This window comes from Marmota monax, unplaced genomic scaffold (genome assembly GCF_021218885.2).
Source record: "Marmota monax isolate L192 unplaced genomic scaffold, Marmota_monax_Labrador192_F-V1.1 WCK01_AAM20220418_F8-fsc00072, whole genome shotgun sequence".
Lineage (NCBI taxonomy): Eukaryota > Metazoa > Chordata > Mammalia > Rodentia > Sciuridae > Marmota > Marmota monax.
The window spans coordinates 8980021-9104244 of NW_026692356.1; the positions used below are offsets into that span (position 1 = coordinate 8980021).

At 44.9% G+C, this 124224-nt stretch overlaps 1 protein-coding gene, 1 long non-coding RNA gene, 2 other non-coding genes and 1 pseudogene across 12 annotated transcripts; 2 read left to right on the forward strand and 3 right to left on the reverse strand.

Moving 5' to 3' along the window:
• Positions 1-10819: 10819 nt before the first annotated feature.
• On the forward strand, positions 10820-11455 carry LOC124091373 (mitochondrial nicotinamide adenine dinucleotide transporter SLC25A51-like; annotated as a pseudogene).
• Positions 11456-25776: 14321 nt separating this feature from the next.
• Pfkfb3 (6-phosphofructo-2-kinase/fructose-2,6-biphosphatase 3) lies at positions 25777-111417 on the reverse strand. 8 transcript variants are annotated; one of them, XM_058578653.1, is made up of 17 exons: positions 111274-111417; positions 44949-45074; positions 43870-43966; positions 43119-43185; positions 42549-42623; positions 42173-42229; positions 39761-39885; positions 38983-39190; positions 38519-38665; positions 38253-38357; positions 36274-36403; positions 35590-35652; positions 35401-35465; positions 33733-33906; positions 32144-32166; positions 29675-29727; positions 25777-28373 (listed from the first exon to the last, which is right to left on the reverse strand). In XM_058578653.1, the coding sequence occupies exons 1-16, from the start codon at positions 111410-111412 to the stop codon at positions 29685-29687; spliced, it is 1644 nt and encodes a 547-aa protein (XP_058434636.1). In that variant the 5' UTR covers positions 111413-111417; the 3' UTR covers positions 25777-28373; positions 29675-29684. The 8 variants fall into 8 exon arrangements, with proteins under 8 accessions (XP_058434636.1, XP_058434637.1, XP_058434638.1 ...); XM_058578654.1 differs by lacking the exon at positions 111274-111417 and adding an exon at positions 52251-52669; XM_058578655.1 differs by lacking the exon at positions 111274-111417 and adding an exon at positions 51400-51981.
• Trnaa-cgc (transfer RNA alanine (anticodon CGC)) lies at positions 80480-80561 on the reverse strand. Its single transcript has one exon. It is a non-coding gene; the product is annotated as a tRNA-Ala (tRNA).
• On the forward strand, positions 93807-104178 carry LOC124091343 (uncharacterized). 2 transcript variants are annotated; one of them, XR_006851336.2, is made up of 3 exons: positions 93807-94057; positions 94545-94775; positions 103443-104178. It is a non-coding gene; the product is annotated as an uncharacterized LOC124091343 (long non-coding RNA). The 2 variants fall into 2 exon arrangements; XR_006851335.2 differs by lacking the exon at positions 94545-94775.
• Trnat-cgu (transfer RNA threonine (anticodon CGU)) lies at positions 104509-104581 on the reverse strand. The gene has a single exon. It is a non-coding gene; the product is annotated as a tRNA-Thr (tRNA).
• Positions 111418-124224: the final 12807 nt, after the last annotated feature.

Below are 124224 nucleotides of genomic sequence, written 5' to 3' on the forward strand. Positions count from 1 at the left end.
TTGTTTTTCCTGGAGTTAAGATCAGAAAGTTCAGCCCACACAACTTCCTGATCCACCCTGGTCTCAGATTCCTAAGTAATCAATGGTTATCACACACCCTGGACATGACAGGCTGGATCCTGCTCATGTATTTTGAGATCAATGACTCAGAAAGGGTCTATGTCTGAGAAACTATGCGATTTGCCTCTTTCCAGCTCCTGGGATGGGCCCCAACTAAAGATGAAATGATGATGGAAAGATTTTGTTTATTATTTTAATTTTTGCTACCAGATATTGAACCAAGCAGGGCTTAAGCACGAAGCCAATTCCCCGGCCCTTTTTATTTTTTATTTTGAGACAGGGCATTGCTGAGTTGCTAAGGCTGGGCTTGAACTTTTTATCCTCCTGCCTCAGCCTCCCAAACCCCTGGGATTACAGGTGTGTGCCACTGTGCCTGGTGAAAACTTCATTTATGATGATGCTGTGGAAATTTCTAAAAAAGAAAAGGCTCTGAAAAAAAATTGAATATTTCTTTTTTGAATGGAGGAGCTGGGACGTATGGAAATCTATTGAGAACCCTTTTGTTTAGGAGAACTCTGAAAATAAACTAAATTCACCAGGTTCCTTCCACCCAGGTCTCTTTGCACAGAACCTAACACAGCAATAATTTGACTCTTTCTTTTCTCCCTCCTCATGGACAGGTTTACCTGAAAATCTCTCTCATTTTTAAATTCATATTTCTACTTGCTAAAGGAAGTCTCAGGGTTACAACAGCTCCATCCACATCAAATATGCCTGGTAGGAGCCCCACCTCATTTTTGAAGGTTTTCTTTCCAGGGCAATGAATGAAGTCAGTGCACTTACAACACACAATCATGTGAGAAAAGAGGTGTGACAGTTACCACCCCCAACTTGCAGGACAGCTGGCCAGAAGACAAAATATGAGATGGTGTTGCTGACCTGGGAACTGTCACAGCCCTGGAACCAGCTGGGGGCAGATGTAGAGAGGGTTCTCTCCGTGTTATCATACACATACCTGGAAGCTCAGATGCTATCTTCTCCCCGCCCCCCCACCCTTTCCCTCTCTCCCCCTCTCTTTCTTCCAATCAGGGATGACAAAGTCTAAAACTGGAGTTACCTACACCTCCCATGCCCCCTAATCACCGCCTTTCCTATCCTGAAAACAGATTCTCAATTAGTGCTGTGAGTTCATGTTTTCTAGTTGGAGGGGTTTTTGATCAAGTCATTTAGGAAGAAGAGTAATTAAGTCTTCTCCAGAAAACTATTGCAGTCTCAATGCCAAAAATGAAAAAGTAAACTGAGTTCAAAGGGGATGGGCCTAAACTCTGAGATTTAGAGGAGAACCTAAGGTCAGCCTGCGATGGGGTTGAGGAAGGAATGACAACTTTTCTGAGTTGACATGGATGACCCCAAACCAACTCATTAGTGGCAAGTCAAAGACTGCAGTCTGCTTCCCGTTCTCCTGGCCTGGGGCTCTTTTCACTAGAACACTGTTGCCAATGTTATTAGAAACACAAAGAACACCGGAGAGAACAGGCTAAAAGTCAAGGCTGCCCTACCCTCCTGCCAGGGTCTCTTTAATTATGATGATGGCAATGATGGTAATAGAATGCTGTGGTCACATTTTTTTCTCACACACAGTGAATCTGAAGCCCCCGAAGGGGAAGCAGTGTGGACAATTTTCCATCAGGTTAGCATCAGGGCTGCCCAGGCCAACTCTCCAGGCCTAGAAACTGGAGCATCACCAGCCAGACTGGTGTGGTTCAGACATGGAGTCCTCCACTCCCAAATGCACACATGCAAACTGGCTCAGGGCAAAGCCCTCATCATCAAGTTGCCTCAAGTTTCTGTAGTCAGAGAAAGAAGCCACCTGTTGAAATAATTATATTCAGAAAAATATACCTTGCATTTTTGCATTATAATTGATTGGTTCTTTAGAAGAATTGATTGAGCTAGGCACAGTTGCATATGTCTGTTATCCCAGCTACTCAGGCTCCCCCAGGAGCCTGAGGCAAAGGATCACAAATTTGAGATGAGCCTGGGCAATTTGACAAGACCCTGTGTTAAAATAAAATTTAGAAAGGGCTAGGGTGCTTGCCTAGCATATGACAGGTTCTGGGTTCAATTCCCAACACTGTAAAAAAATTTTTAAAAAATGATTGAGGGCTGGGGTTGTGGCTCAGCGGTAGAGCTCTCGCCTAGCATGTGTGAGGCCCTGGGTTCAATCCTCAGCAGCACATAAAAATAAATAAATAAATAAAGATACTGTGTCCAACTACAACTAAAAAATAAATATTAAAAAAAACCCAATTGACTATTTCATTTAAATGAGAATTAGAAAGAAATAAAAATAAATATAACCACGCACACACCATAATTCTGTAAATGGGGCTCCAGAGAATTAACTACAAATAGTTCTAGGTCATGTTCTTACAAAGTTAAAAGAATGTGATCATTTCAATTGGCCTGTATAAGCACAGAAAAGCACAGAAGTAAAGGCACTCAAACTTTTTACACAACTGACATTGACCCTAGAAAGTCCCAAAGGACCACAGAACAAGGACAGCTCTAAGTCCTCATCATCAGCTCAGGTTAATGCAGTTTCTTTCAGCCAGAAATCACTTTAGAGCCACTTGCAACAGAGTCAGAGAAGTGAAGAAGGGGTACAAGTCCCAATGTGGGATCCAGGATATTGGTGTGACCCCATTTCTGGCCATAGATTCCCCTCTCTGGGAATTTAGGTACTTCCCTGCCAGTCAGAGAATTGGGCCCAGGGTCCCTTCTAGTAACTAATTCCATGCTTTAACTCCTAAACAAAAAGGAGCACATGGTAGGTTGTCTTGACTGACAATATAGAAGAAACAGTAGACATCCAAAAGTGCATGGATTAAAAGACCCTCTGTTGCTCATCCCAGTGAGCACATCACCTTTAAACAAAGGCTGTCTCCATGTTACCTTCCTTCTCCTGCTAGGGAAACCATAGACTTTCCTCCTTGCCTCACATCCCCCTCTGCCAGGCAGGGCCAACACCTCATTTTCTTTCTCTTCTTGGCACCAGCAGTCAGGGTAAAAGAAAGCTGGAACTAAAGATGGTGGGAGGTGTTTCTGAGATAAGGACTCATGCCACAGAACATGCCCCACCAGCTGGCTGGTAGCTGTCACCCTGGCCTGGAACAGATCCAGCTACCTTAGGGTACCATGCCCTGTCCCCCATGGTGACAAGACCTTAACAAACTTGCTTTTGACCTCACTGGGTAGCTGGTTCACCTGAAAGCAATTACCCAATCAGTCACAAAATTTTATAACACCACTTGAGTTTACTAGAAAAGAGAGGATAATGTCTTTTTCACCTTTCAATATGTATCCAAGCTTTAAAAGAAGTTGCAAAGAAAGAAAACTGAAAGTCATGCCTTTTTAAAAAGACATAAAGAGACCCCGGGTTCAATCCTCAATACCACACAAAAATAAATAAATAGAATAAAAGTATTATAAGAAAAAAATTTTAAATAAAAAGGAGTAAAGATTTTATTATTTTTAATTACACAATAGATACAAATGTTCTTATTGTAAAAGATCCAAATATAGTTGTTATGGTTTTGATATGAGATGTTCTGTGTTACTTCAGGAATATTCAGAGGTGAAATGATTTAATTGTGAAAGCTGTAACCTAACCAGCCCCTAGTTTGAATGGACTAAGTGGTAAGTGGTAACTGTAGGCCGGTGGGATGTGGCTAGAGAAGGTTATTGGGGACATACCCTGGAAAGGTACATCTTCCCTGCAGTGACTCAGCCCCTCCGCCCCACTCTCTTTCTCTCTCCTTCCTGACGCCCATCCTGAGCTGACCTGAGCAGCTTTCCTTCACTGGACCCTTTCACCATGATGTTTTGTCTCACTTGGGCCTAGAGCAGTGGAATCAGCCACTTATGGACTAAGACCTCTGAAACCGTAAAACCCCCCCAATTTTTTTTCCCTTAAGATGTTCTTGTCAGGTATTTTGGCCACAATGACATAAAAGTTAACTAAAACAGAAATATACACAGTAAACTATAAAATTCCTACTTTATCACCCCGCACACATACACACATTCTACAAAACTAATCTACCTCTATTAAAAGTATATGTGTCCTTCTCGTGTTTTCTAGGCATTGGCACATGTACACAGCTAGAGAGACATTGGATGTATCACACTATATAACAATATCGATCAGAGATTTTTCAAATTGGTGCATGTATGTTTATTTCATTGTTTTGAACTATTACAGTTTTCCATAGCATAACTATGCCATAATTATTTTTAATCAGTCTCATGTTGATGGCCCCATGTGAGATGATTCACGTATGTTTATCGTCATATGTATTATTATATATGTATATTATATATCATTCCTTTATATAAGACATTTGAGTCCTTTCTGAATTTGTGCTCATTATACATAACTTTCCACATAAGACTCTGTCTGCAATTATGCCTCAAGACAGATTTCTAGAAGCTAAGTCAATGGAGAAAAATAAATAAACTTTTTTATTAGAACAAGATTATCATGCTTGGGGGCCGGGGTTGTGGTAGAGCGCTTGCCTAGAATGTGTGAGGTACTGGATTGGATTCCCAGCACCACATAGAAATAAATAAAATAAAGGTCCATTGACAACTAAAAAAAAACTTTAAAAAACATTTCATGCTTAATTTATCCAGTTACCAATCAAAAAGTATGCACTGTACACAATGTATAAAATGTATACACATATGGGAATATCACCTAGTTCCCCCCAAATATGTACAATGCCATGTGTTTTTTATAGTTACAATAAATTTAATTTTAGACAGTCTACACTCTTGTTCATCACAAGCTACATTTTAAAAACTTGCAAAGGAAACTTACAATGAAAGTCATGAGTTTGACATGAGTTTTGGGAATCTTCTTAGCCATTCTCAGGTAAAACAAAGTTGAATGTAGAAGCCCCAAAGCCAAAAGTATGTCTCACGAATACACCAGGAGAACCACTTAAACCAAAGAGTTTTAGTTCTCTATCAGCCACTCTCGGGGATACAACTTCATAGATCGGATGACCAAAAGTTTAGGCTCTGCAGTTGGACAGACACAGATTTGAATCTGTCTGACAACTTGAAAGTGCTCCCCCATGTCATCTTTCCCGTTTTGTTCGTCGTCACAGCATCCTTTGCATGTATCCCGGCTCTCCTAGATGGACCTCTTCCTGCCTTTGCCAACAAATCCATCTTTCCCACACATTAGTTCACATGCCTGCAGTTCACATCTCTTGCAGATTCCTCTAATGCCAAAAGGGGAAAGTTTGCCTTCTCTCTGGAATGTAGGATGTTGTAACAGACCTTTGCACTCACCACTATGATAACTGAAAGAGGAAAAGAAAACTGGATAAACAAACACATATTTCAATAAAAGCCACTGGCGGTCAGGTGTGGTGGTACTCACCTGTAAGCCCAGCAATTTGGAGATGAAGGCAGGAGGGTCACAAATTGGAGGCCAGCCTCAGCAACTGAGCAAGACCCTGTCTCAAAATAAAAGTAGAAAAAGTATTGGGGATGTAGCTCAGTGGTATAGTAACCCTGGGTTCAATCCCAAAAGCCACTGAAGGGCTGTGGATTCAAAGAACTCCAGAGAGAGTGAGACTCTTCCCGGGTGGATTGAGTTGGTCACCACTCCAGAGGCAATGAGTGAGTCAGGATGGACATGTATGGTCTGAGGGAGAAGCAGGAATTTTGCTAAGATTAACTGAAGCAAAATAGATAAGTCTAGTGCTTTCTACCCACCCTTTTCTCTGCCCTCTGAACATTCAAGGTTTGTTTACATTCTTTTCATTTTACAAGATCTTAGAGCTGGAAAGGCTATTTTAAGTTATTCTGTCTGGTTCAAAGGTTCTCAACTTGGTCATGTTAGAATCATCTAGGGAACTTTTAAAATATCCATGGGGACAAGGGGCAAAGGGGCAATGTTATGGTTTAGATGTGAGATGTCCCCCAAAAGCTCATGTGTGAGACAGTGCAAGAAAGCCTAGAGGTGAACTGATTGGGCTATGAAAGCCGTAACCTAATCTGTGCATTAATCCACTGATAGGAATTAACTAGGTGGTGACTGTAAGCAGGAAGCGTGTGACTGGAGGAGGTGGATCACTGGGGTGTGCCTTTGGAGTATATATTTTTTCCTTTGCGAGTGGAGATGCCTCTCTCTCTGCTTCCTGGTGCCATGTCTTGAGATGCTTTCCTCCTCCACACTTTTCCATCAGGATGCCCTACCACACCTTGGACCCAGAGCAATGCTGTCAGCCATTTACAAGCTGAGACCCCTGAAACTGTGAGCCCCAAATAAACCTTTCCTCCTCTAAAATTGTTCTTGTCAGGTCTTTTGATCACAGTGATGAGAAAGCTAACTAAAGCAGGCATCCAGACCAATCCAAATGATCTCTTTGGAAGGCCACAGGTGGACTGAGAAAGCAGTGACATTGAGAAGCTTTGGTTTAGTTCACCCGACTCAGGCCATCCCTCACATTTTATGTGTTAAAATAGTTCAGATTGTATCCTTTCTGTTGCTGACTTGTAATTTGCCTTGTCTCTTCCACAGCACCCAACACAGCGTTTATCTGTGGCAGGTATCTAACACCTGCTCATGGGGTGGTAGGTTCAGCCACTCCCAGGGGAACCAGTCTCTAGGAACTCAGCACCAAGGCCAGAACACATTTTTTTAAGCCACAAATTTAATACTGAAAAAAAAGAAAGAAGAGAGAATGACATTTTAAATCCAGAAAAAATAATGTTTACACTTTTATATTGACCCAGAAAAACTAGGAGTGAATAATTGCCAGGGAAATCATATCAATAAAAACGAAAGGTCAGTTTTCCCATCTCACAAGACCCTCTGCTCCCTTGGGCTCTCTTGCCTTCCTGGAGACTCACAGATTTTTCTCTAATCAAACTGGATCCAGCAATACAACAAAGACATCAGCTTCATGCTCACCTGGGAAGTGTGGCAACCTGGTTTACTCCCTTCTCTACCTGTGATCACCTGTGTGATGAGGAGGAAAAGTTTTTAACCACTGAGCCTAGGTTTTCTTATGTATGATGGCAGAAGCTAGGGCAATAACACGCTCACCAAGTCAAGAGGACAGTTGAGTGCAATGCTGTTAGTCTAAAACGCCCTGCAGGCATTCAGATGTTCTTCTTGCTTATTCTTTAGGACCCTTCCTACATTCCCTGGTGAGAAAATCAAGTTAAGTTCATAAAAGTTTCCCCCAACTAGAGAGGATTTGTTAGAGGGGGTCCAGAAGATGCCACAGCGGCCGAGTGGGAACGGAGATCTGGAATGCCCAGGGAAAGGGAAGTGGAGCTTTTCTCTTGCTGCAGAGAGAGCTGAACTCTTGAACCAATGGCATGTGTTTTCCTTTGTTTTGCCTTGGCCTGGAGCAGCCGAAAAAGCAGTGGGCGGATGGATGTCGCTGCCGATTTCCTCCCTATTGTTTGGACAGACCTACATTCAGAGGGCTAATTGTTGGCATCCTTGTCTTTCTTCCCCACAAGAAGAGGGCTTTGTTCAACAATTAAATCAGGCTGTCTGAGAGGCAAAGCTTTTCCATTTCAGATCAAGATTCGGCCCCAGAAATAGAAGAAATATTGCCTCCTTTTTATTTACTGACAACACTTCCTCCCTCCTGTTTAGCTGAACTCAAGTTTTCCACCCAACAGAAATACTGCCCTGCCATCATGGGTATTAACATCCAAGTATCAGGAGGTGAGACCTCTGCCAGCAAAGCGGACCATAAGGATAGTTGCTTTGGACACTTTGCTTCTACTTCCAGGGACTGAATCAAGCCAAGGTCTAGCTCCATAAGGGCCTTCGCCCTCCACCTCACTTGGTGACGTGTGGCATTTCCAGGAACATGAAGCTCGAGGAACAGGGAAGGGAAGCAAGCGCCCCAGTCTCTGGGTTCCACCTGTGAGTTGTTGCCTTTCCTGGAGGTTCCTTTGGCACCCAACTTGCAAAACTGACATTTTTCTCTGATGTTCCAGAGCCTGCCTAAAACGATTGTTCTGGGATTAAAGGATCGTGTTTTGTGGTTTTGATTTGAATGTAAATTGCTTCCGTCTTTTCTTTAGGAAAAATTGCCAGAGTTTTCTCCTGCAAGGGGCATGGCAAACTCACTGCTTAAACAGGAGACTTTGGGGATCTAGCAGGGGGACAGACACCATCCAACAGCAGCCCACAAGGACAACGGGGTGAGTGGAGACTGAAGGGACAGCACAGACCCTCTGTGAGAAGAGGGAAGAGCAGTGGGCCTACAGAAGGAAGAAGGAAATTGGCCTCAGTTAGTAGCTGTTGCTGCAACTGGCAGTTTAGAGCATTTTTTTCTCACTGCCACAACAAGTCTCAGATACATCCTGGGGCACTGTTTACCAGGAAAGTAACTCACTGTAAAGAAAGAGATCAAGGGTTGTTTCAGTCCCAGCTGCCGTGACACCTAAAGTCACCTTTGCTCTGTGAGCCTCAACACCTAATCTGTGAGGTAGGAGAGTTGAACTAACAGATCTTGAAGGTCTCTGCTCTAGCAATCTGGGGTTCTAAGACTCAATATAGGTCATCTTATGAGTTCATGCTTCTCTTTGATAGGAACCGATGTATTTTCTCACTCTTGTAAAAGTTATTCCTAGCATCTAGTACATTCTTGGGCAATAACAGAAACGTCATAAACTCTGAATGAGTGAACGAATCTGACTGAACCCAGTTTTTCTCACTTGTACATGGCACTGTCTGTGAGTGATGGCATCTGTCCTCAACTGCCCTTGAGTTTCTGATTCTATCCTACTCTTTTGTGAGCTGCTGATTTGAAAGACCAAGAAGGAACTACCTGTTCAGATATAACCTGCTTGCAGTTGAACCAGTTTACTCCTCTGTGAGAAAGTTCAGATCCTTGACTGGGCTGAGATATGCTTTAGGGTCACCTGACCCAGAGTACCTGCGTAGGACAGCTTTTCCTGGGTCCTGTGCCCATACTCTCAGACCTGGTCCAAATTGGACGAAGGCTCCTGTTTCTCAAAAAGAGAGTGAGCCATCAAATTGGTCCAGAAGGACCAGGGTGTCTGCAGAAATTCCCCTTCCCTTTGACAGAAGCCATATTCCTGTGACCCATGGTAGAGGATGGAGAATAGAGAGTTCAGTTCTTCATGTAGGGCTCCCTGCGTGGGCCACGTTCTTAGTCCTGGCAAGTGAGTTAACGTCTGCTCTGCATTGGACACCTGGGGTCCACAAAGGCACCGCCAATCTGATGAGGCCAACTTCTCCCCTCAGTGAGCTGGGGGAAATAGATAGAAAGCCCTGGAAGTTACAGAATGACAGAATAAATAATTTCTCTCATACCTTCGTCCCCACCCCATTTGAGACCTGCCAAGTAAATTAGATGAAAAAAGAAAAGGAAAAAAAAAGTCCCAGCAGAAAACAGCCTTGGCCCCTAGGGAGAGCCAGGAAGGAAATGGCTGGCTCAGGTGGATGGGATTTTAGAGAGGGCACCCAGAGGCCAGCATGGTCAAGGCTTAGCCCTGCTCCCTTTCAGAGGCAAGAGGGTATCTCTGCAGCTATCTCAGTGGGGCTACTCCTTCCTGTTCCTCTCTCTCTATCTGTGGTTCCTAATTGACTTCATCAATGATGCATTCTGGGATTTGATTATAATGTAAAGAAAGTCTTGGGTTGAGTGTCCCTTAAACCCTGGAGCTAGATTCATTGTCCCAGGACCAGCTCTGCCTGGAGTCAGCAGCCCTCCATCTCCAACCATTACATTGCAGTTTCAAAAGAGGTCTCTTTTTGGTTTCCCTTTTAATGAGACACCTCTGAGACACTTGCATTCTTCACACAACTTTCTTGGTCATGGTAGAACTCTAAGGTCTTGAAAGTTTGCAGAAAATCAGCTAGACCCTTAGCTAATAAGTGTGCTACCGAGTCTTTAAATGTTTTCTATTTCCAATTCTTAGAACAAGGAACTGCCTGTACCAGGCATTCAAGAGATACTTTTTGTGGGTACAGCCTCCCCCCAGTCAGATTATAGAAATCTCACAGGAATAATTACAACGAGTCCCTCTAGGCCGGATAGTAACTAAAGCTGGTGAAACCCGAAAAAAAAGTCTATAATTTTATAATTGTATTCTAAGAATATTAACTCTTAGTTTTGATAAGTGCACCACATTTTTATAAGATACTGAATTTAGGAGAACCTGGGAGTGTCTGTGCCATATTTGCAACTTCTGGAAAGCTAAAATTATTTCAAAATTTTAAAAATATATATATTTCAAGAATCATTTAGTCTCATGCATCTAAGAAATCTAGGAAAGCTAACTTGTAAATGTCCAGAATCCTTGCACCGGGAACACAAGTTTTTTCTTTAGTTACATGGACTTCAGTCTAACAGTTAGTGAGGAACCAAGTTACCTCCAGAACTCAGGTATCCTAACCATCTAGTCCTGGGTAAGTCTATACAAACACTGACTGCATAAAAGCCATGACGATAATGTGGAGTTTTTAAAATATTGTTTTTAAAAGAAAAAACAGAAAGTGAAGAATAGCAGATGATGCAGCCACATTCGCCATTATCCTGCAAATCTGCTCCTTGGGGCATGGGGCCAGGACCCAGGGCCATAGAAATCCAGTTATCAAAATTGACTCTGGAAAAGAGAAATTAACAAACTAGTAACAATGGAAGAAATTAGGAAAGTTGCAAAAAAACAATCAGCCCCCATATCACCAGGCTCAGCTAGTATGACAAGTTAAAGGAAAAAAAAAAATTCAAGATCTTAAGCAAACATGATGGGGTCAGAAGTTCACACAAAGAGACCACTGATCCTAACATCCTCAAAACAATATATATCACCTCACATTACAAATGTTGGTGAAATGAAGTATTACCTGTGTGGCTGCTACAATGGAGCCATCTCACATTTCCTTTGTCAGCCATAGCTCGATGGAATCAATGCAGTACTTCAATCGAGGAGGGATGGATTTTGACACTTTTATCACAGAATCCTTCCCCCATTAATGCAGAAAACTACCACCCTGGCATTATGTTTGGTCTACATGAGGATTTGTCTTGCCTTCTCCAAAGGCACAACAGTATCCTAGAGTTTGCAACCCATAGTGTGGCAGCAATATTTTCAGGGACAACAGGAGCCGTTTTCACTCCACTGGAAAGACTTCAGACACTGCTTCAAGACCACAAGCATTTTGACCAATTTATAAACACTTATCAGGCTTTCAGGGCTGAAATGCCATGGAATTGGAGAGTATTATCAAAGTCTGGTGCCCAATCTTTTCCCTCATGGATTCAGCATCCTCTCTTTTAGCCTTTGAGGTCCCTTTAAGGAGCATCTGCCTGCTGCAATGACTCACAGGGCTCATTTGGTCAATGACTTTATCATTAACAGGAGAAACAAAAGACATTGATCAGATTTAATGTGGTAAAATTTTTTTACATTCTGTGAAGAAGGAAATTATAAAATGTATCAAAAAAAAAACAAACGGAGGTATATATCATGCTCATAGATCATAAGACTCAAAAGGATAACTATGTCAACTGTTTCCTATATTGAACACTAGCTTCAGTCTTGGCATTTCAGAATGAGGAAAGGTGGATGTTTCAATGTGTGCTAAAACATCTTGTTGCCTATAAGGAAAAAGTAAAATCAGACTTCCATAGAGCACTATTCACAAAAATCAGTTCTCGCAAGATAGAAACCTAAATGCAGAAGACAAAACTGTAAAACTGTTAGATGAGACTGTAATAGAATCTTCTTATGACCTTGGAGTATAAAAGGGTTAGATACATATATATTTTTTAAAAGAAAACCATAAAAGGAAAAAATTAAAAATTCAAGCACATTGAATAAAGAACTTCTGTTTATAAAAGATGGCATTAAGCTAGAAATCCATGCCTCTTATTCTGTGGTAGAAAGAATTACAAGAAGATCCCCCAAATTCCTTCCCCTGTATATATGTCCTTGCTTAATCACCTCTCCAGACCTAGGAATATCACAGAATAGTCACTTCTTTGATTAGGTTAAGTATATGGCAAAAGTTGATAGCATAATCATTTCCATGATTATCCTACATTATATAACTTCTCTTTCAGCTGCAAACAGTCTGCCAAAAATCTGCCATAGCTATCTGGAAAAAGATACTTCCGATGGTTTTTAATAGGTATTGTAAGCAGCCATGTTGTGAGACAGCAATGTTGTTAGGACCCTGAGTGCAATGTCTAGGAGTTGAGAGTGACTCTCAGTCATCAGCCAACAAGAAAAAAAACAGGCCCTCAGCCCTACAACCACAAGGAATTGAATTTTTCTACCAGCCTGAAAGAGGCACCAAGCTCCAGATAAGAACACATTCTAGATGATTTTGTGAGACCCTGAGCAAAAAAAACTCAGCTATCACATGTCGGGCCTTCTGACCCACAGAAAGTGGAAGATAATCACATGTTGTTTTAAGTTGCTAAGTTTGTGGAAATTTGTTATGTAGCAGTAAATAACTAATATGTACTATTATAGATAGATTATATACCTAAATGTAAAGCCTAAAACTATGAAACTTTTACAAGAAAATATAGACAGAAGTCTTTATAACCTTGAGTTAGGCATTTATTAGCTACAACACTAAAAGCATGGTCCATGAAAAAATTGACAAATTAAATGTCATCAAAAATGAGAACTTCTGCTTTTTGAAAGATAGTGTTATGAAAACAAAAACAAAAAAAATCAAAACAAATCATTGACAGAAAGAAAATGCTCACAAGTCACTTCTGTCCAGAATAAATTAAAAAACCCTCAAAACTCAATGATAAGAAAACAAATAACCCAATTTTTTTAAATCAGCAAAAGCTTTGAATAGACACTTCACCAAAGAAGAGAGGTGGATGGTTAAGCACATGAAATAATACTCAACATCATTAGTTTTTAGTGAGGTGATGATTAAAACCACAACAAGATACCACTAGACCTTCCGGAAGGGAAGGGAGTCACTGGAAATAGAAACTATGCATTTTGAAGCATATTATAAATAAATAATATGAAAGGTATTAGTGGACTACATTGTATAAGAATACTAAAAATGATCATTAAAAAGAAAAATACAATGATAGAAATAATTTAAGATTCATGTTATAAAACAAGATAAATTATTATATTATTACTCATTTATTTTGTTAATCATTCACATAGTGTGTACATAAAAATTTAAGTTATTTATGGAGGAGGTATTCTATAAACGATATATTTCTTTAGTAAAAGTGTATGTGAGTGCATTAAGCTTAATTTTTGGCTTTAGGAAATTATTAAATGAATATAGAAATCAGAGGTAACTCTATTCCTTTCACTAACCATGAAGTTCAGCTTTTTCCCTGTACATATTTAATGAAAAAGAAAACTAGGATACAATCTACACAGTTTCTAGCAGCTAGCACATAATTTCAATTTTTGTTACCAGGAGGTAGACATTACTATACATTAAAAAGAATGTAAAAGGAGGATTGGTGATTAATATAGGTATTAACAATCATATAAAATGATGCAGAGAGATAAAGAATTCAGGTAAAAGTTTTTACTTCTTATTTAGAAATAATTTTAAACATACAGAAAGTTGCAAGAGTGGAAATTGAACAACAAAACAACTCATTACTTTTACTGAGAGCTACCTATTTTAACATCTTATCCTGTGTATCATTTTCTCTGTGAGGTGTATGTGTGTATGTGTGTGTTTGTGTGTGTGTAAATTTTTACTTAGTCCTTTGAGACATCATGAACCTAAAATTTCATAGTAGAGTGAGAAAAGACAGAAGTTTTATCTGTGGGTATTTTTTAATGTTTCTTAAAGTTCCATTAGTCCTAAAAAAATTTTTTTCATTACATTTCTAAAGAATACTTCTGCTTTTACTTTGTTTTAGTCAGCTTTTCATCACTGTGACAAAATACTTGGAAAAAAAAACTTAAAGGAGGAAAAATTTATGTTGGCTCATGGTCTCAGAGGTGTCAGTCCGTGGTCAGCTGACTCCATTGCTTTGGGCCTGAGGTGAGGGAGAACATTATGGTGGAAAGGCATGGTGGAGGAAAGCCGCTCAGCTCATGGCAGCCAGAAAGCAGAGAGAGAGAGAGAGAGAGAGAGAGAGAGAGAGAGAACGCGCACAAGGAAGGGGCTGAGGACAAGATATATGCATCATGAGCATGCCACAGGTGACTTGCTTTCTTCAACTAGACCCCATCTCTTTTACAGTTCTCACTACCAATAGTAACTGCTACGATTAAATATGTTTTTAGTATTTAGCATTTAATATTTCTTATTAATGTTCTCTGCTTTGCTCTTAAGGAACTCTCATTCAAACAGGATGTATCCTTTGAGAGTAGTAGAAAACACGAGACCAAGACATGGAAATAAAATTATCATTACTTCCACCACTTCACCATAGGCCATGCAGAATAATTTCTAACAAAATGATTCTACCTTACATCAAAGGCAGGAAATCCCAAGGTTTATGTACCTTGATTAACCACTGAGGGAGTCTTACTCTGTCTCTGGCCCTTGAGTTATTCTACATTACTAGGGCAATGCAATTTGGTGAGATTTGAAGTGGGCAAGCCGTGCATTCTTGGGTACATCCATTCTACAAAAGGATGCATATGGAATTTTAAATCTGGGAATTGCTAGACACTATTGCTATTTCCTTTACTTCTTAGAAATTTTTCCCTTTAAGCTGCCAGTTTGAAGAACTCTGTCCAAGTGGTTGTCTGGGCAGAGAATGGCCTAGGGGAAGGAGAGAAACTGAATTCAGGTTCTTAGAAGAGACTGGAGAGACGGTGTGTCCTCTTCTAACTGTTGAGGATCAAGAGTGGGGATTCAAAGGGGAAGGCACAGTTAGTAGGTTCTATTTTTCCCCTTGGCAGTAACCGTAGCATCTGATAAATATCATATGATCAAAATGGCAGCCAAGAATATGATGTTTGATTAATCAAGTGAAAAGCAATTTGGTTGGTAAAAGACAAAAAGGCATTTACCTTTGGTTAAGATCTAGAACGTCCCCCAAAGGCCTGTGTTAAACCTTTGGTCACCAGCCTGTGGAGCTCTTCTTGGGAGGTGATACAACAATTATGGTTGAGATCTGGAATGTCTGCCAAGGCTCATTTACTTAAAGCTTGGCTCCCAATGACCAGAGGTGGGACGTTTAGGAAATGATTGCATCATGAGGGCTCTTAGCCTCATTAGTGGATTAATCCATTTGGTGGATTAATAATTTCAATGGATTAATGGGAGATGGTAGAAACTGTAAGGAGGTGGAGCCTCATGGAAGGAATGAGGTCACTGGGGGCATGCCCTAGAAGGGTATATTTTATTATGGCCCCTTTCTCTCTTTTTGTCTCTTTTTCTCTGCTTCCCATCTACCATGAACCTGGCAGTTTTCTTCCACCATCCCTTTTCAAATCAATGGAGCCAGTCAGCTATGAATTAAAACCTCAGAAACTGTGAGCCAAAATAAATCTTTTCTATTTTAAGTTGTTTATTGCCGCAGTCTGGCTGGGCACACAATCACGAGCCACCACACAGCTTGTAGATTCAAACAGCAACTCTTTATTCCCGAACTCACACCAGCCGTCTACAATCACGTTCTGGGGAAATCCACGTTCTCTGCCCAAATCCACGTTCTCTGCCCAAATTCTCCTCCACTGGGCTTCTATCTCCAAAATATACTGTCTGAATCCCGTGAGAACTCAAGGGGAACTCAGGCAGCAGGATACGCCCTATTCCCAGCAGGAATAATCTTAAACCTTAAACCTGGAACCTAAACTGGGAACGCCCTAAACACGATTATCTTAAAACCGGGAACACCCTAATCTGCCTTGGTCCTTGAGCAAGGTCACTTACATTCAATGTCACTGCAACATGGGGTACGCTGGCAAGGAAATTGTCATACCTACTTGGCTAATGGCTCCCAGCATCTCCCCCCTTCTGATTAATTAAATAATGTGGCTTATGGACCGTGCCTGGTAGGTTGTCCAATTCAACATATGGTTCTTACCCGTCATCGGAAAACTGACCTTTAGGCGTCAGCCTCCTGTCTTAGGTTGATACCACTGCAATTGGATCATACCCGTCACTGACTACCGGTCCAGCATAAGCCATTGGCCCCCAAATTTTAGACCATCACTAGCAGAAGGGAGGAGGATACAGAAATGCCACGACACCAAGCCAATTGACGGCTCCTTGGGAAAAATTGCATCACTGGTGACACCATCAGCAAAGATATGCCAGCAATACCACAATTCGCTGCACCAAACGATAGTTACATAGTCCAGGCAAGTTCTGCAAGCAGTTCAAAGCAGAGGAATCTATCAATATGTCCATTTCCTCCCAAAATCCGTTTCCTCCCAAAGTAAGTTGACTCTTTGAGCATTACTTGTTGAGTTCTTCACCGGCACTGGGATGGAGATAGGAATTCTGGCAATGATGCTAAAGAGACATTATCCTGAAAAGAATTATTAAATATAATGAAAAGGAAAGGTGAAAGTAAACAAACAGATCTGTTAACCTACTTTAAAAAAAATCCTTAACAGCTTTTTACCTAATTTAAATTAGTAAACAAACAGATCTGTTAACCACCTTTAAAAACAATCCTTAACAGCTGTTTACCTAATTTAAATTAAACCATTTAAATCACGTGAATAAAAAAAAATAATAATTCAGATCCATTTTTTCATGAGCGCTCCTCATATAAGAAATATGGACATACGCACATACAGACATACAACACAAAACACAAGAGTGTACATAAACGTACAACACATAAGAAAATAGTAAAGGCCTTGTAGCTTTACCTAGGTGAAATCTCCATTGCAATGTTTAAAAACTCCACAGTCAAAAAATAAAACTGATCAGAAAAACATTAACCTAGGTTTGTATGAGCTCAAAAAATAAAAATAGAACCTTATGATGTAGAAAAATGCAATAATAAAATAGCTATTGAAAAAAGCATCCTGGTTAATCACTGTCGCAGATGTAAGAATGGCCAAGCTGGAGTTCTGGATATCAGCTGTTATGGATTTGAGTCAAATCATCTTCTTTTCGATCTGTAGAAACTGTTTTAGTTAATCTCTCTGGAATCCAAATTGGCTGCTGTTCTCCCTGTGGAAAAACACAAACAGACCCCCGACTCCAGACAATCACTGGGTCAGGACCTTTCCATTGTCCTGTTAGAATATCTTTCCAAAGTACTTTAGGCTTATGTACATTTTTTGGATACATATGTCTTTCCGCAGCACTAAGTCCTGATGAATCCAAATTTAAAAAGTTTAGAGTAAAAAGCGTTATTTTAAGTTTATCTTTGGGGGATATATACCCCCTTCCAATTCCCTCTTTTTGCTTTAATAAGTATGTCTGTATCTAATAGTTGTCTTAGCTTTTTGCATTTTCTATCTGAAATACCTTACTTGACATTTTCATCCATTTTTTATCTTATTTCTATCTTCTAGTTTTTTTTCCCTAAGGTTTGTACATTCACCCTTAGTTGCTTTTTTTTTCCTTAGTTTTTTTGTTTCCTATTTTGTGGGTTTAAAATTATTGTCTTCCTACATCTTTTCTATCTTCCTATATCTTTTTTATCTTTGTTTTAACTTTCTATACTTCTGTCTTTAAAGTTTTTCACTTCAAATTTTTAATCTATCTTTCTACATCTTTTCTCTTTTTTTACCTTTCTGTACTTCTGTCTTTAAAGTTTTTCACTTTAAATTTTTAATCTTCTTTATCTAAATATCTTTTATCCTATTATCTTCCCATTTTTTTTAAGTAATGCCTTTATGATTAACTAGGCTTCGAATGACGCAATCTTTCCTCGTCATGAAGGCATTTTAACCACCTTCAATTTAACCTTTTAAAGCCTTCCAATTATCATCTATACTGTACTTTTAAATGTACTTTTTCACCACCTACAACTTCACTCTTTTAAACGAGGCTTAGATTCTGTTTAAATCGCTTCAATGTTAGTTTACATGGCTGCCCTTCAACCAAAGGCTTTTTTTTTTAAACTCCATTGAGAAGCTTTGTCTCAATCTGCCATGTACAAATACCTTTTTCTTGTTTCTTCCTTTCTCAAGCTTTTAAAGTAAGTCTAGTTTCCTCAAAATCTTTTTAAATGGCATTTTACACCTTTTTACTTTACCACACAGAGATTATCTCATCTAGAAACATTTCTTTCTTTTTCCTTTAACCTTTTATATTAAAATATATTTCCACATCTTGAATTTTTTTATCTCTTTTTTAACTGTTAACCCTTCTTATAAATTTACATTCTGAAACAACTCTTATAAAATTTCTGATTTAGACAAATTACTCCACTTTAATAAGATGAAAGACTTTCATGTTTTTTATGATACTATAATACTATAATTGAAACCCAACTGAAACTTCTTATACTCTTTGTATATAAATTACACATGATAGAATCTTAACTCTTAGTAACCTTGTTTTAGCAAAGACACAGACCAAAGCAATATTAAACCTTTTTTCCATTCACCAATTTATGAAAACACACATGCTTAAATATATTACCTTATGTAACTTAATAAGTAAAGAGTGGTTGATGTTTCAACATTTTAGCTTTGTAAATTAATCAGAACTTTGTAGAAACCAAGATCTTAGACAAGTGTAGCAAACAGAACTAGCCATCTCTTTCTTGTTGAAGAAAAATCCTTCTACAGGATACCATGGTGGTCCCATTGATATACTTAATAACTCGTCTTTAAAAAGCCATGTGCTACATTTTTGTATTGTATCAACATATGTCCTAACTGTTCTTGGTCTTACTGGGGTGCCTCCTTCCTCTAACAATTTCTCTTGCTCGGAGGTGAACAACTTCAAACCTTGAGTCAACCATTTTCCCCAGTTTGCCTGAGAAAGTTCTAGGAACAGGCAACTTGAAATAAAAACAAAATAAGTCAAAACAAGAACACATTGTTTTTTGAATTGGTCACCCATTCTTTCGCTCTTCTTCAGGGGTGAGAAATTTCACTTACCTTTAAGCTTCAGAAGTTCCCCGCACGGGCCGCCAAATGCCGCAGTCTGGCTGGGCACAAAATCACGAGCCACCACACAGCTTGTAGATTCAAACAGCAACTCTTTATTCCCGAACTCACACCAGCCGTCTACAATCACGTTCTGGGGAAATCCACGTTCTCTGCCCAAATCCACCTTCTCTCCCAAATTCACCTCCACTGGGCTTCTATCTCCAAAATATACTGTCTGAATCCCGTGAGAACTCAAGGGGAACTCAGGCAGCAGGATACGCCCTATTCCCAGCAGGAATAATCTTAAACCTTAAACCTGGAACCTAAACTGGGAACGCCCTAAACAGGATTATCTTAAAACCGGGAACACCCTAATCTGCCTTGGTCCTTGAGCAAGGTCACGTACATTCAATGTCACTGCAACATGTCAGCAACATGGGGTACGCTGGCAAGGAAATTGTCATACCTACTTGGCTAATGGCTCCCAGCAGTTTATGTCAGGTATTTTGGTTACAGCCTGAAAAGCTAACTCACATTAAGTCACCTGAAAGAGAAGGATGGGAATTCCCACGTGGGAATTTTGTCACCAAACGTTATTTGCTGTGAGACTGATGTGCAGTGTGACTTGAGTGTGCTTTGCATTCTCTGAGATGAATAAGACTCTGTTACCAGAGATTCCAACGGACGAGGTCTTGCTGCTCATCCCAAAAACCAAACAGAAAAGGGAAGGACGGCAAGCAGGAAAGGAACTTTCATCACTAGGACCATACTGGGAAGGCAAAGTGGAATCAAGCATCTCAGTCCTGTCTTCCAATTACTGTCATGAGATTTCTTTAAACTTAGAGGAAGATTTGAGGCAGGTGAGAGGTATGTGTAATGAAGAAGTCTTGGTCAAACCATTCCTGGTTGATCATCCTCTCAGTTCTCGTTCTACGGGTGGCTCCAGAAAAGTCCTTATCACTTGAGAGGGCAGTCTCCATTTGCTGTGCAGACCTGTGATTCTAGAAGGGGGAAGTTGGGTCCCCATGAGATGATTGTTTCCATGCAGGGGGCAATCTCACCGTGAGACCATGGGCATGCAAAGCTACACTGTTCAGGGAAGTAGTATAGGCAATGACAGGAGACGTAGGTCCCACTCCAGGAGTCTGGAACATGATACTGTAAATGCTCTGAAAATCCTGCCCCAGTCTTGAAAGGGGATGAGATAAGTAAGGCAAATTTAGGGATAATAAAGCATGTATTAGCAGTTGTTAGAAGAATAGTCCTTAAATGATTAATGTATCTATATGCAGAGCTAAGCAGATCACAAAGTTGTTAAGGTAATAAAGATACCAAGTAAAGGCTTATGCCAAGCTTTATCCTACTTTTAGATACTCATTGGACATCTGCTTGCTTTATTTATATTTATTTATTGCCTCTGGAGTGGAATGAGGGGCTTGTCCTATTCATTCATTCATTCATTCATTTCCTAAAAGCAGGGAAGGACTATTATAAATGTAAGAAAACTTTTATGGCTGTTTTAGAAAAGAGAAAATATGAACGGTGAGGATCTATCTATCTATGGCAGATACACCCCTTGGAAAGTGTACCAAAAATTGATGACCTGTTTTAGAGGAGGAGGAGAAAAATGCACACTGCATAAACCCCCTAGCTGTACTAGCTTTTAGTTACTTGCTTTTATCACTAATTTTAGAGGTCATGTAGCTAAGCAATATACTCGTATGAACTTTGCTGCAGATAACACCTCTGGTGTGTGGATCGGATGGTAATTGCTGCTTATGTTGTATTTCAGGAAATTGGAGGCTACTTTTATCTACCTCAGACACGCTGAATTGAAGAATGTGAGCTTAAAGTGAATATTATAAAACAATCTTCAGAACTCAAAATTTATCCTGTAATTCAGAATTTCAAAACTCACCAAGGCTTTGAATTTATTATTAACATCTTTTTCAATAAAATTTTGCTCAGCTTTCCTTTATTCTATAGTCTTCCTAAACTTCTTTCACCAAGCCAAATTAATTCCTCAGTGTGTACTTTCAACACCTCGTCTGTCTCTTGCTTAAGACCAATTATGTGTTCAACCATACTTACTGAGAGCCTGCCGGGCGCCCACCGGGGACTTTTCCAGGCAGCAAGAGGGGCAGCGAGCTGTTCTGCTCTCAAAGAGCCTGCAATCTAGTGGTGGAAAATAAGTTACTACAAACTCTGTGAAACAGTGACATATAGAAAAATAACGCAGGGCAGGGGAGACACAGTGACTTAGAAGACAGGGGAGCCTTGTTTTTTGTTGTTGTTTTATTTTATTTTATTTTACATACCCTTGGAAGGCCTTTCTGATACAGTGACATCTGAATGGGGTTCAAGAGGAAGAGTGGAGTGAGGGCCTTGTATACCTGGGGAGACCTTCCAGGCTCAGAGAATGGGGAGCCCAAAGGCCCTGAGTTGGACTCACGTTCCCATGTTCAAGGACTGAGCTAGGACGAGAGGCAAGAGCAAAATGAATGAGAAAGAAGGAGTGGAAGGAACTCGGATCACACAGCAAATGGAGCCAGAATGGCGTGCTGGTACTCCAGGAGGCCGAGACTTTGGCCTCTATCCTGAGATGGGAATTCTGAACCTCCTCTAGCGTAATATTTAGGCTTCTATGAAAGACAGAGTTTCTGCTCAATTTTTCTGTAAATCCAAAACTCCTAAAATAAATAAATAAATAAAGACAATTAAGAGACTTGGAGATGGGGTTTGGTGCTTTAGGTTGTTTCAGCTTTCTACCTGGCAGAAATCTTTGAGGTCAGAAATAAGCCCTGACCACCTGATTCAAATGTGTTAGGGAGGTGGTGGTTTCTGGAAGACACTGCGGCGGCAATGAGGAGAAAAGACAAACATTTACATTTTAAGAAACCATGCTTCCACATTCACAAACCCCTCTCATCCAAAACAGTAAACTGCTGGGCAGTCGAGGTTGTTCTTTCACCATGAGGCCCCACCCCACCCCAGGGACCAGGGTGAAGAAGATTGGGTCCCACGGTGACAGATATTTGCAATAGAATCCATGCATTTTGTTGTGGTGGTGGTTCTTTGTTTTTAGTGTTCTTTGTTTTATTTGGGCTATAATTGGTCTACCAAAACATTAGGCATGTATCCATGATACCATCACCACAACCAACATACTAAACATATTCTTCACCTCCTGAAATGTCCTTTTGTTCTGTGGTTTCTTGGATGTTTTAGATGTGTGTTAAGAAGTTGAGATCAGGTCTCTGGGCATGTTTTGAAGTGCACATAAGGTACTGTTAACTACAGGTTCATGTTGCCCAGCAGATCTCTACAGCTTTTTAATCATGCATAACTGAAACTTTCTCCCCATAAAACAACCCCCATGTCTCCCTCCCCCAGCCCTTGGCAATCACCCTCCTGTTGTCTGCTTCTGAGTCTAACCATCTTACACACCTCTTGTGAAGGGATATACCCCTCTCTCCCTTTACTTATGATGGTCAGTCTGGGCCAGTGGTTCTCACCTACCTCTCTCAGGATCTTAGAACACCTCAAACCCTCCCCGCAAAACACCGATTTGTAATGCATTCAGTTACAAATCCCAAGCTCCTGGAGTAAGACCAGGATGTGTGCACTGGGGAAACCTCTCTAGGAGACTGTGTTGTGCCACTCTGATTAAGAACAACTGAATTCATTCAAGCCGATGAGCCCTGACATCTAACTGCTCAGGCACGTCCCATTTGGCTGGGGCCCCAGCAAAGGGGTCAAAAGGCTGATGGGTCAGGACTGGCATAATCCAGCTGTCCCCAAGCAGGGCCCTGTCAACTATGAAGGGAAGCACTTTGTTCAAAGCGACAAAGCTCACGTCTCCAGGGCCAGGTGGACTGCAAATAATCACTCTCCCAAGGGCGGAAGCTGGTGTCTGTTGCCAGCAACTTCAGCTTGGAAGGTTGACAGAATGAGTCGTGAACACTGTGATGAGACATATGGAAGGAGCAGTGGGACCAGCAGAGTGTGGAGTGAGCGAGTGGGTGCTTAGGAAGGCTGGTTGCCCCATGAAGGATCTCTAAAGAAAATGGAGCTGCAGGTATCCCTCTTCTTAGGGACTGGACTGGGAGAGCTTGGCATCCTCAAAGCAAAATGGTCCCCACTCTAGATCAGGGCTGAGCCCAGCTGGAACTTCCACACCGGGGTCCCACTCCGCCCTCAGCCTCACTTTCCGCTCTTCAACAGGCACCACTGAGAATGCCTTGACTTCAAATTACGTAGCCAGCAGCACCAGAAGACGGGGTTAACTAGCAGTGTGGGGGGTGATCATCTGGTGATAGCACCACACCACACACACCACTTAAGTGTTTTTTAAAACTCAGACTATTAAAAAGAGTATTGGTGGATATCTAGTCCTGGATGGGAAAATACCAAGTTTGAAAAAAGCAAAAGAAACTACAAAGGAATTACTGAGATTCCACAATGAAAATGTTTGGAGATCAAGGTCATCAAAAGCCACTGTAAATCAAAGGAAAATGGCATGCTGAGAAAATATTTGCAACAAATTTCACCTCCAAATTAGTTTGAAATACAAATTGAAAGCCATCTGCCTGTTTACTCACTCTTCAACATTTAGTTTAGTCGATGGTGGGAGATCCAGCCCAAGGCCACCCAGGTGAATCTCAGAGCTTGCACAAAAGGTCCTAGATCCACTGCAGCTTCCCACAACCCAGTGGCTCTATATTTTAAAGTATGTACACATCATCTTTTACAGGGGTCTTCAAATTTTCTTGGAAGATAATCTTAAAGACTGAGCCAGATTTTGGGACAAAGACTATCAAGATCACTGTAATGTCCCCTGAACCCAAAGTCTAATGTGAACTCAAACATGGCCTAGAACTCAGGGAGCCTGGCCTCAAGTTCATCAAATACTATGCTCCCTGTCATGCTGTTTCCAGATCCCAGACCCAGGATTCATTTACGGACATGCCAAATGGAGGGTGCCTGTTCTCCCCACAGCTAGTGTTGGCAAAGTGGAAGGGATGGATGGAGAGAGACTGATTTGGGAGTCAGGGCTATTTCTGGGATGCTTCAGTGGGTGCTCAGACAGAGCCCACAAGTACTCATCTAGCCCTCAACTTGGTATAATCTGTAGAGATGAAGACCAATGCTCAAGGGTGAAAAAAGGTCTCTGAATTCTTGGCAGCCAATAAGAGGCGAAGAAATTACTGAAGGTGATCAATCTTTTTTTTTTTCCTGTTTGGAAATGACTAGAAGCGGTGGGAAACAGTGAGAAATGAGAGGAACTAAAATGAAGCATGGCTTCCTACAGTGTTGTGGGGCCTGTTATGTGACACAGTGCTGGCGTGAAACCCATTGTGTGAAAAAGGAGGAGAAAGGGTATGGAACAAAGGGACTAATACTGACAGGCCACCGTCTCAAGTGGCAATTGGTAGACAGACAGCACCATGCATCTGTCAAACCCAAAGAACTGCACAACACGGAGCATGAACCCTAAGGCAGGCCATATTCTCTAGCTCCTAATAACGTACCCACTTCAGTCTATCAGTCCCAACACACAGACGACACTGGCACAAGATGTGAATAAGCAAAGAGATTATGCAGGGCCAGGCGGCATACACAGGAACCCTACACAGGAACTTATAGTCAACTTAAAACTACTCTAAAAATGAAGTCTACAAACTAGAAATGGAACCACCATTTGATCCGAATTATCTGACTCCTAGGCGTATACTCAGAGGACTTAAAATCAGCATACCATAGTGACACTACCACATCAATGTTTGTAGCAGCTCAATTCACAATAGTTAAAACTACAGAACCAACCTAGATGCCCTCCAACAGATGGATAAAGAAAATGTGGTACATAAATACAATGGACTATTACTTAGCCATAAAGAGAAGAAATTATGGCATTTGCCAGTAAATAGATGGAATTGGAGACTATCTTGCTAAGTGAAATAAACCAATCCCCCAAAAAACAAAGATTGAATGTTCTGGTATGTGGATGCTAACTCACAATAATGGGTGGTGGGTAGGGGAGAATAGAAGTACTTTAGATCAGACAAAGGGGGGTGAAGGGAAGGGAGAGGGGAAGGGAATAGGAAAGACAATAGAATAAATCACTTTCCTGTTTCATATATGAATACCTGACCAATGTAATTCCACATCATGTACAACCAGAAGAATGAGAAATTGTACTCCATATATGTATAATGTCAAAATACATTCTACTGTCATGTATAACTAAAAGAAAATGTTTTAAATGTCTTATTGAAGAAAAAAAATAAAGTCTAAGCCAAACAGTGACACATATCTGTAATCTAAGCAACTTGAGAAGCTGAAGCATGAGGATCACAAATTTGAAGCCAGCCTCAAGGACTTTTGAAGATTCTTAGCAACTTAGCAAGATCCTATGTTAATTTAAAAAAAAAAAAAACTGAGGGTATAGCTCACTGGTAGGGTGCTTGCTAGCTTATAGAAGGCCCTGCCTGGGTTCAATCCTCAGCCCCTCAAAAAAAAAAAAATAAAAAAAGTTCTCTTAGTTTAAAACTGACACATCTTACTCTCCCCACAATGTAGGCAGCACACAGTCTGCATTTGAATGTCATGTGTAAAGAAAGACAATGAAGTGGGGTAGGTCAAGAGCTGAGAGGTCCCAAGACCATGAATGTCAGAAGATTCTCCTTTCTGCCCCCCAAACCAATCAAGGGTCCACTTCATCAGTGTATTTCAAACAGTTATTTTTATTGATCCGCAAATGCAAAATATACAAATTTCTCAAAGGCATCTCCTGTTTAAAAGCTAGCACAGCTTCATTCCAGGTCATTAATTCAGACAAATATACAGAACACAGGAGTCATAAGTCACACATAAGAGGCCCCCAAAACCGTTAACAATTAAACCCCATCTATACAGCTTTCTATTTTTTAGGCTCCCTTATACATATTAAATAAATAAATAGCACATCTGCTATCAAAATAATAAAAAAATAAATTTCAAGTATTACAAACGAAAATATCATTGGTGTGGTTCAAACAGTTTTTCTTCCCCAGAATGCTTTGCCCATGGTCAAAGGAAAGGGGGAAACTTACCCAAAAAACAAATATGGCGTAAAATTTTAAAAATTGGTCCCAGTTTTGTTTTGTTTTATTTTGGGGGGGTTGGGGGTGGGGTAAGGAGAAACAGAGGTTCCATGACTGTATGTCAGATGTACCCACCAGCCGACACCCCTTCAAAAGTCAGGTTACTGGCTTTCAAATGAAGCAGAATTCTCCCTTCTCCAAGATCTCCCCTCCCTGACCTTATCCACATGCTCTCCCCATCTAGTCTCTCACCAAACTGTAGTCCTATGTTAGGCAAAACCCTCTTCATGTGATTCCGGGTCCCCAGGGGTGAGAGGGGAACACACCCTCATGGAGTCCCTACCTGTATCAGCTCATACAGGATAGGGCCAGGGTGGCAGCTACAAGACCACCCTCAGGTGCAAAGCTACAGGGCTCTCAGGTCCAAAAATATGACCAGCCTAAATACTCATGCACATGCATGTGCCGCACACACAACCTGACGTGACTCAAGATACTGGGGAAGGGAAGGACCCCAAGTCTTACACTGTAAGGACTGTACACCTAGATAGTCCTGCTCTCTGGAAGACTGCCAATTAAAAAGGGATAGGGTAGGCAGGAAGGAATTGAAGGGTAAGGTGTGAAAAATACGAACCTCAATCGTGCAGTATCTGAAGCGTGTCCCCGTGTCCCACTTAATCACAGTTAGGGAAACATGCAGTCTCTAAGGGCTCCTCTCAACAAACAAAGCTGCTCTTCTCTCCATGCTCAGCTTTAGGTGTCTGGGCCGCCACCCTCACTCCAGGCTTGTCCCCTTAAAGGGCATGGTCCCAGGATCCACAGCAGAAGGTGGGAAGAAAAGTGACCTTTGGCACCAGCTTTGAGACATCCTTAAAGGGTCATTTGGACAAACTGTACTGCCAAGTTTCCAGTTTCTTCTGTAAGATACCCTCTCCTACCCCATTTTTTGAGGCAACAAGGGAGGAGAAACTGACAGACAGAAACTACAGGTATCTAGAACCACATGTCCCATAAGCCCTACACTCAATACCTGCAAACATGTCACAGATGCCATCGACGCAAGGCAAGGATGACATTCCACTCTTGAAATCCCCAAGGTGCCCAGAGTGGTGCCAGGCACACAGCAGACACTTGACAGACAACCTCTTAGAGGAAGCAGCCTGAAATGGGCCTACCTGGGACCACTGACCCCAGTTAGGGACATGGGTGGTGACAAGCACCCAGAAGGAGGAAGGCTGGCTCTTCTCCATGCCATCACAGAGTTGGTCTTGCAATGATGCAAATGCTCTGAGCTTCCCCATCTCATGGGTCTGCCCGACTCCTCGCATCCAGAGGCTCCAAGCCCCCGAGGGCCTAACGCCCCAGCCTCTAAGTCCTGAAGAGGTATGACTTTCAGGTCACCTTAAAACGTGCAAAACCAAGCAGCTCCGGGAGAGCAATGCACTCAGGCACCTCCAGGTCCACGTAGGAAACAAAGGGACCCCAAGGCCCCTGGGGGGGGAGGAGGAGCTCTGCTCATCTGTTGCGTTTTCGCAAAACACCTCCTTTTGCCTACACAGCCAGTCTGTCCTTGAACTCAGGGCTGCGGAGGCAGGTGGACGTTCAGGAAGTCTGAGCACGTCACTGCTCTGTTGACAGATGAACATCAGCTCAGGGACTTCTCAGAAGTCCCAACTCTGCATGCATCCAAGTCTCTCTCCATGAGGCACCTTCCCAGGCCAAGATGCACCAAAGAGCCAAGTGAGTCTCCACCTTCCGCAGCTAGGATCTGCCTTCCTTTAACTTCAGGATTCTCTGCTAGTCGAATCTCCCCAGCTAGGCAAATGCCAGGCCAGTATCACAGAAACAAAACCAAATAGTGGGGTCCAGTGGGGTCCCACCTCCCACCTCCTCCTCTATACACTGTCCTCCTCAAGCCTGGTGGAAGGACTTGAAGCCAGACACCCTGGAAGCCTCGGGAGCGTAGAGGGCGGGGAGGCCCAGAGCTCGTGGTCTGAGCAGGGATCCACGTGGCTGTTGTCTCCTTGGCCATCCAGGAACCGTGGGTACAGCTGCTCTCCAGCCAGCAGTCTCCCCTTCTCATCCACCCCCGCCTGGTCCAGAAGTCCTGGGGATTGTTTTGGCCTCAGGCAGACAGGTGGGCACAAGCTAAGCTGAAGTGGAAATGGAACGGAACCGGATATGTCTGCTTCAGTGTTCCCTGGAGGAGTCGGCGCCACTCCGGGAGCCTTTCATGTTCTGTTTTCAGGAGAAAGAGGGTGTGGGGGAGGGAATCAGGACTTGTATCCAACCGCATTTCTTTAGCACAAGGCTCAAAGCCATGCCAGTGAGACGTCTTCCCCTCCCTCTACCCCAACAAAGAACAAAACCCAAGAGAGGCATCATCACAAAACAGGTGGAAGAGTGCCCAGCTAAGTCCAGAACATGACAGAGAATAACCCCAGCTCAGAGACATGGAGTGGACACAGGCTAGTTTCCTGCCAGAAAGAGGTAGGGAAGGAAGATGGGACAGGCATGTGGCTCAGGACCCCGAAGCTCTAGTGGGTCAAATAGGAACCCAGGGCTATTCTCTGCACCCACACAGGGACTCCCTGCTGGCCACAGGCAGGCCAGGATGGGCTGGGGGACCTGAAGCAGCACAGGTCCTGTCTCCTGATTCAAGGCTCAGGCCCTGGTGTCTGGGATCTGGGCCCAGTGCTCAAGAGGAGTGCACAGGGGATTAATTGGGATAGCTGGATGTGGCAAGGAGCCAAGCAGAGGAGGCTCCAGCTCTGATCAAAGTGACCCTAGGAGGAAGTGCTATCCCCAAGGCACTGGCTCGTATCAAAACCTCCCTAAAAATATTCTTCAGTCACTTAGGGACACATGATTGCTGCCACTGCAAAGCAGGGGTCTCTCCCTGAACTCCCTAATCTGCCCCTCGAGAAAAAGAAAAAAAAAAGAAACACAATTTTTATAAAAGTATTCTCTCTGACTCTGAGTGTCTCCAACAACACTGAGAAGAGAACAGAGCCCAGGCAGACAGGTATCAGGGATCACCTCTCACACTCTCACCCTGAGCACCCCAGCTGAAGAGAGGAGCCTTACAGGTCTGGACAGCACCAGAACTACCACCCAGGTCCAAGTAGGACTCAGGAACCCAGGCAGCTGACACCCTCCGTGATAGGGTGGGTCTCTGGAAGTGGCCTAGTCCTCACATCTAGAGAGCCACGGGATCTGAGAGTGAGGGGCCGTGGCCTTGCTCTACCATGGACACCATAGGCCCCCAGGTTTCACGTATGAAGACAATGCAAGGATAACATCAAGTGCCACAAGGCGGGTCATGTGTATGTCATTCAGTCATGAGGCCCCTGGCTCAGGACACACACAGAGAAGACAGACCTCACAACGATAGCACTGCTCATAATACCCTTGGGTACTGACACATGAGCCACATACACCACAATGGCCTTCTGCACACTGATAGAGATGCCCTACAGCTAAGATGCCATGACTTGGAGATGCAGGAGGGGACAGAGGGACATGCACCAGGCATTTACCTTTCCAAGGTTAGTAAGGAGAAAACTTTGAGAAAATGTGACAGACAGTTCGTCTTTCAAGCATAGTGGGGAAGAGAAAAAAAAAAAAATCTTTCAGTAGTATTTTTTCTAGAGTGCACATGAAATTTTAAAATGAAGAAGGCATCATGAATGCCAGGTGGTCTCCACCTCACATGGATTGCCCAGCCCCCAGGAAGACACTGCAGAGCACAGAGTCTGGGCCATCAGGCCAATTTTGCCAAGAAATCAACATCACTGGCCCCACACCCAGGGGATCCCTTCCACCCAAGTCTAAGCACTCCAGCTGCTCATGGGAAGAAAAGCCACCAGGCTGAGGCAGAAACACAGGAGCACCAAAATGCAGATTCAGACCCGAAGAGGCCAGGAAGTATCCAAGAGGCCCAGGATACCAAGTCCCTCCCTAATAATAACAGCAGCCATTGTCCATCAGGCCCCACATAGGTGCTAGATATTTTGCTAAGTGTTATATCTATGTTCTCACTATTAAAATGCCTTATAAGCCAGGCACAGGCACACGCCTGTAAGCCCAGTGACCCGGAGGCTGAAACAGGAGGATTGGTAAGTTTGAGGTCAGCCTGGGCAACGAAGCAACTCTGTCTCACAATAAAAATGAAAAATGTTTGGGGGGTTAGCTCAGTAGTAGAGCATTCCTGGGTACAATCTCCAGTACCACCACCACCACCACCACCATCATCATAATAATAAATAATAATAATAAAAAATAAAGTTGTGAAGTTCTCTCCATTTTACAGTTGATGAAGTTCAGGTCCTAGAATTGCTTTAACTTGCCCAGAGTTCCAATATCCGGAGATCAATTCCTAGAATCAGATCTATCTGTGATCCAATTCATGGGGTTACTCTCACAAGCGGGGCTAGACTTTGGGATTCTGGGTAGAATTCTGACCAGTCAGGGGGATGGGCTATAGTATGTATTTTTACTGAACTGGAGGGATTCTAGTCCTGAGCACTATTAGATTCACCCTAGAGCTGGGAAAGCACAGCGTTAGAATGCCCCCCTCCCGGTAGGAAGCCTTCTTTGAAAAGGAACACAGCATGTGCAAGACCATGGGCTCCGAGCCTAAAGGCAGGCTGTCATATAAGAACCCTGGTCCTCCAGTAGTCCATATGCTGGATCTTGGCTACAAAGGGGCAAAGGCCTCTTGCTCTTAGAAGGTAGATGTTAAAGAACAGGCCTCATTAACCAAGGAAGCAGCTGCAGGTGAGAGGCTCTGGGACCTAACTAGAAACCAAGAGCAGCTAGCAGTACCCCATAGGCTGCAAGGACCCAGGGCCTCAGGACAGAGGCAGGGCAAGTATCCCAGCTGCTCCCAGAGGCTGGCAGAGAGGAAGACACCAGCCTTCAGAGGCAGGAAGCCCATCTGGGTCCAAGTTGTGCTGCCTACCAGCTGGACGGCTGTGGGCCGGTTGCCTGACATCAGCTGTCATCTGTTAAGCAGGGGAGGAACTGGCGGGGCCACCTCCTATGGTTATTTAAGGACCAGAGAGGTGGGGGATGAGCCATTGCATTCTCTGTGAGCTGTACCGCCCTAGGAAGTACATCTGACTGCAGAGCTACCAAAGCCCAGGCATGCTGCCAAGCCCCTCCTGCTGTCCAGCTGAACCACTCCAGGTTTCAACACCAACTCATCAAGGTAACCTAATGAGTGCAGAGGGAATCAATGGGGAAGGTGTCAATGAAGTGGGGAGGGTGGCATTTTACAGTGGCAGCTATTAAAACTCTGCAATATGAAGGCCTTGGCACCGTCTGCAGCTGGGACTCACCAGAGCAGTGGAAACACTACATTCTCTCCCCAGTGGCTGCCAGAGCCCATGTTGAACTAGAGGTTCCAGCAGAGCCCTCCAGGGGAAGGGGAAAGGTAACCCCATGGTCTGATGTCAAAGCTGCACCCAGTCCCGAGTGCAACTTAGGGCTGAGTGGGTTCTCCTAAAGAACAACAGGATCCCCAAGTACAGGGTCCACGAAGACCTCTCTGGAGCATGGGGCTCCTTGGAGGGAGGGAAAGGAAGCAGGGCTCCAGTCCAACCTGCCACACTCCACCAGGTGTGTCCTCGTTTTGAAGATTAGACTCTGGCTAAATTGTTCTTTCAAAATGAAAGTATGCTTGGGGTGGGGTGGGGGCATAAAAGGCAATGGTATCAGGCCTAGATCCAGCATGTCACCAAACTGGTACCCTTAGAGGGCACACATGGATTCGACAGCAGGGGCCCATGAGGAACTCCACTGGCCACAATCCCTCTTGTATTCCTCGCTAAAATGCTCCTAACCTCCCTCCTCCCTCCTCCACGCCCATCTCCTCCTCCCCCAAGGGAGACTTCAGACTTCCACAAAACCTGTCTTTATCCTCAGTGTTCTAACAGGCAGGAGGCCAAACTGGCAAGCAGGAAGGAAGGAGTATAAACAGCAGAATTATTCAGAGAAATACTTACAGACAGGCCTTCCCTAGCAAAGGCTGCAGGAGAAAAAGTAGAGAAAGAGAGCAGTCAGTCAGGAGGCAGAATGTCACCTGGCACGACAAGCCCTGGCTAACCCACACACCTGGCCCAGCCAGCTGCTCCCAGACAGCCTTGGGATTGGGCCATCCTGGAGGACCGTCCTGTCAAAGCCGGGGCAGCTCTGAAGTGGGGAGCGAGGACAGGGCTCCTGCCACAGTGTCCTACATGACCAGGGCCAGTGCAGCTCAAGATGTCACCTGCCCCTGCTGAGGCAAGTGTTCTCAGGCATCTGCGAGGGCCACCTCTGCACTTCCAAAGAAGACCCAGGGATATACCAGAATAAAATGCCGGAGAAAGACTATTTCAGTTCTGCTTGATTTTCATTTAAAAACCCTCAGATTTGAGACCTGAAAGGAATTTTATTGGAGGTCCCCCACTCCTCATCAGCAAAGCCAAAGAGACTGAGGGTCAGGGCCATTAAGAGCCACATTCATGCTAGTGGCAGAGCTATAGCCAATGCCAGACACACTGCTGTCTCATTGTATTCAGCTCTGTGTGCCAGACAACAGGTTAAAGGCATGGCGGAAAAAAAAAAAATCTGATCCGCCTTCTGTGGTAGGTTTTATTCCCCCATTCCACAGATGAGAACACTGAAGCCAGGGAAAGTTAAATGACCTGCAGAGGCTGCAGCACTCTTCCCACATTACATCCCAGACACCAGGAGACTTAAGGAAGCTCTGGGGAAGGCAGGAAGAGTTGGGGACTTGCCAGGGCACCTAGCATTGAGGTCACAAACAAAGCCCATTCGAAATTCAGCCTATATTGATTTGTGAGAGGTCAAGCATAGGGGCAGAGGTCAGGGACCCCAATTAGGTGGCACCTAAATTGGAACCTAGGGGATTCTATATCTCACACATTTGCAAAGCTTCTTGGCTACCTTTCAGGAAGGTACTTGTTTTCTGCAAACAAATCTTAATGCCCCAAAAAAACAAAAACTTGCCACCTTTACTTTTCTGAGCTAGTGAAAACAGTGGAATGCAGGTGGGCTGGGTTTGCTTTGGTTTTGACCACCTGTGTGAGGAAGTGGCTCCCTCCTGGCTGTCCAGACTGCAAAGGCTGCCCAGTTCTAAGGGGATCACACTGGCTCTGGACAGAGACCAGGGCCTGCGGGGCCCCAGCTCTTCTGTAATGGGAATGACAGCAAAGAGGACAAGTGAGAGAAATACCCAGCTATGGGGTAGGACAGAAATGATGCCCACTATCCACATGGACAGACTTCGGGACTAGGGGACAGCCATTGACTCCATTTTAGAAATAACTATCGCCAACGTGATCAGGACTTGGGCATTTCACTATTTCTTCTGCTCTGCCCAGTTCTGCCCAGGAAAGATCACAACCTCAGAAGGACATGTGCAGTTACAGTTGTCAGCAAGGAAAGGTCTTCAGAGAGGGCTTCTTGTGTTCTCCCCCAACACACGTACACACACACACTCACACACTCACAAACACGACACATCCTGGGTCCATGGCCATCACCCCAGCCATGCTCCCCCGCAGGCAGGTAGGAAAGGGGAGTCACTAACTTGTCCGGGCAGCTGCGTGGGCACCTCCGGGGGCAGGCAGCTGGGCAGGGCAGCAGAAGTGGAAGCCACATGCTCCTCAAAGCTGTTGATGCGAGGCTTTTTGGTGGGTTCGGGGCTGGCTAGTGGGGTGACACTATTGCGTCTCATGAGCGGGTTAGGTCCCTTCTTTGCATCCTAAGCAAGACAAAGACAAAAGAGAGAAGGCGACAGTTACAGGGAGTAAAGGGAGGGAGATAAGCCACACAAAAGTCCCCCTGCTCCTGGGTTTTATGGACACAACCACAGCTAGACCAAGTGAGTGGCAGTGGGCCGTGTTTGTGCCACGACCTCTGATCGGGGACAGGTGTGATTCCCTCCCGTTCCTTCCCTTGATCATTCCAAAGGGCATCCATGTGACAGGGACAATGTGCGCACAAGAATAATTTCAATCACAGCAGAGAAGGAGATCAGAGAAAAGAACCTTGCTTCCAGCCCCCAAAGGGCCCCAGAGGGGAGCCCAAGAGAAAGACTTAGGTCTGAGGCTCAAAGGAGAGGGAGAGAAAGGTGTCGGTGCCAGTCCCCTTCGCCCAGGACCTGCAACGCACATGCACCTGCTGAGCACTCTCGTGAGCCATACCCTGCCAGAGGACGGGACTCAGGGGCTTCCAAACCAGCCAGGAGACCAAAATTAGGAAAATCGGCATCAGGCAGAGTCTGCCAGCTAGGACCAGACACCATCATTCCCACAGGCCCTGGCCCAGAGCCTCTGCCCTGAGGTCTCTCTGTCACTGCACCACTCTGGTACTCCGCAAGCAAGTGTTCTGAGACCCCAGGTCTGGAGCAGCAGGTCGCAGCCAGGCCAGGGCTGTCCTCACAGGGCTAAGGAAGTGCAGGTTCAGTGACCTCATTTAGAGGGGAGAGGACTACAAAGGCAGGGTGAGGCGGCGGAGGGATATCGGCCTCTCATTTCACTCCACAGATGAAGCTGGGCAGTAAACTGGCTAACGTCTCATGTGTTCTTCATGCCAAACTTTGATGGCCAAGCTCCTTAGATGGGGGACTCCACAGAAAGTCACGGTCGGTATAAGACTACGCTAGCAAAGCACGCATTTTGACAGCCTGTAGAAAACAAATTCAAACTCACTTTTACAATGCACTCCTGGACAGAGATGAAATCTGCTCAGGAAGAGATTGCCCTGAGTGACCCCAAAACCTCAGAGCTCCCCGAGGAAGACAAAAACGACCAAGCTCTGGGTGTCCTGAAATCCTTCCTACTGGCCATCCCTCACGTCTCCCACCTGAACTCCTGATTCTAAACCTAAGCACATGCAGATGACCTGTCAGATGATGGGCGGATCCTGTCAGAGCCAGGATTCTGGAACTTGAAAGCAGTTTTAGGGGCTGAAAAAAGCCACAGACACTGTGCTAGGGTGAGGTTTCAACGGGAGATAATCGCACTTCTCCAGTCAAGTAGAAATGCAGGGAGAGAGCAGGGAAAGAAAGAAAAAGCATAAACAGATCCCAAGAAGCCATAGGAAAGACGGGCAGGAGCACAGAGGTCCTGACCAGGGGAGCCACCCAGGCCAAGGGCTAACAAGCTGCTCCGTGAGAACTTCATGGGGCCTTCCCCAGGCCTCCCATGATGAAGGCCAGGAAGGGGGCATCATCCATCGAGAGACCTCCACTCACCTCTGACCTCTCCCGGTGTGTGCTCACTGACTCCACATTCAGGTAGATGGATTCCACACGGCAACCTGGGGGGATGGAGGATGGGGGAGAGAACAGCTTCTTTTAAAGGGACAGTCCCACCTACAACTCCCAGGGGCCACCCAGAGACACAGACCCCAGAGGTAGTGCTTGGAAAGGGCTGCTACTCACCATAAGCGACAGGTGTCAGTTTCAGGACAGTGTGAAGGGGGCATTTCAGGTAGGGCATCTCTTCTGAAAAAAGAGAGATGGTCCAACAATTAGACTTGAGGCAGGAGGAAGAATCAAGGGATATCTGTGGGCCCACACCAGGAGCCCCAAGAGCCCCAGAAGCTGTGCTGGGGCAAGGGCATCTCATCCCAATATTCAGGTCATCCTGCCCAAGGAGGGTGACCCTAGGAAAAGACACCTAACCAAAAGAATACAATAAAAACAAACCCCAAACCCACATTCTCTTTAAAAAAAAAAAAAAAAAGCTATTTTCCCAAAAATTCAGGTCTGTCTAGGGCATAAGATTCTCATTAGCGTTCTCTGGGCTCTTTGTTCTTTGGAAGTAGACTGATGAGAAGAGATGCACCCCCCACCCACACACATACCCAAAGACCCTTCTTCTATGTGTGGAGCTGAGGGCTTTGGGTAGGCTGTGTTTAATGTGATGAGCAGTGTTCCCAAGGGCCAGCAAGGTAGCGCTGGGAGGAGAGGACCCTGCTGCAGGCTGCGAGCCAGAGCCCTGTCCTGCCTCTCCTAACACTCAGACACGCAGCAGAGTGGGCAACCACAGGTCTGCAGCCACCTGCACTCAAGGGCCAGATTTCTTCCCACTCCTTCCCAAGGCCACAGACTGCCCGACCAAACCTGCACTCTTATCCAGGAAGTAGGCCAGCAGGCAGCGCAGCACAGCCTGGTGACAGATGACCAGCACATTCTCCTGGCGCTCCAGCTCCATGATCACAGGCTCCAGACGCTGGACCAGATCCTGGTAGGACTAAGCACAGGGATGGGATACCACGTTAGAGCAGAGGGCGCCTGGAGAAGAACACTGCCACCCACCTCTGTCATCATGGATGAGAGCTCAGGATTGGTCACTCCACCCGTGAATCCATCCATCCATCCACCCACCCACCCATCCATCTATCAACCCATACCCTGGGTGTTCAGCTCTGGAGGTGAACACAAAAATCCTGAAGGAAACATTCACCTGCCAGCTTCACTTAGTGCCTTCCTCTTCCTTCACCTCTCCAAGGCGGTGAGGGACAGAGGTGGTTGAGGAAGTGCAGACTGTACAACAGAATATTACTCAGCCATAAAGAGGAATGAATGACACACACCCCAACATGGAGGAACCTCAAAACCTTTTATGTCGAGCCAAAGAAGCCAAGCACAAAAGTCCACATTTACTGCATGACTCCACTTCTATAAAATGCCCAGAACAGACAACTCCAGAGGCAGGAAATAGGCTCATGACTGCCAGGGGCAGGGGCTGGGGGAATCTGGAATGACTGCTAACAAATCTGAGGTCTCCTTTAGGGGTGAGGGAAATGTTCTGGAATAAGTGGTGACGGTGACATGGCACTGTGAATACAGCCAGCCTCCTGACTCTGTGGGTTCCACAACCAACTACAGATTGAAAATATTCAGGTGATGTCAGTTTGCAGCTGGGGACAGTGGCACACCTGTAATCCCAGTGACTCAGGAGGACCACAAGTTCGAGACCAGCCTCAGCAACTCAGCAAGGCCCCATCTCAAAATAAAATAAAAAAGGGCTGGGGGTATAGTTCAAGGGTAAAGTACTTGCCTCACATGTGGGAGGCCCTGGGTTCAACACCTAGTGTAGGGGGGAAAAACTGCATCTGACTGACTGAATGCAGATTTTTTTTTTTAATTGTCATTATTCCCTAAACAACTGTTTAACAACTGATTACAGAGTATTTACATTATGCTGTTATTGTAAGCAATCCAGAGATAATTTCAAGTACAGGGGAGGATGTGTGTTAGATTATATGCAAAAATAATATCTTGAGTAACTATCTAGAGGGTTTGGGATCTTCAGGGAGTTCTGAGTCAATTCCCTGAAGACACCAAGGGACAACTGTCTACTAAAACCCACTGGCTCACATATTTTAACATGGTTAAAATTGATAAATTTGTCAACAAATGTGAAAAAAAGGGGTATGGTTTTGTCTCTAAATAAAGACCTGCAAAGCTCCTCTTCACACGGGCTCCTCCCACCCTCCTTCCTTTTCTTCTTCTAACCAGCAGCCCAGTGAGCGAGGGCCAGCATGAGACAAGAGGGCAGCATGCTGCCCGCCAGGGACTGCGGTATGACAAATGCTCAGAAGGGCATGGCCAGGAAGGGCACACTAGGCGTCCACCAGGGGCCTGGCCAGGCTCCCACAGCACCACAGGGTGACCGGCTGCACAAGGGGAAATGCCCTCTGCCAGCATCAGCTCAGACCCCAGCACCAGTGATACTAGATGACATCCTGGGGCCTGGCCTGTCTGCTATCTCAAGCTCTGGTGCCGAGCGAAGCCTCGTCCCACGTCACTAAGAGTGTAGAGTCAAATCCATGCATTCCCCACTTTCTCTTATGGGAAAATACAACTGCACTTCCCCTAAGGCTGTGGAACAAGGAAAAGTCAAACCAAAGAAACAGAAAAGTTCCTAAGTGGAACCTTGGCAGAGGTAACAAGGAGCCTGCAGAGAACAGAATGAGGGGCCGCAGCCCTCTCTATGCCAAGCCCACCCACAGCACTCACCACCTACCCAACCTCCTCATAGGAAATGAACAAAGGCCCACAGAGAGCACAGGACAGGAGGCAACCCCCTAGCTCACCTCGCCTGTGGGATAGCGGTAGTAGTACTTGTCCTGCTCACGCAGCGCGTACTCCTCAGGGTAGGTGTCCCTGATCTCTTCGTAGGTCAGCTCCTCACACACACCCTGATGGAAACACCCGCAGTCACTCCAGGGAACACACGCAAAGGGACCACGGCAGGAGGCTCTGCAGAAGACCTGGGGCAGCCACCCAGGATGCCCCAGGGACATGGGTACCTCTCTGCCCCCAGCCTCCCCACCACGGCCACACCAGTCCAGGGACTCACGGCATCGATCTCGTTGAGCGCCTTCCATTGCTCATAGGGGAGCTTCAGCGCCTCTGCCGTCTGGATGGTGCTCTTCAGCTGGCTGGTCCACACCCGAAGGTCCTTCAGGTTCTGCTCATCCACAAACTTGCTCAGGGCATTGGCAAACTGACAATTGACAGGGAGAGGGGGCACAGTGATGCGGGTCCCGCGGAGTTCACACCCCCCATGCAGGGCTGGGCTGACACGGACCCACAGTACTGAGGGTGGCTGACCCCACAGGACACAAGCTCCTCAGAGCCCAGGAGACGTGGCTCTGCTTGTCCTCTCCAGGTACACACACACACACACACACACACACACACACACACACACAGTATAGTGAGTCAACGACAGGAGGCAAGGCACACCCCACCACCCTCCTACACATGGGAGCCGGCCCCTTCCTGCCACCCATCAGCCCCCAGCCCCTGCTCTCCTCCTACCTTCTTGCCTCGGCTGGACAGGCCCGAGTCCCCCCCAATCTTGCCCTGGAGGTTGAACTCATTCTCGCCGTGCCGGCACAGGTAGATGGTGCGGGGCTGCACGTGGATGTTCATTAAGTAGTAGACGATGCGGCTCTGGATGTGGTCCTGAACTCTGTTCACCAAGAACCTCCGGCCAACATCGATCACTTTGATCAATGACAAGTCCCTACAAAGAAACACCACTGAGGACCACCCCTTGGGCCTCCCTGGACAGCACCACCAACACACCCACCCCTGGGCCTGGGCCAGCTTCCAGAGACTCGCTCCCTGGGAAAATGGCAATGCGGGACCGAACACTCTGGGGCAGACTCCGTCTTTCCCTCCAGGAGCCAGAGAGTAAAGGCAAGGCTGGTTCCCACAGCAGGGTCTTGCCAAGAAGCTGGCTGGCCACCCAGGAGAAGAGGGGAGAGAAAAATGAGAGAATGGATAAGAAATGAAGGAAGTCTCAGGGGACAGGAGCAAGACAGGGCTCAAGTGGGCACCCCTCCTCCACCTCTACGGGCTGTCAAAAATATTTGTATTGTAATCAAAGATGTTTCTAAAGACATTTTAATAATTTCATTTTTTTACTGGTACACTATAAATAGTGGGATTTGTTATGCCACGTGTACAGGCATATGATTTTTTTAAGGAGAGTTTATGGAAATATTCAGGGGTAAATGCTTTGTGGGAACATCAAGAGAACATTAAAAGCCCTACTTGAGGTAATTCAGAGATGGTCATCTCTTGGAATTACCTGTCACATTTATCGGGGTCCAGCGGCTGATAGCTGGCTTCATAGCAACTGATTCTCTTCATAAAGTCGTCCATGGCTTCTGCCGAGTTGCAGTCTTTGTAATCCGGGCTGGAGATTTTAACTTCCTGTAATGCCACAAAGAGGCAGCTGATGAATCACGCTGGGAGGCTTTCTGCTTAGATAAAGCAGGATTTGGAGCTTTCAAAAGGGGAAAGCCCAGAAAGGCTCAGAATAAAGATTATCCTACCCAGCGTTTAAGAGGGGGAAAAAAAGAAAGAAACTGGGGGTTGACTGAGAGCCCCATGATTACATGGGGAGAATGCCCAGGGGAGACAGAAACACCGGCGGCAAGGACAGACACAGGAAACCCACAAGGATCCCGTAATGAACACCTCAACAGACCACCAAGTCAGTATCAGTCCCGTAACTGAGTCACCACCAGATAGCCTGGCCCTCAATTCAGCTAAATCCCACATAAGCACTTGTAATGTTCCCCACGCCAGGAGCAGGTCAAACGGCACATTAACAGTTTCTAGGGATGCCCCTGACCTTGGGTGTGCTATCCATTCACCTGGACAGAGGCAGCACCCACTTGTGGCTGTCTGTGACTAACTGCTTGTCTAACTAGACCTGGGGCCACACCTCTCCAAGGGCTGCCCTCCTCAGTGAAGCTGCCCTCTCCTGTAACGGCACAGTAGGTCCGAAGAACCAGGCAGATTTTAGAGTAATTCATGATTTTTTAATGCCTGTGCTTCCTTTCTCCTTGACAACCATCACAACTAGGAGACAGGAGCACTTCAGGGCTCCAAGTCAGCGGGTAGCTGGTGTTTCATGGTGCAGTTACAGATGGGCAGACCTAAAGGCCTGGTGAAGCCACTAAAATGGTAACATGTATCACACAATAAAAAAATAAATAAATCTAAGTTCACCAGTTCCCATACCTAACCTGCAAAGCTGCTTCAAGATTTAACCAAAGCAAGAGGCTTCTGCACCCAGAGGGTTGGGGAAAATGACCACCTGCGTTAACATTAAAGGATAAAAGACTGATAGCTAAGGGCTGGGGTTGTGGCTCAGTGGTAGAGCGCTTGTCTAGCTGTGTAAGGCACTGGGTTCGATTCTTAGCACCATATGTAAATAAATGAATAAAATAAAGGTCCATAAACAACAACAAAAAAAAAAACCTGCTAGTTAAGCACATTGGTAACAACTCACTGGGGAAAATGGTTTCCCAGCTGCACCTGGCTTCTCTACCAAGTGGAACAAGGAAAGTCAAACCAAAGAAAAAGCAAAGGCCTTTTTTCAGATTATTCAACTCCTGTTTCCTTGTACTTTGAGCCTCTTCCGTTGGATCCACTGAAACTCATTTGAACAGGTTTTCCTCAATTCAAAGAGCTCTTCCTGAAATATGAACTCATTTCTTACCAACGCCTATAAGTATATCCTCTGCCTTGGAGAAAAGGACCAATATTAGAAGCTAATGTGTGTTTAGAATCCCTTTAAAAATGCATATTTGTGCCGGGTGCAGGGGCACATGCCTGAAATCCCCAGGGACTAGAGGTAGGAGGATGGCAAGTGTAAGGCCAGCCTTGGCAAATTAGTGAGATACTGTCTCAAAATAAAATAAGGCCGGGGATCTAGCTCAGTGGCAGAACATCCCTGGGTTTCATCACCAGCACCACATACACAAAAAAAGATCTATTTGTATGCAACAATACCATAGCATTCACTATCCAAAAAGAACTGCTCTTCTTTATGAATGTGTCTTATTCTGATATGTTTAAGCTAGAAAGAAAATGGTCTACAATATGAAAAGGTGACCTGAGAGAAAGTCCTCACACAAACCATTTCTATGTACAATACAATAGTTATGATAAAATTAAGAATTAATCAACTATGCTGCCAAGTACCCTCCAGCTCCCCTTGGCACAATGGAGAAGTCTGGTAGATGTACTAGCAGGAGAACAGTTTTACTACACTCTTTCTTCCCAAGCCTGGAGACTCTGCCTTCAGTATGTCAAGTCCTAGAGACCTGTGCTTATACACAACCCAAGAGACTTTCTCAGCAGAGGAGATCAGCTCGCTGCTTCCTATCCCATCTGGAGGGGTGAACTGCCCTTGATCCCAGACAGACCTGTGGCCACTCCACTGCCAAGCTCCTGTCACCTGCAGAAACTGCTCCCCATCTCCTCACTGGAAATCTCTCATGTTCCCAACAAGACTTTCCTGCCAAGTCTCCTCAAGGACCCTGGGTAGAGCCAGCCCAGGGCAGCAGGCTCTTGAGGTACATATCCCGTTGCCCTTCTGCCCCCGCCCCATGTCCACCTCACAACCTGGGCCCCTACTTTTCTAAGATTACAAATGTCTGTGCAGTCAGAGCGGCTACATGTGTGTGGGGCTTCCTGATGGTCTTACCATGATGTTGGAGGCCACAACTGTAGGGTCGTCACACACGGACTCAATGAAAAATGCCTGGTGGAAGTGAGGCAGATATGTTAGGACACAACAAACATCACAAAGGGCCAATTCCAACGTCACTACCACATACGAGAAGCAAGGACGACTGTCCCAAAGACATAAAACAATCACCTGCGAGCAGCCAATCCCTCCCCTTCCCCACAGAGGAGCACCTCCCCAACCTGAGCCCTGCCCCAGGAAGACCCTTTCTATAGTCAGCAAAACTCAGGTGGCAGGAGGCAAAGGACCCAGCAGGGATCAGGGAAGGAGCTGGGCTCTGAGGTGTCCTCCTCTTCCCGGAGCTTATTGGGACAAAGCGAGAAGTTTGGCTCACCTTGAAGTCATTTTCTTTGGCAAAATGCAGGATCATGTGTCTCCTCTCTCGAGTAGTGTTGGTGGCATCAAACACCTGGTAGAGAGAAAGGTGAGGGAGAAGAATCTGAGTTTGATAATATTTACCAACCATAAGCCTAAAAATATGCTTCAGGAGAGTCTGTCCTGCCGGGAGCCTCTCCAGGGGTATGCTCCCAGTGGCCCTCCCCTCTCCCACAGCTACAGCTCTCAGGGACAGGAGGGGAGGGGTGGGAAAAGCAAACAAACCAGCAGTGACATGAAGTGGGAGGGTGGACACAGAGGGATACTGGCTATAGTGCTGGCAGCAACCTAGGCCCTGCCATGAAGGTATCCTGCTGCCCAGAGAGGGGCAGGAGACAGCAAAGCAGGGCCGCATCTCAAGGCCATCCCAAGACCACCTTCCTGAGTCACCTGCTTCTCTCAACCCTCAGGGCCAGAGGCTCTTGGTTCTCTATTATCCCTACAATGGCTCTCAGTACCACTCTGGCCAGTGAGGACATCACCCTGCTGGGGGGCAGGAGACCAAGCCGGCTATATTCCCCAGACTTACTGCAATTTGTCCCCCTTCCTTTGTCAGGTAGCTTTTGACATCTCTCAAGGCAGCCAAGGCACACTGCCTGCAACACAGAAGGAAGAGAAGCCGCACTTCAGCGCAGGTTGTGCACGGGGAAGCCCGAGCACCCCCACTTGCCCAGCACGAGAACCTGCCCTTCAAGTTCTATGCTGCCAGGTGCCAGCCAGGCCTCCTCGGGTCTAGAGGCTTCCAGTCAGAGGCCCACTGCAGACAGTTAAAGGCGCCCTTGGGAGATGGTGCTCACTCCTAACTGCACACTGGAATCTCTCCTGGAGGAGCTACTAAACTGACACCAGAGCCCACCCACGGATCCTCACCAGGCTGGCCTGGGTGGAGCCTTGGCATCGGCATGAGAATCTTTACAAGCTCCCCTGCTGAGTCTAAAGGTGCAGCCAGGACTGAACACCAGCGTCCAAGGGCTTCAGGAGGCCTTGGGCTTAGCAAGAAATCCTTTGCAAACACAAACAGATGATTTCCAATGAAAAGGACTTTGTCCACTCTCAGGATGTGGCTGCTGTTGTTGGTCTGTCCCACATCAGCTCCCTCAGGACATCTGGGAACTGATCAAACTCAGTCTCAGAGACGCCGAGAGGCTTGCCCTAACACTGGACCCAGCTGAAGACCACCAGTGGACAGCCACACTGCAGGCCGGCTCTCCCTCCCTCTTACAGAACCTGGCTTGGACACCAAGCAAACCAACACCCCGAGCAAGTAGCCCGTGTCTTACTTTCGCACTTTCATGGCTTCCTCATTGTCAGGGCGGAAGAAGTTGTAAGAGCTGTACTGCTTCACGGCCTCACGGCGGTACTCGCCCACATTGAACACTAGACGGAAAGACAAGGACAGCCCTGGATGACCCAGCAAGAGGCAGGGGCCCACAGCCAACTGCAAACACATCTCAACCAAAAGAGAAAACCAATCCCCCACCAACACACGCCAGTGTGTACGACTACATCCAGCATGGAAGCCAGAGGTTGGACCTCCCAGTCCCAGGTCATCATCCCTTGCCTAGAGGCAAGCAGCTCTGTTTCCCAGAACAAATTACAGTACCCACTGCCACTGGCTCTACCTGAGGCCATCTCACGTGGCCAGCCTCCAGTCAATCACGATATGGTGGAAGAGGGGATGGCCACAGGTCTAGCAAAAATAGGAATAATGATTTCTGCCTTTGGTACCCAAGTGAGTGGGTCTCACAGTGGTGCCAAGGGGATAGTTAAGGGGGTAGTGGGTGCATTGCTCAGTGGTAGAGTGCAACCGTAGCATGCACAAAGCCCTGGGTTCAAGCCCCAACACCAAAAGAAAAATTGACTGGGCATAATAGGAGACAACAAATATAAAACACTGTCCGCTGTCCTCAAGATAGTTCTCATTTAATTGGGAAGACCAGACACAGATTCATAAAAGTATCACTGACAACATGAAAGTAGGGAGCACTGGAGGTCAGAGGAATGTCACAACTAATGGGCCACACTAATTTCATGAAAGATTCACACAGAATGATGTGGCCAGAGACAGCTTCATGGAGGAGTTGACACATGAATCAGACAGGATTTGGGGAGTGGGGAAAAAAGAGAATGGCCAGTGAGACAAAACCTAAAGGATAAGGAGGGGTGGTTGACGCAGTACGGTGGGGACACGGCTGGGATAGGACTGAGATCAGACTCTAAGCCCCAGGACAGGTCACCCCTGCCCCTGCCCACTGGCACCAGTAACTGGAGGTGAAGGTCAAGTTTTTTACAGCTGAGGGGGTCTGGCATGCAGGGCTGCAGCACTCAACAGAACAGCCTAGCTGGGGACCCCACGCACCTTTCGTTGGGACACCAATCCAGTTGAGGTAGCGAGTCAACTTCTTGGAGATGTAAGTTTTGCCTCGGGCGGGGAGGCCCACCATGACAATCACCATCGGGGAGTTGGTCAGCTTCGGCCCACAAGCTGGAAAGAGTAGTCAAGAGATGAGTCACAGGTCAGGTGACACAAGTTGATGAACAGAGTCCGATGCCCCACAACAAACTTAGAAGAATGACACTGAATTACGTACTTTACTCTCCGTTCCAAAGCCCCTAGTACCGATAAGCCAGCAGACCAGGGCCCTGTGGTGGCCAAAGCCCCAGTGAGGCCTTGAGCTCAGTCCCCCTTTCAGTTACAAAGGTGGCAAAAATAGTACCAGTCCCAAATTCTCAATCTGACAAGAAGGGTCCTGACCCAGCCGGGGATCCCAGTTACCAACAGCATGGGAACAGCGCTCCTGGGGAAATGAGGAAGGGACCCTAGCTCAGGGTGGGGAAGTCAGCAGTGGGGAGAGGCCCTTTCCAACCAGTGTGCAAACTGAGGGGACAGGTAGCAAAGGGACATGGAAGGTGGTCCAGTGAGCCAAGAGACAGAGAGAAGCCAATCGTCAACCTTCTAACCTCCTCCCAGGCAGTCCAGGCAGGATTTCTTTAAAAAAAAAAAAATTCAACAGCCAATTTCTAAAAGTCAGAGCTTATCAAATGAAAGTAGGTCGGGGACTCAGAATGCTGATTTCCCTTCTGGCCCCTGCTGCTGAGTGACTGTCCCATATGCCTCAGAATCTCTACAAGACAACACAAGGGAAGGAGGTTTTCAGAAAGCAGCTAAAAGAAGCCTGTTCTAGAAACTGAAGGCCCAGTGTCTCCTTGGTCATCGTCTTGCCCCTGAGACTCCTGGAATTCCTGTATCCCAGTGACAAGCCAGCTCCCAAAAGCCAAAGGCCACCTGCCAACTCCAGCCCAGCTGTCCTTGTCCCTTCCTGGCACAGGCCCATGACCTGCAGAAGGAGCTATGAAAGCCCTACATCCAGCCCAGGCGGTCATTAGAATTGGACAGAGGCCCAGACTCCAGGGGAAGTCTAAGATGGAAGGTAGCTGGGTGGGAAGGAAGGAATGCCAAGCCCTGAGGACAGGCCCAAGTGGGACACCCAACAAAATCCCTACCGAGGTCACCTTGAACACACCACAGAGGTGCTCCAGGATGTGCCCCTGGGCCTAGCTGGGGTGAGGTGGAGTGTCTGAGTGGCAGGCAGGCAGATGCTTTGCTTCCCATTCCTACTCATTAATATTCAGGATCTGAGTTAGGAGGACCAAGTAGGGCCATCACAGCCTCCCAGAGGCTCAGAAGCTATACAAGGCCTGTGGCCACATTCCCTCAGTTTCCAGAGGTCCTGGAACAAACAGATTCCTAGAAAACAGGTGCTTATCGTTGACAAGGAGAGTCCCACAGGTGATAAGCACTTGAGCAGTGCAAACAAGCACCAAGGGGCCACATATCTATCCCCAGAGAGAGGGCCAGGGGGCGTAGGACACACCCCACCCCAACCCCAATAATACGGGTAGCTGCAGTTAACAAATCACAGAGGGGCTACAGCTGACATCTTCTCACCTGTGCCCTTAAACAATATCCATACACTGATCCCTCCCCCAGACCAGCGCCCATCCCCATCAGGTGACCCAACAGGCCACCACCCAAGAGCATCTAGACATGCATGGAGACACACAGCTGTGCACACATGGAATCTCTCTTGGAATCAAGCCAAGGAAGCAGAGGCAGAAGCTGACTGATTTATCAAGTCGGGGATTATGTCTATCCACTAATCACAGGAACAAATCTCCTCTGGCAGTAGACTATCTGGGAGGCAGAAAACAAACAAAACCATCACCACAGCAGTCAATGCCTTTGGGCAAAAGGTCAGGTTGAATTTCAAATCCAAAGAAACCATCACTCCCTCTTTGACAAGGTGGAAGCCATTCTTCCCATTGGGTGGGCTTCTTGCCTGAGATTCAAAGGGGGCTGCAGCTTCCCTCCATCCAAATGTCCCCTGGATCTCAGCCAAAGGAGGGAACCACATGTCCTTTTAACTAAATCTCTGGCTACTATTCCATCCCCCCCCCCATTACCCTTTATTAAACTCAAAGCACATCTCAAATGCCTGCATGAGCCTATAATCTCCTATCCCTGCCAGAATCCCCTTAGACCCCCAGTCTCTTCTCTTCTCTATGGTCCTTTTTACCACCTATCTGACATGTATGCCCTCCCTGGATCCCTGCCTTTCCGTCTCCTACAGCACAAAGGACGAGGCATGACGAGTGCTGACAAGATTTTCTAAGGTATACTAGTCTTTTTCATTTCATTTTGTATAAATGCATAACATTTTAAATTTTTGACAGTCTTTGAAGCCGGGCACGGTGATGCACACCTATAACCCCAGCAGCTTGTGGGGGCTAAGGCAGGAAGATTGTGAGTTCAAAGCCAGCCTCAGCAATTTAGCAAGGCGCTAAGCAACTCAGTGAGACCCTGTCTCTAAATAGAAAAAAAGTACTGCAGATGTGGCTCAGTGGTTGAGTGCTCCCAAGTTCAATCCCTGGATCCCACCCCCCAAAAAAGTATAAGAGAATACACATGTTAACTATGTAATGGGGAAGGAAGCCCTTGTCTAAAGACCACTGATTACAGTCTGGGAGACTGAGGCTAAAAGAATTGCTGATGGTGAAGGCCACTGTCCCTTGAGTAAAAACTCACAGAAAGTCACCAAGTCTCAAGAATGAACCTCAACCCTATATGCTCATAAGACACATGCTCTGGATGCTGGGTGGACAGGAAGATGTGTGGAAGAACCTGGGTCATTGTCACCTAGTGATGGGTACCACTGAGCAAAGACCTGAGTGTACAAAAGCTGGCCATACCATTCTGTTAGTTCACAGCGCAAGCATGCTACCTGTGCCCATTCCCTACAGGTAAACATACACTGGACTCCAAATGAAAGCAAGAGGGCTAGCAAGTCAGCATGCATCTGCAGTGACAGTGACTGGAGAAATACACTATGAAAAAAAGTCGGCAGGCAGGCAGATCCCCCACCTGGACAGTGCTTGTCTCTAAAATGGAGGGTGAAAGGCTGCAGCCCTGAGCCCCAACTCCAGCTCTCCTCCTGAAGCCCCTCTGGACTGCTGCAGCTTAAATAAACCCGCTTCATGAAAACTCCTCGGGTGTCCAGCCTTATCTGTCCTACATCATTCCCTGGATCAAGTGAATAGCCTCCCTGTGAACATGCAACATGTGGACAAAAGCAGACACTGGACAGCTGCCCTCAACTGCCCTCCTGACACTAGACTCACCATTACAAAATGGTTGGCAAGACTCTCTGCTGTGTCTCCCTCCACTTCCCTTGAACTTACTTCTACTCGGGGGCTCTGCATATTTTGCTAACCTTAACAATAAAAAGATGCTAAGTCATCTCTTCTTTTCTACAAGTAGGTGAGACACTTCAATTAACAAGTTCAAGGGGAAGAAATGTAAGGGGCTGTTTATGAGCTATGAACCAAGAAGGGACCCATTTCCTCAAGCATGCAAGGAAACTGAGATTTTGTCCATTTATAGGAACCACCTCGACCTACTCACAAGCAAGGGTAGAATCAAGCTGTGCAAAAAGACCTGCTTTGATGCTTGCAATACACAACTACCCTAAGAAGTTCTTTCTGGAAAAACAGACTTAACCCAGCTGGCTCTAGGGAGACCAGAATGCAGCACAGAGAAGCATGCTGTCTACTGAACAGCAGCAGAATGCAGCTAACAGACACCTCTTTCAAAACCTCTTCTGCACTGTTCGATGGCATTGGCATACATGAATTACTCTGCATACACATTTTAACTAATGTCAACCTAATCTTAAACCTTCACAGCCCCATGATCTTTACCAGTGACACTGGGCAATGGGTATTTTATAGCGACTCTTCGGCAACTTTAGGAGGCAATAGAATAGCAGAGTGGGAAGCACACAGGGCATGAAGTCAATAAATAGTTTGAAGCCTGGCCTCCCCACTTCCTTGGATAAGTTCCTGTCTCAGTGTCTCCGCCTCCTTTTCTATACAATGGAGGGATGCACCATAGACACTACTGTAAGAATGAACTGCAGCATAATTCACGTGAATTGCTCCCTGCAGTGTCCTCTGAACCTATGGGCCATTATGGCTACCTGAATGACAGACAACGGCTCAGTTTAGGTCTTTCCCTTTCAGAATCCTTCATCTGCTCTTTCCCAAAAGAGTGACTCTTTTAAGTGGTTAAGCCTAAGGAGCTTTTAAAAATTAAGTTAACTGGGTTCTGTCTGGAGCAATTCTGAACTTGGTTTGAGGCTCCAGTATGGATTTTTTTTTCCCCAAAATCTCACCCAAATGATTTTAATGGGCAGCCTCAGCTGAGAATCACTGCAGGGGTCACTTGAGGACAAGGCAAGGATTTCTCTGGAATACTGACCCATCTTCCCTAAGTTAGAATGCCATCAACAGGAATAACTTCTAGAAGAAAATCTATCACATCCCCCTATCTTCACTGCAGTCAATCCTCTGCAGTCTACTCTAAATCCTAAGTAAAGATAAACTGGCTTTGTCTCATGCACCCATATTTTAGGAAAAAAAGATGTGGTCTTTATACCTGCTGTTTAAGGCACTGTACTCACCAGTGATAATACCCTCTAAGCTCCAATGAAATGACAACTTGTCTAATGCCTAAGTGCTAGGCCTTATCTCAGAACCACAGCACTGAGAGGGACAGATACCCTCATCCCCAATTAAGTAGACAGAATGTAACTTACCTTACAGACAAGGAAACTGAGGTTCTGAATGGCTAATAAATCATCTAGATGAGTAAGGAGGTGCTCAATTTTTAGTGATGATAAATTAAAAGAGACCCTTGCTAACCAAGAACTTAATTCTAATCAATTCAGCTGATTCACAAATTCAGGCAAGTCTCCATTTGCATTTGATGAAGCACCAATCCGGGTGCTTCAAGGGCAGTAATATCATTCATCTTGGGCTCATCCATTTGGGGCTTTTTACTGTTGTTCGGTTCTTTGTACCTGAACAGAAACATTCCCTGTGTCTTTTTTTTTTTTTAAATATTTATTTTTTTAGTTTTAGGTGGACCCTATATCTTCATATTTATGTGGTGCTGAGGATCGAACCCAGTGCCTCATGCAAGCTAGGTGTATGCACTCTACCACGAGCCACAACTCCAGCCTCTGTCCTCCTTTAGTAATAAACCTCAGAGGGATCTGCTGCAGACCTCCAAGGAGGAGACCACTGATAAAGATGGTAACAGGTTTAGGAGAAAGAAATCCCACCAAGTGTTCCAAATGCTATTAGAGAAGTGTTCATCTTCCCCCAGTCCAGTAAAAGACAAATATAACTACATAAACTGGGAAAGACACCACTATTTGAAATAAGGAGGTGTAATAAATACCCAGGCTGCAGATATTTTTGTAAGAAGGAATGTGTTAGAGACTCCACCCCAGAGCCACACACAAGGATTCCAAGAGCGGGCGGGACACGGACATGGACAAGCATCTTAATCCATCTGCTTTGGCAACACACCTCCCCCTCAAGCTCTGAATGGTTCTGACAGTGATTCTTCTTCTTGGGCAGATCTCTCATCTGCGTGAGATACGTGCAGGCTCAGGGAGACTAATGGACTGAATTCTGAAACCTGAAAAATGTCTTCCTGCATGCTGCCATCTGTCATAATCACTACTGCACTAATGTCAACCAACCTCAGTGTCCGCTCAGAAACACAGGATGTTCCTCTCAGACCCAAACCTGGGGACCATCCCAGGGAGTCTGTGTGCATGCATACATACCATCACCTGAACTTACGTGGATATAGGAAAACAACCCATATATTGTGCGGCTGAGTGCAGGTTACTAAGTACCCTACAGATGATATTTACTGTATTCAAAAGTCCGAGAGGGGCAGGACTTGTTTCTGCATCTGGCTCTGGTCAAATCTCCCTGAGGGTATTTTTATAGAAAGACAATCAAGACCTCACCCAGCCCCAGATTAGTAAACAAGCCCCAGATTATCTGAAAAAGGTGAGAAAGGAGAGAAGCCTGCCAGTCCCTCCTGGCTACCTTGCCCAGAGAGAGAGAGCAGGATAGCTCTTCCCCCCAAACCCACAGGCCCAACAGAAAGGACCTGCTGGCTGGGCCAGCGCCACCCATTGGGAGCAGGTCTTGGGCAGAGAAGTCGTGACTCAGACCCAGCAAACCTCCAAGTGAGCTGTCACTGTCAGCGGTGGCCATCCTGAGAAACGTGGCAATCTGGAACTAAGGTGCCCTCAGATGACCGCAAGCCACGAGAATTTGCACCTGGATCCCACCCTTGCCTCTCAGGCTACCGACCTGGGCTAAGCAAAACGCCCAGCACGTACGTAGTTCGTCCTTCTGCACCTGTTGGGCTTTTCTGAACGACTTACCTGAAAGGGCAGCATCGCCTTAGAGCCATTTCAACTGTCATTCAGCCGCCCGAGAGGCGACTCTGTGCAGCTAGAGACTGAGCCCAGGGGAACCTCCAAATCGTTTACCAAGGGCGTCTGGCGTGGCGGGGAGGCGAACTGCCAGCAAATTCCGATCTCGGGAATTTGCTGTTTTTTTGGTGCACTTGTGAAACGCTGCCAACCGCGCAGCCACCAACCCAGGGACCCTTCCCAAACCAAGAGCAAAGGGCTTGGTTCCGGATGGCTGTCGCCCCCAGCCTGGGCGCTCCTGAAGTCGTGGAAAGTGCGGGAGGAATGGAAATACAGAGACAAGGGAGTGGGAGACGGGAATCGAGAAGGAAGAGAAAACATAAATATATGGTGAGGAGACAGAAAGAGCAATGTGCAGGTAAGAGAGAAGACAAATGCATAGCAAGGGGGAGAGAGGAGATGGAAATGCAGAGAACGGAGGAAGGTAGGGAGACAGGGAACCCCGAGGGTGCCCGGAGGAGAGGAGTGAAGGCGCGGCGGGCCGCGCCCCTGCTCCAGTCAGTCAGCCACTGGTGCCCGCGCTGAGCGCGCGGACTGGCCTCCCCGGAGTCCCCTAGGCGCACGCTTTCCGCTGCCTCAGCTCTCGCAGCTGGGGCCCGGGCACGCTCGCCGTTTCCGGGACCACAGCGCCCCCGCCGTTCAGCCCCGGAGGCGCAGCCTGCCGCCGCCCCCGCCCCGCCGGCCGCGCCCGCACGAGCGCGCTTCCAGCAGAGGAGCACCGGCACAAAGCGGCCGCACACAATGGCCTGGCTCTGCACGCGGCGCAATCTGCAGCGTGGCCCCCGCGCAGCCGCACTCACATCTGGGCAACGAGGGCCGGTGGTCGACGGGCACCCATATCTTCTGCACCCGGCTCTGTGTCAGCTCCAAGGGCATCTTCGCAGCTGCACTCGGCGGCCCGCCACCCCAGGAGGAGATTCCGACGTGGGGAGAAGAGCGGCCGCCGACCCCGGGAACAAAGGAAAGTAGGGGTGCGTGCGCCGGCGCGCGGTCGGGCGCTCGCTGTGCTGCTTTGGGAAACGTGCTTTGTGCTAAGTCCTGGACGCTAGCCTGTAGGGGGATCGGCGGGCTCTGCGAGGGGCGCAGAACTGTAGCTGCCAGCACGGCCGGCTTGTCTGCTCTGGAAAGCCCGGGGATGCTCGGGCGCAGTGACAGCCGCGATCCCGCCGCACAGCACGCCCGCTCGCCTGCTCTCCAGCTTTACCAGGATGCCACACGCAGCGCCCGGCCTTTTAAAGTATCCGGGCCGGCAGCACAGCTCACGTCAGCTCTGGGCGGGCCGCATTCTTTGCGTCCCAGCCCCCTTTCACGTGGGAAGAGGATAAGCGAGCCAGGAGGCGTCTTTCTGGCGCCCCCTGCGGGCGGGCATCAGTGCTATCTAGTCCCAGGTCCTACGACAACGAGGAGCCCTGGCTTGCTCTTTACCCTTGTTAGACCTTTCTCTGGTTACCCCTTAAGAAGACCTGAATAATTCTAAATAATTTCTGGTCCCTAACCTGAATTGTGCCGAGAGAAGCAACGTTTTGCGCTGTCTAGTGCGATGTCAACCCTGCAGCCCAGCCTCTGAGCTTTCTCCGTGTAGTAAATAAAATTGGACTCCATTCCCACCTGCCATCCATTACCAGATTATAAACTCCTGAATAACTATTAAGAGGTTACACCTTGGTAATGCAAACTCAAAGTTTATGTAGTTTTCCCTGCACACACTACAGCCTTCCCTCGCCACATTTTGATATGTTCGTGCCATGCTTTATTGGTTCTCACGGTTTGCATCGGCTCGTGATAAATGACAGCCGTGTAGTCAGATCTGAGGTTGTTCGGTGAAGGTCTAGGGAACTCTGGATGGGGACCACCGCCCTAGCAGGGGCACGACATGAATGACTTTAGCAAGCGAAGTGTCGGCATAGAAGCGTAGCCCTGCCTTGCGGACCGGTGCACACTTTGCGCAGAGGCTGGGCTGTGATTGGAGGGAAGGAGACGGCGCTCGCTGAAACCCACAGTGCAGTGGAAAAGTCTGCGCAGAGGCTGCCACACGTCGCTCACGTCCTGCATGCTCGTCTGGGAGGGCGCCTGCTCCCTGGCGGCGGGCACAGCTGCTCCCTCCCCACTCTCCAGCCCCGCCCGGGCCTCCGCCCTCTCCAGCATCCGGGTCCGCCCGGAGGGGCCCTGAGCGCCCAGTCACCTACCTGGCCCGTGTCCCCGGGGCCTCCGGGTTCCGACCCCGACTCCCTCACCCCATCCTGGCGCACCGCCCTCCCCCGAGCCCCAGCTCCCCACATAACTTTGCTGACTGTCTGATTTCCGCGCTCGGCAGCTGTTCAGAAACCCGATGCATTGCATTTGTACTTGTTTTTCTGCAGTGGGAGCAAATGCCAGAGGTGACACCCTAGAATTCCCAAGTGAGAAGAGATCCCCACTCCACTCCCAAAATAAAAGTGGGCTGACCCAAAGGGGAAAACAAGTCAGCGTGTGCCAGAGCCACAAGGAAGCATTCCAAGCATTAGGATCTGCAGGAGTCAGGGAGGGAGTCAGACTGCCCCAGGCAGCACCCTGCACCTGTTGGCCTGCTGCTTGCCCACTAAGATTTTGCACACCTATAGGCCAGGTAAGCAGACCAGGTGGCATTCTTTCCCCCTCCAAGATTTTGAACACAATATTGGTTTCAGCTCAGGGGAGTCAAGGGTGGGGATCTGTGCCAGAGGAGGTACATCTTTAATCTCTTGACCTAGATAACAGCATCTGACCAGGGTTGGCAATCGGGCAACTAGACAGTTGACATCCCCAGAGGTCCCAGTGCAGACAGGGCACTTTCCATGCCTGTGTGTCAATAAAGCTGTGGACCTCCAGAACAAAGATTGGTTCTTGCCCAGTCACCACCTCCAGCACCAGATATGCAGCAAGCAAACAGAAGTCAATTTAATCCCCCTGCTGCTTAGGATAGGTAAATGCAATCTGAGAGTGCATGAGGGACAAGGACAAATTCACACTTGAGGGAGTTTTTAATGGCCAGCTTGAAATGCTCCTAGCCTTTACAGGCCTGAATAAATGACAGCCCTAGTGGGAGATAAAACTACTTCACTACAAAACTGCTTAGAAGTAGCCCAACTGTAACTATATTCCAAGTACTTGCTGTTCTGAGTTTGCTGTTGTAGAGAGGGTCCTAACTCTTTTACCTAGTTCTGCTAATGGCCCCCTATCTTCTCAAACATGACCCTTCAGAGCTCCACCAACTCCCAAGTCCCCAAACTGGAAAGATACTATGAATGCAGCCTGTCAGAAAAGGGTGCCAAGATTGTAACCATTTCTCTAGTACATATTTTTACAGCCAGAACAACTCCAAGGGCTTGGGCAGACAGGATTTCTTTTTGATTCTGAGTCACAGCCCTCCACCTTATTTAAGCCATGAGGTCTTCAGGTCCACCTAGTCAAAGTCCCGTGCTTCATGTGAAGGAGTAAAAGGAGATTTGGCGATTAGAGAGGTCAGGGAATCAGGTCAAATATTAAGGAAGAAAGCCAGTCAGGAACAGTGTTTGGGGAGTGGGTGTCTTCTACTTGACACAGACAACAGACAGGGAGACTCACTATAGATCCACCCTAACCCAGGTTGCTGAGAGGAATCCTAAAGCAGGGGAAGATCCGACAGTGATTTGACAGTGATTCGGATGATATCACCCAGAACAATTAAGCTGTTTGGAAGCAAAGAGCAGAGAAAGACCCTCATTGTGTAGACAAGACATTAGCAGGGCAATTACTTAAAACGCTACCAAGTGCTTGGTGGGGTGCTTGCAGAGCAGAATTCACTGAGCTAGGTCCTCTTAGAGAAAGGACATGGAAGTAGTTTCCCTCTTGCCACAGTCTGGCTGGGCACAAATGCCACAGTCTGGCTGGGCACACAATCACGAGCCACCACACAGCTTGTAGATTCAAACAGCAACTCTTTATTCCCGAACTCACACCAGCCGTCTACAATCACGTTCTGGGGAAATCCACGTTCTCTTCCCAAATCCACCTTCTCTCCCAAATTCCTCCACTGGGCTTCTATCTCCAAAATATACTGTCTGAATCCCGTGAGAACTCAAGGGGAACTCAGGCAGCAGGATACGCCCTATTCCCAGCAGGAATAATCTTAAACCTTAAACCTGGAACCTAAACTGGGAACGCCCTAAACAAGATTATCTTAAAACCGGGAACACCCTAATCTGCCTTGGTCCTTGAGCAAGGTCACGTACATTCAATGTCACTGCAACATGGGGTACGCTGGCAAGGAAATTGTCATACCTACTTGGCTAATGGCTCCCAGCATCTCCCCCCTTCTGATTAATTAAACAACAAGCAATGTGGCTTAAGGACCGTGCCTGGTAGGTTGTCCAATTCAACATATGGTTCTTACCCGTCATCGGAAAACTGACCTTTAGGCGTCAGCCTCCTGTCTTAGGTTGATACCACTGCAATTGAATCATACCCGTCACTGACTACCGGTCCAGCATACAGCCATACTTGTGGATAGGTCTATGCACCAGTGGGGGGGTGAGGTTCTTTGCCTCACCTCTGTTGGCCCCCAAATTTGGCCTTGGTGCCAGTGGGGGAGTGAGGTTAATGTGGCTTATGGACCGTGCCTGGTAGGTTGTCCAATTCAACATATGGTTCTTACCCGTCATCGGAAAACTGACCTTTAGGCGTCAGCCTCCTGTCTTAGGTTGATACCACTGCAATTGGATCATACCCGTCACTGACTACCGGTCCAGCATAAGCCATTGGCCCCCAAATTTTAGACCATCACTAGCAGAAGGGAGGAGGATACAGAAATGCCACGACACCAAGCCAATTGACGGCTCCTTGGGAAAAATTGCATCACTGGTGACACCATCAGCAAAGATATGCCAGCAATACCACAATTCGCTGCACCAAACGATAGTTACATAGTCCAGACAAGTTCTGCAAGCAGTTCAAAGCAGAGGAATCTATCAATATGTCCATTTCCTCCCAAAATCCGTTTCCTCCCAAAGTAAGTTGACTCTTTGAGCATTACTTGTTGAGTTCTTCACCGGCACTGGGATGGAGATAGGAATTCTGGCAATGATGCTAAAGAGACATTATCCTGAAAAGAATTATTAAATATAATGAAAAGGAAAGGTGAAAGTAAACAAACAGATCTGTTAACCTACTTTAAAAAAAATCCTTAACAGCTTTTTACCTAATTTAAATTAGTAAACAAACAGATCTGTTAACCACCTTTAAAAACAATCCTTAACAGCTGTTTACATAATTTAAATTAAACCATTTAAATCACGTGAATAAAAAAAATAATAATAATTCGGATCCATTTTTTCATGAGCGCTCCTCATATAAGAAATATGGACATACGCACATACAGACATACAACACAAAACACAAGAGTGTACACAAACGTACAACACATAAGAAAATAGTAAAGGCCTTGTAGCTTTACCTAGGTGAAATCTCCATTGCAATGTTTAAAAACTCCACAGTCAAAAAATAAAACTGATCAGAAAAACATTAACCTAGGTTTGTATGAGCTCAAAAAATAAAAATAGAACCTTATGATGTGGAAAAATGCAATAATAAAATAGCTATTGAAAAAAGCATCCTGGTTAATCACTGTCGCAGATGTAAGAATGGCCAAGCTGGAGTTCTGGATATCAGCTGTTATGGATTTGAGTCAAATCATCTTCTTTTCGATCTGTAGAAACTGTTTTAGTTAATCTCTCTGGAATCCAAATGGGCTGCTGTTCTCCCTGTGGAAAAACACAAACAGACCCCCGACTCCAGACAATCACTGGGTCAGGACCTTTCCATTGTCCTGTTAGAATATCTTTCCAAAGTACTTTAGGCTTATGTACATTTTTTGGATACATATGCCTTTCCGCAGCACTAAGTCCTGATGAATCCAAATTTAAAAAGTTTAGAGTAAAAAGCGTTATTTTAAGTTTATCTTTGGGGGATATATACCCCCTTCCAATTCCCTCTTTTTGCTTTAATAAGTATGTTTTAATAGTTTGATGAGCTCTTTCAACTATGCCTTGTCCCTGTGGATTGTATGGGATTCCTGTTATATGAGTAATACCAAATGATGAGCAAAATTGTTTAAAAGAGGTAGAGGTATAGCCAGGACCATTATCGGTTTTTAACTGTTTAGGAACGCCCACAGTGGCAAAATTTTGTAAGCAATGAGCTATAACATCTTTAGTTTTTTCTCCGGCATGAAGGGAGCCCATCAAAAATCCAGAAGAAGTATCGACTGTAACATGTAAATATTTTAATTTTCCAAATTCTGGCAAGTGTGTGACGTCCATCTGCCAAATATGGTTAGGTATCAGTCCTCTAGGATTGACTCCAAGATTAACTTGTGGTAAAAATGTCACACAATTTTGACATTGTTTTATTATATGTCTGGCTTGTTCCTTAGTTATTTTAAAACGCTTTTGTAAAGTATTAGCATTAACATGAAACCTTTTATGAAAATTTGTAGCTTCTTCAAATGTAGAGAAAATATGTATGTCATGTGTAGTTTTATCTGCTAAATCATTGCCTAAACTAAGGGCTCCAGGCAATCCTGTATGTGCCCTAATATGTCCTATAAAGAATGGATCTTTTCTGTCCCAGATTAGACTTTGTATAGTGGAAAACAAAGAGAAAACAGTAGAAGAAGGGGAAATCCTACCAGCATCTTCAAGAGATACTATAGCATTAACTACATACTGACTATCAGAAAATAAATTAAATACAGAATCTTTAAACATCACAAAAGCTTGTAAAACTGCATTAAGCTCTACCTTTTGAGCTGATTGTTTGGGTACTAAAAATGTAAAAGTTTGATCAGGGGTAACTACTGCTGCTGTACCATTATTTGACCCATCAGTGAATATATTTGGAGCATTCATGATAGGTGTTTTTCTTGTCATTTTAGGAAAAACTACAGGATGCTTAGACCAAAAAGACAACAAAGGATTAGATGGTAAATGATTATCAAATGAAACATTAGATTTACACATGATTATTGCCCAAGTATTTAACTCATTAGCTAACTCATCAATTTGATCCATAGTACATGGAGTAATAATTTTATTGGGAGAAATTCCAAACACTCCCTTCGCTGCTTTTATTCCTTTGAGTATTAATTGTCCTACAGCCTCAGGATACCTAGTAAGAATAGTGTTAGGAGAATAAGATAAATGTATCCACAATAATGGACCTTCTTGCCAAAATACTCCTGTAGGAATATTTTTTGTTGGTAGTACAATAAATAATAAAGGCAAACTTATATCAATTCTATCCAAGTGTATGTTTTCCATATATGTTTCAATAATTTTTAATGCCTTTCTTGCTTTAGGAGTTAACATGCGGGGTGAATTTGGATCTGATGGACCTTTTAGAATATCAAATAAAGGTCCCAACTCTCCTGTTGGTATACCTAGATAAGGCCTTATCCAATTTATGTCTCCCAATAACTTTTGAAAGTCGTTAAGTGATTTGAGTTGATCTACTCGTATTTGAATTTTTGGTGGACGGACCATGGTTGAGGATAATAGAACTCCTAAATAATTAATTGGAAAATTTAATTGTACTTTATCTATTGCTATCTCTAGATTATAATTTTTTAATAAGTTTGTAAGTGTGGCATAACATTCCAGCAATATGTTTTTATCTTTATGTGCCAATAATACATCATCCATATAGTGAAATATTTGTAGTTCAGGATTTTGATTTCTAAGTGGCTGGATTGCTTTGTTAACATATATTTGACACATAGTTGGACTGTTAGCCATCCCTTGAGGGAGTACTTTCCATTCATATCTCTGATCAGGACCTTCATGATTTAATGCAGGGATAGTAAATGCAAAACGTGGACTATCCTCGGGATGAATTGGAATTGAAAAAAAACAATCTTTAATATCTATAGCTAAAACATGCCAGGTTTTTGGCAAAGCAGACAATTGAGGAATCCCTGATTGAGCAGGTCCCATAATAACCATCTCATTATTAATGGCTCTTAAATCTTGCAACAATCTCCATTTACCAGACTTCTTTTTGATGACAAAAATGGGAGTATTATGGGGAGATATGGAAGGTTGTATATGTCCTTCCACTAATTGTTGTTTGACCAGATCATGGGCTACTTGTATCTTTTCTTTAGTCAGGGGCCACTGAGGAACCCACACTGGTCTTTCTGATTTCCAAGTAATTTTGATTGTCTCAGTGGCCCTTTCTGAAAATCCAACCCATGTCTGTCTGTTCCTTGATCTATTTGTACTGGTGCTGCTATACCTTGCCCTTGTTTTCCTAATCTTTTTTCTTTCCTAAAGCCTTGTCTAGCTCTAGTAGTGGGCACATTAGGATTGATATTATTTGTTAACGTCAAACCTAATTGATCTAGGACATCTCGTCCCCATAAATTTATAGGAAGATGATCCAATACATATGGCTGTATAGTTCCTTCACATCCTTCAGGATCCTTCCAATCTAATATCATAGAACTTCTATGGGGATTAGTCGCCACTCCTAGGCCTCGAAGCGTTTGAGTGGCTTGTTGTAATGGCCAATGTTTTGGCCATTCTTGACGAGATATGATGCTAAGGTCAGCTCCTGTGTCCAGTAGCCCATTAAACTCATGACCTTGAATATTTAGTTTTAGCATTGGGCGAGAATCTAAATTTAAAGACAACATAGCCCAATCTACACCTGTGGAGCCTAATCCCCTGGAACCTCTTTCTACACTATGACTAGGAAATTTATTATGTAGGCTGGGTATTATTAACAACTGGGCTATTCTATCTCCAGGTGAAATTACTGATATACCTCTTGGAGAACTAGCTATAATTTTTATTTCACCTACATAATCGGGATCAATTACCCCAGGACTTATCATAAGTCCTTTTAATGTAGATGAACTACGTCCCAGTAATAAGCCTACTGTTCCTTGGGGAAGAGGTCCTTTTACTCCTGTGGGAATGATTTGAACTCCCATCTCTGGAGTTAATACTGCTCTGGCAGAGGCACAGATGTCCAACCCTGCGCTCCCTTGGGTTTGTCTGATGAGGGATTTAATGGACAATGTGTCCTGGGCACTACCCTGATGGTGTTGCTGGGATCCTCCACTGCCCCGTATATTTGTGGTTGTGGGCCCTGGAGCATTGGGCCCCCCTGTCCGTTTTTTGGCAATGGAGCCCGATGCCTTTCTCCACGATATCTTGGATAAATACCTGGTCTTTGTCCGTTTTTTGATAAGGGAGTACCTTCTATGGTGGTTTGAGAACGGCATTCATTAGCCCAATGTCTCCCTCTACGGCATCGTGGGCAAATACTTGGTATTCTATTCCTTTGATACCTACTTTTGTTAAACCCTCCTCCTATGGGGCAATTCCTTTTAAAATGTCCTGTTTGTTCACAATCATAGCATGTTTTTGGCCTGGCATCTAAAGCCTGTTGTACTGCAGCTGCCAAGACTTGCCCTTGTTCATTAATATCTCTACATAATTTAATATATGTGTTTAAATCTTCATGTCTCCATGGTCTAATAACCTCTCTGCAGCAACGATTTGCTTGGTCATAAGCCAGTTGTTTTATTAATGGCATTGCTTGTTCTGTATCCCCAAAAATTTTGGCAGCCGTTTGAATTAGCCTATCTACAAAGTCAGCGTAAGGTTCATTAGCTCTCTGTATTACCTTAGATAGCTGACCTTGTAAATCTCCATGTCCTTGTAAAGTCTTCCATGCCCTAACTGCGTCTGCAGCAATTTGTGCATATATAGCAGGATCATATTCAATTTGTTGCCGTTGACCCTCATAAGGTCCTTTTCCTAACAACATATCTAGATTTCTTTGAGGGTAACCGGCTGCTGCATTTCGCCTAGCTGTCTCCGTGCAAAATTCCTCATTGGCAACCTTCCATAACAAATATTGTCCTCCATTTAGTACAGATTTACACATGCTAGCCCAATCTGCTGGCGTCATGTCCAAGTTAGTAATGGACTCAACCATGCTTACCGTGAAGGGAGCTTGGGGACCATAGGTTGTTACAGCCTCCTTTAACTGCTTCACTGTTTTAAAATCTAAAGCACGGTGAATTCGCTGCCCTCCTGCCTGTTCAAGTACAGGGCATGCTAATCTTTGAGGTCCTGTCTCAGGATCCCATTTATCAACTACGGGGTTTGAGGGCCACTCAGCTGTCTCCATCGGTGGGGCTGTTGGTTGAATTACGCCCTCTTGTGATAAAATGGAGTTAGTAACAGCCTCCTGTTGTGGCCTTTTTCCTAACAACCCCTTTTCCTTTAAATTTTCTTCCTCTGTCTGACTAGCTCGAGAGACCTTCTCTTTTGCTTGATCTAAAATGTCTTTCTCCATGGTCTGAACCTCTAACAATTTACTTAACATCTTTTCGGTTTGTTTTTTACTAATTTCTAATCTACTATAAAGATAACGCAACCCAATAAGATAGCACAAAACAAAGCCGAAACTGAATGAAACAAAAACGGAATAAAAAATCGTTGTATCAATTTTCTCTTCCTCAGGGCCGACAAACTTCAAACCTTTAGTCAACCATTTTTTCCAGTTTGCCTGAGAAATTTCTAGGGATAGGCAGCTTGAAACAAAAACAAGATAAATCAAAACAATAACACATTGTTTTTTGAGTTGGTCACCCATTCTTTCGCTCTTCCTCAGGGGCGAGCAATTTCACTTACCTCTAAGCTTCAGAAGTTCCCCGTACAAGCCGCCAAATGCCACAGTCTGGCTGGGCACAAATGCCACAGTCTGGCTGGGCACACAATCACGAGCCACCACACAGCTTGTAGATTCAAACAGCAACTCTTTATTCCCGAACTCACACCAGCCGTCTACAATCACGTTCTGGGGAAATCCACGTTCTCTTCCCAAATCCACCTTCTCTCCCAAATTCCTCCACTGGGCTTCTATCTCCAAAATATACTGTCTGAATCCCGTGAGAACTCAAGGGGAACTCAGGCAGCAGGATACGCCCTATTCCCAGCAGGAATAATCTTAAACCTTAAACCTGGAACCTAAACTGGGAACGCCCTAAACAAGATTATCTTAAAACCGGGAACACCCTAATCTGCCTTGGTCCTTGAGCAAGGTCACGTACATTCAATGTCACTGCAACATGGGGTACGCTGGCAAGGAAATTGTCATACCTACTTGGCTAATGGCTCCCAGCACCCTCTGTGACATTTACTCCTAGTTTGCTCTGCTGGCCAGTGTCATCTAACCCTTACCAGCACTCCCAGCCATGACTATCACGACAGCAGTAAGTGACATCATTTGCATGATCCTGCACCAACTAGTTAGATTTAAACATTTAAACCATGCCAGTGCCTACCTCCTCCCCAGGGAGAGAAAGAGAGAGGTAACAAGCTGTGGCAGGCTGTGAGCAATCAGAAGTTGCTAATTAGACACAAAGTGTCATTATTCTCTCCTCTAAAAAATCCCATGGAGGAGAGAGTAAATTTGAGACACCACATAAACAGCAAAACCAAACCCTTCTATCACCATCCATCCAAAGAGGGGGAGGGGTTTTTTTTAAAATAAAATATTTGAAATTCATATGAATGGGAATAGAGACTCAAGACCACCCATACAATGTCACACAGGCAATTCAAAAACCAATTCATGAGGGGCTGGAGATGTGGCTCAAGTGGTTGCACGCTCACCTAGCATGTGTAAGGCACTGGGTTCGATTCTCAGCACCACATAAAAACAAAATAAAGATATTGTGTCCACCTAAAACTAAAAAATAAATATTAAAAAAAAACAATTCATGAGCTCCTAGGAACTTTATTCATATTTGCCAAAACATGGAAGCAATCAAGATATCCCTTGTTAGATGAGTGAACAAACTGTGGTACATCCAAACAATGGAGTATGACTCAGTGCTAAGAAGAAATAAGCCATCAAGCCACTAAAAGACCTGAGGAAGCCTTAAATGCATATCACTAAATGAAAAAAAGCCAATCTGAAAAAGCTACTGAGTGTAAGATTCCAACTATAGTTGCTGGAGTGGAGAGGGGCAGAGATGGTTATTGATCTTGCAGCGAACCTAAAATGGCTCTAAAAGTCACAACTATTTTTAAAAGGAAAAGAATTCATTCTTTTTCTACACAAGTCATTACTTTTTTCTCCAATCGAGTAGACTTCACTATCTCATTATTGAGATGTAAAGAGGGTCCACTGTGGCCTTAGCCTTGCTCTGGATGAATCAACTCAAATTGTGTGAACCACATCCTACCAAACCCAAGTTTCCATTACCTTCTGCCTAGTGCATGTTACTCCACCTGGTATGGGATTTTTCTTTTTTTAAGGACACTCCTGAGCTTGGGATCATGCTCTTAAAGCTGCCTGTTAGTGTTTCATATCCAGCATCACCCTACCCTGCTGCTTCAAGAAGGTATTAGGGTCTGGACAAGGCTCCTTACCCAACATCAAGACATAAGAGTATTTTTGTTAAAAAGTATTATATTTTGAGTTCAAAATAGTCATGCTTTTTTAAAATCAGATGTCCTATGATCTAGTTAGCAGTGTAATACCAACATCACTTAACTGGTTTTCATATTTTACTATAGTTACATAATATGTCAACATTGGAGGAAGCTGGGTGAAAGGTTCATGGGACTCTGTAATTCTTTGCAACTTATTTTAAGTCTATATTGTTTTAAAACAAAAATGTAGCTTTTAAAAAATATTTAAAGCAGTGATATCTCAGTTTGCTCAAATTCTGGGTGGGGGGGCGTCTAGATTGTGTAGATTTGGGCATTGAGGGGGAAAGACTTGGCAGAAAGATGGTCAAGAACTCCATGGTGATCTGCATGTGTTGACAACACCATTGTTTCTTGCAAATGACACATACATGTACACATGGAATTTGCATGAATCCTGCACCTGTGGAAAAAGAGAATAAAGCTTTGGCTATGTTTTAATGAGGGCGGATTCTATTTCTCAACTTTGCATAGATCTTTAGGAAAATATCAGTGGGTTTGTGTCCTGTCCCCAGTGGACAAGCTTAAGACAGAAAGAAATAGTCAAAGAATTCTGTAGAGGATTCTGAGAAGTTTATGCTAAGCCTCTTTCCCTGGGGTGAAAAGTGTCTCAAAAATGGTTAACTAATGCAGTAGCTAGCAGTTACTAGACACTCACAAGCTGTAGCTGTGTCTCAGAACCTGCAAGGAAGAAATGGCAGAAGGAATCTCAGTTATCACGTTGGTCCAGCCAAAAGAAAGTGATCAGAGAGACTTCATCCTGGTATTAAACCGAGCTTCACAGGGACTGTTACCAAGAAAGAGTTCCTATGCCCAAGAGCTCATAGCTGAAGAACAAAGGGAGAAAGGTCCATGGATCAGGCTGAGAACTCAGAGAGGGATAGGTAAGAATGCAGGTGAAAGGAAAGTCCATATAGGATGTTAAGGTCACTTAACTGGAGGCAGATCGCCTGGGAATTTTACATGCATCTCATTGTTCTTCAGTTTTTCTTCATTGAGTCTGAAGGTACCTGGAACCCAAAGTCAAGATCTCTCTTTTCTGCATGCAAAAAGTATTCATTCACTAAGCACCAGCTGGACCAGGGCGATCAAGTCAAGCAAGTTATGTGCCTTCTCTGAATTAAGAATTCACTTTTGAATGTCAGTGTCTCCTCAACACACACAGGCACACACACACATACCCACATGCCCCTACCTTTCCTCCTTGAATTGAAACTGAGACTCAGAAATATTAAATAAATATCCTGTAGTCACATAGCCGATAAGCTGAGGAATAAAAAACAAAATCTTCAGCTAGTTTGGTATTCTTTTGTATTTGTCCCAATTCAATCACTTTGCAACTAGAATGCTCTATTCTCCTTCCCAATGACAAAGCTAATAACAAAAGTTTTAGATGACGGTCTGATATGTATGGATATGAGGTGTCTTCGCAAAGCTCATGCGTGAAACAGTGTTGCAAAGGTTTAGAGAAATGATTGGGTTATGAGAGCCTTAACCCAATCAGTGAATTAATCCCCTGATGGGATTAACTGGGTAGTGGCTGAAGGTGGGTAGGGTGTGGCTGGAAGAGGTGGGTCACAGTCTCTCTGCTGTCTGATCTCTTGTGAACCACTTCCCTCTACCACACTCTTTTGCCATGATGTTCTGCTTTATCTCAAGTTCTGAGAATGGAGCTGGCTGTCTATGGACTGAAACCTGGGAAACTGTGAGCTCCCAAATAAACTTTTCTCTAAAATTGTTCTTGTCAGGTCTTTTAGTCACGGCAGCAAAAAAGCTGATTAAAATAATCTCTGAGTTATCTAGTATTCACTTACAATGTACAAATAAGAATCATCTTAAGAAACTATATATGACACAATGAATCCCACTAATAGGTATAATTATAAGACACCAATAAAAAAGAAGCAATCACAGAGATTAATAATTTAAATTTTCCAAATGATGTTTCAATGTAAAGTGTTCTCACATGAAAGCATGACCCAGCCTCTCAGAGAGACTCATGCACCTGTATGCTTTAGCAGTCACACCTAGAGAGCGTGGTGTAGACGCGGTGTAGAAATAGCACATGCTTTGCAAGTACGCTAAGATCAATTAAATAAGAAATGACAGTTTTATAAAAATAATTGGCATTAATGTTAATAATGAATCACCATTAAAACAGAAAAAAAAATATGGAGGCAGCCTTGGTCTTCCTGTATATAGCAATCACCACTTAACCACAGAGGATATGCTCCAAGACCCCCAGTGGATGTGTGAAACTTCAGATACTGCCAGACTGTATATAGACTGTATTTTCTCTATACATACACACCTATGAGAAGGTCTAATTTACAATTTGGGCACAGTAAGAGATTAACAATAATAATTAATACTAAAAAAGAACAATTTTTAAAACATACTATAGTGAAAGTATCTAATACTTATGAATTATTTATTTCTGGAATTTTTCCTTTACAATTTTCAGGTAACTAAAACTGAGGAAATTGAAGACATGAATCAGGGAGGGCTATTACATTTCTCAGAGGGTTTAAGATGCCCTAATTTGCTGGGTGCAGTGGTGCACCCCTGTAATCCCAGCAACTTGGGAGGCTGAGGCAAGAGGATCACAAGTTCAAGACCAGCCTCAGCAACTTAGCAAACTTAAGCAACTTTGTGGGACCCTGATTCAAAATTTAAAAAGGATTCAGTGATAGACTGTCCCTGGGTTCAATTGCCAGTACCAAGGAAGGAAGGAAGGAAGGAGAGAAGGAAGGAAGAGCTTGGGATGTGGCTCAGTGGTAGAGATCCGCTGGGTTCAATCTCCAGGACCAAAAAAGAAAAAGAAGAGATCAAAAGAGGAAAACACACATACACACACACACACACACACACACATATACTCCTTTCCTCTTGCCATGTGACATTTTGCGCTGTCTCACCAGGTGCAGCCCCTTGACCTTAGACAAGAACCATGAGCCAAATGAACCTCTCTTCTTATAAAGCTACCAAGCTTCAGCTATTTCATCAGAGTAACAGAAAACAGCTTAATTCTTATATCATTCTCATTTGAGTTTGATTTGGAACTCAGTTTCCCTGAGCTGAACTATATCTGTGTGTACTGTCAAAATCCAACTTCTAAATAGGAAAACCTGAGGGCCAGATGCTGGACCAAAATGACCTCAGGCAGATATGGCCAGCTACCCAGGGAGGCATTACTGAGGGTCCAACCAGCTCTCTGTCGACACTTAATCTTGATTTTCCATAGAAGGATGTCTTAGAAGACGATTGGCTTTGTTTCTTGACAGAAAAGTTTTTCAGCAGCAATATTCTGTCGACCCAGAGATAATACCAAGAGAAACTGAAGAAAAATTGAGAAATGTAGTAAGACCATATAAACTGATAGGACACTCAGGGCAAAGACCTGTTCTAGGGTAGAGTAAGCCATGGCCACAATTAATTGCTAGACCATACTCTGATGTCTCCTGTCTGAAGTCTCCCAAATCATGGATGGAAAATAAGCAGAGTAGAAAACCACCTTTTCCATAAGAAAAGTGTTCTATGACCTTCCCCAGGTGAAAAGTTTTCTAAGGCATCAGTAGATAAATTGTATATGGGTCAGTGGAAGGGGGCCCAGTTGACGTTTCCTGGCATCACTGTTTTGATAGTTTAGGCTGTTAGTTCACTGGTAAGACAAACTCTCTCTCAGCCTTCAGTCATGGTGGATACAGAGGGCAGACAGATGCTTAAGACTGGATGTAGCCAACCGGACAACCATAATGCCCAAGAGGCCCCTCACCCGCCAGAACTTCAGCTCCACTAGTAGACAGCACTACTGGATAGAAAGACGTTGATCTTCCTCAAATCTCCCTGCTTCATTCTCCCTCTGCTGCTGGATACAGAATATACCTATGGCCAGGCACAGTGGCGATGGCCTGTAATCCCAGTGGCTCTGGAGGCTGAGGCAGGAGGATCACAAGTTCAAAGCCAGCCCCAGCAATTTAGCAAGGCCCTAAGCAATGTAGTGAGACCCAATCTCTAAATTGGAAAAAAAAAAAAAAAAAAAGGCTGAGGAGGATATACAGCTCAATGGTTAAGCACCTCTCAGTTCAATCCCTAATACAAACAAAAAATTGAAAAACAAAATATACCTATGCCCCTTCCAATAGCAGATGCTCATCCTCAAGTGTCTGTAAGCAGCATTGCATTCCCATTAAACCTAGGTTCTGCATGTTAAGGAGCACACCTTGACTTTAGGATGGTGGAAAGACTTTTCTCACAGCAGATGGCAAAGAGACTGCTATTCACTAAAGAGTGAATTTGCTTTATGATGTTGAAAGAGTTGGGATCTAGGGAGAGATCAATGTTGAATAACACCATTAGACCTACAGGAAATGTCAAAATGAGCCAGGGACCCAAAATTACTATAACAAAAAGCAATTCTAGGGACTGTGGCTGTGATTGTGGCTCAGTGGTAGAGTGCTTTCCTGGCATACACGAGGCCCTAGATTCACACCTCAGCAACATACACACACACACACACACGCAATTCTGGTAGGGTAGAGCATGGTCAAGCAAGCCTGTAATCCTAGATATTTGGGAGGCTGAGACAGAGGATCATAAGTTCAAGGTCAGCCTGGGCAACTTAGAACATGTCTCAAAATAAATTTTTAAAAAGGGAGGTGGCTGGTGATATAGCCCAGTGGTAGAGCACTTGCCTAGCATGTGCCAAGACCTTGGGTTAAATTTTCAGTGCCAGATGAAAAAAAAGCAATTCTAGGTTATACAATCAACCACTACGATCTGAGTTTATTGCAGCTCCCAGCTTTGTCCAGAAGGAATGGGAGGACAGGGAAGAAACTGTGGTGTGGGGTTGGGGATATGGCCCAGGAGTCTGGAACCCAGACCCTGGCCCTGACCTGTCTGGACCTGGTCTGGACCTTTGTTCTCCTATCTGCTGATGAGGCGTCCAGATGGTCTTTAAGCATCTCCTCCACTCCTCAGATGGCAAAGATCAATGATTCCCATTGTTTTCCATGAAATAAAATAAAAACTAGTATTTGTAAACTGTCCATGTCCACCCCAGGTGGAGTGAATTTCTTCCACTCTTGAATGCTCTGCAATTTGGTTTCCACTTCTTGGCTTCCTCGGCAGATCAATGACATCTCCCCAACACTCAGGTGTTTGCATGCTTACTCGCACGCGCGTGCACACACACACACGCACGCACACACCCCACATGAGGCTGACAGGAAGAGTCCAAGTCAAGTCAACTGAGATTGCTAAACCGGGGAGAAGAGAAACTGGAATCAGACCGTCCCTTCTGCTGAGTGCGGAAAAGTGTGCCCTGATGACGTACATTGAAACCACATTGAGAAAGCAGGGGACAGGCGCGGGTGTAGCAAGAGCTGACTGCGCTGGTGGCTGCCGACATATGCAGTGGAGCAACTTGGGGCTGGCAGAGAAGAGTTGGCTTTCCCTGATCTGCGCCCCTGTCCTCCTTCTTTCTCCCAGTGGAAAACATCCTAAAAATAGAGCTGAATCGAGCCCAAAAAAAGAGCAGGTTTTGGAAAGTAACACTGACTAACTGTTGGATGACTTCAACCAGCTGAGCTCTGTCCACACACAGCATTCAAACCACAGAAAGGGACCATCTGTGATGGCACTGGGTAGAAGGACCCTGTGCAGTTCTGGGTGACTCCTTTTAGGGGAATATCAACACACTCCTCCTGAGAAAGGCAACCAGCTAAAAAGACACCATCCTGTGAAGAATAGCTGAACAACCAGGACATGAGATAAAGAACAAGACTGTTCTTTAAAATGACGGCTGCTTATACATACATGGGCAGATAGTCGTCTTGCATTATGTTGCCCCATAAGCAGAAATCAGACGCTGGTTGAAAGGTACAAGGACATGTTGTGTTAGGCAGCTTTCTGTTACAGTGCCAAGATCAGTGGGCCCAGTTGCTCTTGTGCAGGTGGCAAGGCAGGACATCATGGCATCAGTGTGTGGTGGAGGAAGCTATTTAGCTCATGGCTGCTAGGAAGTAAAAGAAAGAAAAGCCTGGATCCCAGTATCCCTTCAAGGGCATGCCCCCCCACACCTAACTTCCTCCCACGAGGCTCCACCTCCTCCCAGATTCTATGACCTTCCAAGAGCACCACAGGCTGGGGACCAAGCCTTCAGTACATGGGATTTGGGGGAATACCCCAGATCCAAACCCTAGCAGAGGCCCTCCTGTACAATGGGTAACAGGCCAAAGAGATAGTGAGCACCTGCCACAGCCGGATGCTGGTCTATCAAAACTCTCTAGAAGGTGCCCACACAGCTGGAATCAAACTAGTTGGCCTCTACAGAGCCCTGCAAATGAAGGATCCTGTGATTTTGGTAGCAGGATGCTGAACCCCCATCCCAGCTCTACCTCTCACCTACTCTGTGACTTTCTCAAGACACTTGCCTGCACTTCAGATTCAGAACATCTCAGGGCTCTCCTTGGAGTTAAAGTCTTTGAGCCTGTAACTGCAATGTTGTGGAAATCAGGTATAAAACTGCTGATCTGGCATTTAGCCGTACATTTACCATCTCTGGTAGCAGGAAGGGTCCAGAAGACACTGAGTAAACATTCCTTTGACAAGCCCCTCAGAATGCAATGGCTCTTTGAGCCATCCCTGCTGGAAGGACTCCAAAGTGTCACATGGGGTTCACACTCCAACTAGAAACAGTTCTATTTTATTTTCTAATTTTTAATCAATGAATGTTTGGATTTCTTCTCCAGCAGTACTGAGGACTGAACCCAAGTGAGCTCTCTACTGACCTATATCTCCAAGCCTCATTTTTAAAATTTAAAGGCAGGGTCTTGCTAAATTACCGAGGCTGGGCTCAGCCTCCCAAGTCACTAGGGTTACAGGCATACCCCACCATGCCTAATAATGAATGTATTTTTATAAATGTTTCTTTAAGCCTTTTCCCTATAGCTGTCTTTGGTCTTTGGCCATTTAGAGTTTGCAATTGATTTAATATGAGTTATTTAGTATTTTGTGTGTACCTATAATTGGTCACTGTTTAAAGGCACAGGAAAAACTGATGCTAAAATACAAGTTAATGAGACGATGAGGAAGATGTGTCAAAAAATGACAAGAGCCTACTTCCCACCAGCCAAATCTGATACAATGAAATAATGATAGTAAGAAATTATAACCCACAAATAAGAATTCCACGAATTCATTCAAATGTAAATAAAACTAATGAAGAAGGGAAAGCTTCTTTATCAGATCACCAAAAAAAAAAAATGAAGAAGGAAGTCTGGGCTTTGTAAGTCACCGTTTGGTAATCACCATAGGAATTATTGTTTCACACAAGAATCATAAAGTGGGTTGGAGTTTGATTTTTAAAAATCCCAGAATACTTGCATAGTCTCAAAGTGGTCTCCTCGCAAAACACTATAAGTAAGTAATCATAAAGGGGAAAATAGCAACCCCAGAGCAGAGAAGCATGCTAGATTCCATCCTTGAGTAAGTGATCAATTAACCTAACCAACCTAAGAAGGGAACATCATGCCTTCTTGCATGCCTGTCAAACACACAGGCCCTGAATCTAATCATAAAGAAGTTACAGGCAGCCAGGCATGGCGGCATATGCCTGTAATCCCAGCGGCTCGGGAGGCTGAGGCAGGAGGATTGAGTTCAAAGCTAGCCTCAGCAACAGTGAGGTGCTAAGCAACTCAGTGAGACCGTGTCTCTAAATAAAATACAAAATAGAACTGGGGCTATGGCTCAGTGGTCAAGTGTCCCTGAGTTCAATAACCAGTACCTCCCTCCCCCAAAAAAGAAGTTACAGGCAGATACAAATTGATATTCTAAGGAACAAGTGGCCTGAATCCTAAGAGATATTTGCACACATATGTTCATGGCAGCATTATTCACAATAGCAAAGAGGTGGAAACAACCACATGTCCACTGAGAGACAAATGCACAGGTAAAATATAGTACGCACAGACAATGGAATACTATTCACCTTTGAAAAGGATGGAAATTTGGCACATGCTACAACATCAATGAACCTGCAAGGCATTATATTAAGTGAAATTAGCCAGTCACAAAATGGACTCTATGATCTCTACGTATATGAGATAGTTAGTCAGATTCATAGAGAAAGAAAGAGTGGTGTTTGCCAGGGTGGGAAGAGGAAATGAGGAATTGTTTAATGGGAAAAGTTTTAGTTTTGCAAGAAGGAAAATTCTGGAGGTCTGTTGCACAATAATGTGAAGATACTTAGCCCAACTGAACTGCACACTTAAAAATGGTCAAGACGGTACATTTTGTGCTACAAGTTTTTGCCACACTTTAATTTTTTAATAGTTTTTTTTAAAAAAAATGTATTGTATATACTCTTCAAAAATATCAAGGCCGTGAGAGGCAGGAAAGAGGAAAGGCTGTTCTAGGTGAAGGAAACAGACGTGGCACAACAACTCGCCCAAACTTGGGAGCCTGGATAAAATCCTGAGTCAGTCAAAATGCGGTTCTCTTTCTATAAATAAGGAACATTAGCGGGAAATTGGTGAGACGGAAAAGTCTGCTTATTGGATAATATTACAGTATCAATATAGCTTTTCTGATTTTGATCATAGTACTGTCCTTGTTTTTATTTAAAGCAGAGGAAATCATGTCTGCACTCAGCTCTCAAACAGTTCCAAAGAGCAATTGTATTTCTCTCTGTACACACCCCCCACACATCTTCTCTACCTCTTTCTCTGAGATAAGACAGAGATATTTAGGTGGGTGGGTGGGTGGGTGGATGGATAGATAGATAGATGATAGAAAAAGAGGGAAGAAGATAATGAAGAAGCTAATGCAGTCAAATGTCAACATTTGCAGAATCTGGGTGAAGGCTATCCAGGAACCTTTTGCACTATTTTTGTAATTTTTTATTAAGCCTGAAATTATTACAAAATGCAAAGTCAAAACTCAAGAATGTTAAAGTTCATGCAGAGCATCAAAGCTTAATAATTCTGCACATTCACCTCAAAAGTCTCTTCCTCAAATTTGGAAAGTGCATACATTTAGTCAAAATTCTTATGGGTTTTGAATAAACAAGGAGTTGAGGTAACTCTGATCATTCAATAACCCATGTTGAAATATAAGGACAAGTACACTTAATTTGATTTTCCATTTGCTGGAAAGATCTTCCATACAGCTGGGCGCAGGGACACATGCCTGTAATCCCCACAGCTAGGGAGGCTGAGGCAGGAGGATAGAGAGAGTTCAAAGTCAGCCTCAGCAACTTAGTGAGGCCCTAAGCAACTTAGCAAGACCCTGTGTCAAAATAAAAAATAAAAAGGGCTGGGGATATGGCTCAGTGGTTAGCCACCCCTGGGTGTAATCCCTGGTACCAAACAAAAACAAAAACCTGCCACATGTGAAACCAGTCATTTGTAGTGTAGAGAAGCATCCTAGGACATCTCATCTTTACTACATGTTACATAGCAGAATATAAACTATATATTCCATGCAACACTACTTAAATACCAAGATGCTGCTGGAGGTGGGGGAGACAGAAGGGCCCTGACCTTTTCACTTTGAAGATGACTTTTCAGAAATCCACATAACATTTCCACATTTCTGTCCCTGACCAGATTTAGCCAGGGAGTCACCTCTTGCTGGGAAATGAAGGCAAATGTGGCCTCTGAGCCGGGCCAACTGCCCAGGATGCTACTATTTAAGAAAGATGGCAGAATGAGTTTTAGGTTATGCTAGCTGTCACTGCTATAATGTCCTTTTTCCACAGCACAATTTTTTTTTTTTTGAGAGAGAGAGAGAGAGAGAGAGAGAGAGAATTTTTTAATATTTATTTTTTAGTTTTCAGTGGGACAACATCTTTATTTTATTTTTATGTGGTGCTGAGGATCGAACCCAGCAACCCGTGCATGCCAGACAAGCACACTACCGCTTGAGCCACATCCCCAGCCCCTACACAGCACAATTTTAACAAACACTCTTCTTTTTCTTTTATTTTTTTCTTTTTGCAATGCTGGAGATTGAACCCAGGGACATTCTACCACTCAGCTACATCCCCAACCCTTTTTGTTTTATTTTGAGACAGGGTCTCCCTAATTTGCCCAGCCTGGCCTAGAACTTGAGATCCTCCCGCCTCGTCCTCCAGAGTTACTGGGATTGCAGGTCTGCACCACCATGCTCAGCTACAATACCTTTCTTGAATTTACCTGTCAAAACATTATCTTTCCTTACACAACTAAAGTAAATCGAACCTCATCTGTCATTATAAACTCTGAAGGTGAAGCAGCATGTTAGCAGGCCCTGCATCCACCCCACACTACGTGGCAGGTGACTTCTCATCCTATCTGCAGGGATGAGTGGTGATGGGGCTTGTCTGGATGTGGTCATGTGATCAGCTCGGTGCATTTAAGACACTCTACTCTTGTTATTTACCGTCAACATAAATACATTTTTCATATCATGGATTTATCCATGGGGATTTTACAATTAGAATATTAACAATATAGTCAAAAACAAGACAGTTCAACTTGAAATCAATTCCCTATCAGCTATCACCAAAAATGGCACCACCAAATAACTTTTTATTTTGGCCCATTGTATCTCTGAAAGCCAGAGGAGTCCCCAGCACTTCAACCAGACCTGCCCTAGAAAACCTGGCCCAGGCTCCAGCTCTTCCAAACCAGTCAAGCCTTACATCACCAGGTGGGAGGAGAGAAATCCTGATCTAATACAACCAGGTGACAGTCTGAACCCAACAGTGACTCAGCTGAGCCTCAGGATGGACCACTTGGACCAGCAACAGCAGACTGGGAGACCAGAGGGGAACAAATTGGAGACCCAGGTCTCCCCCTCGCCCCCTTGATGCCAGTTCTCCTTATCCTTGTTAAAACATGTTTTTCAGACAAGGATCTAATCCTCACTCCTGTTAAAGATCAATGAGTTGACTGATAAACAACTTGGAGGTTTATCCATGAACAGAGCTGGAAGGCATAGCCATGTGTCTCGAGGTCACTGGGAAGCCCTCTGGCTGTACTCTCTGGTCACCTGGGTACTTCTTCCAAAAGAATCCTCCTGGAAAACAAGAACTTGGCCCTCTGGCTGTTTAAGTCAGGGTTTTGTGTCTGGACTTGGATAAATCGAGCTCCAGCCTGATTTGCTGAAAGCTTTGAGGGAAGCCAGGTGTGGTGGCACGTGCCTGTAATCCCAACAATTATGGAGGTTGAGACAGGAGGATCTAAAGTTCAAGGCCAGCCTCAGCAACTTAGTGAAGCCCTAAGCAATTTAGTGAGATCCTGTCTCAAAATTAAAAAAAAAAAAAAGAAGAAAGAAAGAAAGAAAGAAAGAAAGAAAAGGGCTTTTAGTTCAGAGATAAAGTGCCCCAGGGTTCAATTCCTGGTACCCCCCCAAAAAAAAATCTTGGGGGAGAAAAAGAGTGAACACGCAAAGCTGACTACTGAAGCTGAACATGACAGAGAGCAATGATTTCCAACACCAGATAGAGGCACATAAAAATCATCTGGGGAGCTCAGTGTGGGGGCACACACCTGTACTCCCAGCTACCGGGGAGGCTGAGGCAGAACAGCAAGTTTGAGGCCAAACTGGGCAACTTAGTGAGACCTAACTCAAAATAAAAATTGTTTTAAAAGGACAGGGGAGGGATATAGCTCAGCAGTTAGCAGAGGGCTTGCCTCACATGCACAAGGCCCTGGGTTCAATCCCCAGTACTACCAAAAAAAAAAAAAAAAGACTGGAGATGTAGCTCAATGGTAGAGCACTTGCCTAGCATGCCTGGGACCTTGGATTCCACCCCCAGTACAGGGACAGGGGGTGATTTTGCAGAAAGCTCTGTCCTTGTCCCTGATGCCAATTCAATAACAAGGACACTTTTTTGAGAAAAAGGAAAAAGGCAGTGTATTGCTTTGCTAGCAAAGGAGAAACACTGGGGACTCCTATCGCAAAGGCTGTAAATTCTGCCCATCAGCAGGAACAGGGTGAGCGTTTTAAAGAGGTGATTCAGAGAAAATGAGATTAGGGAAGAGAGATCAGGGAGGAGAAGATCAGAGAAAAGTTTAGGAAAAAGAAGATCAGGGAGGAGGAGGTCAAGGAGAAGAAGGCTGGGGAAAAGAAAAAAAAAAAACATGTAAGTTTCAAAGCAACCAGGGATACAGTCAAAGCATCAAGTGAACTCCTTTTCCTGGAACATCTGGGGGCCTTCTAAAAATGTGTAAATGGGCTGGGGATGTGGCTCAAGCGGTAGCACGCTCGCCTGGCATGCGTGCGGCCCGGGTTCGATCCTCAGCACCACATACAAACAAAGATGTTGTGTCCACCGAAAACTAAAAAATAAATATTAAAAAATAAAATTAAAAAAATAAAAATGTGTAAAGCCCATCATGGCCAAATAAGGTCACATCCCTGGAAAGGGGCTCAGGCTTGACAATTTTTTAAAAGCTTCTCAAGTGAATGGAAAGTCTAGCCATGTGAAGGCTGGCATATCCACCATCCCCGCCACAGCACTGTCTGGTCACCAAGCTTCAGGCTGGGCAGTGGTACCCGGCTGCAAGGATTGTATTCCTTGTTGAGGAAATAAGAGCCGGATGTGCTGGGAGTGAACAAGACCGCAGTGGCGTCTGCAGAATAGAGAGCAGAGTCTATAACAAGCAGACCCCTAAGGTTGGTGTCCATGCTGAGCCTGAGACTTTTCCACGTGGCTTCAGAGAAGCCATTGAAGCAACACAGAACGGCTTTTTTGTTTGTAGCTTTTGGAGAACTTAAACCGGGCTGACCTTCTAAAAGAAGCCTGGATACATTCTTAAGATACTCAGCTCCCAGGGAGTTTCCAGAGAAAGTTCCCTGCTGGAGACTCAATGGAAGTCCCCAGGAAGAAAAGCAAGTGAGGCCAGGAAAGACTGAATCTCCTAGCGATAGGGCTGGGTGCGTGTGCATGTGTATGTATGTGAGTATGCACAGTGCTCTGGAGCCCCAGTGCCTGCCAGGCCTGCCACAGGATGAGTCTGTAGGGACTAGCAGTTCTGGCTGCTCCTGCTGTGAAGCAAGTGGGGCCCTGGGGAGTTGGGAAAAGGCATCACGGTATCTGGCAGAGGCTCTGCCCTCTGCCCCCACTGCCCCGGCCCCAGGCCTCAGACTGGATGGCAAACTTCACCCACATTAGGACATCATCCAGCTGAGTCGGTGAGGTGCAGGATGGTCCTGCTTCCCCTTCTGCTGGCTCCCCCTGCCTTACAACCAAGGGACTCTCAGTCAGAGTATGCTAGAAGCTTAGAGGAGGCCTGGCTGAGGGTGACATGATGGAATATTATATAGCCTTTTAAAAAGGCTGCATCACACAGCCAAGGCCTGTGTGTAGCCCACCAGATCAGTGCTTGCTACTCTGCCTGGTGCTTTGCACTTTGGAGCGGAACACGGAGGGAAGGCCCGTGAGATCCTGGAGAGACTCCTGCTTCCCCCTGACAGGGACGGCACCAGGACATAGAGGCTGGCACCACCCTGCCCCTCTTCCCGCCCAGTATCAGCTGCAGGATGATGTGTTCTCACTCTCAGGCTCACCCCTCACACACCTGCTGCTACCCCAGCCAGAGAAGCCAGGGGAGGAGTTAGAGGAAGAACTTCAGGAGAGAGGAAGAATCTCCCTAGGCAAGGTGTGAGGACAGGAAGCAGGAACCCTGCGCCAGCTCTTTTGTCCCGGTGTTGTTTTATTGTAGAGAAATATACATAATGTAAAATTTACCACTTTAATCATCTTTAAACATACAGTTAAGCGGCATTAAGACCACTCAAATTGTCACCCAACCATCACCACTGTCTGCTTCCAGAACATTCTTACATTCCTGGCTGAAACTGCATCCTCATTAAACAGGAAACTCCACAGCCTCCTCTCCCTCCAACCCCTGGTAATCACCGATGCTATTTTCCACGTTCAGACTCCAGGAATCTGACATCTCTTCATGTAAGTGGGGTCATATGATATTAGTATTGTTATGACTGGCTTACTTCACTCAGCATGACCTTGTCCAGGATTAACCATGTTGTAGCACGTGTCATGTCAGAACTTCCCTCTTTTAAAGGCTATAAAATATTCCATCATGTATACAGATCACCTTTTGGTTATCCCTTCATCCTTTGATGGACTCTTTTTTTTCCCCCCCTTTTCTTTCGGTATTAGAGAGCAAACTCAGGGATGGTCTACCACTGAGCTACATCTCCAGCCCTTTTTATTTTTTATTTTGAGTCAGGGTCTCGCTAAGCTGTCCAGGCTGGCCTCAAACTTACAATCCTCCTGTCTCACACTCCCAAGTAGGTGGGATTACAGGTGAGCCACCATTCCTGGTCTTTAATGGACTCTTTGAGTTTCTCCCAATTCTTTGCTGCTGTGAACAGGGCCACTATGAACACTGGTGTACAAATGTTTATTCTGGTCCTTGTTTTCACTTAAGAACATTTGTCTTTTAAAGAATGTCAGCATTGGCCTCTATATTACATCAGAGCATGTCTTAGTTTCAGGAACATGTTCCACGCTTTTGTTGTTTAGCAGAGAACTGATACACAGGGTAGAACATCCTCTGAATCACTAAAAGCAGGGCAATTGGAAAACAAAATCTAGAGCCATGCATGGTGGCACATGCCTGTAATCCCAGAGGCTGGGGAGGCTGAGGCAGGAGGATCCTGAGTTCAAAGCCTGTCTCTAAATAAAATACAAAATGGGGTTGGGGTGTGGCTCTGTGGCTAAGTGCCCCTGAGTTCAATCCCAGGTAATCCACCCCCACCCCCACCCCCCCACAAAAAAAGCAGGGGCTGGAACTGTAGCTCAGTGATAGAGCACTTGCCCAGCATGTGAAAGGCCCTGGGTTCAATCCTCAGCACCCACATAAAAATAAATAAGTAAATAATAAAGGTATAAAGCAATATAAGTGTTGGCGAGGATGTGGGGGAAAAGGCACACTCATACATTGCTGGTGGGACTGAAAATTGGTGCAACCAATCTGTAAAGCAGTATGGAGATTCCTTAGAAAACTTGAAATGGAACCACCATTTGACCCAGCTATCCCACTCCTTGGTCTATACACAAAGGACTTAAAATCAGCATACTATAGTAATGCAGCCACTTCAATGTTTATAGCAGCACAATTCACAATTGCTAAACTGTAGAAGCAACCTAGATGCCCTTCAATAGATGAATGAGTAAAGATACTGTGGATATATACACAATGGAATATTACTCAGCATTAAAAGAGAATAAAATTATGACATTTGCAGGTAAATGAATGGAGTTGGAGAATATCATGCTAAGTGAAGTTAGCCAATCTCAAAAAACCAGGAGCCAAATGTTTTCTCTGATAAGTGGATGTTAATCCATGGGTGGCGGGGGGGGGGGGTGTTATAGGCTAAGTGGAGGAACTTTGGATGGAGCAAAGGGGAGGGGAGAGGGGGCAAAGGGGCAGGAAACATGGTGGAATAAGATGGACATCATTACCCTAGGTACACGTATGATTGCATGAATGGTGTGACTCTACTTCATGCACAACCAGAAGTGAAAAATTCTGCTCCATTTGTGTACAGTGAATTCAAGAGCTTTCTACTGTCATGTATAACTGACTAGAACTAATTAATAAATAAATATTTAAAAAATAAAAGCAGAATGAAATTGTGATGTTGATAATGTGTGCTTCTGTTATGGAATTGTGGATGATGTCTTTCTTTCTTGGTATTTCCTGTCTTTTTTACAATAGGTCTTGTACTATTATTATCACCAAAAAAAAATGTTTTATTTTTTTCTCCTTTTGATCCATCCATCCAAACTAATCACAGGCATTTTTAGAAGCTGATCAGTTAGAATCTGAATATGAAGAGTCCAATCATTTCTCCTCCTCCTCTTCCTCCTCCTCCCCCCTCCTCTCCCCCTCCTCTTCACCCTCCTTTGCAGAGCTGGAGGTTGAAGGCAGCACTCTCCCACTGAGCCCCACCTCCAGTGCAGAATCCAGGTATGTCCTACACTTGGCTGTCACTCAGGTGGCTCAGCGATCTCCTCACCACTTGCCAAATGACATCACACACTGGGATTAAGGGCTCCACCCTGTAGCCAGCACATTTGGCTACAGTGGGCCTGAATGAGGATTTCTTCTGCCTGCCCCCTGTCCCCCTCTACAAACACATACACTCTCTCTCTGTTCTCTGGTGCCAGCTGCTCAGACAGTAGCAGGCCTTTCTATCCCGCTCAGGTGGCCTGAGCTCTTTGGTTCACCTTTGGAAAGCAAAGCCCGAGACAGTGGGAGGTGGGCAGTAGGGGAGTTCTTTCTCTTTTCCACCTTGTCTACCACCTTCCAGGGCCTCCACACCAGTCCTCTGAAGGTCCCCAAGGATGACAATATCCCACAGTGGGAGAAAAATTCTCTGATCGTTTCCCAGGCACTTCTTGGCCAATCACCAGAGTGTTGTATTTTTTAGCCTCCTGTCCCATTTCTTCTCCTTGTAGAGGTGAGTCTTTCAGCACAGAAGGAAACAAACTGTTAATTTTTTGGTGGGGGTGGTGCTGGGGATTGAACCCAGGGCCTTGTGCATGCGAGGCAAGCACTCTACCAACTAAGCTATATCCCCACCCCAAACTGTTAATTGATGCCTAATCAGAAAGATCTAAGCAAAGAATAAAGAACTTGGACAAACAGCTCAAAAGTAGCACAGCATATATGATTTCAGGCTTTTGCCAGCTCCCCTTTCATCAGTCGCCCCTCTCCAAATGAGAACCAGACTGCCTGGGTTCAAATTCCAGCTGCATGACCTTGGAGAAATAGCTTAAGGTCTCTGTGCCCTCATTTTCCTACCTGGTAAAACAAGAGAGAGAACAGATCTTAAGAAGTGTTTGTTGTTTTTATTAATTGCTGATATATAATAATAGCTGCCTTTTATTGAATGTACCAGGCATTGTGTTCGGTAATTTAAACAGATAGTCTCTAATCTTCAGAACTACCTAGCCAGGTAGAGGTTATTGCTATTCTGGAGATAAGAAAACAATTTGAGAGAGATGAAATACCTATTCAAGGACACCCAAGTGGCAGAGAGGCACAGAGACCATAGTTGGTGAAAAACTGGGACTGAGGCCAATTCCAGAGGCAGTTAGTTTCAAAGGTAATGACCAATGCCCTCTGTCCCTGTCCCATCAATCCACTTTCCAGAAGCAGAAGACCAGGAGAGACAACTGGACACAGGAGGCGGGCACAGGCCAGACACACAGAGGGGCCCCAGAGGGCCCTTCTCCCCTCAACCTTCCCCCAGTTGCAACTGGCAAAGTGCAGGCTGCCATTGCCTTAATGACAAGTCCACCTCTTCATCACACAGAGATCAAATTCAAGGCAAAGATGCTCACCCCAGGCCCCAGGTCAAAATAACGCTCAGGCGCATTTCAGAGCCCTCTCTGGACACTGCTATGTCTGGTCCTGAGGGCAAAGAAAAAAGGGACCCTGGGAACAGGCTCTGGCCACACAGCTCCTAAGCAGCCTGGGATGCTCCTCCCATCCCTGATCCTCCCAGGTAGGTCCTCTGGCTTCTGGCCAATGAGTCACCTCTCAGCTAGGCCTCCTGGCCTCACCATCTAGGACTCAAGCTCTCTGATGCTTGACTCCCTTCTCCTAGGTCCCTATCATCCGTACATCCTAGGTCCTTGTCATCCGTACATCCTAAGTGTTTGGCCTATTATCTCGTTTATGTTCATGTCTCCCCATGAAGACTGAGATGTTTCTGTCTGTTTCTGTCACAGGCAGATCCTTGATATCTAGAACAGCCCGGCACATAGTGCACAATCAATATTTGTTGAGTGAAGGAAGGAGGGAAAGAAGGCAGGCAGGCAGGCCAGCTGTGCAGGTCAGCATGAGCCTATGGGATCTCATAGCGGTCCAAAGCCACTGAGACTGAAGGACACAGGAGTATCTGAATAAAGAAGGTTCTTTCCTGAAGTCTGGGCATCATTGGACTTTAGATTCCCTATTATTACCAAGGTTGGGACCAAACCAACTTCACAGCCTAGGGGTTTTCTCTGAGTACCTTGTTCCTCCCATCTGAGTCTTCACAGTATCCATCCCAACTTGTCCTCCCTTGTAAACTCACCCACATATGGCCATCCACATGTGTCCACCCTCAGTCTATCCTCCGAGGAGCACACAGCTTTCCGCCATGTGCTCCATTTCCCAGTAGCTTTCATGCTCCAAAACCAATCTCCACACTATCCCTGTATCAAAAGCCCTACTTTATTGAGCTGCATTTTATTGAATATGTAAGAGAAAAAAATCTGATAAGAGGAATGCATACGGAGATGTGAATTGTGGATCTGTCACCAGGGACCTTCTGCATTTTTGTTCTGTCCCCTCTGAGGAATACCAGAGGTAAGACAAGCCCCACCTATGAGAGGCTTCTGCAGAGCCAGGGAATGCGCCCTCAAGAAACCACTAGAGAACAGTTAAAAGCTGAAAGAGGACACTGGCTATCAGGAGATCCCAGGATCCCAGAGTTGGCCAGGCCCCGGGAGGTGACCTCCTAGTGTAAGAAGTTCACCTTTTACAGTGGCAAAAGCCTAAAGCCAGGGTGTTCCTGTCTACTCACCAGAGCCCAGGCTAGCTCCCCTCCTGAATTCACAGAGGCCCACCAGATCTGCTGTTTAATTTTATTTTTTATTTGTACTTATTTATTGTATTGATTTTTTTTTTTTTTTTTGCAATACTAGGGACTGAACCCAGGAGAGCTCTACCACTGATTACACCCCTCAACCCATTTTTTTAAATTGTATTGAAATGGAGTCCTGCTAATTTGCTGAGGCTAGCCCAGAATTTGCAATCCTCCTGCCTCAGCCTCCTGAGAAGCTAGAATTACAGGCTATGTCCCTTTACCACCTTAAATCTGTTTTTCATTGTCAGATTTTAGGTTAGGTTTGTATGAAGAGGTGACACAGTGGCTGCAATATATTGATAGTCCAAGACACCAGTGTCCCAGATGTGACTTGAGTCACTGACAAGTTTGTTAGGAGTAAAACCCAGGTTTCCTGTCACCCCATTTTGGTTTTCCCCCGCAGTAATGGGGACTGAATACAAGGCCTTGCACATGCTGGGCAAGGATCTACCACTGAACTATGCCCCCAGCCCCCAGTTCATTGTTTAAAATAAACATTATTGGAGTACTACATCCATATAAAATGCTTAGCCTGGTAACTCCATAGTGAAACCCTCACCTGGCTCCAAAACCAGAGCCCCAGGGCCCTCTCCCATTACCACCTGTAAGGAAAACAGGGTCTTGACAATGTGGAGTCCTTGGTATGTTCTTGAACTTCCTATCGGTGGAACTGCACATTATGTCTTCACTCACTCCACAATTTGCCCACAGGATTCTTCCACTGGCCTCTGACAGTTTGATTTGTTCTTCTGGGTCGTTCTATAGACTTTCACTGCATGAACACAGCACAGATTAATTATTCACATTGATGGAATACACTGCATTATTTCCTCAGTGTGCATTACACACATAGGAACGAGACAGATTCCTGGAGAAGATCAAGGGCTCTGGAGCCACAGCTTGGATTCACGTTCTAGCTCTGGCACTGATGAGCTGTATTCCTGAGCTAGCTCACTCCTACCCATGCCTCAGCTGTGCCATCTGTAAAATGGGGATGATGTTCATTAGCACCATAATTTCATGAGCTTGGATAGTTCCTACACACAAATGCTCAGAGTACTGCTTGACACATACTAAGTACTTGATAAGTGGGGATTCTTACTGTTACACCAACACTAAGTGTTGTAAAAGATAATAGGTGGTGGAACAAGACTGAGACAAAAGCTCCCAATTTTCTGAGAATTATCACCATTTAACAGCAACTTCAAATTTCTTCCTTCTAGAAAGAGATATTTTCTTTGTGCACAGGAATTAAAGGGGAAGTAAAACTGAGAAGCCAGGGATAATTTCTTCTCAAGTGAAAAGAAAATAGAAGCTATTCCTGAGGCTCATGCTTCTCACACTCACAAGGACCACTGCTAAGCACCACCAGCAAAGCCTCATGGAAGAGGATCCCTGAGCCCACGTAGCCTCCCCAGGCTCTGAAGTGAACCAAACCCTGAACACACGGTACTGCTGAGCGCCTCGTTTTCTCTCAGTGGAAATGAAGAGGAAGGACTTAATTCCAGGTTATCAGGTCTCATGCAGACTTTGGCTCTTGCCCAAGTCAACCGGGTACCTGTGGTCCAGTCGCCCAGCTCCCCACAAGCAGACAAGCCTGGCAAGCGAGGCTCAGGTCTTGGTTTCCTTGGAGGCAGCCCTCAGCCAACAGGCCTGGGAGGTCAGCCGGGGCTATGGAATCCCTCACCCTGCAGAACTTGAGCTGGCGGCGGCACGTCCCCTGCCTGCTGGGGTGATGCAGTCAGGCAGGTGGGCAGAGCATTGTGAGACAGACGGGAACTCAGTTTGTTTATTATTTACTTAAGATGACTTTTCTAGGAACTCTTACCCGGGATTAAGAAACTAAGCTAAACAACTAGGTAGGAAAAGGTCAGGGAAGTGGCAGTTTCTTCTGGTAAACAGGTCTGGGTCAGTGGAATGATGTGACTAGAATTAGAAAACCAGAATGAATCACAGAGATCCAACAACCTTACCCTACAGATGAGGAAACTAAGGCTCAGGAGGGTGACCTAACAGTTTATGCTTTGGAGGAAGGTCTGACATTACATGGTACCTTGCCCCTCTCATTCCCATATCGGATTTGTCACCAAATCCTATCTCACATAATGTTTTCTTTTTCTTTTGTACTGAGGATTGAACCCAGGGGTGCTTTACTACTGAGCTACATCCCCATGCTTTTTGATTTTTTATTCATTTTTTTAAAGGATTTCATTTCATATTATTTTGGTCCTAGGGATTGAACCCAGGGGTGCTTTACCACTAAGCCACATCCCCAGTCCTTTTCATTTTTTATTTTAAGACAACGTCTTGCTAAGTTGTTAAGGGTCCTGCTAAATTGCTGAAGCTGGCCTCTAACTTGTGATCCTCCTGCCTCAGTCTCCTGAGTTTCTGGGATTATAGGTGTGCACCACCTTGTCCAACCATGTTTCCTTTATCAGTTATCTATGTTCTTTCCATCCCTGCCATGGCCACTCAGATTTTGACTCTAGAAGTCTAACTTAGAGCCCTAGGTCATCTCTTCCCATTCTCCTTCTCTGCTGCCTCTCCTTTCCAATACACTGTACACACCACAGTCTAATCTTCCTGAAATAATTCTTTGGTTCTATTTTCCCCTGCCCAGAAACCACCCATGCAGTCCCTTCCCCTCTCCTTCTCTGCTTCCTGGCCATCAGGAGCTGAGCAGCCTTCTTCCACCACACCCTTCCACCATGATGTTCTGCCTCACTATAGGCCCCAAGCAATGGAGCTGGCTGACCATGAACTGAACCTCTCAAACTGTGAGCCAAAATAAACTTTTCCTCTTCCAAGTTGTTCTTGTCAGGAATTTTGGTCACAACCACAAAAAGCTGACTAATACAACCTGCTTTGGGGGAGAGACAGGACAGATACATCCCAGCATCTCAGTCACAAGTGGAAGATCTAGTTCTGTTCTTCTTCCTGGACAAGGTTTCTGGCCTTGAGGGAACTCGTCAATTGCTCCAGTTCTCACCACCTCAGTCTTAAGATGAATGTTTTTGTTCTATCTCCCCACTGACCACAAGGGAAAAGAACCTTTAAAAGTGCCTACATATGCCCTTAATATCTTAAAGTGACTCATCACCAAGCCATGGTGCCCTGGGTCCTTAGAACCCAGCACCTTTGGCTCAGATTTAGAATGTTAGAAATTGGTTCTCACAGCTTGACCATGAAGGAGTCCGTTCCTATTGGCCACTAGGTCTTGTTAGGGATCTGAGAAACTTATGGGGAAACTGCTGTGCCTAGGGACAGGACACACCAAGAGAGCATGTGACTATTTGTCCAGGAGAACACCTTCCATGCAAATGATGTAGACAGAGGATGTTCACCTTGCCCACACTGGGGATGTGTCAAACCACTCCTGGCCAGTATACTCCAGGCTTGGAGTGAAAGGTAGAAATTCTGCTCTCAAGAGACTTCCCGATGAACCTCTTATATAAGTAAACCCTTTGTAAACTGACAAGCTTTTCATCCTAAGATGCCACCATAAGGTCAGTCGGTTTTTTAGGGTAGAATGGGATTAAAGAGGAAAAAATAGAGGCCCTGTGGTAGGTGCAGGGAGTGCAGGGCAGGTACAGTAGTTCCCATGGCTGACTCTGTTCGCCACCAACCCCTGCCACAAGAAGTACAGTGGTTGGGCATGGTGGTGCACACCTATAATTCCAGCAGTTTGGGAGGCTGAGACAGGAGGATCGCAAGTTCAAAGCCAGTCTCAGCAACTCAAAGCGACCTGAGCAACTCAGCAAGGCCCTGAGCAACTCAGGGCGACCCCGTCTCAAAATTTAAAAATTTAGAAAAGGCTTGGGATGTAGCTCAGTGGTTGAGCAGCTGGATTCAATTCATGGTGGCAAAAAAAGTTTTTTAAAACGTACAGTGTGGTGACCAGCACCCCAAACCTGAAGACTCCCTTCTGCGAGTCCCATTTACAGAAGGTCATCAGGTCAGTGCCTGTCACTGAGGAAATCATTAGAAAGCAGGCCACACCTAAACCTACACTTGCAGGGTTCAGAATAGACTGAAAAAAATAGCTTCCTCTAACACCTGTCCCTCACCTTTCTCCCAAGAGAAATAAGGACAGGGACTTTTGGTTCTTGTGTGCTTGAAGACAGTTAATAATTGCATTAAATAGACCAGCCAGCTATGGTGGCACATGCCTGCAATCCTAGCCACTCTGGAGCCTGAGACAGGAAAAGCCTCACGCAACTTAGTGAGAACCTATCTCGATATAAAAAGGACTGGGGTTGCAGTTCAATGATAAAGCACCTGTACAGGTTCAATACCCAGTATCCCCACTCCCCCAAAAAAATCAAAATGAAGAATACTCACTACGTTAAAGAAGTGGGGTATTTCATGGCAAATGGCTCATACATCAAGAAGGCAGACAGTAAACAAGCATAAGTAATTAGACTTCTTTATTCAGATTATCATCATTTCTCTTTTGGTTTGAGATGTTCCTGATGTTTGCATACTGATCCTCCTGCTGGTAACACCCTCCCCAATCTTTACCTAGCTGGTTATTCACCTGACAGGGTTCAGCTTGGACACTCCCTTCAGCTAATCTTCTCAGACCCCGCTTCTTTGAGAAATGTAACCCTCCCAAGATTCCTTTGGTGTAGTGACCTCACCCATCACCGCACTCAACAGTCTGTAAACACATCCTTACTGACCTCTCTCCGCAGACCATGAGTCCTTAAGGCCAAGCACTATGTCACAGAGAATTCTTGGATAGTACTGGACAGATTGTACTTACTTAATGAGCATTTAAATCTCAAAACTCAAATCTAATAATCTGACTCCCGAACAGAGGCAGTTTGTAATTAAAATAGATGTACTAGAAAGAAATAGTACCTGTTCTGCCTTGTGACCTTAGATAAGTCACCTCACCATTTGGTGCCTCAGTTCATACGGAGAATGGTGAAAGAATACAGCCTGGTGGAACTACAATGTTAAGGAAGTGTTTAAGTGTGCTTTCCCAGTGTTAGCTCCCACGGGAAGCAGCTGTGTGACAGACCACTAAGTCTGAGGCAAGAAGGAAAGTAAAGCACTCATGTCTACCCAGAACGGAGAGTGGAAGAGGAACCTCACTGCGGCTCCTGACTTCTGCTCCCTGCTCCCCTGAGCCGCCTGGTGCCCACTCCTCCTCACCAGCACCTTCTCCTCCCCTGAAGCAGGCTGAAGAAGCCATCTGGACCCAGAAGCAAATCAACATGAGGAAGCACATGACACAACCCTGATGGGAACAGATCCTGGCAAATTCTCTTGCACTAAGGGAGCAAGCAGTGAGCAGGGGCTTCCTCAGTCTCTAGGACAGCACTGGGTGTTCCAGGAGGAGACGTCATAGCGTCTGTCCCAGTGGTTTGGGGGTTTCCCTTGATGACTAAGACTCTAAATGGAGTTCCGTAGCAAAAAAACGGGAAAAGCACTAATTCATGCTTTCTGAGTCAGCCTCCAACTGCAGAACTTTGGGCTAGAGCCAGGACCTATGGAACAAGGATTTGCATTTGAACACATTCTCCAGATGATTCCCAGATATTCAAGCTTGAGGAGTGCTGGTGTTCTCCTACAGTCTCATCACTACTTTGAGCAGAGGTATCCAAATTTTTCAGACCACAAACTACAACCTCAAATAAGATATTTATTTGTAAATTACATACATACTGCTGCACTGATACTTTATGTGCACAAAAAAACATATTATAAATACATGAAAAGAGATAAACTTAAAATGAAAATATAAGTTGTAATATTTTTTTTCCTACACAGGAAGGACCTGAGGCATGTACTGCCTTCCCTGCTGGATTAAGAGGAAAGTCCTCCGTGCAGATTCTGGCCCCGGATCTGGAATCTCTTCCGGCTTTTCTGAAAGCACTTTCTGCCAGGCTGTTGCTCCTCTGATCCATCCACCCAGCTTCACATAAAATGGTTTTCCCAGCTTCTACCCAACCTCCACCCCCACTTCCTTAGTGTTAAAGCAGTTTCTGTTCTCATTTTAGATCACTGAACAATCTTAGAAGTCACTCAAGATAAAGTGACTACCTAAACGACAGGTTTTAAAATTGCTTCTAGGAACACCACCTAATATTTGGGGATTAAGTTTCTATTTCTGGAACTCTGGTAAACAAGATTCTTTTGCTTTAAAAAATAAAAACAGGGCTGGGGCTGTACCTCAAGTGATGGAGCCCTTGCTAGCACTGTGAGGCCCTGGGTTCAATCCTCAGCACCACATAAAAATAAATAAAATAAAGGTATTGTGTCCATCAACAATTAAAAAATAAATAAATAAGAAACAAAAACAAAAAACCCAGACAGTCTCTTCATTAAAGAACCATAGGGTGGGCCTAAGGCACATTGCCCTTTAAAGACCCACTCCCACTTCAAAAAAAAAAAAAAAAACCCAAACAGAAGCCCAAGAAATTCAATGCAAAAAAGATTCCCAGAATGTTACTAACTTGAGGTCACTACAAGTAGAAAATTCTAAGAAAAGTCTTTCTAGAGGGTAAGACATACTATCAATACTTCAATCTTCTCAATATCCAAGAACCTGAAATAAAAGAAGCTGGGAAAAACTGAAGGAAATGCACATGCAAGAAATAAACTTTGTAAAATTGGGGGTTAGGTGGGAGCCAGTCTCCTCCAGTCTCTGAGCCTCATGGTCAGTTTTGTTCACACAGCTCAGTAACTGGAATTTCTCCCTAGCCCATAAACATTTAGAGATGCCAAATGCTTAGGATCACTTTTAAAGATTCCACATATTTGTAAGCCCCTCCAGACACCAGCAGCCTCCTCTTCCTGTAACAGGGGTTCACTTGATGCTTAGACTATATCCCTTGTGGCTTTGAAGCTTATATGTTTGTTTGTTTGTTTTACTTTTTCCCAATCTTCTTCTCCCTAAACTTCTTCCTGGTATCTCCTCCCTAATCTCATTTTCTCTGAATCACCTCTATAAAAGCCCCCCTGTTCCTACTAATGGGCAGAATCAAAGCCTTTGAGACAGAGTCCCCTATGTTTCTCCTTTCCTAGCAAAGCAATAAACCTTCTTTTTCCTTTTTCTCAAGACCTTGTCTTCATTATTGGATTGGTGTGAGGGCGAGGACCAAGCTTTTGGTTACACTCCCTGTTCCTTGCCCACTGTCTCTACTGCACCAAAGGGCAATGACAAGCTCATCTGCATCCAACCCAAGGATTACATGAGGAATCTGGGGAACAGATATGCATACCCCAAGATCAAAATCAAATATCCCAAGGAAACAGGTCTATTATGTACTCATCAATGACACCTATCTCCTACTATCATGGCCAAGTTGTAAGCCACCTGTATCCCTCTGTTCATTAAAACTAAGACCCTGCCCTGCTTTGTAGCCAGGAAGACCACATTACACTTCTTCAAGACCAAGAGAAAAAACGGAGATGATGCTCCCTCTCCACTCCCACTCCTGGTTTATCTACTGCCCAAGCAGGTCAGTGTTCCAAGAAGTTCAAGAATGGAGATCCTGTTAGAAAACTTCTGGAGAGACAAGAAGAGGCACTGAACTAAAGACCACTTTGGGAGGGATGTTGGAAGTTTTTAGACACTAAGTCAGACCACTAGAGATGGCCTGGTTCACCCCTTTCCCCCACTCCAAGGAGGCTAAATGAAAAAACAGTTCATACCTAGGGGCAGAGGCAGCTGCTGTGCTCACCATCCTGTCTTTTTATTTCCCAGCCATTAAACTCACATAAAGAAGGTGGTTGCAGAAACTGAAGAATTGTCACTGGTGCACTGCGAACTCCTCTTAAGACTGGAAATAATCACTGAGAAAGCACCAAGCATCTGCAAGGAGGCTGAAGCACCTGGTGTATAGTAGCTCATTTAATCCTCACAACCCTGTGAGACTGGCAGATTAAGGAGCTGAAGCAGAGAGACTAGGGACATTCTCTAAACCCACACAGCTGCTTAGAAGTGGGGCCAGTACCTGAACTCAGGAAGCTGACTCCAGGGCCTGTACTCAACATTCTACCATTCTGCCTCTCTTATATGCACTCTACCACAAAGCCTGGAATTCAATCCTATTGAACAAATCCCAATCTTTATACATGTATGAGGCAGCACACTTCATGATGGCTCATGAATACAAAATGGTCAAGCATGACCAGGAATCTACCTCAGTAAGTGGGAGCACAGCAGAAGATTCCACAGCTCAGCTGACTCATTACCATCTAGGCCTCCCACCATCTCCATGGCTATTCCTACCTGAGCTGCCCTTTTGTATGAAAATGAACAGTGTGTCAGGCAAGGGAAAGAACACAATGTAACTAAACCTAGGTCCCAACACCTCTAAACTGCTGATGTCCTAAAGCCCTTCATTAATATCATCTTGGGTTAACAACCTTAGAGATCAATCTTCAAACTAAACAACTATTTACTATTCAAAGATGATAAAAATAAGGAATATGGACTCTTGACAGCAGGAAAAGAAGAAAAATCTTGGGACTTTCGAAGGGGAGAAAGAAACAGTAGAAACAGAAACACCATTTCACCTTCTCTGCAGTATTGCTTAGAGCTGGGTGTGGCTACCTCAGTGTATCTCTACTTCCTTAACACCCTGAGAGCAGAGGACAGGAAAGAGACCAAGGGAGTTAAGGATGAATTATACAGGAGACCTCCAGAAAAGAAGGAAAGAATCTTCAGAACTACCTTGTGGAGCTCTTAAAGTAGTGCTCAGTGCACAGAGAGGACTAGACACCAAAGCTGCCTTGAGCACATCCCTCCAGGGGAAAAGGAATTAGCTGGCATTTCCCTAAAAAGAAACTGTAACCAGGCCTGCAAGGAACCAAGAAAAAAAGCAGGTATTTCCTCTTTATACACATGCTGTTAACTCCCATCTTCTTCCAATGGATGTTAAAATAGTTTATATTTGACAATTTAATTAACCACAGTAGAGACCAAATGATTTTTAGCCAGGCACAGTAGTGCAGGCCTGTAATCCCAGCAGCTCAGGGGGCTGAGACAGGAGGATCAAGAGTTCAAAAACAGCTTTAGCAAAAGTGAGGTGTTACGAAACTCAGTGAGACCTTATCTCTAAATAAAATACAAAACAGGGCTGGGAATGTGGATCAGTGGTTAAGTGCTCCCGAGTACAATCCCCCTTGAAAAAAAGACTTCTAAAGTGCTTGTCTTCAGAAACTATGAAGCTATTAGTCAGGCACAGTGGTGCACACCTGTAATCCTGTTATCCTAGCTACTTGGGATGCTGAGGCAAGAGGATAGCAAGTTTGAGGCTAGCCTCAACAAAACAGTCAGATGATGTCTCAAAAAAAAGGGGTGTAGGGCTAGGGATGGGCTCAGAGATAGAGCACCTCCAGATTCAATCCCCAACACCCACTGCCCCCCCCCACACCAAATAATTAAAAAATAAATTAAAAAAAAAACAAAGTATGAAGCTCTTAATTCATAAAACAAATTAAATTCAAACCCTTATAGAGGGTTATCTCCATTATGCATCCATACAGGCTAAGTCTTAAATGTCCCTACCCTGGGGACCACAGAGCTGAATCAAACCAGCATGGGCATTTTTCCCTGAATTTACAGGTTGCTACATATAGTGTTACCTGAAGGCTACACTGTAGTCAGGTAAAATTTACTCACTCCAGTCCTTAGATGGGTCTCATTTCTAGTCTGATAAAGGCAGATGGGGAGGAGAAAGGGAAGAAATGTCAGGGTGAGGGCTGAGGAGTAGGCTAGGAGGAAATGAGATAAATGGAAGGCAATGAGATAACTATGATCACATTTGTTAAACTCAAAGTCAAGATTACTCTAGTAACTGCTACAGGACTTATAAGAACAAGATATCCACCAATGAAGGTCTGACTTTCTGGTGAGACTGGATGCCTCCTCCATCTAAGTAACCAGTCCTGGCATCTTTCCCTAGCCCAGGACAATCTCCCTCTTTACCTGAGATAAACATCACACAGGTTAACAGAGGCAGACAAATCCTCCAGTACAGTGTGATTCATCAATCCAGAAACCATTCTGCTATTTCATTATTCACAAAGTAACTTCTTCTATTAAAATAGATGCATCCTGGAAAGGCAAAGCCTTTGGAGTTTGGCAGATGAAATCTCAGCTCCACTATTCTCTCGCTAATAAATGTAAACATCTAGCAGTACCTGGCTCCAGGATCTAACTTCCCAAGTGTTCATTTCTACTCAGTATTTATAACTGACCTCAAATTCACCTCTTGTAAAATAATTTTAAAAATCTGTTTTGTCCAGAGGGAGAACAAGATGTCTAACCTCTTGAGATTAGTCTAACCTCTTATTTACACAGTCTCTCCAATACTAGCAGACACAGGTCACATGTCCCCAAGTGCTGCCTTGTCTGGGTTAAACATCTCCACTTCTTTCAACCACACTTCACGTGACATTTCCTGACCCCTCCCCAACTTAGTAACTCTCCCCAAATCAACTTCAGACCCTCTTTAAGAAGGCTAGGGTGTTGCCACACACCCAATTCATTCTAGGTCCTTGGCGGGGGTCTGGACCGCAAACCAGAGGCTAGGAGCAGTCTGCGGGTTCTCAGAACTTGCACCCAGAACACAGCTGTGCTTTCTGGCCCCCATCCTCAGAAGGCGTCTTCCCGGCAGTCTCAGTGGGTGGTTTACACGGATGTTATTCACAACACCGTGTCCACGAGCCGCGGATGCGCACGACCCTGGTGCCAAACAGTTGTATTACTCTCACACCGAAGATAAACAAACTCCGTGCTCTTACGCAACCTCCCCGGTCCAAGACGCCCCAGCGCAACAACAGAAACTCCTTGTAACTGTTTTCCTCTTCGCAGGCTCGCACGCCCATCCTGGCCCCACCCAACTCGGGGACGCGGCACCTGCCTGACTCATTTTAAATAGTGTTTACAAAGCACAGTCGCTCCCAAGGGTTCCCAGAAAATACCCCCCCGGCTAGGAAAACACCTGACCGCAGGAGGCGGGCGCGAAGGCCAGACCCGCTCCAGGTCCACGCCGTGCTCACGGAGCCGGCAGGCGGCGCGGTGCACGCCGGGCAGGGAGCGGCAGCACGTGAACACGGCGTGCGGCGCGACCGCGACGGGGTGGGGCGCGCCATGACTGGCTCGTGCACAGCGCGCCGCAGCCAATCCGCGCGGATTAACCTTTCCAGGCCCCGCCCCTTCCTGCCGCCGCCGCGAGTCCTCGGCTGACCTCGGAAGGGTTGCTTTGCAGTGCAGCAGAGTGAGGCCCCCTGACTTCATCGCGGGAGACTTTGGTGGGGGCGCCTCAGGATCTCCATAGCATGGGGGAGGTTCCCTGAACAGGTGGCGTCCTGACCTCCCGCGGGAGCGTCCCGCGCTCTCCCCATCTCTTGGTCCTTGGTGGGCTCCTTTACTTCTTTATCTCCCTCCCCGCGATGCCCGACTCCCAGCAGGAGTATAGGTAGGCCCTAAGGGTTGACATTCAATCTGTGAAGGCTTCTCTTTTTTATTTTGCCTTGAAGTATCCTTTTTGTTATCAAAGTTATATACGCCTATTATGCCATAATTGAAAGAGCATAAAATATTGCTAGTAATACTTGCAGACTCTCCTGTCTGCATATTTTATAAAGTCCCAGGAAGAACGCACTGAATGTGTGATCTCTCTCTACGCAGTGCCATCCTTCATTGGGGTGGGGGTCAGCTATTATCCTGAGGAATGTTATTTTTCTAATGAATACAGCCAGCAGCAAAGGAGATCCAAGATGAAAACAATATTCCGAGGGAAAACATAAAAAAAAAAGGAAATACAGTTATGAAATGGGGAAAGGAGAGAACTAGAATAAGAGATCAGTATGAATTTAACACTATTTTACTTTGTCAAGATTTATTTATCTGTTCTAATAAGTGAATTTATGTTTTTTAAAAATATGTTTTCTACCTCTGCAAAGATATTCCAGAAACAAGAAAGCCCAGATCCTGGCTTCTAAGTTTCATTTTCCACTAAAAGCAAGCAGATTCTTTGAGGAGTGGCTGATCCCACGGCTGAGACTGGGAAGTGCAAGTCAAGCCTGCAACATCTGATTGCACCAGGAATTAAAGAGCTTAATGCCAGGCATGGTGGGCATGCCTTGTAATCCTAGAGACTCTGGAGGCTGAGTCAGGAGGATCACAAGTTCTAGGTCAGCTCTGTTAACTTAGTAAGACCCTTTCTCAAAACAAAAATTAAAAAGGGCTGGAGATATAGCTCAGTCATAGAGCACCCTAGTATTCCATCCCAAGTACCGCAAATAAATAAATAAATAAAGGGGATCTCAAAAAATGATGAGGATGTTCCAAAAGAGCACGACAGCCAGCTCGAAGAAGCTCCCTGCCAAATTTGGAACAATTTGAGCATCAAAAGGAATAATGTCCCAAATAAATTGTAACACATGGAACAATAATTTTTAGAATCCTTGAGTCCATGCTGATAATATAACTACTATTATAAATAACAAAATTAACATGTCAAAATGTTGATGGGGAGGAAAGCTCTTCTTTACATTAGAATGCCAACTACTGGCATTAAAATATTTTCCATCTCCTTAAAGGCATGTCTCCTGGATTGGGTGGCTTTTCCTTTTTTAAAATGCTGGTGCAAGCCAAGTGCAGTGGCACATGCGTGTAATCCCATGTATTCAGGAGAATGAGGCAAGAGGATTGATCACAAGTTTGAGGCAGCCTGGACAATTCAGCAAGACCCTGTCTCAAAATAAAAAATTAAAGAGGGGCTGGGATTGTGGCTCAGCAGTAGAGTGCTCATTACTATGTATGAGGCCCTGGGTTCAAGTCTCAGCACCACATAAAAATAAATAAATAAATAAATAAAATAAAGATATTGTGTACAACTACAACTAAAAAATAAATATTAAAAATATTAAATATTAAAAAAAATTTAAAAGGGGGGAGAGGGGCTGGGGATGTAGCTCAGTTGCAGAGCGCCCCTGGGTTCAATTTTCCAGTACTGCAAAAAATAATAAAGGCCATGGTGGTGCACACCTGTAATCCCAGCTACTTGGGAGGGTGAGGCAAGAGGATGGCATGTTTGAGGCTAGCCTCCAAAATTTAGTGAGACCCTATTTCAAAAATAAAAAAAGGGCTGAGGGTATAGTTGAATGGTAGAGCATCCTTGAGTTAAATTCCTAGTACTACAAAATAAATATAAACAAATGTCCCCTGTGTTAACATACCAAGAATTATTTATCCTCCTGTCAAGGTGGTTTTTATTATTATTATTATGAACATCACATCTAACATCTGTTTCTCTCAGTAACACACCTACACCTACAAATGGTATTGCTGATTTTAGGATATGTGAATTTCAATTTTATAAGATAATACCAAACTATCTCCAAGGTACTCAACTTCCACTCCCACTAACAATTTATAAGGGACCTTTTTAACCCACATTTTCTCCAGCATGTGAAATTATCTCACCTTTTCATTTCTGCCAGCCAAATAGGGGACAAATGTGTCTCTCATTGTAGTCTTGATCTTCATCTTCCTATCACTAAAGAGGTTAAATTTCCTTATTATTTATTAAACTCAAATGTTATGACATTCAAATTTTTTACTTTTCACTGCCTAGTTTTCAAAAGGCATTAACAGTCACTCATTAGTTGTTATAAAAACAGAGAAAGTACACAGCCTCGTAGAGAAAAAGGACTGTCTCATTGCTAAGTAGAGTTGGCTCTTCTGTAACATGGATTAGGATTTACTGTTACGTGTATGCTACTTATTGGTGTTCATTCCAAAATGGATTTTTTAAAATTTATACAGTTAAGACATCTATTTCCTGTAAAGCAGTAGTGACAGTATAACCTTTTCACATCATTCAAATGCTTTCCATGAAAAAGCTTTTATATATAATCCAGGATTTAAACAAAACATGATTTCAGCTTGAAGTAAATTCCCTTTATCATTCTCCATTTATGTCTAGGCCACAGGAAATGATGTGACAATAGCAGATTTGATGTCTGAGAGAGTGCATGCTGACTCATTTTTATTATAAAGGGATGACATTCGAGTCTAAATTTTTCACAAAGAAAACAGATTGAGATTACTTTGCTGTTGTTATGAAGCAATAAGTTGATGATAAAAATTCTTGTTTTGATTTTTCTAATAAATCCCGTCTAGCAAAATTGATTAGGAAAATATCTTCCATAATTTCAGGTTGGTAGTCCACAGCCATAAAATTAACTTGGGTTTTTTTCTTTTTTATTTTTCAATCATGAATGAGGTTTTTATTTTATTTTTTTTATTGGTTGTTCAAAACATTACAAAGCTCTTGACATATCATATTTCATACATTTGATTCAAGTGGGTTATGAACTCCCATTTTTACCCCGTATACAGATTGCATAATCACATCGGTTACACATCCACGTTTTTACATATTGCCATACTAGTGACTATTGTATTCTGCTACCTTTCCTATCCTCTACTATCCCCCCTCCCCTCCCCTCCCATCTTCTCTCTCTACCCTATCTACTGTAATTCATTTCTCTCCCTTGTTTTTATTTTTCCCTTTCCCCTTACATCCTCTTATATGTAATTTTGTATAACAATGAGGGATGAATGAGGTTTTTAACTGATTCTCTAAGACAGGACATCTGGCTGTCACCAAGTCTGTGGCACAGGGTTAGCCGGAGGTCAAAGTGATCAACTGCCCTGGTTTGCCTGAGAAAAAAAGGGTCTCTAGAACTTATGACTTTTGGTGCTAAAATATGGTGAGTCCTGGAAACCAGAATAAACTGGTCACTCAGTTTGGAGGCTTAGTCAGCTCCAGGCTGGGCTGAGTTGACTCAGGAAGCCTTCCTGAGGGGGGTTTTACCCTTTACCTCAATGGAGCCCTTCACAGTTTATAGAAATGGAGGAAAGAACAGAAATTTAATTGTCAGTACACAGAAACATGGGAATCTGGGAAACCTAGTAAATGCTTTCCTCCCACATTGGATGATATCGTACTCAGTGCCTATAAATAAACTACACAGGAACTTTCCTAGGTTCTTATGTGTAGCAGTGATCATCAGCCCTGAATTTGAAAACTAGTTTCTTCTCTCTCTCTCTCTCTCCCTCCCTCCCTCCCCACCCACCTTTTTTCCACCACTTGAGGCACCACTGTACACTGCTAGGACCCAGCCTAGGGGCCACTTTCTACTTAAAATGAAGTCTGTCTGGTAATTGTCCCACAGCATAGTGGATCTTTCTGGAAGACTGTTTGCTGAGTCCAGTACTTTTGAACTATGCACTGACCCTGAACTGGTGCTCAGGGAAATCACAGTGACCTCATACAGGCTCTTCAAGGCATCCACCAAAGATGGATGGAGGAAGTGGCTGCTGCCCTTATAGCCAAGGGGTCTCTCTGCTCTGCAGTATGCCACCTCAATTCTTGTGCAGCTGTTTAGAAAGAAACTAGTGTTCTCAGCATCTTTAAAATTCATATTGATGCACTCCCTCTCATCCCACATCTAATTCTTCCCATAGATACTGTCATCTCTGATCAAAGCCACCATCACTGTTCATCTGCATGATGCCTAGCGACTCCCACCTGCGCACCCTGCTTCACTGCCATCACCCTATAATCTGTGCTCAGGAGAATAACCATGAATGTAATGTTTTACAGCATCAAGTTAGTTCATGTTATATCTCCACTACAGCCCTCCAAGGGCTTTGCACTGCCCTCTGGGTAAGAAGCAAAGGCCTTACCATAGCAGATGAGGACCTAAATGACCTGCCCACTACCTCCCTGAGCCCTCATCCACCCAGCTCCCACACACACTGTGCTGCTGCTGCACAGATACCTCCAGTGCTCAGTCTGCCTGCTTCAGCCACAGGCCTTTGCCTCACGCTTCCCTACTGGGACACTGTCCACTTCCTCCCTTCAGTCTCTGCCTATTTGCCACCTGGCAGCAATCATCCTACTCACAATAGCAGCCCTCCCACCCCCATGCTCCTTCTCCCTCTCCCGCCTCCTTGCTGCTATTTCTTTTCCAGCACTTGGACACACTGCATTTACTTGCTTGTCTGTTTACTATTGGTCATCCAGGGAGTTTATCTGTTTTATTCACTTCTATGTCCTCAACACTTACACCCAGGCCTGGATTACTTGCCATTAGTAGGTGTATTAGTCAACTTTCTGTTGCTGTGAAAAATACTCAGCTTATAAAGAGGAAAGGTTAGCTAGGCCTGGTGGTGCATGCCAATAATCCCAGCAACTTGGGAGGTTGAGGCAGTTGCCAGCCTGGGCAGTTAGCAAGACCCTGTCTCAAAATAAAGGGCTTTGGACACAGCTCATTGGTAAAGCATCTGCCTACCCTGCATGAGGCCCTGGGATTAATTTCTAGCACTGCAAAAAAAAAATAAAAAGGGCTGGGGGTGTGGCTCGGTGATAGAGATCCTACAGGTTCAATCCCCTGTAACACCAAAAAAAAAAAAAAGGGGGGGGGGTTTATTTTTGACTGATGGTTTCAGAGATTTCAGCCCATTGTCAGTTGGCTTTGTGGCTCTTGGACTGTGGCAGCATAATACATCATGGTGGAACATGTAGGGGAAGGAACTGTTCACTTCATGGCAGCCAGGAAGCAAAGATAAGAAGAGGAAGGGGCTGGGGTCCCGATACCCCTTCAAGGGCACACCAGTGACTTAACTCACTCCGAGGCCCCACTACCTCTCAATAATACCACGAGCTGGGGACTAAACCTTCAAAATATGGGACTTTGGGAAACACCCAATTCATAGCAGTATTTGCCAAGTGATTGCAGAACTTAGGGAAGTGATTTCAGTCTCATCACTAACTAGGGTAGGCACTAGCAGGAAAGAGAAGCAGAGTGGCTTCCTGTTGTGTTTCTTACTTTTTCTACCAAATTTTCTCAGCTACTTATCTATAACCTTCCTTTTCTTAGTGTGTTCACAAAATTCCTTTTTGTAAATATCCTAAGGAAGTTTGGCCCTTGCAAACAGCTGATTATTATGGTACCTACTCCCACTTTACCCAGATCCAGGGCTCCCTCCCGTGACAGCCTGGTTCAGAAAGCTTCCAGGAAGGCATCTGGGTTGCTTTCACAGTCTAGCTATTGTGAATTGTGCTGCTATGAACATTGATGTAGCTGTGTCCCTGTAGTATGCTCTTTTTAGGTCTTTTGGGTATAGTCCAAGAAGGGGAATAGCTGGGTCAAATGGTGGTTCCATTCCCAGCTTTCCAAGGAATCTCCATACTGCCCTCCAAATTGGCTGCACCAATTTGCAGTCCCACCGGCAATGTACAAGTGTACCTTTTTCCCCACATCCTCACCAGCACTTGTTATTGTTTGACTTCATAATGGCTGCCATTCTTACTGGAGTGAGATGGTATCTTAGAGTGGTTTTAATTTGCATTTCTCTGATTGGTAGAGATGGTGAGCATTTTTTTTGTGTACTTGTTGATTGATTATATATCCTCCTCTGTGAAGTGTCTGTTTAGATCTTTGGCCCATTTGTTGATTGGGTTATTTGTTTTGTTGTTGTTGTTGTTGTTTAATTTTTGAGTTCTTTGTATACTGTGGAGATTAGCACTCTATCTGAAGTGTGAGGGGTAAAAATTTGTTCCCAGGAGGTAGGCTCCCTATTTACCTCACTTATTATTTCTCTTGCTGAGAAAAAAACTTTTTAGCTTGAATATGTCCCATTTGTTGATTCTTGATTTTAACTCTTGTGCTATAGGTGTCCTATTAAGGAATTTGGAGCCCGACCCCACGAGATGGAGATTAGGGCCAACTTTTTCTTCTGTTAGATGCAGAGTCTCTGGTTTGATTCCTAGCTCCTAGCTTCAACAGATGAATGGATTTAAAAAATGTGGCATTTATACACAATGGAATATTACTCAGCACTAAAAAATAACAAAATCATGGCATTTGCAGGGAAATGGATGGCACTAGAACAGATTATGCTAAGCGAAGTTAGCCAATCTCTAAAAAGCAAATGCAGAATGTCTTCTCTGATATAAGGGAGGTGACTCAAAACAGAGTAGGAAGGAAGAGCATGAGAAGAAGATTACCACGAAACAAGGAAAAGAGGTGGGACGGAAAGGGAGGGAGAAGGGGAATTGCATGGAAGATGGAAGGAGACCCTCATGGATTCACAAAATACATATACGATGGTGTGAGGGGGAAGGAAGAAAAAAGAGAGAGAGAGATAAATGTCACAGTAGAATGGATAGAGAATAGTGAGGGGAGGGGAGGGGGGATAGGGAGGGCAGCAGAATACAACTGACGCTAGTATTGCTGTATGTATATACATGGATGTATAACCAATGTGATCCTGCAATTTGTACATGTGGAAAAATGAGAATTCATACCCTATTTGAATCAAATGTATGATATGTCAAAATCATTGTATTGTCTTGAGCAACTAATAAAAACAAAAAAAGCTTCCAGGAGGGTCAGATGCCTCCACAGCAGTGCTGGCCAGCAAAGCTCTCTGGCAGGGTTTCCATCTCCCTTGGACCTTCCAGAACTTGCCACAGACCTAAATCACACAGAGCCCTAGGTGCAGGGGAGCCCGAGGAGGGAGATTATAGCTCCCAGCCTCTGCAGAATTAGCACACACAGAAGAGTAGCTTCAGATGGTGGGTTATAGTCCATTAGCATTCTTGAAGTCAATTTATTGGAATAGAAGCAGCCTCTTTTTCAATGAAATTAAATAAACTAGAAAATGTCAGAGTGTATTATATAGTCTAAGTATTATTTCATGAAACTTTTTTGTCCAAGCATCAATCCAACTATTAATCAGAATTTCTGGGGCACTGAACTCCCTTAAAAGCTTTCCAGTTGATTACAATGTACAGACAGAACAAGAGCCTCAGGAGTCTGGCACCCATGGATCTAAGCCAGCATCTGGCCACATTGTCAGTCACAGGGCAAACCTTTCTCTAAACTCTGTCATCTCGTGCCCAGGCCAGATCTTCTTTTTCTCTTCCTGTTTCAAAGTCCATACTTCCTTTGAGGTACCTACTCAACTTCCTGTTTACCACCCCCTGACTGATTAGACTTTTTCTCTACCCCTTTAACTGGACAAGCCTCTAGGATGGCTTGTGTATCATCAAGGGGAGAGCTTCCAGGATCCCATCACCAGGGTCAACATCTTAAGCAGACAGTCAAAGCACCAAACCAGTATCTTGGGAGAGAGCAGAATTCATACCAGCAGAGCCAGTAATCAGGTTAAAGCCGGTACTCTCACCTTGTACACAGTCTGAGGCAGAAGAATTGCAAGTTCAAGGCCAGCCTGGGCAACTTAGTGAGACCCTCTTTCAAAATAAATCATAGGGCTGGGGAGTAGCTCAGTGGTAGAGCACCCCTAGGTCCAATTCCCAGTACTGCGAGGAAAAAAGAAAAGAAAAAGCACCAGTAGCACCTCAGCCTGCAGGCATGTGAGGGAACAGAGCCAAAACAAGGGTCCTGGTGCCTCTGAAAATCCACTTATTATCCATCTGGCCAAGAACAGGGCTAGAGGGGCTCTCCTTTCTGACAAAGTTAGTTAACCCTCAGGCCAGAGAAGTATTTGCAGAGCAGTCACATCAGAATGCCTTTGGGAGAACATCTGGAGAGGCCGCTCCAGGAGCAGCAGGACAACCCCCTGACCCTTCTGTTCTTCATACATCCCTTGGCTTCCTCCACCAGTTTCTGGACTGGAGCTGGCTGCCATGCTCAGACCCTGCACTCAAGACAGTCAGGAGCCATACACAGGTTTGGGGGAAACAGGAAGAGGGACAGTCAACAGATTGAGGCTGATCCTCCATTGCCCTCCTCAGTGCTGTTCCCCTCCACTGTCTTAATCATCCAGCAGGAAATTTTGGGATTATTCCTCTGCAGGTCATAAAAGATGAGCAATTTTTGTGTTCATCTTCATTTTCTGCATTTTCCAATTTACCTACAAATTAAGCATGTAAAGAAAACACTAAGGCTTCCAACTTTCAAAAGTAATTAAATCTCTTCCTCCAGCCATTTGTAAAAGTGCATAGTCATCCCCTCCTGAAGGAAGGCAAGTGGGACATGCTTCTAGATGACTTTAGACTCTGTGAGTCTATCAAAGGATGCTTTGTTGCTGAGCACAGTGGTGAGGCCTGTAATCCCAGCAACTTGGGAGGCTGAGGCCAGAAGATTAAAAGTTCAAAGTACTAAGCCAGCCTAGGCAACTTAACTAGACTCTGTCTCAAAAAAAAAAAAAAAAAAAAAAAAAAAACAACCCAGGGATGTAGCTCAATGGTAGAGTGCCCCTGGATTCAATCCCCAGAACTGAAGGCAAAAAAAAGATGCTTTGCAGTGAAGTCACTTGAAGAACCATAGATTTATGTTTGGGATGGCCTGACAAAAAAAAGTCAGTTCCACAAGGCTTAGTAAGAGAGACATGGATAATGTGCTCAGGTCACAGCAAGGACATTGTTATGGTTTAGATATGAGGTATCCCCCAAAAGCTTCCATGTGAGGAGACAATGTGAGAATTTTCAGCAGTGAGATGATTAGTTATGAGGTGAAACCTCATTAGTGGATTAACCTACTGATATGGATTCACTGGGTTGTAACTATAGACAGCCACAGTGTGCCTGGAGGAAGTAGGTTACCAGCGGTATGACTCAGGGGTTTATATTTTGACCCTGGTGAGCAGGACTCTCTCTCTGCTTCCTGGTTGCCATATCCTGAACTGCTTCCCTCTGCCACATCCTTCCGCCATGATGTTCTGCCCAACCTCGAGCCAGAGCTACCAGCAAATCGTGGGCTGAATCTGTAAACCGGGAACTGAAATAAACTTTTCCTTCTCTGTGTTGTTTTTGCCAGGTCTTTTGGTTATAGCCATGAAAAGCTGACCAAACAGATGCCCTTTTCATGTAAATTTCAGTGCTCAAGTCAAAGCCAGACAAGAACATGGAATCCAAAGCAGTCATGACCTCTTTTTCTGCCACTTGCCTGAGAACTTAACCTTTCACCTGGAGATGCCAACAGATACCAGGCCAAGGTGCCCAGGACAAAGACTTTGGAGGACAGGTGCAAATGGAATTCCTTTTGTCTCCTGCAGTCTAGCCACGAAGTTGGGAGGATGGACACTTGGTGTATTTAACAAGCATCCAAACAACTAGGGAACATCCAAGTCAGAGTCAGAGCTGAAGGGAATCTTAGCTCACCTCCTTTTTTGATATATGGGTAAACAGAGGCCAGTGACCTTGGTGGCTTTCTTGAGATCACCCAACTGACACTCGATGCTGATGAACCTGGTTTTCTGGCTCCCAAGCCACTGTTTGCTCCCTGATACCATGGCACCTTTGTATACATTCCTGACACTGCCCCAGTGCTTCAGCCAGCCTCTCATGGCGCATCACAGCTTCCACCACCTGTGCTGACCTGCCTGAGCAGCTTCCAGGACTGTCCCACAAGGGCAAATGATTAATGCACTTGTAAACTGACTGATCTGCAAACATGACCATGGGCCTGTGGAATGAGTGAGTGGCTTCTACATTTGGTCACCCAGGAGCCCTTCCTTATGCTGGGCAGATGAAATTAAAAACAAACAAACAAACTCTAAGGCTCTTTCATTCCCTCAGAACACAACTCCTGCAGAAGAGCAAACAAGGGCTGGTGTTGAGGAACAGGCATGACCTCACCCCATTGCCTGTGCCCTCTCTTCTTCTTTCCTCCTCCTCCTCCTTTCTTCCCAATACTAGGGATTGAACTGAGGGATGCTGTACCAATGAGCTATACTCCCAGTCCCTTTTTAATTTTTATTTTGAGACAGGACTCTCTAAGTTGCTAAGGTTGGCCTTGAACTTGTGATCCTCCTGCCTCAGCTTCCCAAGTAGCTGGCACCACCTCTATGGTCCCCTGCCCTTCTTCTTTTTTTTTTTTTTTTTGGTGGTGCTGGGGATTGAACCCAGGGCCTTGTGCATACGAGGCAAGCACTCTACCAACTGAGCTACATCCCCATCCACCCCCCCGTTTTTTAGTTATTGATAGACTTTTATTTTATTTATTTACATGTGGTGCTGAGAATCGAACCCAGTGCCTCACTCATGCCAGGCAAGTGCTCTACTGCTGAACCCCAGCCCCAGCACCCCCTGCCCTTCTTGAGTTGACTAGCTTATCTCCCCTGTATTTATTTCCAGTTTCATCTACATACATTCAGATGGGAAAGATGGGTAACACAGTGATAAGCCTTCCAACCCCAAGGGGCATTAACAACAGATACTGAGGCAACACGAAGACCACTAGTGTCTATATGCTGGGTACTAGATCACAGATGAAGAGGCGGCCTTACCCAGGGAATTTCCATTGGCCTAGGAAATTAAGGGAGAGACAGTTCACTGCAGGGGTGAAAGGAATGTAAAGACATCTGCAGTTCCTGGGAATTTCAGACATCTGCAGTTCCTGAGGACTACATGAGCAGCTTGTATTTTTAGCTCTCTACAAGAAACCTACCTGAAGGAGCCCTCCCAAGTCTGAATTAACCAGCATGCTGACCATGCTCATGCTGGTGGCACCAAATAGTGATGTCGTTTAGAACTTGACATCTCCTTTTATTGACATTGTCTTTGTTTTAAATTACATTTGGGGACATGACACAGTATTTAGGGCTTCTAAGGATCCTAACTTGGCTATGCAGCTACCCATTCCAAAAGAAAATGGAGTTGTTGATGGATTAATCAAGATTAACATAGTATAGAGTTTAGGAAGCACTCACTACTACCACCTGTCCCATATGAGGTAGGGACCCCAACTCAAATAGCTTACAAAACTGGATGCAGGAAGCATTTTGAGAACAAATGAATGTTAAATTCTGGTTATGGAATAGGATATACTTGCAAGAGCTGCCATATGCTTAGAGTAAACAGAAAAGGTGTCAGAAAAGATGTGGACTTAGGAAGGGTCTTCAGGAATAGTCGGAAGTATGCACATGTGGGCTGTAGTTGTGTCTCAGTGGTAAAGTGCTTGCCTATCATGCATCGATCCTTACCACCACATACAAATATAAAAAGATATTGTGTCCACCTACAACTAAAAAATAAATATATTTTTAAAAGTGTGCACATGTGTATGTGCATGGATTTGTATGTGCACGTAATACAGCATGAAATATGGTAGGCACTTGGGAAGGTGGGCTGGGTCTGAGGAGGGAAGTAACAGGTGAGCCAGCACACACAGTGGAGGTATTAGACACTGTTAGACACTGAGGAACCTACCTGAACACTTCACAGTGATGAGGAAATGTTAGGTGGGCACAGCTAAATAATTAAAGTCCTGGAAAGACATTGTCTTCAGGGAATTCGGATGATAAGCAGCAGAAAGGAAACCTAGAGACAGAAGGCCCTGATCTGAAAAGGACCTGGCTAAATTGGGTAGTCAGGTGCCCTCCCAAAGCTGATATCATTCCTTGGTACCCTTTCCCAGGGGAGCATGTCAAAGTTGGTGTTACAGAAAGTCTCTGAAATTGCCAAGGAGCCCAGTTCATGGCCAGCAGGTTCCTAGACACCAAGAGAGAATAAAGAGTCCCCAGAACATACCCTACTAAGGAAAAGAGTGGAGGACAGTAGCTGGCACTGCAGAGGGCCCAGGAAAGGGGTGAGACAATCAGCGACTGGCCTGGCTCCCTCCTCAAGGATGTCTTTTCAGGATCTGCTCTTTGTACCAGTGAGGAAACAAAAAAGACAGTCCTACTTTGGGGTCCAAAAATGTTGGCATAGCTTTCATTGAGCTCCTGTTGCAAGCATCTGGCCTTCGAAAATTCCAGAAATGCTACATCCCTGGAGATGACACTGTCACCTTATTGTCCCTCATGCTACCTTGGCAACCATGGAACCTCTGTGGTCAAAGGGTGTATTGCATGCATCGTGTAGCCATGGCCTTGACATTCGGATGGCTCATTCTCCACAATATCCCAACTGGGTTTATGAGTTTAGCACCTATGACAGCAGTGCCTGGGGACCCTCTCATCCTGCCAGGGAAGAAGCAGAACATGGGGCTGTTTCTGTCTGCTTCCATCTGCATGCACTTCCCACTGATCCAGAAGACTGAGGCGTCTGAATGTCTCTCTGCTTGTCCCTAATGTAAAAAGTGACTGTTATTGGCGGACTTCTTGTAAATGATTTCTGCCTGATATCACATGTCATGTCATGTTGTGTTGTGTCATAGCAGTGTGATCCTTGTTGAAAAGGCAAAATAAGAGGTCTAAGCCCCACCTCTTTTTATCACATGATTTTGCTGAGGGACCTCAGCAAGTTACTTAATGTCTCTCAGTCTCCTTTTACCATTCAAATGGAAGCAATAATACTAGGAATTTTTGAGGGTTGCTGGGTGGGTGGGTAAATGGAAACACATAAAGTACTTTGCATTGTTCCCAGCACTCACCTAAGTTTAGTTTTATTTCTTCTTATTATTAGAACAATATTAGAACATTCAGCTATTATTCTATGTTTTCCTTCTGACAGTGAGGACATACAAGAAAACTTGGAAAATCATTGTCCAAAGACATTTTTATAGAACTCTAGACCTGAGAAAGACCTCAAGACCCCTGTCCCCAGGCTGAGCCTTACCTATCCACTGGATTCATTTTTTAAGGGGCAAAATTCTCACAGAGGACAAAGTGCCTCAGCCTCCCTCACAGCCTCCCAGACTGAATCATGACATTTATGGCTTTCCTTCTAGGTCTAGCTGATATGCTTCCTGCTCCTTTTTGAACTCTCGAATCTCTTTCATATTTCATGTCAGGACATGAACTTCTTGGTATTCAAACCAATTGAATCAACTTCTAGAGACCCACTTCTCCCAGTCAGCTCAGCCAGGGAGGCACCCTTCCTTCCAGCTGCAGCCCAGGTCACCCTGGAGACCAGCCAGTAAGAGAAGTGAGCACTGAACACGGTGTCCTGTCATCTTTCCTCCAGAGCTGCTGCTTGAGCCTTAAATGAGCAAGGGCAACATGGCTCGATTCCAGCTGCTGCCATTTATTCTGCTCCGAATATACGGTTTCTACCTAGCATGTACCACAGCAATTTGGTCCATGTTGGAAAAGTAGAATACCAGGTTTAAGTCCCTCTGGCTCAGTTCCAGCCACCAGAACCACAATCTGCAACAGTCCAGTGAGGTTGACCAGGGCCACATCCCTCTCAATCCAGAGTCCAGTCCCCTTAGCTGGGACCTTTTTTACTCAGAACTTCTGTGTTCTGAATAACTCTTCCTGGCACTTGTCGGGGAACATAAGAGATGAACTCCAAGGTAGGGACCCCATATTTCTGTGTTCACCCAGTGTCTGGCCCATGCTGGCACATAGTAAGTGCTCAATCTAGAGAGTGGAGGAATGAGAGCTGGGCACAATGGCACATATCTGTAATCCCAGCAGCTTGGGGGGCTGAGGCAGGAGTACTGCAAATTTAGACCAATTTCAGCAACTTAGCAAGACCCTAAGCAATTTAGCAAGACACTGTCTCAAAATTAAAAATATCTTTTAAAAAGGGCTGGTTAATTACTTTATTATAAAGAACCCCTAGGTTTAATCCCCAGTGGGAAAAAAAAGAATGAATGAATGAAAAAAATAAATGAATGAGATAGGATACACTCATTCAACTTTGCTCTAATGAAATTCAGTAGATTTCATTGGATTTGTTCCAAAGGCAAGGCACAGGACATAATTATTTTTTTTTTTATTTTTTCCCTGGGACAAGGGATTAAAACATTGAGCTACATCCCCAGTCCTTTTAATTTTTTGAGACAGGGTCTCACTAAGTTGCTCAGGCTGGCCTTCATCTCTGCCTCAGCATCCAGAGTCTCTAGGATTATAGGTATGTGCCAACATGCCTTGCCAGGACCTAAGATCTTTGAGTGATTATCTGTTGTCCCACCAGATCCACTTTCCACTATCCAGCACCATGTCCCAGCAGGCTAACCTGTATGGGCAACACCATCAGGCTCTGGCCCTCTCACTGTCAATGCCATGAGATCAGAGGGGCAGAGGATAAGGTATGGGTGTCAGTTCTCCCAGTCCTACTTTTTGGCCTATAAGCTGCCTGCATTCTCTGAGAAGGCTCCCATCAGGCAGCTGTCCTCAGTAACTGTTCTGCCCCTCAACATTTTAGACCTGTGGCAGAATGCTCTGGGTTCTACAGTAATTCCTGGGGCCTCCCTATACATTCCCCAGTCCTTTGTAATATGCCCTTCATTCAGCTCTTCTCAGCTTGCCCGTTACTTGGTGTTTTCTGCCAGGCCCCTGACAAAGCTGATCCCAAGTCTGAGGCTTGTCAAGACACAGAAATGCTGCAAGAGAAGGGATTAGCAGCCATCCCTTCTGGGCTTCTGTCCCACTAAGGAAGCCTTCTCCATCTGGCTGATTTTTGGGAGGAGGGCAGCAAAGTCTTTTCATTTCCTATTTTTTTAAATCACATGTTAAATAGTTAATATATTCAGATGGCTCAAAACTCAAAAAGCATAGAAGAGTATGTACACAGATACCTCCCCATCTTCTGAACAGCACAGAGATAGGGTGTTGTGTTCCCTCTCACAATGGGCTCTGTCCCCTCCAGGCAGCTTCAGAGGACAGTGCATCAGGACACCAAGAGTACCACACCCTGGTTCCCTGCAATTCCCACTTGCTAAATAAGAGCTCACCACTCAATCAATCTGGGAAACGTTACCTCCAACTCAAAGCCTGTCAGAATTTGTGCATTGGCTCACACCAGAGTTTCTGAAATACTCAGATAGCACTGATTCCAAGCAAACACTGTTTCTTACATGCCAGGATCTTCAGGAAGTAGCATCCATGGAAGGGAAGGTGATCCTTTCCTCACCATGCTGCAATCCTTTTCAGTAAAACAACAAACAGAAGCAAAGCTTAACTCAGGGGGCAGTTTGCACATGTTCTGACCTGTGAAATATAATAATACACTAAGATGTACTGTCATAAAGTGACATCTTCATAAGGCAAACCCCTAAATCCTGTGACAAGTGAACAGATATCTTTGCCTTCTAGGAGTTTGCCAACCAGCAACCACAGCACAAAGCTAGCAAGAGAAGTGATGAACTCCTTGGCAAGTGATTCTTCACACTGCAGTTAATGAGGTAGGGCAGGGACTCTGAGAGCCTCAGGACAGCCAAGAGACCAGGCTGTCTCTTGGCCCCCTTACACATGGAACAACGGAGACACTGAGTTCAGCCACAGTGGGCCTAAATGTACCAGCTGACTGAGGATGGGACAGAACTCCACCCCTGCTCTTTGCCCGGCACTTTGCCTTCTCACCACCTCCCCTAACTCACTATCTCCAGGGACTGTAAGTCAGCCCTGTTCACAGCCAGGAGCTTACAATGGTACCCTAGTACCCTCTGCTTAAGGGACAAAGGCCAGTACAGCTTCCCAGCAACCAAAGCACTAACTAACCTGACAACTGACCCAAATTATGAGAGACAAAGAAGCTGGGTGGAGGGATCAGAGAGCCACAGGACACAGTTCCAGAACTCATTGAGTTCCCACCAGCAATGTACCCAGAAGAGTGGAGAGTCTTGGATCCTGAGTGACAAAGGGTCACCTGAGCCCAAGCTCCTCCCAACACAAAAAGAAAATGCAGGAGTCACACAGACCTAGTTTGAATATGAAATGAGCCCCCCTCTTCCGGCACTTCTGCTGCTCCCCACATCTATCCCTGGGCTGTGCCCTGAAGGTGGCTCTGTGGTTGTATTCCTTTTCTCTTTTACCCTAACACCATGTTTCTTCTTCTTTTTTTTTTTTTTTAATTTCACCCTGATACACCTTTTCCAGCCCAGCTCTAAGCTGTGACTGAGGGAGTCACTGGGTCTCCATTGCCCTACCTGTAAAATGGGGCCAAATACACAGGCGACCCTCGCCAGGAGCCTACAGACATTTCTGGGCTTTTCTGGCAGTCACTCACAGGGAGTGAGTCCAGATGCAGGGGCCATGGCAGAACACAGCGCCCATAGAAACAGAGCGAGATGAGTACTGCCTGCGGCTGCCAGGCTGACCTCACTGGGGCATTGGTCTACTTCTCTGTGCCCTGTCGCCCGGTCCTTATACAGCCGTCCTTCTTCGTGCGCTCATTTTTGCCAAGGAAGACACTGAGCGTAGGTAGATTTCCCCGGGTCTGAAGGCAAGAAAGGGCAATGACCGGACTGGCACAGATATGCTTTGCACCCGAACGGCCACCTCCCCTCCGCAGCCCAGTTCTAAGCTGCACTAAGCCGCACAGCTCCAGCCACCAGAATCGACCGTCCGCAGCGAGTACCCTAAAATTCCCGACCTCTATTCCGTCTGCATCTCAGGACTTGTAAGCAGCGGGATTCCAGGATTCGCTGAAAGTGCCGTGACTCGCTCCCGGCGCTATCTGCCGCCTGCTCCGGCACGTGGTGTCGCCGCAGAGTCGCCGGAGGGGACAGTGAGGGGCCAAGAGGACAGTGCGGGGGCGAAAGGGCCAAGGCATGGCTGGAGGGGCAGTGCAGAAACGAGGGGACAAAGTGGGACCCGCGGGGACAGGGCGGCGCGGATCTCAGCATCAGCCCCTGCACGGCTGTTGTCCCAGAGAGCTGGGCTTCCGCACCTGACGGGGACCCGAGCCCGCCTTTGCCCGCAGGCGCCGCGCAGGTCCCCGGAGCAGAGCGCGGGGTGTTCCAGGGGGGACCCTACCTTTCCTGAAGGGCATCGCGCAGGGGGCGCTCCCCGCGGGGCTGGCCCGCGACACACAGGCAAGCCTACGTCCAAACGGCAACTCGCGGTTCGGGGTGCTTGCGGGTGATGGGGCAGACGAGGGAGGAGAAAGGGACATATTTGGTCAAAGCCTGGCGCGTCACGGCGCGGAGGAGGCCCCGCGGCGAAGCAGGAAGGGCGGGAGGCGTCACCAGTGCGCTCACCAGTGCGCTCGGGACGCCTGCGGGCTGCGCTGTGAGGCCGGGGGTACGGCGCTGGGTCCCGCCCTGACCCAACGACACCCCAGAGGCGGAATCGCTGGGGCCCTGGAGCTGCTGCCAGTCTTTGCAGATGCCATAAACGGAAGGCACCCTCCTGCGCAGGAAGAAAACCAGCACTTTCATAGTCTCCTTCGGGCGGTCATCCTGGAAAGGGACTTGGGGAATTCTATCCCATTGTTACCTTCCTGTTCTTTGGGCCCAGAAGACGGGCACAGGGGACTCAAATGGCTGGTTAATTCGTATTCAAATTAGAGGGCTGGCGGGAGCAGCCCAGAAAGGACGTTAGTTTCTAATGGGTAACCTTCCTCTGCCGTTTAGCACTGTCCCCGCGCTCTGCATCTTGCCCTGGCACTTGCCACCCCGACAGTTGCTTGTTTGTAAGACCCTCGAAGGGGAATCTTTGTTTTCTCTTTTGTCACTACTCTTTCCCCAGAGCCTGAAACAGTCCCTCTCTGGGGTTCAATAAATCCATCAAGAGAAATTATTAGTGTCACTTGGGGCTCAGCGGGGAGGGCGGGGTCGCCTTCACCCTATGACTTATTTTGCCTTTGTAAAGGCCAGCACCTGAGGAAATGTCTTATTGTTTGGGGGACCCAAATGTCTCAAAGATAGATCCTCTTTTGGGTCCGTTAAGAGGTAATTAAGTTAATTACTGTGAGGAGTGCTATTATATTTTGCACTTTGAAGAAGTGATGTTAGTAATAGTGTCCTCATCTTATACTTAAAACGCCCATGTAGACAGCAATTGGCCCACTCTCCACGTAGTGAAAAAAAAAGAACCATCCTGGTGAGCTGAGTTGGAAAGTTACAGCCAGTAAGCCTGGTGGCATTTTTCTTCTTTTTTATTAGAATTGGTTTCTTAGCCTGTGATGTTTTATGGGTAACCATTGACATGACTCCCCTGCATTTTGCCTATTGGGGATTGAACCCAGGTGTTCTCTACCACTGTGGTACCACCCCTACTTCCCCACTCTCCAGTGTTGGTGATTGAACCCAGGGCCTCAGGCATGCTGGACAAGTACTGAACTATATCCTCATCCCTCCCAGCCCTTTTTCAAAAATTTTTATTATTTTGAGACAGAATCTTGCCAAATTCCCTTAGCTAGCCTTGAACTCACGATCCTCCTGCCTCAGCCTCCTGAGTCACTGAAATTAGAGGTGTGCACCACTTTCCCTACATTTTGAAGACAGATAATGCCAATGAAGAAGGAAGTAATATGGCCTCAGACAGTGTCTTGTTACTTAACCTGGAACACAGCTGCAGGGCCTTCTGAACAAACATTGCCTCCTGGGCCTGGATTGGACTTGAAAGCTGGGTCATGTGCTCTCAGACCACCTTCATTGAGAATGTGGGTGTCAGAGCAGGAAGTGGGTTTTCCTGGGGCCAGACCCAGATTCAGTGCTATCGATGTGATCAGCTTCCTCTGCCCTTTTCCCTGGCTGAATTATAATGTCAAGTGAATGTGGACTTAGCTCCAGGGACTTTGGTAGCCACAGAATGCAAATTTTATCTAAAGCCACCTGGTCTAGATAAAGAGTGGGTCAGAACACACATATCAGATGTGCTGCAGTGGCTGTCATAGTAAAGCCAGAGTACTGCCCTCTGACATGGGTGGGTCTCATTCCTTCTAGTTGGCACCTTGCCCCTGAGGACTCACTTGTTCACAGGGAAAAGTGGCTGGTGTGATACAGGAGGAAATATATATGGTACTCCGTCTTTGATCCCAGTTCCTGACCCAACACTTCTAAAGCCCCTGGAATTTCCAGAGTGGTAAGTGTCCTTTGTATGCTCGTGTGAGAACTGGGAACTGTGGCTTCAGCATAGGAGCTGGTGGCCAGAAAGACTAAGGCCTAAAGAAAGGGTTGAACTTTCAGCTCAAGCCCCTGACCTCAGGGGAGGGAAGAGGGGTTGGAAATAGATTTAATTATCATCAATGAATGGTTTGACCCATCATGCATAGTCAGTGAAGCCTCCATTCAAAACCCTAAAGAGGGAATTCAGAGAACTCCATGATTGGTAAACACCTGGAGGGCATAGACACTCCTGCCCCACCCCCACTTACCTTGCCCTCTGCATCTCTTCCTGGTGGCTGCTCACAAGTTGTGTCCTTTAAAATAAACCAGAGTAATTAATAGCAAAATGATTTCTTGTGCTTTATGAGCTGTTCTAGCAAAACTAAACATGAAATGAAAGGTGCGAGGCTGATGGGTATGGGAAGTTTATAGCCAAGTTGGACAGAAGTGTGGGTAAGCTGGGTACCAATACTTCCTTGGGTCTTGTGGGACTGAACTCTTAAAATTGTGGCATCTTACTTCAGGCTGGGTCAGAATTGGATTGGACTGTAGGCTGTCTGTCTGGGATCCAGAGCTGGTTATTGGTAAGTAAAAACCTACACATGTGGTTTCAGAAAAGTTGTGAGTAAAAACAGGTCAGACTATTGTGTTCTGATCTCTCTACTTTGAATCTGTTTAATTCCATGTGGAAGAAAAAGAACAATGTAACTGTTTTCTGGCTTCTTTCTCTTCCCTGTTCAGATAACAGCACACAGATTTTTCCTGGAAGGAGCAACCTCAGCAGATTTACCCTGTGATGGGCAGGCAGTAGAGAACTGAGTAGTCTTCAGGGCTAGCCAGGGCTGAAGACCCATCTACTCACAGCCAGTCCTGGAGGGAGGTGGACACGGTGATGGGAAAGTTCCCCTAATTTGCAGGCCAGGAAAAAAATATTTGAAGCCATTTTAAATGGAGACTATCTCACCAAGTTGAGCACAGTGGTGCACACCTGTTATTCCATCAACTCAGGAGGCTGAGGCAGGAGGATTGCAAGTTCTGGCCAGCCTCAGAATTTGGAAAGACTCTAAGCAATTTAGTGAAATGTCTTCTCAAAATGAAAAATAAAAAGGGCTAAGGATGTGGCTCAGTGGTAAAGCACCACTGGGTTTAATCCCCAGTACCAGAAAAGAAGAAAGAAAGAAAGGAAAGAGAAGAGAATATATCCCGAGGCTTCTTCAACAATACACTATGAGTCACAAAACCATGTAATTTCACCATTACTCACCAAACCTTGAAATGTGCCCACTGACATTTCTGTTCTCAGTCTAATGGATACTGATTTGAATATTCCTCTGCTCCTAAGGCACTCTTAGCACATCAAAGTGGTGTTTTTAAAATCTAACATAATTGCTAGGAATTGCAGGTAAGCTACAAGAATGGCCAGTCAGGCTCAACACCCTCTCCCCAACCTCTACTTCCTTCTGTCATGTTTTACAAATGGTCACGTTAAGTAGTGATTTGGTAACCCGAGGCTGTCAAAACTGAGTAGACATGAGAATCACCTGAAGGGCTGTTTAAGCAGCTCGTGGGGCCATACCCTGGTTCCTCACTGAGTAAGTAAGTGCAGGGTAGGATCTGCATCTCTAGCCTTCTGGCAGAGTTCCCAGGTTCCCAGAGGCAGTAGTTCTGTTACTTTTGTCGCTTTGAGAACTAAAGAGGAAATGCATGGGGTTAAAGATCCCCTATGCAGGTCAGCCCTCCCTTTTGGCAGACCTACCCACAGAACCACAAATCACAAAAAAGAACACCTTATTCCCCTCACTCTTCTGTTTTTCCCATGCTGGCTATTATCAGGGTCCACTACTAGAGGTCATTCTCATTCCTTGCTATGTGGCACCATCCCTCTTGAAGTGGCAAGGGGCAGTCGAGTTCTTCCTGTGCTTTGAACTCTGACCTCAGTTTCTGAGTCCTGCTGGAGAAAACTCTGCCTTACAGAACTCAGGCACCTAACCTATCTCCCTATCTTAAGGTCACCTGACTGGCATCTAGTTATATCTGCAAATCCCTTCAGGACCAGATCCAGTTGGCACTGGACTGAGTACTCAGGCAAAGGTTTATATACAAGAACTCCCTGGAAATCTGGGAGTCTTGTTAGAATTCTGCCACTAGAGAGAAATTTTTTTGAAGGGGGGTACTGGGGATCAAACTTAGAGGCACTTTACCACTGATTTATATCTCCAACACTATTTTTTATTTTGAGACAAAATCTTGCAAAGTTGCTTAGGGCCTCACTAAGATGCTGAGGCTGGCCTCAAATTTGTGATCCTCTTGTTTCAGCCTCCCAAGCCACTAGGATCACAGGCAAGCCCACCATACCCAGCTATACACAATAATTTATTAAACCAAATAAATAGTTATTAATTGATAACACAGGATTACCTTGGGAGGGAATGAGCCCAAGCAGTGAGGGTGTGGGCTCCCCAGTGCACCCAGGAGAGCCTGACCCGCCTCTATGAAGATGCCTCACGGAGAATGTATCAGTTTTCTCCCAATTAATCTTCCTATTTGAACTGAGCTCCTATGTACAGCCTTGGCTCTGGTGGAATGCAATTAATTATCCTTTCTCCTGCCCTTAGGTGAAATTTCCAAGATCAGGATGTAGTTCAAATCTGTGATTAATGTTCCTGATGGAGGGGAGCACGCTGTGCCTATTGTTCAGCTGTCCTTGCAACTTCAGAAGACACAGCCAGGGCAGCTGGGAATGCACACCCCTCAGCTGACGCGGCAGTTACCTGTTTCTTCAGAGGGGAAGAGTAACTCCTGGGAGGCTTCAAAGTGAGTGGAAAGCTCTAGCAAGCTGTTCACGTGGTTTGCTTGGGGCCTTTGAAGCCACTGAACCAAAGGATGGGGTTGCACTGAAGATGGAGCCATTGAAAGCATCAGAGCCCTGAGGGACTCTCAACTAGAACCAGTCTGCTCTTGGAAGGTTGTCCTGGCGGCAAGTATGGAAACCAGGCTTTCTTGTTCTTATTTTTCTTTCTTTTCTTATTTATTTATTTATTGATTGATATTGGGGATTGAACCCAGGGACACTCAACCACTGAGCTACATCCCCAGTCCTTTTTATTTTGTATTTTGAGACAGGGTCCTGCTAAGTTGCTGAGGCTGGCCTTGAACTTGTGATCCTCTGCTTCAGCCTCTGGAGTTTCAAGGGTTACAGGTGTACAACACCACGCCCAGCCTACTATCTAATTTTAAATGTTTTTCTTTTTAATTCTTTCCTATTCTCTTTGCCCCCAACCCCACTCTCTGGAGCTCTTTATATATTTTGGGTATCAACTCCTTGTCAGATGTATAGTTTGCAGATATTTCCTTCATTCTGTAGATTGTTTTTTTTTTTTTCTTCATTTTCTTTTGTATCAGGGATTTTACTCATTGGCACTTAGCCACTGAGCCACATCCCTAGACCTTATTTTTTATTTTGAGACAGGGTCTTGCTAAGTTACTTAGGGCCTCACTAAATTGCTGAGATTGGCTCTGAACTTTCGATTCTTCTGCCTCAGCCTCTTGAGCTGCTGGGATTACAGGCATGCACCATTATACCTGGCTCTTCTCTCATTTCTTTTGCTGTGAAGTTTTCTCTTTCTTTTTAATGTCATAGAGAGCTTTCATGCTTGTCTTTTTTTTTTTTTTCCATAGCACCCTGACAAACTTTTGAATCAGGGAGAGGCAACCATTCACCCCATTTCAGGATGAAGCTGGCCTCGGCTAGGGGAGTGACTTGCCCTGGTTGCTCAGCCAGACAAGGACAGAGCAGAGCCCTCAGTCTAGGCCTTTCTCCGGCAACTCTGTTCTCTCTTCCAGCCATGTCCTAAGGTCACGACATCACAGTCCTCAGGCGTTAGCTTAGCTGGGAACCCAGGGCCTTCAGCCTTTGTGAATTGAGTCTTAATTCTCTGTTTATGGCTGAGGAGCCTGACTGGCTTTCCCCCAGGAATCAGGATCAGTCTCTGGGGCTAAGTGATTGCTTTCCATAGACTTACTTCCAAGAATAGGATACTGTCTTCTGAGGACAGTCAGTGATTTCAAATTGACCATATAGTCATCTTGCATTAGCTTTTCATCACTGTGATCAAAACATTCAACGAACTAGAGGAGGGCAAGTGTATTTTGGCTCACAATTCCGAGTGCATGCGGCCCTCAGCACCATATACAAAAAAAAAAAAGATGTTGGGTCTGCCGAAAACTAAAAAATAAATATTAAAAAATTCTCTCTCTCTCTCTAAAAAAAAAAAGGGGGGGGGGAGAGGAGATGACCAAATCCAACATAGGCCATTGTTGTCCTTTCGAGGCTTCTGCTCTCTTCTTTCCTCTACCTGTTTCCTTCCCCATGAAATGCAGAGTATTTGTCATTGGCCAAATGTAAGAAGCAAATGACTTTTAAAAACTGTAAAAAAAAAAAAATCAAGTTTTATGTTTTTATTATAATTAAGGGTGGTTTTTATATATACAAAAACTGCTTGGAATTATTTTAATTTTTGATCAATATTCATTTTATTCAAATTCAAAATTTGAATTTTTTTTCAGTGCTTGAGATCAAACCCAGGGCCTTGTGCATGCTGGTGCATGCCAGGCAAACACTCTACTCCTAGGATACATCTCCAGCCCCCGATCCTTTTTCTTAAGCCTCTATGTTCAACTTAAAACTCTGTGATTGTATTTATAACTTTATTTTATAAAATAGAAAAAAATTAATCGTCACTGTTAAGGGAAACATTGATAACTGAAATTTAGTTATCAGATATTTAGTTATTTGAACTGCCTTAAAGAGTTTAACTGCATTTATGAAATTAATATTTTGTCCTTTTAATTACTTCAGTTTGCTCAAACTAGACTTAATCAATTAAATATGGTCACTTTTAACTTCTCTTGGTCCCGTACTACTCATAATCTTTAAATTATATTTAATTTTCTAGTTTAAATCACAAATCAATATCAATTACTCAATTTTACATTTTAAATTGGAATCACAAATTAAATGCATACTCAAATATGCTCTATTCTCTTAAAATTTCAAATTCTTGAAATGCAAAATACAGGACTGGGCATGTAGCTCAGTGTTAAAGCACTTGCCTAACATGTTCAAGGTCCTGAGTTCAATCCCAGGGCCACAAAAAAGCCAAATAAACATATATGATCTAAATTTAACACTAAAATATCAACAGTGAGTTTACTTCACATTTCTCTGCTTACATAGAAATCTCTCCAATATCAAAAGAAATTTACCCAATAAAGAAACAATTATGTCATTACCAACAAGTGGGGGACCCTTAAAAGGAAAAGAGGTTACCTAGAAGTTAATTCTTTCTGACAAAAAAAGGTAGTGTTGGAGCCACTATGCCAGGAGTTTTGTCACCCACTGGAGAAAGCCCCAGCCACTCAGGTTTCCAGACCCACCGACCTTTATTCAGGGCCAGGATGGGGGAGATGTTAACTAGCAGGTGCCTGCTGCAGTCTTCACTGCACCCCGACCATGCCCTGGTTCAGGCTACCATCAACAGAGTGTGGAAGAGTGGACAGCAACCTTCTTTGTCACCTTTGCCCCAAAGCTATGTTAGGGCAGATGTAAGAAAACCAAATCGCCCCTTTCCTTATTGAATAACTGCGGGGCTTCATTAATTCTGGTATGCAAATAAGTCATTGCCAAAATTCCAGCTAAAGAGATCAGTCTAGCAGCGTTTTTCTCCTGCTTAATCTGGAATTAGGAAAGGACCCTTCCAATTTGACTACTGACTAGATAGTGAAATGAGACGGGAAATGAGGGAGGGAGTCGGGCGCAAAGGCGGCCAAAGGTGGGAAGGATGTGATGGTAAGGTGCCTGTGCGTCTTTGGGATCTTTATATCTTTACATCATATTCTTTTCTCTCTGTTCCAGAGAAAGAAAAACATTCCCCGCCCCACCAGAAACACTGGGTTTAATGCAGACAAACAAAAGGTATAGAAAAAAAAATCCCAGCGACTTGGGGAGCTGAGGCAGGAGGAAGGTAAGTTCAAGGCCAGAGACTTGTTGAAAGAAGGAGTGAAAGAAAGAGAGGGAGGGGAAAGGAAAAGAAGCGTCCCCGGGGTTCAATGCCCACACACCCCGCCACGCCCACAAAAAAAGATAAAGAACAAAAGACCGCACCACACATTCTGCTGGCCCTAGAGATCAAGTGGCGCTGCTCCAGGCACTCGCACATCTTCCCGGTCGCACAGTCATCGCAAAAGCGCTGCGTTTACCGCAATAGGCGGAGCCCAGCTCCGGGGGAGAATGCTGAAGGCTCTGGTCTGCACTGTGAGAGCATTGAGGGGCTCCCGAGACGCCGGTGGAGAAGGGTCGGGTAGAAAAGGCCAGAAACGAGAAGGAGTGACTTGCAGATAAGGCGAAGAGAACAACCGTTGTTTTAAAGGCACCAGAATTGGAATGCTTGAAGAAGACTATAAGGATTCTGAAAGGGAGATCTGTGGAAATAGATAAGGATTCTGGGATAGAGGATAGGTATTGGATAAACCATAGTCGGACAAGGTTTGGGTGCTATCCTTCTGACGCTAGCTGCAGGACCCCACTCTGGCTGTGTGTGTAGACACCACACCCAAGTCCTGAGCGGCTCTGCAGGCAGGAGTTCAGGCATCAGACTGAGGGGATTATTTGAGGGTGGGAGCAGCCTCCCCATTCATCCCAAACCTCCCTCCAGGGTAAGAAGCTTTTGATGTGAAACTAGTATTGGCTCAGAGAGGTTCACTAACTTCACCTATTGGTCTTTGCCAATAGGGTTGAATCTTGCATTGTGTGTGTGTGTGTGTGTGTGTGTGTGTGTATCCATTAGAAATGCTTTTGGCAACATGTAAATAAGATTCTGACTTACAGAGGCTTAAACAAATTGTGATGTATTTTGTCATAGGCGAAAGTCTGGAGGTAGCAACAGTTTGAGACTGCTTGAGACTCAATAATGTCAAGGCTATCCTCTTTGTGATTCACTTTGACCTTTCCCTCAACATGGTTATAACATGGTTGCTAAGTAACAAACATCACATCTGTGTTTGGACTATGCATAGCAGCAGTCTGTCCCTTTTGTCTGGAAAGAGATATACTCCTGGAACCCCTCCTCCAGTAGATTTCTGCTTGTCTTATTGATTAGTTGCAAAAGCTGAAAAAGAAAATACTTAATGTTTCTAAAAAGTAAAATACAGAAAGGTTTGGGAATGAGAACTGGATTGGACTTTTCAGACCTGTCCAAGTCCTCTTTCTATAGAGGGTTTAGAAGACTAGCCCAGAGTCATGGCAAGTTATTCCGTTCAACTTACTGACTCTTGCATTTATGGATGCTATTCAGTCTTCTTTAAGGCTAGATTTAGATCCTCGTGATTCACCCAATTGCAGCTAAAAGACAAGTAGTCTGTCCCAACACATCAAATAAAGAATGACAACTTTTCATTGACCTTGTTTAAATTGGCTCCATATTTGGACACATTGAGAGGTTTTTCTCACTCTTTGCAAATCTCTATACTTGGGACCTTAGTCAATTTAGATTGCAAGCCAATAGCAGAGACTTCACTTAATAAATAAATCAACAATCTAACTTTTCTGTTTCCCTTTACACTGTAGCTTTAATTTCTGGGTCTAACAGTAGGTGACAGTATAACTATTTACCATCTAATGTCAAGGGTTCCTAAACTTCCATCCTCAAAACAGTTGAAACTCCCCTGCCTATCACCTTCTCCACTTAGCCTATGCAACATTTTAGGATCTGTTCACTGGAGACACACTTCAGACAGCTAATTCCATTATCAGTTAGGGATTCTTTGTTTTTAAGTAACAGAAACTGCAATTTACTGTCACTTAACAAAAGGTATCTCTTCTTGTATAAGAAGCCCAGAGGCAAGCGAGGCTCAGTAATGTGCTATTCCACTAACCACGATGATCTGGGAAGTCTTGGTCTAAGATCACTGCTGTGTCTCCAGGCCCAGTCCACTGGTTCAAGGATGAAGCTGGGAATAAAGAAGTAGTACCAGCCACACATTCCTTTTTACCAGGAAGGTAAGAGCTTTCCCCACAAGATCCCAGCTATTTCTACTTTATCTCAACAAAAAGAATATGTCATGTCGGAATAGTTGGAAAAGCAGAGGGGTATCAAGAAGGCAATTGGGGTGGCATGCTATCAGCTCAGAGATGGCCTGTGTGATAAGGAACAGCTCTCATGGCTTTTTAGGGCCTGTTCAAAATGACTCAAAGCTGGTATATTTAAGGTATTCTCTTATTCTGGTCCAGTTCAATGTCATGGCTTTGCCATCTGATCAAGGATGCTTAGGGATCTACCTTTGGCTTAATATTTGCCTTTAAAGATCAGGGAAACTGCAGGACACAGTGGCACATGCTGTAATCTCAGTGACTTTAGAGGCTGAAGTAGGAGGATCACAAGTTGAAGAGCAGCTTCAGCAATTTAGTGAGATTCTGTCTCAAAACAAAAAAATAAGCTGGGTATGGTGGTACACAACTGTAATCCTAGTGGCTCAGGAGCCTGAGACAGGAGGATCTCAAGTTCAAAGTCAGCCATCAGCAACTTAGCAAGGCCCTATGCAATTTAGTGAGACCTTATCTCACATAAAAAATAAAAAGGGTTGGAAATATACCTCAGTGTTTAAGCACTGCTGGATTCAATCCCTGGTACTAAGTAAATAAATTAAAATTTAAAAAAGGGCTGGGGATGTATCTCAGTGGCAAATGGGTTCAATCCTCAATACCAAAAGGAAAAAAGGGGAGGGGATAGGAAAACCTTGCAAACCCCATATTTTTTTTTTTTAAATTTTAATATTTATTTATTTTTTAGTTTTCGGCGCACACAACATCTTTGTTTGTATGTGGTGCTGAGGATCGAACCTGGGCCGCACGCATGCCAGGCAAGCACGCTACCGCTTGAGCCACATCCCCAGCCCAGCACACCCCATATTTTAAGTTAAAGTTTAGGTATGGAAATGGCTTCAGTAAAGCATTTATGCTTTGGAATTTTCATTTTAATTTTTTGTTTAAGGTGATACATGTTGTAAGGAGAAAAAGTTATCATTTCTCTAAGCCCCAAATGTGTATTTTCAGGCCAAATATATTATACCTTCATCTGTTTACTAGCATCAATGTTCACATATTTTAGAACCATGTCCACATGGTTTTGGAATATCTAATACTTAAAAAAAAAAACTCACAGTAAGCATTTAATAAACCTCTTTGATGTTAACTGGTATAAAACAATATAAAATTTCCCTTGCTCTAAGTAGACAACTAGAAGAAACAACTGGGAAAAGCAGGTTCTATCTCTGTCTCCCTTAACCTGATTTTTAATTCATTTATTTCAAAAAGCTCAACAGCACACCATGGCCTCTTCTTCCCCTTTGCACCCTGGGAAGATGATGTGTTTTAGCACAAACTTGGGTGGGCCACTGAAGAGCACAGCAAATTTGGTGGCACCACCAATTAGAGATGTTATTTCAGTCTTTGCAAACTACTTCTGGGTTTGCCCCAAAGGTTGTCATTAGCAGGAGGGGACTTGCTATGCACAATGAGAGGCTGTGTGGGTGACTGGTGGGAAGCCTGAAAGGACATGTGAGGAGGAAGATTTATTTTTGTCAAAAAAAAAAATATGTTTTGTCCAAATGCTGTATCACTTTATTCCTGCAGAGTCATTGTTATAAAAATAATAATTGGTGAAATGTAGCAAAATGTAGAAATTATATGCCACCCTTCTGGCTGAGGTAAATGTATTCATAATTTATAAAGCAATTGTCCATATGAGGTCTACAGGAAACCTGGTATTCATTATTTATTAAAGTGAAAATTATTCATTTCCTCAGGTAAAGTCAGACTGTGACCCCGGCTCTCCTGAAGGCTAAAGCAAGATCTAGGGTTTAAGGGCAACCTGGGCAACATAGTGAATCCATCTAAAAACTTTTTAAAAAATAATTAAAAATAGAATTGCCAAGATCATTGTAATGTCATGTGTAGCTAATTAAAAAAAATAAAAATAAAAATAAAACATTTTCTTCCTTGAAAAAAAAAATAAAAAAAATATCTGCTGGGTGTGGTGTCGTGCACCAACAGTCTGTTATTAGAGAGGCTGAGGCAGGAGGATCTCTTTGAGACCAGAGTGGGCAGCATAGTCAGATTCCATCTCTAAAATAAAAAGGAATGAAAAGTATTTCCTCACTTTTTTTTTTTTTGTGGCCATGGGGTAGGGTATAAGGGATTGAACTCAGGGGCACTCGACCACTGAGCCACATCCCCAGCCCTATTTTATATGTCTTATTTAGAGACAGTATCACTGATTTGCTTAGTGCTTCACTTTTGCTGAGGCTGGCTTTGAACTCACAATCCTCCTGTCTCAGCCTCTAGAACTGCTGGGATGAGGTGTGCACCACCATGCCCGGCATTTTCCTCACTTTTCTTATGTGTATGGTACTGGGGATTGAACCCAGGGGCACTTTACCACTGAGCCACATCTCTAGTCCTTTTTGAGACAGGATCTTGCTAAGTTGCTTAGGGTCTAGCTAGTTGATTAGCAATTTAGTGAGCTAGTTGCTTAGCTTACTAAATTGCTGAGGCTGGCCTCCAACTTGAGATCCTCATGCGTCAGCCTCCCAAGTCACTGGGATTATAGGTGTGTGTCCCTGTACTTGGCTTCTCAAGTTAGGTATTTTCTCAAGGACAAGGATGGGATTCGTTGGTTAAAAGCCACCTCAAGAAACAGGCCATCTTGCACCATGCTCTGCCATTCAGTGTTTTAAACTCCAAGGTAAGACCATGTGGGAAAATGCTTAAGAATTACTTTGGGACAAGGAGCAGGAGTCACAATGCAGTGCTTTTCCACTG

What these genes read in the sequence shown, in the direction of transcription:
- Pfkfb3 (XM_058578653.1), bottom strand. Translation starts at nt 111,412, where the DNA reads ATGTCCCTTTCTCCTCCCTCGTCTGCCCCATCACCCGCAAGCACCCCG. An exon ending in GATTGGTGTCCCAACGAAAG is followed by an intron (nt 43,967 to 44,948) that starts GTGCGTGGGGTC and finishes CTTTCCGTCTAG; the next exon opens with TGTTCAATGTGGGCGAGTAC. An exon ending in CGCTCAACGAGATCGATGCC is followed by an intron (nt 38,358 to 38,518) that starts GTGAGTCCCTGG and finishes TGTTTCCATCAG; the next exon opens with GGTGTGTGTGAGGAGCTGAC.